General features: G+C 43.0%; 1 protein-coding gene across 2 annotated transcripts; it reads right to left on the bottom strand.

Moving 5' to 3' along the window:
- Window positions 1-9,377: 9,377 nt before the first annotated feature.
- WNT7B (Wnt family member 7B) lies at window positions 9,378-105,319 on the bottom strand (the record flags this gene model as incomplete). Of its 2 annotated transcripts, none has more annotated exons than XM_082013896.1 (4): window positions 9,378-10,361; window positions 21,417-21,688; window positions 49,465-49,691; window positions 105,249-105,319. In XM_082013896.1, the coding sequence occupies 4 exons, from the start codon at window positions 105,317-105,319 to the stop codon at window positions 9,882-9,884; spliced, it is 1,050 nt and encodes a 349-aa protein (XP_081870022.1). In that variant the 3' UTR covers window positions 9,378-9,881. The 2 variants fall into 2 exon arrangements, with proteins under 2 accessions (XP_081870022.1, XP_081870021.1); XM_082013895.1 differs by lacking the exon at window positions 105,249-105,319 and adding an exon at window positions 98,669-100,276.
- Between the last annotated feature and the right edge of the window lie 38,860 nt (window positions 105,320-144,179).

Here is a 144,179-nt window from a genome sequence, read left to right on the forward strand (position 1 = left end):
CACAAAGATTTCTAGTTCTGGGATTTCTTGGATTTAAGATAGAGCCTGGCTTGGACCAGGCGACTTATTTCAATCTGATTGTTGTGAAACTTCTTCTATCTTGTTTCTTTCCCTTTTGTGAGCTTTTAGCTTAAATATGTTAAAATATATAATTAAAATTAAGTAAAAATTAAGACACTGAGGAAGCCTACTCTAAAAAGTTTTCTCACTTGCTAGTCTCCCATTTTTGTGACCACTTTGAGAGATTCATCCCAGCTATACCTTATTTTGGTCTTGATTAACCTCTCTTTTTTCACCAAAGAAAAGTTTTTGTAAAGCTCTCTCACAGGCTTGGGGTTTCTTTCCAACCAAGGTAAGTGTGCGAACATGTTATAGGACAGATGAATGGGTACATCCCTGCCAGCCTCAGAACTGTTGGAATTATATACTGAGCAGGATCTGTGCTAACATTACTCTTCTGCACAGACTCCATCTTTTCAGTAGTTTCAATTTTTTAAGCTTCATGTGACTGCTTTTATTATTTTTTTTACTTTCTTTTGGGTACGTGGGTTACAGTGTCATTTTGAGACTAATCCTGAAAACCGCTTGTTTGGAGGTCTTTTTTTCAATAGCAGAATTACTGAAAGGTAGTAAAATATGGGAATTATGCTAAACACAAACCTTTTAAAGAAAAAGTGTTTCAGAATTTTCAAATCTGAAATGGGATATTTAGCATGAGGTTTTCAAAAGGGAGAGTCAGAGGGATTTAATAACTTTTGAAGCGGGACTTAGAAAACTCTCTCATTTAGGTCACGGCACCCTCTGCTCCAGCTTTGATGGATGTAGAGTCTGAGCTGAATTTGGTGAAAACCATCGCCTTTGACAAGTTTAAGGTCAGGAGCTTGAGCAGAGCCTGATTTGATTTATTGCTCTTTAAATTGATGTGGCTTACCTTGCAGTCATCCACGGTTGAAGGGTGAGCTCGGTTCCCTCCTCTTTCAGCTGGAGGCGATGGGAGCAGGCAAACACTTCACTGCTCTGAAGTGCCAGCAGAAAGGCTTTAAGGACTGTGGCCAACACCCTCTACAAGTACTTCTTGGATCTGTCTCAGCTTGAGCAGAGACATTTGAACAGACAGCAGATTGTGAGGGAGTGTAGCTAACTAAAAAGCCCAAGTGGAGAAAGAAGCTCAAGTGAACCCATCTAGGGAAAAGAGGCATCTCTTGAATGCAAAAGGTTTTGAACAGAAAACTGGGCGTACTGTTTTTAAAGGAAAGCAAATGGAGGTCCTTGGAAAATCATCCATTTGGCTGGTTTTTAAAAAAAGTTAGTTCTCTCTGCTGGTGGACGATTAAAGACGGGAACAGAAAGGAAAGAGGAATACCTGAAGGCAAAAATTGTCAGTGCTGGTACTTTCACTAAGTGTGTTTTACATATACACATTGAGTTGCTCATACATAGTCAAATACTATAAAAAGGGTTCAAACACTAGTAGAGGGCATCTGACATTAAATCTTAATTTACACTTCGGGGGGGCCATCAACAAAGGGGTGTATGACCTATTATCTGCTTGTAAAAATTATTTGAATTAAGTACTGCCCCTCATTTTTAAAAGTGATGTAATTTGAAATATATGCACTGACTAAAAATAAACATTTTCCATACCTATGTTATTATTTTAATATTATGTTTCCAAATACAGTCAAATCACACAGTAGCACTACCAGGGAGTGTTTATGGCTCCTTTGCTTCCTACTTTGGGTCTTTAGGACTGAAAGTTGGTATTTACAGATACCTCTAAAACAGTGATACCTTTACATGAGCTAATGGGAGCATTACATGCACTCAGGAGTTTCTGTTTTATGAACCTGAAGACTAGAGAAGCTGAGAATGGGTAAAATCCTTGGGACCAAGGAAATTTGGTGTTCTGACCTGAGGCCTGTGGGCTTTTGCTGTTACTTTTTCCTTTTATAAATGAATTTGATAATTTTATTGGATATCACAGGGTTTATTTCTATTTCATGGAAACTTTTCAGGACAGAATATATGGACTGTTGCAAAGGGTTTGGAGATGAAGAGTGCTCAGGGTACAATTAGTCAAAATTAGTGTGGGTGAAAAAAATCCAGTATATCCAACTTCTGCAAAGAGACCTTCAACCAGAATAAAAGAATCTTGTTCAGAGGCTCATACTAAGAATAAAATGTATTATTCATGCTTAGGAGTGGCTCTGTTTGACTAAGAAAATGCCATTAGAACCAAGTATTTATGACTAAACACACTTGAATAGAAAACATGCAGAGAAAACTCTTGGTAGTTCATTTGTCAAAAGCTGGCTGAACTGTAGTCCTGTAATAATTATGTACTGGATATCGCAGGCAGAGAAGCTGGTGACCGCAAACTGACTTCCTCATTCTTTCTCCTTCCTCCAGGAGTGGTTTGGATTAGGTAGTCAGCTGAAACTTCCAAAGCACATATTTTCTTACCATGCTTCTGCAACCCATCTCCAGGTATTTCTTGCTTAGATTCCCACTAAAAGCTTTCTCCCCACCTTTTGTGCATGAAATTAAAAGTTTATTAATGCTTTGACTTAATTAAATGCTTCCCAAGTCCCCCTGCATGCATACACGCACGCACACACACAAATGCACAGAGAGGAAAGCAGCCTATGCACTGAAAAAAAAAAAAGACAACTGGGCATTGCCGAACATAATCCAACAGCTCTCTGGTTCCTTGTTCTGAACAACAGATATTCTGTATCACCTCATATTAACAAACAAAATTTTTTTTCCCACGCCATTATATATTTGCATTAGCCTACTGTTCAAGCTTGGCATGTTGGCTCCTAAGACTATTTGATCCCAGCTGCAGCTCCGTGCCAGAATTGCTGGAACAAAATGCAGTGGGTGGACAAACCTGTCCTGCTGCATTGCTTCCAGCCTTTTAAAAACAGAAAGCATTTCTCTGACTCATTACTGTAAATGTACTTACGGAGCATACCGGTGATGATTTTCTGACTGAAAGTGCCTGCATCTGCTCAAAAGGTTAACGTGGGTGCAAAGTAAGTGCGTATCATGACACATTTGTTGATACCAGCCAGGGGCAAATACTAAGTAGCTTATCTTTTAAAGGGAGAGATAAGGAAGAAGGGTTGTGAGGTGCTTGCCAATAAACGTATATTCGTCGCAGCTGACGCTCCCGTGCATTGCAGTAACCGCGGCGGGTAGGGCCGGTGGTCAGAACCCTGGACCCAAAACCAGGACTTCTGAGTTGTGGCCCTAACTCTTGACTTTTGCTGGGGCCTTTGGCAAGTCATTTAGAACTACAAATAGGTTGCCTCCTGTTCCTGACTAGGTGAAGTGGGGGGAGTTTTCACACATCTCCATTTTCTCCAACTGCAAAATGAGACCTTTTTTTGCGTTTCTTTGCGGCGTACAAACAAAAAGACCTACACGTGAAAGAAATAAGTGTTATCAGGTATTATTATGGTGCTGGTGACACAGTACATCTGGAAGGAAATGTGGAAAATTTGTATCCCTGTATTTCAGTAAGAGGCCACAAAATCTACTCCCCGTGAAAAGGGAAAAATTGAGGAACGGTCTAGAGAAATGGCTCTGAATATCTGCAGTGTGTATTTTTCAAACACACACACACACACATTTATATATTTTTAATATATTTACATATATTTGTGTGCGTATGGAAATACATGTATGATGTGTGTGCATATTAGGCTTTTGGGGATGTACGATGTAATTTGAGGAGCGCCTTTTTTCCTCTCTCTGGGTATGTTAATGCTTTTAACTACTGTTATGTATATATTTCTTTGTCTTTAAAGGGTACAATATTTACCTCAGAAAGGTGCTGAGACAAGTAACCATATTCTGTCTGGTGGCTAGCATTCCTGAGGATATGTGACACTTAAATTTCACTGCCTTTTTAACAAGCTTAACTTGTAGGCTGAACTCAGCTTCAACGGCAGGGCGTGATCCGTGCAGGTAATCGGGGTGCAGCTGCTGCAAGAGCCTTTCGGCGTAGCCTGATCTGCTCAAGAACAGCCGCATGGATGAGCTCCGATGAAATAACCAGGGGAGCATTGCAATGCGTACCCGTTCATTAGGATCTTTCACAACCAGTATCGTCATACTATTAAAGCTTCACCCCTTGGATCAAAGTTCTCCGCACAGCGCGTATCTTAAGAGGAAGTCAAAATCATAAATAAGACACTTTGTAGGAAGCTGCTTCATCAAATCACTGGATAATAGTCTGGCTTTTACAACTCTCTTTGAAATCACTTCTGCAGGGAAATAGTTCCCGCACAAAATCAGGAGTCGGAGATTGGTTGGAAGAGGTGAGAGCAGGGTGGCAGTAAAAAGGAAAAGCAAAGCCAATTTCACTGACATAATCGAGTATCTATTCCACAACAGGTAAAATAATAAAGCTTGCAGCTAAAAAAACCCCAAGGAAAATATAATTAGTGCCGAAGAGCAGCTGAGGCAAATGGTAAAGGGCAAGTGGGAGTTCATTCACACGACAATTTTTGGTGCATAATTTCAGCGGATAAATTATCCGGCGTGTCTCCCTGGGGTTTTTCTCTGGTTGAGGAGGAGGAGCGGGTCCACCAGTGCTGAACTAACACCTCCCCCAGAGCAAGTTTGCTCTCCCTATTGTAGAGGGAGTCCAGAGAGGTTGTCAGCTCACTTAGCCCGTCTTTTAAGTTGAGTGGTATGAACAGTCTTCAAAATGCCTTTGGGTTTCCCTTTACCCAAAGATTGAGGGAATTCTCCTTTTCATTCTCAGCCACAGGAATTAAACAATAAGATCAAAATCTTGTAATCTCCTTGGGAATTCCTTTTAGTTGTATGGGATCTAAAATGCTGGTTTTCCCCTAAATTGCTGGGCAAATGAAGGCAGAGGCTAATCATACAGCTGGCTTTCCATGCAAACATTTCCGATGTCTGGTGCGGTGCCATTTGTTTGTGATCGCCTATGAAATGAATAAGTTAATTGTTTTTAATACGTATGCACAAGTTTAAATGTCATTAACCTGGTTCCTTATTCATCTTATGGTCTGTTTACAGCGAGAACAAGAGGACCCGGAACAAAAGTAAACTTTATTATTCCCATTTTTTTAAGCCTTTCATAGTACCAGCTTATGAAAAGAACCATCCTATAAAATAGGATCGCACTAGGGTCTCCAAACAGGTATTAGCGTATTGCTTTCAGTAAAAACAGGACGACTAAAGATTTTGAATTTGAGGCAGTATTATTCCCTCTGCCTTAGCGCTCTGTGGATCAACAACTATGTATTATGTGAAAACTGCCATCTTTATTCTTCACCGAACAAATCTCTTAAAGCACATATAGCTGTACTGCAGGAATGTGCAGAGAATAAAAACCTAGATCTTCATTTAAAAAAAGGAGATGCAAATTGTAAATTTGCAACTGCGTATCCCCTCTCTGAAAATGATCCCCTACAATTTCCTAATAGCAGCTAAAACACCAAAAGAAAAATACTTGCCAGCCTTTGGGCGTGCTTGTTCTCCAATGAAACAGTCTGAATGTGCAGAAATGCAGACAGGGACTTTAGATTTGAGGGCAAAAAAGTTTGTGGGTGAAGTTCAGCCTACAATGCGGTTTGTTTTGCATGCAGGAGGTTTCTTACAATATCAGTATCACAAACTGAAATTGCTTACAACTTCCCCTGCCTTTCCAACTTTGATGTTTTTTTCCCTTAGACATAGTTTTAGTTGTGTATATCCCACATCTCGTTGTGGCCGTCACTCGGAGAGAAGAATGTTGGGTCTTTACTGTACCACTTACTGTACCGCCTTTGCTGTGGGAACTGTCATTGCAACAAAAGGTCTGAAGGATTGGAAAGGAAACGCGCAGTCATTCTGTCCAGTTATGAACATTTCTATGAATGCAAATTATCTCTAGCTTTGTAGAAAGCGTTTTCTGTTGAGCACCAGTTGTGCCTTGAATAGTGAAAGGCATATCAAGTTATTCACATGGGAAGGCTGGTGTAAGGGAAGGTCTTGATTTGTTGCACTCGGTATCACTTTTGGGTTTTAACCTTAAACAAAGAAATCAATCCATGGAAATATGTTTGAAACTTTAAGTAACCTACTCGCAACATGCTTTAGATTTGTTAAAAGATTTGCAAACCCTTTGACAAGTTTCACCTACTTCCCAGATGTCATCGCAGAAACTAATGCAATGTTACCATTTGCTATAAAAACTTCCTGCAGCTCTATTAACAAGATTCCCATGATGTAATTAGAAAGAAGGTGCAGTGTTTTCTTTGGCATCCGTGGGTAAAATGCTGTGCATACTTATGCTGCTATAAACCCAGGGCAACTCAGTTCATTTTAATGAAGTTATTTTGGACTTAGTTCATGTGGAATTTGGCTATACCTTTATCTATAGCTGGATATCTTCCCTGAGGGGCAAATCCAACAAAGGTTGTACATTTTCTTTATATTTCATATAGGAAGACACTATTCTCAGTATCAAGGAGGTTGCTACTATTCTGACAAAGGTTAAGTGCTGTAATATCTTTTAGGTCCAGATTCAGGTAAGGTTTTCAGATGTGTCCATAACTTGCTTGAATACGCTGGAGCGTGTGTAAGTGCTGAAGTCAGGGCCTTCAGGACTCTCTTCTACGCCCTTTTTTCCTCTCTGTTCGCTAATCTGTTACATGAGGTTCATGGTCAAGACCCATTTTGGAGTCAGGTGCCACATTTATCACAAAACATTTATCTCCTCATTTGAGCCAGCTGAAGTCTCTGGTAGTAACAAGGTTGGTGCTTGTGCCAGTGTCTCTACCACCGGTGTAGGTAGATGACTTTGGACTGTGACACCAAACACAAGTATGTTCATTGCTGTTTCTCACAAAACACAAAAATTGCTTTGGACTTGGAATCTGCCTATCATTTCTCATCCAGAGAAGCCTGTACACAAATGGCCTTTGTATAAGACCTTGTTGCCTTCTTTCTTTTTTCTAAATGAGTAACAAACAAAAAGAAAGGGAACTAGAAGGGGAAAAAATTGAGTTTTAATGGAAACACATTTCATCTTTTGTTTTCTGCTTGCCATAAAACATTAACATAGTAAACAAATTGATCTTTGCTCTTAAATTCTTTAATAACATACAGTATTTTGTGTTTTGTCATGGCTAAGGTATGGTTAAACCATGTTGTGTTGCTGGTTGCATTCAAACCTCTACTGTCACTGTTCTTTGACATCAAACTATGTTTTTAAAATAAAAGTTGTGTTTAACCCACTTCTGTTAACAGACACCTTCGTTAAAAGGTCACCATTTTGGGGGGATGTTTCAGTACATTAGTGGTAATGGTGTTTTCTGACCAAAACTGCTTTTTCTTGGGACATAGTTCAAAGTCCATGCATTCCCATGGTCAGCCCCTGCTTTCTGCCATACATTACTTTTCTGAATGCTGTATCCCCACATGAGCAAAACTTTTATAGGATGCTCTGAAACATTGTATTCTAGACAGCTAATCCAATTGTAGGACTGTTACCGTGGTGTTACAATAGCTGACAGAGCTATTTGAAATAGGGGTATGTTACAAAAAAAGAGAAAGTGTCACTTTGGTCCACTTTTCAGAGTGGTTGGTGTTATAATATATAACCTTTTTTTTCTTTTTTAACGCAGTGTAGTTCACAATAATTTAAAATACTCTATAGACATTTAAACGATATACAATAATATAACTTAATTGGATTCCTCAATTGTACTTAACAAATACTATTCTAATATATTTACAGTATCTAGTACCATAAGACTGTGCATTACTGTGCTTGGGAGCTTTATTTGCTTCCTGTCAAGACTGTAGTGAAAGTACAGTATATCACTATTATTCAACAACAATACCCATGAATCAAAGGGACTTTAAGTTATATGGAGTGACCAGCATTTTTGGGGGCCCCTGTCGACTTCTATGGAGTTGCATGTGTTCATGCCAAGGCTAGTAATTGGGAACCAACAACAACAATGAAAAAAATGAGCTCTTCAATTTTTGGATTGCTCCATGGAAGACTCATCAAAGGGGTCTGATTTCAGAGGGTAAGTGCTTGGGGTCAGAAAGGTAGGTCCTCATGAATGTTCAAACAAAGGTCCCCAAGTGATTAGTCACTTTTGATAATACAGGTCCATAAATTACGGATCTAATCCTGGCTCATTCACATATCCAGCATGGGAGCTGGTGGACCAGTAGCTCCACTAGTCCCTTTCCCCAGGAGCACCGTGTGGTGTGGCAAGTGCTCCCATATCAGGTGGGGAGGGCTCATGGCTGTGCAGCCTCTCAATAAAAGTGATAAAATGAAACAAAAGCTGATAATGCAGATATGCAGGCATTAGGAAATTTTTAATCCAAGTTTTCAGAAAATCAGGTAGGGACCCTCGCTACAAGCAAACATTCATGTCACTAAATACGCTGTGGTATAAGTGGGCATGTCTGTTTCTTGGGTTGAAAACACTAGATTTTACAGTAGTAAAATATCTGAGGATTTTTTTTAAATCTCTCACAGGGAAAAGGTGTGTGAATTAGAATTGAGTGCTGGTGTAAAAAGTCAGCTTCTTTCATAACATTCATGTATTTACCAGGGGATACGTTATTGCCAACCTTAGAATGATGATGACACAGACTAACACAAATTTTAGCTTTCTTATGCTCATGAAGCCACCACAGCTCACAGGTTGCAGAAACCTCGAGCTCAGCTACCATATTTTTATCAACTTCTCAGTTCATACTGAGCATAAGTTATTTAAAACTGTTGGTAGTATTAACTTTCAGCCGTTAAAGGCAAAATGCAATGCTTAGAAGATCCTGCCAGTGCATTTGACGGCAAAGCAAGACACTTGATGTTTGTCGAAGCAGGTCTTTGCATCCTAAAACTCCCTATGAGGAGCTGAGAGCAGGTACTCCACACCTCAAGCCTGAGTCTAAAAAGTCATTCTTATTCAGGAGGCAAGCGGGAAAAGTCTTTATCAAGCATTTGTAACCACAGTTTCGCGTGATCTTTTTGCTCAGTTCTGGTAATTGCTTAAGGCCTACAGTAATTGAACGCTCTAATAGTGGAGTGACAACAGATCAGTAGCATTGAAGAACTTAGGGAGAACCAAATACAAAAATCAAAAAGTCAGAGTTCCAATAAGTTTACATTTAGTACAGAATTAAGACATAGCTACCCGTTAGTGCTTAGAATTTTTTGATACTATTAAAAACATAAATAATTATTTTTAATGTTCATTCAAAGAGTTCCAGTGTCACTGGCAGCTGATGTAATTTTGTGATCGTTATTTTTTTCCAAACTGATAGTGGAGTATTTCCGCCACAGATTTTGTCTCCCTACCAGTTGTTTTCTCTCTACCTGCTTTCTTAGAAATTTAGGTTTTTGCAGCAAGACTGCTGTGTTCTAGTCAGTGAAGATTTCATTTCCTTAAAAAAAAAGTCTTTATTTGCACAGGACTCGGTGGTTTTTTTGTTCTAAAATAGTAGAAAGTGTCTTTTTCTTTTAAATGTCATGGGAGCTGCAATGCAATGAGCTTCTCTGATATAACTTAAAACACTTACTAGAAGAACTCTACAACACCCAGACTGTAGTTTAAAAAAAAAAAAAAAGAAAGAGAAAGTTTCATGTGGTTGTCAACATCACCTTAATCCTGTTGCCCTTGTTTCCAAAGCAGTTACAACAGCTAGCCAGCCAAAATGCACCATCCTTAGAAGTGTAAGTAGTGGGGAGGGAGTGGTTGTTGTGGTGTTGGTTGTTTTTTTTTTTTTCCCGAAGAAGATTAGATGTGCAAAATGATGCTGTCGTCGTTTGCTGTACTCCACTTTCTTCACTCACGGTGATTTGTTCTGTTCATTTTCACATGATGCCATTATTTGCAGGTGAACACCTCTGTCCGCTCACTACACGTGTTGCACTTCACAAAGCAGCACCAGTGGAATTTGCAATTACACTGCCACACCTTAGTGTACTGGTGTGTGTTGTAGCCTCTTCCACAGCACATCATGTCACACCCATCTGCATTGGGAGAGGTACGGTTGCAGAGTCGTCCCTGGGTACCGACGCTCCCTGTGGAAGCATCTTCCTCACAGTAGTTGGGTGACTTTTCGATATACACTAAATCGGTTTCCATAGGTTTCTGGTAACTCTTAATCTGCTTGATCTTCAGGAAGGTTGGCTGTCTTAGTCTACTGGCTCGTACCACCTCCACTTGCACTGCAGCATTGTATTTCTCTTTCAAAATATATCCGATCTCTCTGAATTTAGGAAGCGTGGTCCAGCAGGTCTTAGTTGTACAGGAACCTGAAACTCCATGACACTTGCACTCCAATTTCATTCTCTCTTCAAGAACCTACGTGTAAAGACATTTGCATATTGTTACTGCAGGAAAACAGTATTGCAAGCTTGCCTAAATCTCCATCTGTTTAGTTCATATGTTCATACTCATTACTGCTGGTTGAAATTTTTTGAACGCATGCTTATAAATCTTCTCACCTCCCAGCAGAATGCTTGTCACACATTTTGTTTTACATGCTGCCTGGTCGGAAAGGCAGTGTTTTGTCAATTTATTAGAAAATATTTGCATTCTGTTTCCAAATATTAGAGAATATTTACTTAAATTTCAGAAGACAGGTCTTTAGAGCCAAAGTAATTCATGGGACTCCAATGACTTAAAAAAAAATTTTTCAAACCATTTTAATTTTGAAAATGGAAAAAAAATAATGTTTTTTTAAACTGTTGTAAGATTCAGAATATTTGATCTTAATCGCTTTAAGTAATGTTCAAAGAATCTTTAAAAAACTTTCACCCGCTGTAATATTATAGAACAATATACACTGTGTGGCTGAATAGGCATTCATGTTCACTGCATAATTAAAAATTTTGCCTATACTGGCAGTGGTGATACCAGCATACCTATTAACTATTCAACCCCGAAAGCATAGCATCCCCTTTAAAAGCAACACTCCTTGCAGTTTCTAGCCCAACTATCAAGCAAACATTCAGCCACAAATACATTTTTTGCACCAAGTCAACGATTGCGCAACGTTAGAGGAAATAAAATCCACAGGAGGGTCCTGCTCAGCTGTGAGCCAAAGAGAAATGGGAGCATCTCTTGTGGCTATTGCTAGAGGATGTTAACCCGGCGGAGGTTAACCCAGCATCAGATGGTCCCCAGAAGCGACCCAGACTGGTGGGTGCTTGGGCTCGTTCTCAGCTCCCCACCTCCCGCCCCTGCTGCAGCCGAGCCGTGCCACAGCTGGCACACACCTCCTTCCCCAGGCAGGGGTGTATGCCCGGGGGGAAGGCAAGCAGATGCCCTCAGGCTTCCCTGTGCACAGCGGAGGGGAAACCGGCCTCACGGAAGCGCCTCTCTGTTTTTCTGCCCTCGCGCTACCGCTTAAGCCTGACCACAATTACACCCACAGTCATCATTAGCTTACGAAAATCAAGGCCTAAGAACAAAGCGAACTGATCGTTCCCCTTCGCAATGGGATGCTAACAAAGAAATCTGAGCCACCGAGCTTGTCTTGAAGCAGTACTGATGCTTCAGACCATCTCCTGTAGTGGTTTCGTTGCAGATCCCAGAACATGACTGAAATGGGCAAAGGATAAAAGGGCCGAAATCTGAGTACAATGGCATAATGAAGTAGAAGGGAAGTAAAAAATGCTTACTGCTTAAGAAACTGGCCTTAAAATAAAAGCTGTACAGATCTGGTTATCCCTGCAAATAGAGGGCACCCTCCTGAGTTGTTTGAGTTTCACTTAAATTGTACGTTTTGTTTTTTCCCAAATTTCTGGGGTTTCAATATTAAAGAGAATATTTGGTTTTGATTCTCCCTTGCCAACATACAGTAGCAAGTACGAGATAGCTCAGCATCCTATTCAAAAATACCTTAGACCTTCTGAAACCACAGGCTTTTCCCAGGTGAAGGTCAAGTTAGCCTATCAGAGGCAGAAAAAGTGATTTCTAGGAAGGTTTACTGGGTTAGGGAAGAAGTTCTTATAGCTGCAGCTACTCTAAAAAAGGCCACTGACAAACTGTATTACCTTCCATTTCAGTGGCATTGAGGAATGCCTTACGGAATACTCCAGGGTCTCTCAGGGGTCTCCAGGGTGTCCTCTGTGCAGAAGGATGTGATTTTTCAAAGACCCTCAAACAAGATTCCAATCCTGTTCCACAAATCTGGGTTAAAATAATCTATTGGTGTTTAGATGTGCATGTAGATATGTGTAAAAATGCTTATAAGTTTTGCTTGATATTGCCGAAATACATTTTTTTCAAACTAGCCTGTTTCTACAACTTTCTCAACCACTGGTCACCAAGCCCTTGCAGCCACAAGTACTGCAGCAAAACCCATGACAAAAGGTGGATGGAGGCAACTTTGTCTACACCTTCACCAAAGAGCACTAGGAGCATCTAAGGACTTCCAGGGAAGCGTTACCAATGGGATGGATCTGCCACACCTGATTCACGCTCCTCTTCTCCCTAAGTAGTAAACCTTGGTGAAGAGTACATGTTTTGTCATGTTCTGCACATGCTTCTGATGTCTGTTTTTTGGTTGAAAAGGCCAAGTCAGAGAGCGAGAGGGGGTGAAGCTTGTGAGGCTCCTTATCCTTGTGTGGGCTCAACACTCCGGACACTGTTCCAAGGAGCCTCCGTCTCTCTCATTTGGTGTGCTTCCCTGATACAACAGAAAGTGTCATTGCTCCTGAAAGACAAAGATATCACCCATTCTGGTGTCCTAGGTGATATCTTTTTATATATGGATGTGTGTGTGTACATATATATATACGTTTGCCTCTGTGTGTATTTGCTTGAGATGCTGCCATTTATACACAGCACTGCCTGGCACTCTCTGTAGTACAATCTCCCACAACTTTATCCTGAGTCTTGGATTCCTCTTTTGTCGTCTTTCTGAAGGTCCAGTTTGGTGAGTCATGTTGCTGTACAGAAATCTGATTTCACTGCTGTATTTTTTCAAAGGTTCCCACTGGCTATGGTGGTGGAAGAATTTGCAAATGCAAGCCACGCAGGCTCAAAAAAGCAGAAGTTTCAAAAAGTATTAATTCATGATCCTGAAGCCAATCTTACAGGTTTTTTTATTTTTTCAGAGGCTTCTCTCATGAATGTGGAATGCTTGGGGTTACAACACTGAGCGCAGGCCCAATCATCAGGTAGTTAAATTCCTGAATGCTATAATTTGTGTGCCCACAGTCAGCTGTGGGTATAAAATTGTGCCCAAAAACTTGGAGGTCAGGGAATACAAGGCCCAAACTAAGCAAATTCTAAGCAACATTTTTTTTCCCTCTTTCCACCCAGATGCCGTGGAGTGTTCCTCTTTGCTGACAAGCCAGCACGCTCTGGCTTTCCCAGAGGTATGTCTGTCTGCATGGCATCTCGAGCAGCTTCCCACTTGCCAGCAAGGTGCCACTGGACCTGGCAAAGGTGGCAAGATTTGACCCTGTGTGCTCAGTTCGGTGAATGAAGAGTAACTAATGTTTTCCTTCCTAAATGTCCCTCCAGCGCAGTTTTCCTCAGCAAAATTCCCATCAAACTTTGACCCTGAACCTTAAAGGTACTTATTTACTCCAATCTAATACTCCGTGCCAAGCTAGGTGCCTGATTAAAGATTGACAATCATTAGCTCGTACGACCCACTCTCTCAGCAGTTTCATTTGTCATATGTCAGTGCCTCGTATCTAATCTTGAACGGTTTACAGCAAGATCTACCTCCCAGAGCAAATTCCCATCGTTGGACTGTGCTGCCTCAGACTAATCGTAGGAACATTCTTTAGGTCCCTTTTCCACACACAGGCCCACTCCCACCCTAGTATGATCTTGCCAAGTAAAATTTTCTAACTACTGCTACTTTGCTAAATGAATTGTGAAATATAATGTTAAAGCTTTCTTATCCCACATATTTTTATACGTATATAAATCATACACTGAAAATGCAATTTGAGGGTTGTCCGCTGCCAGTTAAGTAGAAAAAAACTTGCAAAGACTGAAATAAAACAAAATGATATGCATGAAAAGAAACTCATTTTTTCAAGTTCCATATCTAGACCCAACTGCATAACATCAGATACAGTTTCTGTACATATTAAAAATCCTATCTGGACAAAATATGTAAAAACAATAGTAACATTTTGTGTGTGTTTGTTTTGGCTTGCCTTTTCTGGTTTGTGTTTTCCTTAGTGGAAATGCACATTTTTGGACCAGATGTTGAATGTAACAAAATCCATATTACTTTTTGACTGCAGTATCAAAAAGAAATAGAAGACTTTAGAAGTTTTCCCCCATCAAATATGCAAGTGATCAACTTTTGTTTTGGGTAATAACAGTACCAAAAGAGATGGATCCTGGTCACAAGATGTCACCACCCCTTTGATACTTGTGCAGCTGCAGCCACGTGACTGATGGCTTGCTGATGATGTGTGGCCACTGGCTAATCCTAGCCTCAGTGCAGCCTGGGGTCCACCACTGCTGACAAAATGCTGATGTCATGGACCCGTCTGGGAAACAAGGTTGGGTTTGTTTGTGTTTGGTTTTTTAACTTGGATAGCCAGGGGTATAACTAACATTAGTAGGGGGCAACGCTACTCCTCTAACACAAATTGAGTTATACAGAAATACAGCTCATGCCATGTCTCCTCGGGCTGTGCCCAGCCCTGTGAAGAGAAGACATGGAGCCAGCAGGAGAAGAATACGGGTGCTTCAAGCTGCATATTTTTCTTTCTGCTCCTCTGTGAGGCTGTTCCATCGAGCATCAAAACAGTATTTATACTCTGTGGGATGGGAGATGAGGAACTGAATTACTGAGCTTACTCCTTCTCTTGTCACATCCCTATTTTTCCTATAGTTTAGTCCAAAGGGAGCAGGGAGCCTCTCATTTGCAGCAGGTCAGTACCCAGCCACAGCACAAGGTGGTTTTTCCCTGGCACAGGCCAGAGCTCAGCAGGGCTGGGAGACCCTCTGAGGTGCCAAGAGGCATCAATTCACCTCCTCCCACCCTTCACTTGTCTCCCTAGGTAAGGCACCCTCTTCCATAGTATCCTCATTGAATGCATTAAAAAAACTGAAGAAGGCCCACTGCTCTCTTTACCCAAGTTCTCCTCTTGGCTAGCATGAAAATAAACCTGGGATTTTGGGACCTGCTGCCCATCAGATGAAAGTCCCTACTATTATGAGAATGGGATATAGAACCTAACTCATCTGTGCCTCTTCACTGCCTTCTAGAAGAAGAGAAAATAGCTGCTAAGTTTGAACAATAAACTGCTGCAGCTGGTTAAAACCTTCTGAATTTTATTTTTGCGGTGAAATGTTGCAAAATGGAAAAATCTTGAGAAGCACCCTTCGAATCATGCCCAAAACAAGTGTGATGATTGACTGCAGTATTTCACTCTCCTTTCTATGGAATTTGCTGTAAAGCTTGAAGGTAAAATTTTAAATATCTTCTTACAGTGTTAAAAATATTTCATTGCTGTTTTTATTCTGTCAGGCAGTGTAGAGATGTCAGGTTTGAGTGGATGCAGTAATATTTTACTAGATGGATGATATCTATCTTGCATACGCTGCACGGTATGCATGGGCATGTGTATTTCTAGAGTAAAACCATTCAGCAAGTCCTAAAATATTTGACTATATCCCCCCCACCCCCCCACCCCCAATTTTAAAGTAAAATGTTCAAAAAGTAGGATAGTACCAGATGTAGCTTCTGGCAGTCAATGTTAAGGGTGTGTTTCTGGAAGAAAAAAATAGGCTAGTAAATCCAGCCCAACTGGAAGCAGGAGAACTATCCTCATGAGATTTTGAGCCAAAGCTTGCATATTCAGGACATATGGATAAGCATTAGTTATCCATCTAACCCACCCAAGCTGTAACACCAAACTTTTTGAAACTGGATTTATATCTGTCTGCGAATCAATTTAAGTGGGAAAGGGGAAAGTATGCCATGAAGCATAACTTTTCTTTCATGAATGTTCTCACAAGGGATGTGCAGTGGATAGTTTGCCTCTTTTAGAGAAAGAAACTTTCAGCAAATGATGGACTCAGGGCTGTAAAACCTGGAAAGTCACATTCTTTAAATTGCTGAAATGACTCAAGAAACAAAGTCAGATTTTTAAGAATATTTTAGGCTTATAAGAGCATCAAATTAGCTGGCTTTCATTTTTGAAACTGGTATTCAGCCTCCACTGTGACTTCGGAGCATTTAATCCAGAGTCTTTTTCTGGGCATTGCTTCTAATTTTTATGTCCTGTTAGGTGACAGCGAGGGCAGTCTACAACATGTCAGGGCATGCTGTGCATCGTACCAAAGTGAGCTTATTGATTTTAATGTTTCATGTGAGGTGAAGTGAGCTAACACTTTCTTACGTGTATTATGCACAAGCAACACATATAAATATGTATAAATATCCATAGTTATGTGCACACACACACTCTACATACATATATATGTGTGCGTATGTATGTATATAATGAATGGTGACCAACAAATCGCCTCATTAGCTGTTCTACAGCCAAAGCATGTCAGCAAAAAAACCCTTCCCAGTACCACAGTCCTGTGGCGCCAGGAACTGTGAGAAAGAGCCATGGCTTAGATGGAAATGTTGTCCCAAGTAATTGAATAATCTCTTCTGAAGAGAGTCTGAACTTTTTTTTTTGTCCCCACACTCTTATTGTTTCAAATGTAAAATAAGATGTTGTCATCTTCCAGGCATTCCGAAAAAACAACAAGAAAAACCCATCGACATTACAAAGGAATAAATATTGGGATGGTACCAGGCTGAGTTGCTGGCAGTTAGTGTGATGGGTGTGTTTCTGGAAGGGAAAGAAATAGGCCAGCTTTTTCTCCACATAACCACAGTCATTGTCTAATCATAAGAGCCTAATTGATTGATAAACTGTTAGAAACATTTCTTTTCTTCTTTCTGGTAAAAGCTGTGATCTGCTACCAATTTGTCAGCTTGTTCTTGTAGCTCCCCCCAAAAACAAACAAACAGAAAACCCCATTTTTATAATTGAGATTCCCCATGAGAGCCAGTCATTGTTTTGAAGCTTTCAACAAAAAGTTAAGATTAATGGCGTGCGTTCCCAGATGTTACTCTTTCTAAGTTCATTTGTCCCAGAATAAAGACACTTGTTTCTAAAAATACATGGTAGAAAGCTGTCTCATAAAACATCATCAAAGCTTGCTTGGTTTTGTTGCTATTTAATTTTTCATTACTCTATCAAAGTTTTGCCCACAGATTTCTCTGTAATCATTCAGATTTACAACAAGCCGTTCTTTTAGTAACATTTGCATTAGACTTACTCTAGTCTTCCTTTGGGGGCTTATTTTCATTTACCACACTTGTATTTTCCATTCTGGATCATAGCGGCCATTTAAAAACTGATGGTGAAGTTGGCTACTTCACCCATTTACGCAGCACGGCGCTGTTTTGCCGCCAGGCATAAATCTTCCGTCAGTAGCGTCTCATGTCACCAGGAATCGCTAAGCATTTATTTCTTCCAAATGGCACCGATGGCAAGTTTATTATTTTGTCACTGGTGCAGTTCATTACAAATTTATTAGAAACTTCACAGACTTGCCATTAACTGAAACAATTCTTAGAAATGCAATGCAGAGCCATTAGGGGATGCAGTGGGGGGAAATTAGGGGGTTCATTCTTTCCACAGTCATCAGAAATTTCCTGAAAAGCTTAAATACAATCCTTTTTCCAAGGAGGAACTTTATCAGAGTGCTGTGCAGAGGGTCTCAGCCCCAGACTCAAGTTAAAGAGCGCCCAGAACTATTTCCCCCCTCATCTGTTTGCAAAGTTTGTGCAATTATTTATACAGCATGCTGTTTTTTCCTCAAAAAGAAATTCCTCAGGACTCTATTTTTAACAACAGCGAAATACCAGCAGGCCAACTTTTGAGAACATCCCTATGAGAGCAAAACATTATAGTCACGGCTACAGTTACAAATGCCTCTGGCTCTCAGGCGTGTCTGGGACAAGCGCTGGGGGAGATTGAGGATGGGCAAGGCTCCTTCCCTGGCACATAAAAAAGGTCATGCGATGGTATAAGAGAGCATCCAAATAGTTGCTCTGGGGGCCAAACTGGTGGTCAGAGTCCTGGATAATAATCCTAGCAATGATCTTCTGGTAGAGGTCCAGTGAGGTCATCACGGGCTTTCCACGGACCTCAGAGCAAGTTGGAAATAACTGTAGGTGGGGTCTGGAGCTCTTTGCATCTTTTTTTCCTCATGTTTCTGTCTTAAGAGGCTTTGGGATTTAAAAAGAAGACTAAAATGAAGATAGCAGATTATCGGCTAAATATTGTTGTTCTCACCTAACTCAAAAAGCCGATTTGGTATGACTGAATAAGACGTGTGAGCCTCACTATTACAGATGTAAGTGTGGGGTTTTTTAAAATAGTGAAAGTGCTGTGAAATCTCTGGAGGAAGCTACAAAAGCATGTATTTCCTTTACTGTCTTGGCATTCCCACCCAAAAGTTGAAAAGGTTTGAGAACTTCTGAAGCAACAAAGAAGTAAAAAAAAAAAAATCTGAGTTACTTGTGGTCTCCTTCTTACCTTTTATTCTTATTCATAACAAGGGAAAAACATCCTTACTTTGGTTTTTAATAATAGCTGCCATGAACCAGAAGCTTGAATCCAAACTGTATGCAAATTTTAAGACAAGTCACATGGAGATCAGCAGGATGGTACTGACAGAGTCTTACTCAGAGAGGTACGAGCTTTTCCCCGTTGTGTTGTGAGATTTTTGGAAGGGAAAAGGAAGAAGACGGGGCTTCAATGTTGTGCTTCAGCAAGTGTCCAGACATAAACGCAGTTATTTCTGACTTGAGTGTGAATAAGGACCATGTGGAGTATGTCAGAAAGACATCCACACACGAGCAAAGTCTTCTGGTTTCAGATTTTGTCTCAGGCTCACAATCAAATCCTGGTTTACCCAGGACGCCCAAAACTGCCAAATTTCAGGTGACTGTAGGTCAGATTTCAAGTTTGCCTGGATTCTCAGAAGGGACTTGTGATTTCACCTTGAAATTGCACAAAACTCTCTAGGTGCTTTTGTAAAGGTCCAACCCATAAACAAAGAAAATGTATCCTGGGTTCCAGAGTTTTGTTCTAACCCTAGGTTTCAGTCAGTCTCAAATTCAGAATGTCTAATTTATACAAATAGCAGACGATCTCAGATGAACCAAAATCACTAAGTATTGTATACTGTACAACTTTGCATATTCATTTCATGGGAATGTATATCGTAACACCAATATTATTTCTAAACATGACCCCCAAACCATCTTTTATATGAGCACATTCCTCGGGATTTGATGGATTATACTTAAAAACAAAAACAAAAAGCTACATCAAATCCTTTCAGTCTTCCTTAGCTTTTGAAAACGATACAGTGCATTAAGAATTATAATGAATATATACGGGTATAGATAACTGCCAAAAAATGCCAACAACAAAAAAGTGGGTAAATACCAAAACACTATTTATAAAAAAGTGTATTTGGGAAAAAAACCCTATATTGTCAGTATTTTCAAGCCTTTTTATTCCTGTCTCAGAAACATGAAAGTAAGTGTTATAATTTGTTTTTGCAAGAACATTTGCAAAAAATTCAGTTTTTAGAAATGTTAAAAAAAATGCATTTTCATGAATGCTGCTACCAGAAATATCTGTAAAAATACACACTTCTTTGGTTTGCTTATGTCCCCCTGCTTATGAAATTCTGATGAAGAGTAAAAATATAATTTGCTTAATAAGAATCAGCAATGATGTGGTCTAGTGGTTACTGGGCTATATTTAGAACTGGGGGACCTGGGATCAGTGCCTGGCTCAGATGCTGAGCCGCCTTCTGTCCTTGGGCAAGGGACTTTACTGTTCTCCATCTATGCATACACTTTTACTCTTTTGTCCCTCTTTTACATCTAGACTGTGACAGGTTCAAAACAGGACATGCCTGAGCGTCTTCGTGGGAGTGGCGCAGTGCCCACCACAGAGGGTTGCCCATTTGAGCAGGGATGATGATGCATCTAGCAGTAATAAATGCTCCCTTGCAGTTTAACACGTGGCTTCCATCTTCTTTTACATCCAAACACAATGCATGACGCTGAGGCGAAATGCCCAGGCGAAGAGAATCGATCAGACCTGGAGCTGGTCTTCCAAGCTGCTGGTCTTCCAAGACCATGGCAGCGAGTTTTGCAAAAAAAAAGATTGCGCCCTTCTTAAGGATGCTCTTCTGTCTGGCTCTTCAGTCATCTGTCTCCTTCGCATCTGGAGACTTCAGTATCAACCATCATTTGAGCATCTATCTTGACTCTACGCTTGAGATTACACCCCATAACTGGCCTCTTCTGCCACGTTGGACTTATATAGCACTTTCATCCCAATGGATAACTGCCCATACAGCACACCTTCACTTCCAGCGCACAGCCAACTGCAATCCCCAGGGACTGAGTGTTAATAAGCAGTAAGACATTTGTACTGCTTCTGTCACCACCAATTCAACCACCTCTGCCCCTCTCAGCGGCTAGTGCTTGGTGTGAGACAGAAAGCACACGCTTTTAGAGGAGAAGATTTCAGTCTAACTTTGGGGGCTAGGTGTGGAGGAGTGGTATATTAAGAGTCTCCTACAACACTGGAGGGTGGAAGCAGAATTTTTTCACCTGGAGGAAAACACTTTGAAGGGTATAGTAAAACCTCTCCTGAGGCAGAAGGATTTGTTGTGTTGTTTAAAGGGCAATCTTTGCGAGCTATGCGGATTGTTATTCGATGGACATAAATCAGCGTAGCTCCGTGATGTTTATTGTTTCATTGCAAGCAACCCAGTCATGGTTGTAGACATGAAACTCTTTCTTCTTCCAAAGTGACACTTACGCAGCAGTTTGTAGCCCGCCAGTGAGAAACGGACAGTTGTGTGTTTGGTACGAAGTGTATCTTTCATTAGAGCTGTGGTCAAAGAAGTGTTTTGGTTTTGGATGGAATAAATAGCTGCAAGTGCTGTGGGAGTTCAGCAGTGCAGACACTCAGTCCTGTCCCGTCACAAGCCCCGACATCTCTTCCTAGATTTTTGCAGAGGAGATGAAAAGCAAGGATTTATCATTATGCCAAACAGCTACAGCAAAGTCCTCTCTGTTACCAGTAGGACTGGAAAGAAGGCTTAGAAAGCAGAAACGTTTAGGGGAGCATCTATAATACATGGCCAGCTCTGAATAAAAAGGAGCAGCAACAAAACGCAAATATTAGGTGCCATCAGGTAATCTGATGCGGGTGTGGGATAACAGCAGAGCGAGGGGTAAGTTCTCGGGGAACGCCTCCTGCCACCAAGCCAGCCTCCCCCCGTCCTCCAGCGCACACGTATCCCCATCCCTCGTCCTTTCTGGAATACCTTTCTTCCAGCCTCATTGTTGTGCAAGTTCATCAGCCTCCGGGCATTCTTTTTGATTTCTCGGGCATCAACAAATCTCCGGGAGAACTCAATGCCGTATCTGATATCCGCAGAGCAGCCTCCCCACTTCCAGCCCTCCTCCTGGTTGTAGTAGCCCTGTTTCTCTCGGTCACAGCCACAATTGCTGAGGTTGCCCTGGCTGCAGGCGGCCGTGACAGCGTGTGCAACCCCGGCAGCAGTAATGGCATAGGTGAACGCAGCTTCCCTGCTTCCTGTGGAGAGAAGCCAAAAGCTGATGGGTTGGCAGAAAGGCAGCACTTACCTACTAAAGAAAGTACACACATTATCTACAGCAACGGTGTCAGGCAGCAATGTGAGGAGGGCATTACTACTGGGTGTGTATTTCTCATTCTTACAGCATTACATACATACTTAAAACGCTTGGCTCAACTGGGGCGTATCACCCCAGGTGAGCACCAGCCATATGATAGTCCCACCTAACCCCCTTCACCAGAGGGAAATTTGGCAATGAGTCTGGACAGTGGTGAGGTGAGGCAACAGGATTTTTTTTTTTTACACTGCCTAGTCATGTTTGCAGCTGAACTTCATCTATTTCGGATGAATAATAAGCAAGTCACTGGCGGCAATGCTCACCAGAAAACAACAGTCACCTCTAGCCATTGGCACTGCCTGGAAAAAGAAAAGCATTCAGGCAACGTAGAAAATACCAGACCCTTTCAGATACCCTCAGCGAGAGGGCTAGGACACAAACGGGGAAGATTATTAATCCACCTTTATAAATGCCCCAGTAGCATCCGTCAGTGATGCTGCGTGTAAAGTATTCCGAGGGAGGCCTACAGAGACAAGAGCCGGCTAGGTTTTGTTTCCTTTCAAGGCAAAGTAGAGGCTACTCCTTTCCCTTGCTGGCTTCTTTCGCCTATTAGTTTTGCTTAACAACCCTTTTCCACTCACACTCTGACTCAAACCTCTGCATTACCTTGGCTAATGAGCATACGAGGGGTATGGAAGTGCTGTGGCAGCACTATTTCCTCTACAAAACAAGTGAGATGCTGTCATGGAAGTAACAGTCCTCTTCAGAAAAAGGTCTTTTTGGAAAAAAGTTCTTTCTTTTTTTTTTCTATAATCCACTATTTGCCAAGGTTCCTCGTCACCAATTCCATGTTATAGCTGTTGATATTGAGTATATGAAGAGAGGTAAATAAGTCCCCTTTCTTTACCGACACTGGTTGGCCGAGTTGCCTGCAGGGTGCACATAAGCAAGGACAAACAGAGGCAGAACTATCGAGACCACAGTCACTGACTTCCTGTAGGGATGGATCATGGCCCTTAGTGTTTTGTTGTTCTTATTATAACGTTTCCCTACAAGTTCCCTTCTCAGTGCTATCGTCCTTTTCCTCTGTTTATCTGGTGATAAACAGACAATCTTCTAATACTGCAGCCAAAGAATAACTGTAAAGAATTTGATGAAAGTTGCTGAAATGCCTAAATGACCACACACAAAGCTTTAACATAGTTAATGGATTTGGGAAGGAAAAAAAGGAACAAATTTTCCAGGGGAGAAAATAAAAACAAAAAACTTTGAGGCTATTTTTAATTTTTTATTTTAGGACTCATAGATATCATAACTATTCTGGAATGACCAGTGCTCAGTGGCGGGGAGTGGGGGGAGTGTCTGTCTTATATTTCTTATTTTCATAGATAGCTTCCTGAAAGGTTACACCACTGCCGGATACAAGAAAGATCCTACAAGAAACAATCATAAACTGCTTTTTGGCACCATTTACTTGTTTCTCCAAAGCAATAAAAAAGAAACTTAAGGTAAGAGAAAACAAAGAGGTGCTGTGTTCTTCAGGTACCAAGAAGGTTAAACTGACTTTTGTATTATTTGAGTACATCGTGCAATGGAAGGACTGACTTTGCTTTCAGACACAGAAGTGTTTTGTTGGGGTGTACGATGTGTGTAGTCTGGTTCAGTGGTTCCCAAACCGTGGTCCGCAGAACACTGGTGGTCCAGGAGGCCACGGTAAAGGGTTCACAACTAATCCACAGAGCCATATTAAACACTGTTTTTAATAGTGTTTTCAATTAAAAGTTTGATGATAACGATGCCTGGTGGTCCACAAGAAATCCTGAGGCTTGATAGCAATCCAAAAAAGTTTGGGAACCACTGTTCTAGTTCCCAGTCTGTTCTCTAAAAACGCATATCGATATTCACTCCTCTCTTCTTCACCCACCAACTTAAGTCAAATCTTGGACCCACGTTTTGAAATGTGTCCTGTTGACTTGCAGGATTTCTTTCTTCGTCTTCTTTAAAAAAAATCTATTCTTAATATATAAATTGAAAGGTTGGAAATGAGAGATGTAATAGAAACTACATACGTAGATATGTTTTCCTTTTCTTCAGATGAGGGTAAACTAGAATGCAAAATCAGACCTGGGAAAATTTTTTGTTCAGACACCTTGGAAACACATGTAGAAATGCTTATAAACAAGCAGAAACATATTTCTGTCAGGGAACGTAGCAGCTGTGAGCTACAGTTCAGTAGATTTACTCAGAGATTAACCAGAGAGAAGTTGCTTATGTTTTATGTTTAAGCTCAATGTATTCCACATGTATCCAGAGTAGAAGGTAAGCCATTTTATCATGGCCACTGTGTCTGTGATCTGTCCGTGAGTTTTCGCATGGTGGTTCCCTTGATCAGTTTTGTAAAACTAAAGAATATCCTGTCTTTATCTTCCTTTCGCTCCCCCTCATTCCCATTACACCCCTGATTACCTTCAGGAATAGAGGAAAACATCTTTCCTTCACCCACTTGAGAGCTATAGCAGTGATGGAATTATCTCAAGTCATGGGGCAATACCAAATGGAAAACATATTAACTCTCTGAAGAGATTAGTCTTCTGTTTCAACGCAGCTCTAAAATAAGAAGGGCTCAGAAATATGATCTGGCTTGAAAATCAGATTCCTTTTGCAAGTTAAGTTGTCCTGCTAAGAATTAAGGGGGGTTTTGTTTTATTTTTTTTTTAACCAGAGGATGTTCCAAAACTTCCCTTGAACTTCAGTGTAAGCATTACCTCAGCAGTTCTCTAAAGTCCTAGGATCAGTAGAGTCTATTAGAAAACGCTGATGGAGGAGGGAGGCGAACCTCTGTGCCCAAATAATACGTCTGCTGTACACAAAGCTTTCCATTAGCGTGTCATCACTTGGAATCGGTTCTAAGCAAGTCTTTGTTAGGCAGCTAAAAATATTTAAGTAGTGATTGCTGTGATACCTGAATGGAGAACAATGATCTCATTTTATGGCATTTTTTGAGATTTCAAAAATATTCTTGTTATGCAGCGAAACAGAGACAAGTTTCTTTCCAGAAATGTTAACAAAATGAAGAAATACATATAAATAGCAGCAGATTTGGGATTTGACCCAACTTTGAAGCTAGACTTTTCTTTTTCCAGTGAATATCCTGGTCATTTGGTTATTTGGCATTGCATATGCTCAGTATCTCTGTCTCAGAAGAAAAATTCTTGTTTGACTCCTTAAAGTTTTCTGTCACATAGACGAGAATAATTCTGTCGAGGTTTTATTTTGCTGGAAAATACACTGGTCTGGCTTTTACTGTGGCCCTTGGATTCATCCATTTCCCTGTTAGAAATGCCTGCTTTGGTGTGAAGGACAACAGTTCTGATTTAATTCCCAAAACATAGAATGAATGTTTTCATGAGTAACGTGAATATTACTCTGTCTGATCTACTAACTGTCTGATCTAATAACTCCAACAGGATATGACCACCAGCACTAATTGCAATGAAACCTTTTGTCTTTGGTGAAGGTGGTGAAGGTCACTTGCAGTCTGCCAGGCCATGAGAGAAACCTTGCCTGTGGTCTGCTGGTCTGAGTTACTGTCATTTGCTGGAGTTCATTTGCACTCTGACCGAGGACTGTATTTTAAAAGCGCTCTAATACCGTGCAATGCAGGCAGTTGCTGCTCAGACAGACAGATATTGGATCATTGCTTCCTTAAACGAGTGATTTCTGGCAGATAGGGTGAGAGGAGCCTATTTATCTGTTGTTGGAGTCATGGAGCAGCCTATACTTTACCCCTAATTTAGATGTCATCTCTGACTAAGTTTTAGGCTGCTAACTGAGCACTACACTTATTACAGTCTAATGTGGAAATTATTACAAGTTCCATAATTGCTGTAGTTTACTACACTTGAACTTGCATATATTCAGCAGTGTATTTTCAGCATGTAACCACAATCAGCTGAGAATCATATGTGTTAAATACATATTTTGATCATTCAGCTGTGAGTGCAGGGTTAAAAATTTAACTGTTTCATAGTTACTAGCAAGGCATCTATTTTTCTGAGTAACTAGATGAGAATATTGCTGACGATGTTTTATTGGTGAGATACTGGCATGGGTTGCCCAGAGAGGCAGTAGATGCCCCATCCCTGGAAACATTCCAGGTCAAGTTGGATGAGTCTCTGAGCAACCAGATCTACTTGAAGATGTCCCGGCTCATTGCCGGGGTGTTGGAATAAATAACCTTTAAAGGTCCCTTCTAACCCAACTATTCTATGATTCTATGATTGCCATCCCACACATCATTCTGAAATGTCTTATGTCAGCAGCTAGATGAATAAGACTGCCACTGAATGTCAGCTATTAGAACTGTAATTTAACTTGAAATATTAAACTGTAGAATATACACTGTTTAGCCAGAAATTTGCTAAATCTTGGATCAACACTGATAGAAAATATACTACATGCTGCTGTTAAACAAAACAAATTCCTCATGTACTTACACAAGACACCAGATTGTTTATATGACACAATACAATATAGGTCAGTGGTAACAAGAAATGAACCACGGCAGAAGTTTGATTTTTTTGCCAAACCTATCTTTTTCAACAAGTCTTATTTTGTGAGTGAAAGCTGAGGGCACATTGAATCATTTTTTATGGGCAAAAGACAATAGATACATGCAGATGTGTAAACTAAAACTCAGACAACAGCATCCTAAGTAGGGTTGGATGAAGACTTATACAGACGAGTTTAGATCCTTTGTAATTTTGTATTTTTTTCAACTCATTCATTAGCAATTCTCAAGAAAAATAGTGCAGGGTTCAATCCAAGGGCAATACAAGTCTGTGAGAGATTTCTCACCGTCTGGAGTAGATTGTTTCTCTATTTGCATTTTCGGTGTAATTAATTTGGGTCTTCTTGGTTTATAACCTAAAAGCAGGGGCCTGTTTAATTTCTATATCTCTCTAATTTATGATACCCAGTGCTGCATATCAGAACTATAGGCCACTGAAACCAGTTTGTACAAGCAGAAAAAACACCACAGAAAAGCAGGGCTGGCAGGAACTTCAGGAGGGTCCCTAACATAGGCTAACAACACAGGTGTCCTTCACAACAGCTTTTTATTTATCCTGTTCTTAAAGATCTTCAGTTGTGGAGGTTCCACAGTCTCTTCCAGTGCCTCAGGACCCCTAGAGGTACATGTTTCACTAATAATCTGAAACTGTCTTTCTGAACGCAAACCCACTGCTGCTTTCTCTGCAGATGCTAAGGACCAGTTACTCCCTTCTTCTAGCAGCAGCCTTTAAATATTTAAAGATTTCCACCTTTCCTAGATGTGTCCCATCGTCAGTCCTTGCAGAGCACTTTCAAGAGCTCTGATCTCTCCCCCTGCTCTCCCGACAGACTGGCCTGTGCCTTGCGGTGGGGTGACAGGGTGTTCCAGCTGAGGTCTTGCCTGCTCGGAGTTAGAGCAGAACCAGCACTTCATATGTCTCTCATGCTACAGTCCTGTTTACTCATGCCAAGCATGGTGTTTTCACAGCAGCAGGACACTTTTGACTCTCACTCAGTTTGCAGTCGTCTTCTGTGCAGTTGCTATCACACCAGATGTTTCCCGTCTTGCATTTGTGCAGCTGATTATTCCCACGTATAGATCTTTGTATTTGTCTTTCTGATTTGACTCCTCTTCTTTTTTTCTTTTATCTTCTTTCCCAGACCATTTCCCGATGATCATTTCCAGTTTTGACCCAAGCTTACTCCAGCTTCCTTGTAGTCCTTCCCAGCCTGACATCATTTGCAAATTCAGCGTGCACAGATTATTCCCTTGGTCAAGTCAAGAGTATAATACTGACGGGTACCAGATCCAGCACAGATCACAAGGAAACCTAGTTGGCACACTCTTCCATTTTGATAACTACCCACCAAGTACAATTTCCAGATGGTATGTACCCATTTAGCATTTCCTTAGTTTTCGTATGAGAATGTCATATAAAGCAGTGTCAAAAGTTTCATTTAAGTCCAAGATATATGGTATAAACAGCTTCTTCTCTGCCTCTGAGGCCCTGGGTGGCAAGAGGAGGAAATTAGATTGGTTTAACATGATTTGTTCTTGACAGATCCTTGTTGACTGTTACTCATCTCCTTGTTCTCAGTTATGAGCTTACAAATGGGGTTTTGTTCCCATATTTTTTCATTTACTGAAGTTAAGCTGATTGGTTGCATAATTTCTTTCTTTTTTTTCTTTTAGACAAAGACAATACATTTGTCTTTTCAATTCTTCTTAATTAGAGTTCTCCACAAGTTTTCAGCACTAATGGCTGTCAGGACTAACAGCTCTGAAACAGCTTCATTAAATGTTCTGAGATGAGGGATAGCTAACTGGAAAGCATTCAACCTGGACAAATACTTCCTTCTGTCTGATGGTGAGATGGTATTCCTCTGTCGATTATATTAGTTCTATAACCATCTGCTCACTATTGACCTTTTCAGTGAAACGGCTGATGCAAGAAGGCAAGAAGGCCTTCTTGACATTATCCTTGGTTTATACTCTCCTCAGGGGCTCACTCCACTGAGTAGTGGACCAGCTTTTTTTTCTTCATCTTCCACTCACTGACGAAGTACTGACTAAATGATTACTGTGTAGCCTGTTGTCAAAAAAAAACCCCACGGATATAGCCATCCATCCATGGTCATGAGGTTCCTCTTGGAGCACCTGTGCTCAAAAGTGCTCCTGAATGATGAACCTGGTGCAGACTGAGTATCTGTTACTCTGGCAGGACTTTCTGGTCAAATCTGATGGTCGCATTGGGTAATGTTCCCTTTACAATATCTATTAGTTTCCCATTTCCTCCCTAAAACCTTTATTTTCTACTACAGTCTAATTAAAATCATCTTGTTTAATTTTGTTTCATCCAGATAGGTCTGTTGAGTTGAACTGGAGCTAGAGCAGGAGTTGCACATGATTTCAGCAGCTTCTTCCTAGACTGCTCATGATGCCTATTTCCGATTACACGTGGCTGGGACAGAAAACATTGCAGATTTCAAAGCTGAGAATGTGTAGTGCTATGACATAATGGTTTATTTACAGATTCTTCTGTTATTCAGCATTTTTCATCTCTAGACTCCCACTAGGTTTTTATGGTTGGAGGTGCCAGAATTTTGGCCATCAGTCTAGAATTACTCTGTCAGCTGGATTGTTTTCTGTTGCTCATGTGGGTTTGTCAAATTGCTTTTAGAATGGGCTGTACATGAGCCAGATTTATTTCACACTTGCCTTTTTGCAGCTCCTTGTTGTCACTATTTATATACTTTTGGAAGCATGTCTATTAAAAAGATCTATTTACTATGCCTCTGCTTTTCACATTTTTTCAAGCATTTTTCCAATTTCATGGTTATTTTCTAAAGGCTTGCTGGTACTTTCCACAGTGATTTCTGTAATGAGGCTTCCAACAATTTACAGGGTTTTTTTACTTAATTTACCCCCTAAACATATTCAGTTAACTCCTGGCAATCATAAACAATAGTCAGCAATTCTGTTCCAAAGTGAGCATAATTCTGTTGTGTTTTTGACCGTCTTTTGGCAGCGTGTCTCTTGGTGAAGTTTTCTGGGACAGCGCCGGTGCGGTTAGTAAGTTAGCTGTGATCTTTGAAAGGATGTTTAGAAGTGCCCAGAGAAATATGAAATCTTTGGGCTCTCCCCTGTAAAACTATATTTGCTGTAGCAAATTATTTCTTACTAACTCAGCCCTAACAAACAATCTGTATCTCATTCTTACAGAAAATGGGGAAATTGAGGGTTTTTTAAATAAAGCAAAAGCACCCACTGCTTGTTTTTGTCGAGGTTTAATCAGAACATGGTGCTAAGCACTCATTTAAAGAATGCACAAGAGCATGGCTTGAGAAACACACAGTGCACAAAGCATGAGAGGGTAGTTCCCAGATACGCTGTACCATTGAGAAAAGCCTGTGCAGTGTCACAGCCGGCTGTGTTTTCACAATGCTACTGTTAATACTGTCAAAGTACTATGTGGGAAGCAATAGCTGGAGCAGAGAGATTGTCTCCTGCCTGTGTTCTCCTCCGGACCTACTGACGTCCCATTGTGGGACTTAATGATTCCCTGCTGAATGTTTGGTGCTTTTTCTTTTCAATGGTGACTGGTGGTTGATATATCGTAATATGTGAAAGCTCAGCTGGAGACATCTTGCAGCGTAATGGAGTTTTAAAAAGTTCTTTGCGCTGCTTGTCGGAAAGCATGGACCCCTGAAGGCATCTCAGAGAAACTGGTTCCTAAAGTATGCTAACATCTTTAAATTAAATGAAGCTATGAGGAACCAGATGTTGTTATCTATCCTACTCCATTCTATTCTATTCTATTCTATTCTATTCTAATAATTCAACTGCCTCAAATCTATTCACGATAACACTTCTTATGTCTAGGATTTGCCAATGCATTATGGTCTCTTTTTTTAAGTGCATTTCATGGAGAGAAATAAAAACAACATTTAGGAAAAAGGGAAGGGAATCTATAGCTATGTGGGCACATATTTTTCTTTTTTTTTTTTAGGTTTGCTCTTGATAGTGTTCTTGCACTACAGTGTGGTCCATTAAAGGTTTCTGAGATACCTGTGCAGTGCTCAGCAAAGGAAATGTTGTCCAGTCTGATTTAAGAAATAGAAAATATGCTTGCCACATCATCAAAACAAAACAAAAAAACCTCAAACCCAGCAGAAAAGAAAGATCCATTCTGAACCTGTCAGTGAAATGGAGCACAGTACTACCATATTTTTAAAGTAAATTTGTTTTCAGGTCAACTTCATGCTCAATTTAGTAGGATACAACAACAGGGTAGGTTGCTATCAAACCATTTTAGTCACTGAGATTTTCATGTGTGTGGATTTTATAGGCTTAAGCCTTTAGTGAGTGAATCAGTTCAGAATGGATGTTCTCCCTGGCTGTCAATAAAGGATCCTTTCCACCTAAATTATTCTATGACTCTGTGATTATATTTGACTTCTTTTCTATGGACGCAATTTCACAAATACTCTGCCATCTCTACTACCATCCTCATGAGTACTAAGAAGTCATCGCCTTGCAGAATCAGACCTTCTCAGTGGACTCTCTGCTGGGTCAGTATTTTAATTAACTCGTTTCAATCATTTCAGTGGCCTGACGTAAATATACTGTGTTGAAGAACATCTCTTCAAAAATAAATCTGCACTGCCATTTGCATGAAGTCATCTTTTCCTGTATTATCTTATGTCACTTCTAACCTAGATAACAAATCCCTGAGGGCAGTGGTCATGCCTGTATTCTGTTGTAAATTACTGTGCACACCTGTGCTTTGCTGTAGAAACATGTTAAATAATAACACCTTTTAAAGGGTTCTCTGAATTATGAGAAGTTGCAAGCACTAAGTTCCTATACCTGGGCATGCCAGAGTGTCTGTGGGTGGGTGTCTGTGTGTGTGAATGTCTGTGTATGTTGCAGATGAAATTTCAGCTCTTGCTTCAGAATTTCTTGAGGCAGTTTAGTTAAATCATGAATGTTACCTCAATATATTGTGCAGAGCCTATTAGTGGGCCAGTACCACTTTGCCATAATTATTGACTTACAGATAGACTCTGTGATACCCAGCTGAAATTGGTGGTAGACACAAATGTCTATGCAGGAGGTAGTCCTTGCCTGAAGAAGCTGAGTCTTCCAGCTGGAGAGGGCGACAGAAGAGAGATACTATTACCTCTCTTTCACAGGGGCACAAGGAGGTTAAGGCATTTATCCATACGGCAGAAGGATCTGTAGGAGAAGAAGCTGTCCTCTTGTTGGATTCTCTTTGTGGGAAGACCACAGAGGAATTTAGCTGTAGACTTACCAGACAACAACTGAAACACAAATTCAACCCTGTTTTCAGGGAGGATGTCCATGCAGCTGCATGGTGGGACAGGAGAGCTCCAAGAAAGAGGCAGCAGCTCCTGGGACTGTGACTTCTCTGCTCTGCTCTTCCATATACTGTTCTAACATAGTATTGCACTGAAGATCTACTGCCAGAGCCATAAGGGCATTTGGACACAGCAATGCTCAGCATCAGCCTGCCTGCCAGAGGAGTAGACAGCACTTGAGTCCCCTCCTAATATTCTGCAGTCACACATCCTCACATGCCATACCTGTATAGGGTTAGATCTACATCCTTCCTTTACTTTTAATTTGAAAGAATAACTGATTTAAGTGTCTTGCCAGAAGTTTTGCTGGGGTTGCATTTGTTTCTGTTTCAGAGAGATGCTAAATGTTTTCATGTCCCCATTTAGAGTTGATGATGACGACATTTCTTGACTACTAGTAAGACATGTGCAACTTTAAGCAGGATCTTAAAAGCTGGCTTCTTCTGTTTGTCAGTATAAACTTTTTTCTCATACTCATTTCTTATGTTAACCATCACAATTGTTTGATATATATGTATTAATCTAGAAACCCCCTTTTGGAAAGACACACAAAGCAGGAGCAGTAGCAAGCATGACTAGCCCAGCCCAAGACATTTTGCAGGTACGAGGTACTGTTTTCTGATTAGATGCCAGTGTTTACAGTACACAAAATTAATTACATCTATGGAGCAAGGGCTAGGCACCTAGAGCTAAATCTGCAAAGGGATGTTGGCTCTGAAACCTGTCGTTTAGATGTTCTTCCACCCGGTATTTTCCATGTGGCCGGGATAGGAATCCAGCCTTACCAAGCACTGAGAGAGTTAGACACCAAAAAAGCAAGACTTCCAGAAGCCATAAAGCTGCATGGGGAAGCCCCAAAACTGGGAGCAGAAAACGCAAAGAAAGGGAGAGAGTCTAAACTTATCCCATCAGAGACTTAAACCAGATTTCCCTGCACAGTGAGCCTTTCCAACTATGCTGGCAGCAGTCATCTAAGTGTAATTGCTGAGGGTATATGGTGGTTTTAGAAAAGGAGATCCCACCCTTAAAATATTCCACTATCAGTCCATTATCCTGTTTTATATTCTGACTGGAGAAAAAATATTTCATTACATTAAAAGCCAGAAGATGACTTTTTTGGTTTCACTGATTAGGATAAGGATATTCTACTGAGGATAATATAACTTCTTCTAGTGTATTTTTCTATTTTTTTTCAGAGTATCCTTTAACTTGATTCTATCAAGTACAGAATTAGCATGATTTTATATGAAATAAAGTACTAACTCTACTTAGTCATGACATTAGTAAAATAAGTTTTATGAAGAGCAGCAGTATTTTATTAAACTGAATCTCATTACACTAGGCATCTACTTGGTCTAGACAGGATCTAATAAATAAATATTTGTTTGAATTATTTGTCAGATTTCTAATCTAATCCAGAGAAATATCATAAAATGGCATAACCATCCATCACACTGTAGCTTTCACTGCAACAGCAATGCAAGAAGAGTATTATGTCAAATAACTATGAAATAATGACATCTAGAAATACCTTGATCTATACACACTTTTGTGGTAATAGCAAGGAATATGAAGTACTGCCCAACCTCAGAACTGGTCACAGCCAGGATGGGGCCTCTGAAAAACATGGTCATGGAGAAACAGCTCCTGTGTGCCTGGGATAGCACTTTCCAGGCACAGAAATTGTTATGCTTTCATCTTGTCCAGTGACTCTGCTCTTCAAGGTGGCCTTAAGATACTTTTCAAAACTGTGTAGACATAGACAAAAGACTATTTCCTATGTTCCTTACAAAAAAGGTAAAATTATTTGTATTAAATAGTGTTCCAGAATGTTGGGGTTTATTCTGTAAAATTCTGCACAGGAACGTAGCAGAAAGGTTCTCGCTGCATTTGCTGGGAATTGTTGTCGGATTGTCTCCTGGAGTATGATTCTCCATACTGTTCATTAAGGTTGCCCTACAAATCTGTTGCTCACATAAATTCCTGGCATGGTTTCTGATGCCTGGCAGGGCACCTCAGAGGACCAACTCAATATGTCAAATTTCACAAGCAAATTTATAACTTGAGCGCTATCACTGGTGACTCACCGCTCATCCTTTAGGTGTGTGGGCTTTAATGTGTTTCTCTGGTGCATTCTTGGCAAGGTAGGGTTTGGCAGGTGAGATGCGGTGAGTCTTGATGTGGCTGTTTAGGATGTTGCCATTCCCTTGGTATTTCCCATGGTAGCAGAAGGACCGTGCCCCATTGGCTTTAGCTTGCAGTCCAGCCCAAACCAGCCCTTTCTTGGTGGTTGCAGCAGAGGGCCTGGATTTGCAGATTGTCAGTATGAGCCTGCATTCTGCTCTGCTAATTCCACTGCAAAGATCACATCTTCCAGGCGTAGGGCAAACAGCTGGGCAGTAACCTCGTAAGTCACTGGTGTCCCCTGTCAGAGCTCAGGTTTTGTGGAAAGCAAATGAGAAAGTTCTGGTGAAAGGGCTGGGTTGAAAGTTGGTTTTGAATTTGCTTAAAGATTTTCCAAATGCTCTTACACTTCTTGTGTGGTTGCATTCACATTTCTGATATATTTGACTTGCCTGACAGTCTTTCTGGGAGAAGAGCTGGGTTCAAATAATGATGTCTACGCTTCTTGGTGTTTAAAGGGTCTTTGCCTGGTAGTCAAGTTTGTAACCCCAGTGAACAAGACGCGGCACAAATCACACATATGAAAGAGATTTAAAAAGAGTAAAGAGCTCAGAGGGTTTTGGATAAATACACAAAGTTTAGATTTTGGTCCAAACCTCTCTGGTTTGCAAAATGAGTCTGGAAACATCACAAGAGCAAAGTCTTTTTTTTTTTCAGCTCTGGAGTTTCTGGTCCTGACAGGAGCTGGGAAGTGACAAGATTCACATAAACAAGGAAGAATTATATAAATCTTCTCAGGACTCATGAAAGATACTGAATCAGCGTTTAATCTGAACCTGTCCAGCTAACCCTACCAGTCAGGTTATCTTATCTAGTAGACTAGTGGTTGTTATTTATTATTTGTGTTGTGTTAAGCTTGTGTTTTGCCAGGTACTGAGCAAGCTCGCCCTAAGATGCTGATCCACACCTGTGTTTGACAAATGGGTGGATGCCAGCCATGTGAGTTAAAAACTAAATGTTATGAGGATAAAAAGATCAAACTTCTAGCCCACAAAGAGCTTCCATTGTTTTAAGTACGATACCCTACAACTGGAGGATGAGTTTTAAACAAAGACCAGAAGCAGTATCTGTAAGTTTTTAAGGTATTCCAGCTTCAGACCAGGATCCAGGCTTTGTGACCAGGAAAGGAAGGACAAACCCCTTTCTGCAGTATAAATACAAGAGTATTTCAATAGATAGATCGGTATTAAAGCCAGTCTTCAAGAGGCTGGTTATGTAAAAGTACTTTTAAAAAACATTAACAAGTGTCTCTACTGCAAAGGCACCATTAAAACAAGATATGAGTCTCATTAAATAATCTTTTCAGCCCCCCGCTTTGCAGCAGCCCATTTCCAGATCTGAACTTTGAAGCTGACCCCTGTCTTTGTGATGGGCCAAACCAAAAGCCAGATCTGAACACCACTGAACTCTGGGAAAGTTCAAATCTATCGTTTGTGGTTCAGGTTGAGCTCTAATTAAAATAGACCAGTTAGAAAGGCAAATGTCTTAAAACCAAAACAAAACAAATGTTTCACGTGAAAAGTCTTGGATTAGTCTATATGGTACCAACTGGTGTTTTTGTCTATCACATGATGTCATGTTCCTCTGGCTAACACAAACTGACAGCATGCACATGCTGCTATATGAGATATTCCATGCAGACACTTTGGATTTAACTTTGAGCAGCACATAGAATTCACAGAAACACTTCATGCTGTGCAAATACTCATCAGCAATCTTACTGCCACTCAGGTTTGGGGGTAGTCTGCCACCTTTCAAACTTTCCATGCCCATCCCTAGTAGCACAGTAGTCCAGGGTCTTTTAAAAATCAGTGTCTTCCCTTCTTTGAGCAAAGCTTATGCCTCATTATGTCAGCAGTAGGTGGAATATTGCCACTAATCCCTGAAAACAAACGAGAAAGTGGTGCTGCAGAAACTTTGGTTGTGTAAGAAGGCAGGGAAATCCCAGCTAACTCTCCTGCTAAGAGCTTCTGTTTATACTGTAGTCGATATTACAGTGTCTGTAATAAAGCAACATGGTTGATCAATGGACAAGGGAAAAGCAAACAAAACAGAAGGGAACTTGGCTTCAACATTATTGAGCTGCTGAAGTAAAAGAAAATGGGAGACAGCAAGGAGAAAAAGAAAGAGAAGGAGGAAAAAACTGTTCAAGCCCCATAGCTGGTGTCAGGATGTCACTGTAGCTAGAAAAAGAGGGTCTCGGACAGGAAGATTTACTCAAAGGATGACCAGCAGTTACTCTCCCCGTGGGCTTTATGCTCTCTCTTTTATGGTACATGTAAGTACTGAACATGTAAGTACTTTCTCTTTGTGAAATTTGAGTTTAGGCTCTTTGTGGATAACTGTGTAGTTTTCCAACGTCCTTCCTATGCAAACTAAGCTAATAATCTTACCAGGCCTATTCTACTGAGATTTTTCAGAATGGACTTTTTTTCATGCCTGGACTCGCTTTCTTTGGAGTGATTTTGGAGACCGAATCCCTCCACAACATTTCTGTCCTTTGCTTCCTGTTTGGATAAGAAGACTTTAACAGCAACCATTCTTGTTAGAGGATCCAAGAGTACTGCACAAATGTTTGAGTGGAGGTTAGTCCACGTTAATTAAGCCTTTCAATTCCCCACTGAAATTAGTCATCTTTAGTCTCCAGACAGGGAGGTATGAAGTGACTTGCCCAAGGTCACAAGAAAAGTATATGGCACAGCTGGGAATGGAGTCCAAGTCCATTATGTCCTGGTCCATGCTTTAACCATAAAATGATAGTTCTCACATTGAACAAGGAGCCACAGGGTATGTGAAAAATGATAGGAAGGGAATTGTATTGAGCTTCTTGAGGTGACGCCTTCCTCTCAGCTTGGACAAAGAGAATGAAAAATTATTTTATCCATTCTAAATGAGTACTTCTCAGGTTAAAGAATATTCAAATGTTTTCACTTTTTGCTCAGAGGAAATTTTCAGTTCAGATGTTTCTTTACTGGTGAACTTGTAATTAAAAGAAGAACCTTTCTAATTAATCATTCTCAAGTAAAATATAAAATTCTATTTATGGCATCCTTTAAAACATACCAAAACAATAGAAAGCAGTAAAAGACACATCTATGCAAAGGAATGAGTAACTCACAATATTTTCTTCTGCATCAATTTTGTAATGTTCATGAAAGAGAATTTCCAGGAACCTAGATATTACTTTAGAATTTTCTTTAAAGCAAAAAGTAGTAGAGTAGAATGGGAAGAGAGACCTACTCATGTCCTACACCTGATAATGTATTGATTTACAGCAAATCTGGTTGAAAGAATCACGTGGTCTTGTGACATCGTGAGAAATATGGCAGAAAATATATGCTTATCGACTTGTGCTAATTGTTCTCTAGGTATGGAGTTCCACAAGTCCTTAGGAATGAGAAGAAGTTAGAGAACTAAAACCACTTCACTGTTTAGGAAAGTTCACCACCCTTGCTATGCGGTTAATAAAACATCCCATGTGCTTTCGCCTGGGATACTGGCATTGGCAGTTTTCCAAAATACTGACTTATACGTCAACGCTATCCTCCAGAAATGCCCTGACCCCAGCCTTCTCCCAGCTACCTGCCACTAGCAGCCAGAACTAGCCCAACCTAATGAAACTGCAATGCGCAAGACGCTCTGCGCTGCCCACTTCTGATTTTGGAGCCTGCCCATTGCCATTCGCCGTTACCGATATTTCCTGCTCCCGGCCCATCTCTTTTTCTTTCCCTTCTCCCTTCACAGGCATTCATAGATCTGCTACGCTCTTTCCCACTTCCTCCTGTCCCTAGCCAGGCAGCTGAAAGGCTTCCATCACAGGGATTGAAAACATACTCCATATTAAATGTAACAGAATAGTATGACCGGCAGGTCCGTGTTTCAAACACATTCGATTTATATCACAGCTGAGAATAAACAGCAGGGGAAGCAACTTGATGGGTTGCTGGAGGCTGTGGCTACCCTTTCTTGTGGAACATGTCTCTGTCACTTGCTAAATAGGTGCACCATCTGGTGGTAATTTTGGACTCCCACTTTTTCTTAAACTTCCAGATAGCACTGGTGGAGTTATGCCTGTGGTTGCAACTTCTTTTTTCGCCGGTGTCTGTCTGAAAGCCATCAGCTAAGACAACTTTTGCATGTACTACTGGTAAATGAGTACCGAGAATAGCCAGGACTTTAAATGAAGGTCATGTTTCCATGTCTGCCATGTGGAGCAAGCAGGCATATTAGAGGATCAGATGCTCCCCTGAAAAATGTACATGGAGAGGAGGAAAAACTTCACAGACAAACCAAAATCAGCTATTAACTGACTTGATACCTAATTAGGGAGTTTAAGCTCCCAGGATAGTCAGCTGGGACCTCCAGACAATCATGCAGTCAAATTAAGATCCAAATCACCCTCTGGAAGTGCTTCTCTCTCTTCTTTGACCGTACAAGGAATACAGGCTGACTAGGTTCCTATCTTAGACATCTCATGCAAATGCCTGGAGCTATGTGGTATGAAACTGGGCCAAAGGAAAGAAATGAGGAAGGGGGTCCCCGTTTTTCTGCCTCCATTGTCTGAAATCTTTTAGTTCAGCAAGAGACAGAAACCACTGCTACCTCTTGTGCCATTCCTCTCAGATATGGCAAGGTTGCATTGATCATGTCAGATGTGACATTGCGTGGAGGCCTCTTCTGAACAGGATGGGTGAAGACTGAGTAAGGCAGAAAACAAGTTTCCATGTTGTCATGAAGAAATGGGTGAACGGGTATAAATAAATCATGATCCATGAGTAAACTTCATTCATTTTAGCTGCTTGAATAGAACTTCCCAGTCTACAGCAATTCAGTCCATGTCTGTTGAGCTTCTACCTAGAGACAGAAGTGTCTTCTCCCAGTGCACCAGTGAGCTTTCTGGGGTGAGAGCAGTTTAATTAAAGACTCCGCAGCCACCTGAGCCTGCTTTTTACACTGACACTGGTTAAGTCTTAGGAATCACCTTTCTTTCAGAGTCCCAGAAATTGGAGGTTGAACCTCTGCAGTGGAGGAGACATATATTGCAACAGGTTACATTCGTGGCTAAAAGTTGTCTCCTGCATCCACTTCCATCCTAAGGACAAATCTGATCAAAACTGGGTAGGTGTGACACCTTTTACTACCTGAAGGACCCATCACCAGCTCGATCTTGCATGCTGGCTTTCACTATGACTTCTCTATTCTGCAAACCACTGGGGCATGCATTTAAAGTGAAACATTTTAAAACCCCTTTTACTTTAATAGGACTTAAAAAGGAGGATTTGAAGTTAGGCACATATTAGGTAAACGCAGCACAACTAAATCTGTTGGCCGGTTTGAATCCTGAGGGAACAGCTACCTTAGCACTACCATGCTAGATTCACTTTTTCAAGCCTCTGAATAATAGGTGATATAGTCCTCTTTCTTGTTTGCTTGCTTTCTTTCATTTTAATTTGACTCTTATATTAGTAACAATAATATTATACTTCACAGTTATAGGCATACAGTACATCAGTAAGAAATAAACTACAGTCACAGGTAATTTAATCCAATACTAAAAACTTATGCACAATACTCAGGAAAGAACTTTTGTCAATTAGAAAATAAGATATTTGTCAGATGTAATATTTTGGAATATGCCAGCCACTTCATTAGAAAAAGAAATTGCTCGTGACTAGAGGCAAGAGAGCAAACTGCATGGATCAGCAATCTAAGCCCGGATGCTAAAACATTTGTTTGCAAACCAAAATGTACAGATCAACAAATGCTGCCTTTTTGTAATGTTTGCAAATGCCTCTCTGTGCATTTCAAGCTTTTCAATTTAGAAACAGATGGTTTACCAAACAGAACGTATCCCAAAGAACAGAGGAGGAAAGGGAGGGATGCTGCTACACATGTAACTCTGAAGTCTAATGTTATGTTTAGCCTGTCCTGCTTGATGTAGAGGTTGAACTAGATGACCAAACCTATCATCTGTAATTCTAGGGAAGAGATTTTGACAACATAGTTAACCACAGCAGTAAAGCTCAAGGAATCTCCGAAGTCATTAGAACCCCAAGTTACTGCAGGACCGCATACCGGCAGGTTAGCTGCTGTCCAGCGCTACCTGTCATCTCACCTAAAGAACTTCCCGTGCCGTGGCAAGATTTGGCAGCACCTGCCTGTTCGCAAAGTTGCTCTGTGCTTAAAAATTCAAACATGGTGTAGTTGATTTCCATCTAACTAATTAGGTTTTTTCTGAGTCCCTGCTATGAAATTCAGCTCCAATTCGAACTTCTGCTCGTACCCCAAATCCAGGAGCCTTTCTAGTGGCTGTGAAACCCTGGCTCTGGTGAAAGCAGTGACAAAATTTCTACTGATTTCAATAGGACCAGAATTTGGCCCCTGTCGTTTTGGATTAAGCCCAGCACCAATTTATTTAACTTTAAATGTTATTTACCTTCCTGTTTTAAGCGTGCACTACGTTGTAAGTCATTGACCAATAGGAGTGGGACACTGGAAGTAACTATTCAGTCAGCATGCTATGGATCATTTGTAGCCAGCAATTTTATTATGAAGTGACATGAAAAAAAATGACATTAAAGGAACATTAATGTTCCTAGTGAGGCACTTGGAAGTAGGGAAATGCCGAACTTAACGTTGCTACGCAAAGCTAGCCCTGTCATGTCCAAATTATGGTACAGTATTCAATTAAATAATAGCCTAGAATTTGCATACTATTTTTTCCACAGGACCTCTGACTCACTCAACCCAAGGCAGACCAGTAAAGCAATATGGAAAACTTTATCCTGAGCAGCTAAAGGCAAAGTTAAAAGCAACAGAAAATGAGGATTTTTGTTCTGGCCAATGCTGAGCAGGAGATGATCAGAGTTACAGGTCATTACAGACTGTGCCTGTAAGGCCACTTTATACATAACAGGACCCTTTTCCACTACAGCTAATTACATATTTATTAGGATGATTGCAGAGTGCCAAAAACCATAAGTACCCACCCCACTCCAAAAAAATGGGTTTTTCCCACATTGACACTAACGGAGCTATTCCATTTAATTTTGAACCACTGAAACAAAGGATTATACTGCATCCCCATGTCAGTCCATTGTTTTTTTGAGAGCAAAATGGCCTTTTTTTAACCTGAGGTTTAAGGTCACAGGAAGGCAGTGTGTCATGCTACATGATGTCTCTTATCAAGCTGTGCGGTGTATGACGGACCCATATAGCTTATAATACGTCCATACGAGAGCAGAGCTCATGAGATAGAGAGACTTGAATCTCCCCAGTTACAGTTCCCTGCATCAATTTACATCAATGCACTTAACGAATTTAAAATTAAGTGCACTAGCAAATCAAAATGGAGTTGTTCAGAATCAGGTATATCAGCATATTTTAGTTTGAAAATGTCCACAGAAAAACATCTGTTCCAAGAAAATCTTCATTTTTATATGTAAAATTGAAATGAAACAGAAGTTTAAAAAGCTATCACTTCTCTCAAGATGGAAATTCTAGATTTCATCCAGGTCAACATCTACCATTTCTCATCCAGCTGCAAGCCACACAGAGTTCATGAAGTAGTTGTATTAACATATTAGTGCTATGTTTGGAATAAGGATGTCTGCCTTTTAAGGTAAGCCTGCTGCCAAAGAGGTAAATATTTAAATGGCAACAATAACATTTTAATTTAAGAGAACTTATACTTTTCTTCAAACTCATGACCCTTGAGGGAAAAGAAAACACAACTGAGCTACACTTGAATTAGACCATAGTACCTTACAAAAAGTCTAGGGAGTACAGAATATAAACTGGGCAATATAAAAATTTTTCTATTTCTGGTTGGAAATTATTATATGCCACAGATTATATATGCTAGACATTTCTTTTATAGGGAGACAAAGAAAAAGAGATATAGATGATAAAATTAATGTAGCAAAATGACATTTTTTCCAGTGAAGTCAAACAAAATTTATTACTGTCAACTCATAATTTACAAATGGCACTGTCCATTCACATTTATCTTTTCATCTATGATTTGCAGTGTGTTTCAAAAACATTACTAAAACCTCACTGGATCATTATGAGGCTCTGACATCTCAGAAATTTTTAAAGCACAGAGAAATTTTCACCCACAAATTTTCGAATGGATTCACTAAGCTGGGAATCCTCCATCCTCTCAAAATAGCATAATTCTTTAATACGACAGTACTTCCTTAGAATAGAAAGGTAGTTTTATTTTTCTAAAGACCTCCAAGTGACAGAAACTTCTGGACCTAGCACTCTCACAATAGGCTGTCTCCTCAGTTGAAATAATATAAATTCTTAGCACAGTAGTTGTTTCATAACTTTTTTACCAATCCTTCCCAACCTCAGCTGCCACCAGCTGGGAGGTTTATTTTCTTATTCTGGTTTGGGTTACTGTCTTGCTTTGCTACTTATGATAGTAAAAAGCTTACCCAGCCTTTTACAGTCAGAAAGAATGAACTGTTTGAATCAATTCTTTAATTTCTTCCAAAGATGATAATGCAAACTAAAATAACCTTCTCGCTTCACCTTGTTACAGCTAGATTATCACAGATATTTTTCCCACAGTTTATCCTTCCATCAAAATTAATTGCGCTGGGAAAATCTGTCCTTGCAAGGCAGCTTTTGCACCTTATAATAATTACTTTACTGCCTGTAGGGTAACTAATGTAAGTGCACAGGTCTTGAGGTGGAATAGCGCAAATTTGTTCCAACATGGTCTTTCTTCTACCTTTGCAAGGCAACTTGTGGGATAGTCACCGACAAAACTGAAATCATTCTGCAATAACATAGATCTAATAAGCTAGAACAAATATACTGGATATCCTTAAGGTTAAGGATATTTTTGTTTCTCCTTCCAGCAACAACATGTCAGTTGTGAAAAGAAATGCACTGAGACATTGTAAGAGAAGTCTTTGCAATCAGTGTTTGCAGTCTGATAAATCTTTCCTGCAGAATGAGCACACCAAGGACATCTTCAGGTTTGGGATTTTTTCTCTTTACCAGCTGCCTCTGCCTGCCTGTCAGTTACCCAGCTGGTATGGGTGGTGGTTCACGATGCATGCCTTCTTGGGTTTTTTTTAATTCAGCCTAATAATGAGAAAACTCTGACTCTAAATAACAAAGAATTATGCATCTTGTTATACACCACTGTGCTTCTATTAAAAACGATCCTTGCATAAGCCACATCTCATTAAATTTGCCATGGTATTTATAGCATCTACTAGTTTAACTAAATCACACTTGCAAATGCGGTGGCTCCACATGAAGTGTTGTGAAATGGACATCGGCAGTCGCTCCAAGGTAGCCACATGAGTAATAAAGATGCAGCGTGTATTGGTCCTACGCGGTCTTCTGGAAGTTGCCGGCAGTCCTACTACAGATTTCAGCTGATGGAATGCATCCTGTGCACCTGGCTCCTGGCATCCCAGGAGGCCTGCTGAACTAGAATTTGAAAGTTGAAGCCACCTCTCACACTGAAATGTTTTTTTTACTGTATCCTAGCACCAACATAGACATCCAGTTCAAGTTACTGAAAGCAAGTTTCTTTGTGATCAATTGCTTGAACACTCAAAGGACACTGTTGTCTGGGACCATGCTATATGACAACAACAAAAAAACAGAATTTTTTCCACATTAGGTCCAAAAGCCACTGTGCAATTGAAGTTCACAATAACTGACAAATGCCTAAACCAATCATAGCACCTACTGCTATGACAAAGATAATTACTGCCTTTCCATCAGTGAAGTGTGTACCCTGCTCTGTATCATATTTAAAATAATCTAATTCCAACTCATTTTCCCCCTCCAAATTGTTTCCAGCTGTATGATTCCTTTCTTTCCCCCTTATTGTTTTTATTGGATATAACGCAAGTCCGTAAAGATAGATTTTCCCATAATAAATATGCAGATGTTAGAATAATAAACATAGAGTCAACCTGATGTATGAATATTACTAAGTATTAATAAATATATAAGTAACAACATAAATTGATTTAAAAATTGGAAAATGAGAACATAAAGTAACAGAAAGAAGTGGCAGGAGGAAAGAAAGGCAAAAAGTGAGATAGAAAAGTACTTACTTCAGGCAAACTATCTGGATTCATTTATGGTTCTCTTTATTGATTTGCTGATAGCATTAAAGCACAAGTATGGTTGTAAAGCATTCCTAAGAATGCCGCCTGTCTTCATCTATTGGAAGTTTTCTGCTCATACAGAAAAGTCAAGCTTTCCAAGTTGGCCAACTCATACCATACTAGACACTACTGTGCTAGATTAATGTATCTGCTTGGATATGAATTTCCATTTTTGGAGAATAATGAGCCTCTCTACTCCTCCCATTTTTGGTAGGAAGTTTTTATGAACATTTGGCATCTCGGTTAAACCACCATCATAGCCCAGAATAAAAATGACTGGATTCATATGTGAGTCTGAATCCAAATTTAATTAAGCCTATATATGGCCTGAACCAAGAATAATTTACACACTGACACTCAGCATGTATGATAAAATGCCAACCATTTCTCCGTGGTGCCATCACTTACGTTATCTTTCATGCCCAATTCCCATGTTTTTTCATGCCTGTAGCTAAAACACTGGGATCCAGTGTGGACTTAGTTACCTGTTTCCAGTGCAAATATAGAAAGAATTGGGTTTTTTGTGAGTATCTTTCTTTCAGAAGATGTTCCCCTCCCTTTCTTAATGTTCTGTTTGAAATTATGCTGTCTTCTTGGTGGTTTATGTGTGCATGTGTACGAGTGCATGCTTGGATATAACTGTGACATTAAATTTTATTTTCTGACTCTGTTTCTCGAAATAACTTGTAAAGTCTTCTTCACCTGTGAGTTAATAAAATCCATGCAACAGATTTTCTTAGTCTTTAAAACTGTAGTTTTCTCTCCCATCCCTCTCCCTTTCTGCCTGGAGAGTGGACCAAATGTTGAGCAAATGCGTGGCAATAGGAAGCTTCTTAAGAAGTTGTTCTTCTCCTAAACCTCTCACAGTAAGCAGGGCTTTAACCTCACTTCTGATGCATCCTTTCAACATGCCAGAAATCTACAGATCAATACAAAAGGTCAGAGATTTAAAAAAAAAAAACCAAACACCTTCAGAAGTCCCTTTTTTTTTCCAATTTGTTGATTCTTCTCTGTCAGGTGTCCAGTTTTGGATTTGGCAAATCACTGTATCAATGATACAGTCAAATGAATACTACTAAATCATGAACATTTTCCACATCATGAGCCTGACAAAGGAGACATCTACAGATTACTTTTGATATCTTGACAGCTATATTTTTCAAACCACCTTATTTTTGCCCTGGATTTAGCACTGGTAAGAGTAGTCTGTTTATAAGCACTTCACGGAGAATTCCAGAGGAAATGGTCAATGCACACGTAACTAGCCAGAATAATCCACTGTCAAAGAACAACAGTAGATTTCACTTCTGTTATTGATTCTGACTCTGTACTTCAAAGGCTGCACCACTTACTTTTTTGCATGGAGTTCTTTGCTTCCAACTGTTGTTAATGATCTGTAACTTTTAGAGTTACCTACATGATAGATCGATCCAAACATCATTTGAAGGAATAGAGACCAGTCCCTAGTGCTGGAGTTCTTTTGTATCAATAACCTGATAGGACCAGAATCTATAATATTCCAAATCAGGGTCCTTGCCTTCAAAAAGTTAGGACAATTATCTTTCAACAATGGTTATCGATAATAACAACTGAGATATCATTAACCAATTAATTTGTGTACCCATTTGTTAAAGAGGTAATTTTCAAAGAGGTAATTTGTTAAAAAGGCTTACAGAAACAGGAATGAATGGAGAGTGCAAAAGCTTCTTGCTTCATGTGAGAAGCTGGCATGCAAACTAGAGATGAGTGCAGGAAGGTGACAAATATACAGGGACAAGATGGGTAAAGTGAGTGTAGTAGTGATTTTTCTTTGGGGATGGCATGACTATGGAAAGGTTCCCAATCATAAACATACCCCAAAAAAAGCTATACACAATGCTTATCTAATTCATCCGATGGCACATCCTTTGTTCACGCTACTAATTTTGATCTCTCTGTCACTTTTTATCTCTGACTGCTATAAATCTTTCACATCAACATGAATGCCCCATGTCTAACATAATTTCTACAGCTGTTATTCTGTCCTCTGTACTATTCCACTTGTTTTTAATGGAGACTCCCACATATTATATAGGTGCTACAGCCCTCATTCACTGAAGTAACTTTGGAAAAACAGCTCATCACTGATCCAGCTTAGCTAACTTACTGGGGATTCCCCTGGCTCAGTAGGGTCCCCAGAAGTCATGAGGGTGGACATTTGCTCCTGTGTCATGCCTTCTGGCTGCTGCTTGGTTGTGGCAGAAGGACATGCATGACTGGAGCACAATGGCACCCAAGAGGTGGTGTTGGCAACAGATCCACAGCTGTTGGAGAAACCTCATCTTGGGTGAGTCTGGGGGTTTGCTCTGACTTTGAGGTGTGGGGAAGTGTTGCATCAGGATATGAGTTAGAATAACCTTGTCAGTGCTCGTGGTAGAGCCTTGGTCCAGTGGCTAAACAACAGGTCCTCTCTTTCCCACACAGGTAGAGAGCAATTATCATCATGCCATAATAATTTCCTCACCCTCTCCTCCTTATGACCTGAATAATTTGCCTTGATTGTTCATCTCCCTAAGTGATTCCAGGAAAAAGCTAGATGAGCTTTCCTTTGGGGTGAAGTACTTAAGTACTTAAGACTTTTTTAGTCTTAATCCTTTCTTCAGTCTGTTCAGGCAGAATCAAATGTCTGGTTTCGTGTTTCTGTATGTGTCAGACGTGATTGTGTTTTGTTACACATGTGAATATTTATGCTTACAAGTATTTTGTACCTTTAAAGTTTTTTTTTTTTTTACCTTTGTCCCTTTTTTTTTACTTTTTTTCCCCTCAGTAGTATAAAGTCACCACTTCCTAAACCCTGTCTTTCTCCTAGATAGTGACCACATCGTCTCTGGGTGCTACTCCACTAATAAAGTAAATAAAGACATGTGGATTATGGGATCCTTTATAGACCTGCATGGAACATATCTGGCTCAGCTGGCAGGGGTCATGTAAACCTTCTCCATCCGTTACAGTTTGTGTGGTTTCACACCCAACAAATGTCAAAGCAGAACTCAGCTGCAACTGCCAAGTTTCGTCTGTGTTTGGGTTAAGCCATAAAAGAACCCACCAAATTCCACATCAGTCATTTCAGAGTTGCAAGAAACCACCCAGGTTCAGTGAGGAGGGCAAAAATCTGGTGAACATTTTGGCAAATATGGCCTGAACAGTGGCTTAAGAAAACCTTGTTTTTTTCAAACTTTGTATAGTCTGACCAACCTGATAGCTGGTCCATCCTGATGCCAAATAATTTTTGTTCCCTCTAGCTCTTATTTTGTATAGAAATGTTCAGAATGAAAGCACAGGCATGATTTTTAGCCCTCTTTAGGCATTTGGAATGTGCTCACTTACAGGTTTTCTGAGGCTAAAAGGAAACTCTCTGGTGAAGAGGGTTATTACTCATGAGTACAAGGACAGAGCTGATGAGGTCTCCCAAGATTCTCAGCCTGAAGAGGAAAGCAGAAGTGGTGAAACCCTTTTCACCAGGAAGCTTAGTGACAACACCAACTCTGGTACAACCCTCCAGAGTGTGCCTCTTCAAGGACATAAATGATCTCACAGAAGCTAAGAGGACTTGTCTAATGGTCAGAGCATGCGTGAAAGCTTTGGCAGATCAAGACAACATGAAGTACAACAGTAGCATGCTTGGCAGCTGAGTATTTTCTGGCAGCAACATCATTTGGACATCAACTTAAAATAAACAAGTATAAGACCAACCAAGGAGGACCAGACCTGTGCTTCTAGTAGTCAAGACTAAAGTGACTGGATGTTTTCCTGCTTTGTTTAAAATAGAAGGTAAAAGTCAAATGTTAGGTTATTTCCTGTATATGGTGTCTTGAGGATGTTTAATGCCTTCCACTTACTCTCTTTTTAGGAAACAAAAGGTTGGCAAGAAGTATTCTCTAAACAGAATTAGAAATATCTTAGGAAAAATGTTGGAAGAGACATTGACAAGCAAATGCCCCACCACCAATTTTTCAGCATCAAAACCAAATTCTACCAAACTTTTTTCTGAAGTTCAAAAAGTTCAGACTTTTCTTTTGTTATTAATTTGGTTTACTGGGTCTTTTTATTAGTAGTTTTAGCCCTCTCCACTTCTGTGATTTGGTCTGGAGCAATGCTCACAGAATACGACAGATTCTCCTTGGGTGTAAGTCAGTTCCCCTGATGCCAATGGATTTATTCAATTACAACACTTTACAGCTGGGCCACTGCCCTTAAAAAGCCCAGACCTCAGCCAGACTCTCAGACTTCCATGTTCTTTGAAAAAATATTCAGTTCCATTGTTGACTTAAGCGTACCTCAACTTTTGGAATTCATTTCACAAGGGTGTTGGAAAAAAAACCCAAAGCCTTGATCTCTAGTAATAACGAAAGCACCATGTAAGTAATTTCCTCTTTGCACAGATGGGATGAAATGTTATGCCTTTTTTTCACACAGTTTCAAAGAGTTCTTATGTCTGACCACATTCAGTTGTGTTGCAGACATTAGACTCACCCAAACCGTTGAATTCAAGAAAGAGGTGTCACCCAAAGAAGAGTTGGACACAATGAGAACATGCTCCAACCCCATTGAGAAACTGGATGGTACCACTCTGAGCGCCTTTGTGAGAGCCACACACTACAAAATGTTACCCCAACACTGAGCAGCAGACCGTATGGGGGATGGTAAGTGAGCAGCCCTTGCGGGAGAAAGGAAAGGTCACGAATAGGCTAAGGATTCTCAGCTGGGTGGTGAGGAAAACAATGATCTCAGTTTTGGAAAAGATTTGCATAATCTCCCTTATGAAATAATATCAGACATAGGGTAAATGGAAAGTAATCATTTATCTTCTGCCAGCTAACGGCTTGTCAGGCCAAGGTCCTGTATTATTTTCTTTGAATAGTTTTCCCGCCTCAAATCACTTGCAGTATTTTCTTTACAATATGATAGCAACACTAAAATGGGTATCACTGCTGTATATTGGAAGGCCAGTGTTGTATGCATCCACCAGTTAACTGGGATTCTCCTGTTACTTAAGTTTTTGTAAAGTCTGCAGAGGGTTTTTTGGAGCTGATTTTAGTTCCCTTTTGACTGTCCGTAATATTCACCACGGTTATCATGGCAACCTCTAACAGGACAAAAATTGGAAATATTTTTTCACAGGGTGTGATGACTGTGTCCTTGGATGCCTGTGCAAGCATCTGGGTCATTGCTGGGTATGAAGTTGCACAGATATGAATGACTTCATCTAGAGATCACTAAAGATGTCCTGTCTATTGCCAGTTACTTTTTCAATAAGCGAAAACATACAGACCACAGCTCTGGGAGCATCACTGTTCAACTGCAGTAGGCAAATACCGGAGGCATATAAACCTTTACAGGACTGCAGTGAGAAAGCTAAAAGAAAACAAGCCCCAACGTACCACTTCAGCAGCATATTTAGAGGCACCCTTACCTACTCGAAGCTCTTGTCCAAAGACTGTTTTCTCTCCCAGCGCGGAGCAGTTCCACCTCCCATACCGAAACTGGTACTGGCACTCATTGATTCCCATTTGTGCCCCTTCCCCGATCACAATGATGGCATCAGGGCGGCTCTGGCAGATGGCTCGCTGCCGAGGAGCCAGGCCTGGGATTTTGTTGCAGATGATATTAGCTCCTAAAGCCACCACAGATGACAAAGCTCTGAAAAAAAAAGCAGAAAGACACGTTATAACCAAATTGAGGCCACTGATTGCTTTTGCTGTGTGCTGCTTGCTGTGTGGCAGGCAAGGCGCTGGGAAAAAGGGGTAGGGTTGGAAGTTGGGTTCCTATAATGACCCAGACTTATCCCAACCTCTCTCGTCTGGCAAATAAGGTTGGAAATCTTGCAGTAATTCCCAATCTGATTTGTGCCAGAAACAATGAACAAAGGGAACTTTGGCACTTTTGCTTCCAGTCCTACATGCAGCCATCAGTTGATGTGTTGTGGAAAGCAAGACATATTTAAGAGCGAAAAACAGTGATAATTGATTGTCCGCAAATCTCTGGAGCTCACGTCTGCTTTGAATGACCTACATAGATTCAGGCTCAGTGTTTTAGCTACTGCAGCCAGTTCATTCACCCTTCATTTGAAACTGTTAAGCACAGTTTAAAGAATCACTTGATGCTACCAACCCTCTTGTCCATTATTACACTCAGCATATTGAGTGATTAATGAAAGTTCACCAGCATAACTGTGCTTTTAGATCTGGCAAATATCATGGAGCACATACAAGTGATCCTTAATACGTGCCATCCAGACTTGAAACATTTGTAGTTCTCATTCTTCAAGTGTATTTCCAGAATTCATTATAAAGTTTGCATATAACGTGCACCTGCCATATGTTTTCACTTTAGTGCATTTATTTTTCATTTTTCAGCTCACTTTTCAACATCTTTACAGGCTGCATTTTAAGTGGTAATATTTTGAAAAATAAGACAACATGAGTACACGTTCAGCGAGATGCCCCAGGTCGTATCTACCAAGTACCGGCCAGGCGCATGCCGGGATGCTTCAACTGGCTCTGGACAAGTCAGTAGGAGCAAAGAGAGGGGTATAGCTGTGTTTTAGCAAAACAGGCCTTGCTCAGCATGGTGGTGAAGGACCCGGAGACAGCCACACAAGCAAATCCTGGAAAAGCCCCTGCAACGCTGCCCAGCCAGCTGCCCTGCTCCTCAGCGGGCAAACGGGGCTGCCGAGGGCATTGCTGCCTCTCCGCAGCTGCAGGGAAGCAGCTCCACAAACCCTCTCCCCCTCTGGCTTGTCCCAGCCTGGTGTTGGGTCACACGGGTAACTTCATTTTCCCCTCAAATGCTGCTGTTGTCTGGAATGTAAAGACGCTCACCCAGCTCGTGCCGCAGCACCTTGGGTTTATGTGGAGTTTCACAACGGCAGAAGTCGCCATGTGTAAATGGGTTAGTAACAGGATACAGGCTAACTTCCCCGCTACCTCGCTCTCCATCTTGAACACTGACTCGAGCCTTTCTTCTTAGTGTTAAAAATCTCCCACTGGAAATACTCTTTTTGGAAAATGCTGACTAAACAAAATTGAAGAATTTTATAGGAATTTATCAACTTGATCTCAAAGGCAACTGCGAAACTACATAAATGTTGCATTTCAACGAAATTAGTGTTTCATTTTGCCATTTCAATAAACTACAGTAAAGCCAGAGCAAAAAAGGTGAAATGGAGAACTTTCCCTGGCCCAAATGAAATACCACTTTTATTGTGGAATGGAAATTCCGTGATGGTTCATTCTGCCTTTAATAGGTAATTGTGCATCTTTTCCAAAGTTAACAGTCTGTGAGAAATTTGCCAATTGTGTTTTTTATTTATGGCTTGGGAGTTTTTTATAGATACAGAGACAAGGTATTGCAAACACAGAGCATGCATACCATGTGGTACTACCTATTAAACAAAAATAAGAACAAAATGTAGTTACAGCTCCGACCACTCACAGTGTTTGGAGCAGGAGCGCTTAGACCTGTAGCTTTAATTCATGTTCCTCTGGGTAATGAGCAACAAAACTGGAGCATCAGTTGGAACCAGCGAGTCCCCAAGATGCATGCAGGTTTTGAGCTGAGGTTTTCTTTCCGGCCTACCTCTACTTAAACAACTGAATAAAATATTGAAATTATGATGTCTTTAAATCAGGACTTTCCAAGAGATACCATAATCTTAAAAAAAACATTATGAGTTTGATGCAGAGATAATAAGATTCTCTGACCTTTAAATGGCACTTTATATATTAACTTACAGCGTCAAAAGTTAAAGAAAAACACAGGGGAATGTATCAATATTTGGTTTTTTAAAACCAGGCACTTCTCAATACTGAAAAGTAAAAGTGTTGTTTTCTTTCATAGCTCACGGAGCTTTTAACTGTCTGACTTCAGCGACTTTCCACATGAAGTAGGATGCACATTCTGAAAATATTGCAGTAAAACACAAAGAAAAGTATTTTTCCTTTACAGCTGTTGTGTTGTATTTGGAAACATGTACTCTGCGATGATTCTAAAAGGCCAGGACCCTTTCCCAAATCATGTTAGGATCCAGGTTTGGCCCTTCCATGGTTTTAAAGTTATGACAAGGAAAGGTATCTTGTACAGAGTACGTAACCTGAAGAAGCCGGGGGAACAAGGGACTCTGCTGCTGCAGCTTGGTCCGTGGTCCTTCTCCCTGAGGGAGCCTGAAGGGAACCCGGGTTGTCCATCCACTTTCTGCCAGGATGCCCGGGCAGTGGCTCAGCTGAGGAAAGGGTGAATTTCTACAGCTGTTCTTCAGAGCAGAGCAACAGCCAGGCCTCCCCGGCAGCAGCACCTCCCCGGCTCCACATGTGCAGTGGTTCTCCGGGTGCCTCTCAGGCTGTGCCCCATACCCTCCTCCTGGCTTTGCCCGGTTCTCTGGGGCAGAGCAGGTGCTCAAGCACCCTGAGACCTCCCCGTCCGGTAACCCATTTCCCTTGCAGCAGGAGTTGCTTCAGTCACTGACCCTTCTAGGAAAACCTAATCCTGAAGGAATACAGGATTGGGTCCTAAGAAACAGCAAAGGCATTCAAAATTTAAGTTGATGCTTGACAGGCACAAGAAATGCAGTTCTGGTCCCCTGGCTGCCTGGCGGTCATTGACGTACTGAGGCCATGCAACCCGCTTACTGATAAAAATTATGTATAAGAATTATTTGTATATGATATAAATAGTTTTTTAAAGAATAAAAAAATAAAAATACTGAAAAAAGCTATGAGATAACTTTCTGACATAATTTTTTAAAAGTGCTGAGCCCCCACAGTTTCCACTATCATCTCAAGTTGAGCAGCAAAAACCTAAGACTTTTGAAACAAAGGAAAGCAAGAAAGAGTTGGCTACAGTATCTACTCCATGTGTAATTTTCAGTTTAGTTTCTTCCTCCGTACACATGGCTACTGTCTCATAATTAAGTTAAAGAGTGTATTCTTTGGTGTTTCATTGTTTTTGGAGCAGGCCTTGGTCAAAGTGTTTTAAAGCAGCTGGGTGAGTCTATTCATCCAGAAAATAAGCATGATCATATCTGCCTCAGAAGGTATTGTGAGGATATCATAATTACTATGTGTTTGTAAAGTGCTTTAAGACATTCCTCATTAAAAGAATTAAACTGCAATTATTGGAGGTGGAGAGGGCCTTAGTTTTTTTATTATTAATTCCAGGGACTTCCCCCTCTCTGGCCTGAACTTACCAGCATATTCCCTCAGTCTTGTTTAGCCTACTTTTAAATTGTTACTATAATTTCAGTGCCAAAAGAAATGCTGAATCATGAAACTGAGGTTTTGGAAAACTTTATTTATATTAAAGAAATGCACCCAGCAGCATTTCAGGCTTCCTCTCCGTTATTTCTTGCGGCATCCCTCAGTTTGTGCATCCGTCACACATTCAGGAGGGTTGTGCCGTGCTCCTGCGCCTTGGCAGGTTGCAGGCTACAGTTTTTTTTTTCACTAGATGGAGAATGTTTCACTTTATAACTGTCAAAAGGCAAATCCCCATGCCACATTTTGGCATCTTCTCCCATCTAATCTTTTCTGTGGTGCAAACTCTCTTGATTCTTATCACAAGGAAATACTGAGTGCAGTGTTTTGTTAAGAGTTCTGGTGCAGCTTACAGTAATTGTAACCATCCCGCGCCACGACAGCCCGCACACGTTTGAGTTTTATGTTGGGTCATCCAGATGGGTTATCCAATTAAACATCATCCACATGGGTTATCCAACTAAACAGCATTAGTGCAATAATGTCACGTTTCCTAAGCAATTAATGGTAATGGCTGGCATATGGAGAGCCTTCACCTTTCTTCATCATTTAATTAATCCAAAGGAAACACCAGCCTTGAAATCATAGTATCATAGAATCATAGACTGGTTTGGGTTGGAAGGGACCTCCAAAGATCATCTAGTCCAACCCCCTGCCGTGAGCATCTTCAACTAGATCACGTTGCTCAGAGCCCCGTCCAACCTGACCTGGAATGGTGCCAGGGATGGGGCATCTACCACCTCCCTGGGCAACCTGTGCCAGTGCTTCACCACCCTCACTGTGAAAAATTCCTTCTTTATATCCAGTCAAAATCTGCTCTCTTTTAGTTTAAAATCATTACCCCTTGTCCCATTGCAACAAGCCCTGCTAAGAGGTCTGTCCCCATCTTTCTTATAAGCCCCCTTTAAGTATTGAAAAGGCCACAATGAAGTCTCCCTGGAGCCTTCACTTCTCCAAGCTGAACAACCCCAACTCTCTCAGCCTGTCCTCACAGGAGAGGTGTTCCATCCCTCTGATCATTTTTGTGCCTGCTCCAACAGCTCCATGTCTTTCCTGTGCTGAGGGCTCCAGAGCTGGATGCAGGACTCCAGGTGGGGTCTCACCAGAGCGGAGTAGAGGAGCAGAATCACCTCCCTCGACCTGCTGGCCACGCTGCTTTGGATGCAGCCCAGGACACAGTTGGCCTTCTGGACTGCGAGCGCACATTGCCGGCTCATGCCCAGCTTCTCATCCACCAGTACCCCCAGGTCCTTCTCGGCAGGGCTGCTCTCAATCCCTTTATCCCCCAGCCCGTACTGATACCGGGGTTTGCCCCGACCCAGGTGCAGGATCCTGCTCTTGGAGCAATAGTTATGAACAGAGTTACATCCAAATAAAAAAAAAAAACACTGATCTAAATCCAGGCTCAGATAGGACCTTGCAGTTCAAACTTACAACAATCTCAGGGCCGATGTTTTGGAAGTATTGATTTCTGGATCAGAATCCTGAAACGTCGTAGCAAGCAAAAGTTCATGGCAGTGGGAGACAAGTTTCAGCTTATTTTCTGAAATAATGCTTATTTAATTATACAAAGTCAGATGACTACTGTTGCAAAAAATGAAAAATTCTCCCTCAAAATGTATTTCCTATTATGGTTGTGTCTTCTCTCTGGAACCCAAACAACTACAGCTTTCATTTTCACAAAGTTATGTGGAAAAATTGAAAGAACACAACCATGAAAATTATTATATATTCCAAGAAATTCATAAAAGTAAAAGTCACTTCAGAAATTAGACACTAAGGCCTAAAATCATGTGAGTTTTAAGAATATAAAATGTAATGCAGTATTGCTTGTCAAAAGAGAAATGTACTCCTCAATCGTTATTTGCTTTCTTGAGTCTGTATTTCATATTTGTAGGCATTTGCTTAACTTGAGCACATTAGTCATTTCATTGATTTCAAATATTATGCTTTTGCAACTTTAGATTAATTTCACATATAGGAGGGTCATCACTTGAACTGTAGTATATAGAAGGTCTTAGAGTCTTTGCACAAGTGGAAAATATATAAATAGAAAGTAAATCCTTACATAGTTGTACAACCACATGCGCTGCATGAGGAAAATTGTAAATTTTACTGTTATTAGAGGAATCTTATTTTTGTCAAAATTATGAAATAGAACTGTCTACGTATAGATAAACAGCAGTAACTAACCAGTCTTCAGAGCTGTCCGCAATCTCCTGTACAGGCACAGAGGTGTACTGAGAATTCTCCAAGCAGCTTAAAATTCATTTCCAACAAATATATAACAAAAGAAGATGTAAAATAGAGAGATTAAACCAACAACATATTTCATACAGACGAAGCACTTCACTTAACCAAGTTGATTTTAACCTTTTGATTAAAAAAAAAGAAAGAATTGCCCTAAAACTTCTTCTCCAGCAATCCTTTCTCCCTGGGCAAATACCATTTTATTGCAGGCCAGGAACGGCTTCAGGAGCTACACCTTCTCCTCCAGCACCCTCGCTCGTTTGTATTCCTGGCTGCACAGCAGCACGCTGCACGTTTCCCCCCCGAGCCACCGAGCCAGCCTTACTGCAAGCCCTTTGAATAGACGCCTGTAGGATCACCGTCTACATCGCACCCCTAACCCTGCTACTCGATATTCACCTGAAGCTGGTGTAGGGCAGGCGGTTCGTTTTCCGCAAGGAATGAAGGGATTTAGCTGCATGAATCCCATTAACAGCAGAGGAGCTGCACGGCTTAAACCTCGGCGCGCTGTACCGAAAACTTATCCTACCATCTCTGATAAAAACGCTCCATAATGGATTCTTTGTTAGGAGGAACCACCGAGATATTTTGTGGTGACACTGTGACACATCTGAAACAGTACACCACTACCGAATGGTTTACTTAATTAAGAATTCCTAAGTAAATATTTTGAGCGTGCATCAGTTGCAGAAATTGGCAGGAGCGTCCCGGGCTCTGAATGCCATCTGCATATGTTTAGGCTTTCAGTTCTGTTTTCCACCGCCGGATTTAGGAAATCATTGTTTGACGCATGTGTTATTGAAATGGAAATCCAACAGGGCTGCATGGTACTGTCCTGCCATGCACCCGTCTCTGTTAGAGCTCCAAGCTGAGCCTTCGGACCTGGGGGCCATGGACAGCGATGTCTTCAGTCCCACCGAATGAAAGGCAGAGATTTCTCTGAGGAGGCCACCCAAAAAAAAAGAGCCCGCTAGATTATACAGTGCGATTGCTGGCACGGTCAAGAATGAGAGTGGTGGGGTGGGTAGCCCCACTACGTAACAGAGCACCTTCCTCTGCAAGAAGAGTTTGCAGCTTGCACGGTGTCTTTAAGTTGCTGTGCAAAACCATAGGAACACCAGTGGTCCTGATCCTGAAATGGAGGATAGCCGAGGAGTGGTACTCGCTTTGGCTTCCCAATGCAAGATAGCTGAAGCTCCAACCAAAGGCCCGGGAGCTATTCCTCATCTGAACAGCATTATACCAAGTTAGGAAGGCTGGCACTGGTTAGTCAAAATCTGACTCTCCTGCTCACCAGCTGTCACAGATCCCATCCGTGCTTGGTACCAGGCTTTTACTAATTCTTACTAGTCATGCCAGAGCATGAGACAGCAAAAGCATTTATGGCTCCCGAGTATTACTGGCATGATATGCCGAAAACTGACATTCCAATCTGATTGTAAGTTGACCCATAGCTTATTTGGTGCATGGCTGGTCCACTGTAATAGTTTTTTATTAATCAGCCAGTGAGGCAACACTTGATATGTAACAGGATATCTTGAAGACCTGTTACATCTCTAGTTTACTTGTATTTAATTTTTCTACACCAAGGGAAGACTCGTGGAAAAGAGAGTCCTCATATGTACGTATATCTCCTATTGTATAGATCACTGGCAAATTGAACATTTACATTAGGCAGTTACTCTCTTACAGCAGGCATTCTGAATTTGCATGGCAAACTACTATACAACAAGCCTTTTCTTTCTTGTCTCCACTTACATTATTCTAGCAGCATCTTGTTATATGGTGGAAAACATTCACATCTTGTATATATAAAAATCAATAAAAGTAAAATAGTATGTTAAAGTATCTGAAGTGTGGGAAACATTGATTCCAAAGAAATTTGGGTTTCAAGAAGCGTTTGGTTTGCTAAACCAAAGTAAACTGATAGGCCTGTGTTGGAAGCTACAGGAAGGCAACGGCTCTCCTAGCATCCATGGGGCAATTCATGAACGGCTGGAATATTCCTGCTTTGGTCTTGCCAGTAATGAGGGTGGTGACATGCATGGCATAACTGAACTTACGTGAGTAAGTTTAATGAAAAATTATGTTGATATAAAATGATTTGATTTCTTTTAAAAACCCAGGACCTTATCAGATTTAGAAATCAAACTGGAACACTTCTGTTTCATACAATTCTTTTCTTATGGCTATATAAACACAGTTAACAGGGCCTACCATTTCAGTTCTGCAAGCACCCACACACCTGTGTTATGCCCTGCAAAGTACCAAGCAACTTCCACCATCAGTAACAAAAATGTCCATTCCTGAATGCCAAGACGCCTGCTGAGCACTTGCAATTGGTATTGATGTCTACCGCTATTATTTGCCTTCCACCCCATTTCTGTTTCCCTTTAGCGCTAGAAAGAGTCATGCTGATATCTAACAGAAAGTTACAGAGCTGTTTGCTGGATAGTGATACACCACAGTGGAAAGCAAAATTACCTTGCAGAATAACTGTGGCGGGATATTACAATTCCCCTTGTGTGGGGGAACACAACTTTGAAATACCAAAATGCCTGGAAGAGATAAGCTGCAGATTTTCTGTGTCTACACAAAAACAATTCAACATTATCGAGAAATAAAATTTGCACACTTCAAGATGTAAAATTTCACGCTTTTGTTATATTTCTCATACAGCAAACAAGAACGAATACATTCTGTCCGTCACACATACGGGCATTGTCCGGACTTTACCAACTCCAAGCCTTAATTAAGCATAACTGGAGTGTATGTTTTGGCTTTGTCCAAAGTTTAGCAGACAGCTCTCCCCTGTGAAAAGGTTAAAAGGGGAAGAGAAAGATGAAGTCCTTCAGGCAAAGTCCAAAACTTGGCAAAACCATATCCTGCTTAATTTGTGAGATCTGATGAAAGTGTGTCACAGTCATGGTGCGGGTCTGAAACCGTGGTAGAATGGTTCTGATGCACAGAAGCATACATTCCTTGGTTAGCTTACTCTAAAATGTCTATCAGTTTGTAGCAAATATGCATTTGTGTGTTTTTAATATTAAAGATGGACTTTTGGTGGAATCTATTTAAAAATACATGCTTTGTTATATTTTCCACTTAACATTTATGATATATCTCAAATTTTCAACTTTGCATACACAGGCCTTCCCTGGATATGACATAAAAATTGAAATATGTTGTAGTGATCTACAGGAAAATGAGGTAACCGCTTTGCAAAAATAAATTATCTAGATTTATTGCTATGGTAGTTTAGGTAGGAACTCATTTTTGTTAGCCAAGATGTGAGCAGTCAATGAGAATAAATTCAGAAAATTTACTAATGAGCCATTATGTTGGAAAATTTAGTCTTTTGTGTTAATTTTAAGACTACACTGCAGTGGCTGTTAATCATGAGGATGAAAGCATGTATGTGGCTTTAAGCTACACCTGAAAAGCCGTACAAAGTAGTCTCAGAGGTCCTTTTAAGTGAGGAAGGTGGAGAGGTCATATTGACCCCACACACAAAGTGCAATTTGGACTAAAGGACCACTGGAGGTTGCTATTTTTGCACAGATATATGACCACAAACAAAGCTGTTTGACAGGTCTTGAATTAGCAACAGAAGAGAAAAAATTAAATTCACTTTGTCAGTGATGCTGAATTTTTTATACACTGTATACACCAATATACTGAGAGTCATGATTTATTTCTTCTTTTCCTTTCCTCGCCACTATTTTCATGGTGGTAAATCTTTGCTAAGGCCATAAGATATCAGGATATGAAATTAAATAACATCTGCAAAAAAAATTAAAATCAAAAACCCATGGGCTTAATGCTGTCAGGTTTACTTACTGGCCTGTTTCTACAGCTGGAATGGGTGCATTGCTCAAAACAGTGGCAGCGTTTGCTGTTCCCATCTGCTCTTAATGTCCCACCTAAGGCAAGACCATTGTTTGCTAACTCAGGGGATGAAGGGCATAAGGTCTTCCCTTGATTTTTCTCTACAGCTGACAAAGCTTTGGGATGACATGCCATCAGGGGAAGGGCAGCCTCTCCTGTGTAGGTGTGGAGAATGTAAGGAAGCGAGTGTGGGGGCTGGGCACCTAAGTGTACCAGGTAGATCATTGGCTCCTTGACGTATTCCCAATTTGGTTGCAGAGCCTCGAACCCTAGACTTTTTCCTCCTCAATGGCCCACTTTCACCTTTCCCTCAAATTACACTAGTTGTTGTACACTCGTTTATAGTGAACACACTTGCATTGTTTCCAAGATGTGGGAAAAACTGGGAAAGAAACATGAAGTCCCAGCAGCAGACACCATTGACCTTGCCAGGTCTGGCATGAAGGCAGGTCTGCTTTGCCCTTTTTCGGAGCAACTAATTACATCACAGTTTCTCCCGGGTGATCTGCTTTTGGAATCTAGATATTTTGCCTTTTCTCTTATTTTTCTATAGATTCAGAGACCGCACAGCCATCCTGTGGTTAGTACTGTCATGTTGCTACCAGTAAGCAAAACGCCATGTCACATTCCTCAGTAGAAGGCTGGCATAACTAGAAAGAGAGTCCGCAGAAAATTACACAGGCACAAGCTAGTGGAAGCAGCAGAGAGGCATCTGTTCAATTTTAGGTGACATGGCAGATACAGTCTCCCTCCAGTCCCTGGCACTGGAGATGCAGAGTGGTTGAACAGCCAACCCACCTCTCAGACCAGGGTACTTCTGCACCATCGCCCTGCCGTGAGCTCAACCTCACGCAGACGTACCCAGACTAGCTTTAGGTGACCTGCCAGAAGTTGCAGCGTAACCACCATAGACCTGAGGTCGGCATAGGCTGATTGCCTGGGTACTTGTCCTGCTCCTAGGACAGGTTTGGCAACCGGGAGGTTGTGCTATGGGTAGACAGGTAGCTTTAAATGAGCTCACTAGGCTGGCTGCAACGTGAGCACGTTCCTCAAACGGAGGTGCCATGAAAGTCCCTTTCAGGCTGCACAGCTCAGATAAGCTTTTGCAAAGCCTTGATTTAAAGAAGGAAAAAGCTGTTGGGACCAGCATATCAAATACAAGAGATCTATCACAGATTTCAATACGCTAGATGCATAGTTGGCACCCTTCGTGCTTTCCTGGTTGTGTAGTCCTATTTGCTCCAGTGGGAAATCTGCAATTAAGCTGCAAGCCAGTCTAAGTAAATGTATCATAATACGACCCTGCATAAAGACTTCATAGTAAACACCAAACCCCAAAATCATTTTGAAGAGGTGGAACTAAGGTGGCTACCTAAGAAATACAGGGTGTTGAAACACTGCATTCAGCAGGTTTTGTAAACTTTTAATAAGTACTTCTCTAAAAACAAACAAAAAAATACAACATATTTTTGAGCAAATATCAAACTAAATTGCCCTTGTAAAAAATGGTGTTTTTAATAGCCTATTAGTGCATCAACTAATCTTGCCTTCTCCCTTCAGAGTCTGTTTGTTGACCTTTATTTCCCAGCGACAAAATTATTTGCAGCCTTCCTGCACCTTTATGACTGTAAGCGAAACTACTTGCTGCTTTTGTGGAGCAGGCCTGCATTCCTTGCACCCAGTGAAACTCCCACTGGCTCTTGATAATCGTGCAAAGAGAAATTTTGATCCATCGGATAGATAATTTATGCTTAACTTCCTTACATGAATTATCCCATTGAAGTTGCGAGACAGTTTGTCTACGTGAGGTTATTCACGTTAGTAAGAGAACGAAGGAGGGTTTAGTTGTTAGCATACTATGAGACTCATCAAGCCTTCAGATCTGTTCCCAGAAGTTGGACATTACTATAAAATGGCTGCAGTCTGAGAAAGCCTTGAGGGTAAAAAAGGGGGGAACCCCTCAGAAACCGTAGAATATAAAAAATATATTTCCTATGAAGATTTCCAAATATTCAAAACGTTATTGCATTCAGCATATGGGCTTTCTGTGAACAGAAACACGGAGTTTTATAATCTGAACTGTCAACACTGGTGCAAAACAACGTAACACCCAACAGGGCTAATGAATTTCTAAAGTTTGTTTCAGCTGCTTATTTCAAAACTTCAATTTTGACTGATGTAAGAGCCATGGTAAACCACACAGTAACTTTTGTAGTTCCCTGGCTTGTTGAGCTTATTTCAGGTGTTCAGAAGGATTAGCAAAAGCCATTTTGAGTTGTTTTTCCAGAGGGAGTTTCTAAATTTGGTAGGCAGCCATAAAAATCGTGCGATTGTGTTATTATCCCAGTGGCCTGTGCTGGGTGTGTCTCTGGCTTTTTGCAAATCACTATAAGCTTGTGAAAGCAGCTGGATGAAATACTTCTCCTTCTAAAACCCTCTGTCAAAAGATCACACACACACTGAAAATCATACACATGCAAGCATTTACCTGCATTTTGTTACGGTGTATATTGACCCCAATTAAGCTTCTTCCTGCCTTCAACCTGAAGATGCTGTTGGCTATGGGCATCTCGCATGCCTCTTTCCTCCAGTACTCTTTCTAAATCTAATAATTTGAAGAAGTCCCTTTATGGACATGTAATCACATTTAAAGAGATAAGTGATAATAAGCATTTGGGATTCACAGCTGAGCCAGCAGAGATGGTACTAAAACAGCTACATAAAATGAGGCGTATGAAATCTATAGAGTACATAGGCAGATGGTGTGGCACATGCAATGTCAGTCAGCAAGCACCCGGGCGGGCTAAGCACGGCTTAACAGCTACATCTGAGCCACACTCCAGTCTTCATCTTCTGCCAGCCTCACACTCTTAGATAAATCTTCCTTCACTGTTAACAAATCGTTACCCTGTTTTTATCCCAGTGCTGTCATTCTTTTGCCACTGATTTTTTTAACCTTTTTACCCTTAAGTGCAATAGAAATTGGTAGAGAAGCGTAACCTTTCTGCCTGAATTACATGTAACCATTCTAGAGAAGAAAAACTTAAACTAACAATAACATCATAAAATATAATTAAGTCTTGAAACTATTAAATTTTCCTAAAATCCTACAACTTAAATATCATTAAGCTCTATGGCACTTACCCACTACTCAGAAGGTGAGGCTAATTAAAAAAGGGTTGTAACCATAGCCAAGGATAGTCATGGGCATGCTTTAAGGTGTGAAATCTGCAACCTGCATTCTAAGTTTCTCCCAGTGGGTACCCGAACGACGTGACATGGCTTTGTATATGCTGTTAAGCCAACCCCGGCAAAACCAAGTGCACGCTTATCTTTAAGTGTATCAGCAGAACACATGCATCAAAAGATCTATAAGTGCACGCCAGAGCACTCGGCTGGACTGGCGTACGTACACACAGCAGGGTGCAGAGCTGGCCACTGTGTGCTTGCACTGAAAGGCTCCCGTTATGATATTACAAGACCACAAATGCCGGAGAACTGAATGAGCTGCATTCCCCAGAGAGAGTCTTGTGAGAAAGCAATGTGGTAATCACTTCTGTCTGAACGGTGAAGGGAGTCAGTAGTGAATCGACCTTTCCCTGAGGCAGGATCAGCTACGCCTTTCTCACCCCTGACAGAATACTTAGTACTATTTACAAAAACACTCTAACTTAATTTTCCCTGGATTTCTACAATTAAAGCTCAGTGCTTCTTCTCTGATGCCCCAGGGAAGCAGAGAATATTTTGTTCCCAGAGGTCTTGCACCATCTTTTATGTTTTTGATAAATCTTCTGCAGAGCAAAGCAGTCCTCCTTCTACTTTTCCTCTCAGTCATGAGACCTTTGATAATTGCTATCGCTCTCTCCAGAGTTCCCTCCCACTGGTCCATGTTTTTCTGCACAAGAAGCTGCTAAACTAAATATGACTGGCACTGAAGGAAATACACTCCCCTCTCCTCCTCACAGGGATACAATAATAAGACAACTGGTTTTTCTACCCCATACATTTAGTGCCATTCTGGATGCTCCCTTCTACCCACTGATCCTGGGCTACCCTTAGCTCTAATTTGGGCAATACCTCAATACTGTGATCAGTGGGTATCTTCTATATGATGCTCTTACCCTTCCTTGCTCACCAACATTACGTCCCAAACCCCAAAGTGTCCCTCCTTCCTTCATACCATGGTCTGAAAAGGCATGTAGCAGAAAAGGCAGAGCGCTGCTCCTCTCAGGTTTGGTCTAGCGGAGAGCTGCCCTGTACGAGGGGGATGACCAACTCCACTGACTTAATTAAGGACCAAAGACCTCAAGCCATCTGCAATTACTGAGGCTCCCTGACTACTCTTGTTAGATTAACCACCACATTCTGGGATAGCTGTAGGTGAGGGCGAATGAGCTGATCTGAGAAATCTTGGTATCATACTGAGAGTGAAACTTAATATATTGAGTGTACCAAAACCAGTACTGGCTCAATACTGAGGTCGTCTTTTGTATCCTTCATGGCGATATAGGAGGAAAATGAAGCAAAACACTGCCAAACCTGAAACCTGAGATCTGAAGTAAAGTGACTATTTAGTTCTCATTTTACAGTGAGTTTCCATTGCTTATGACTTGTTCAGTTCCTGCATGGACCCAGTGTTAAGGCTATCTTACAGCTGTGTCAAATGGGAAAAATATTTTGACTCTTTGAACTTGTGTCTCACCCCCTCATTAGTGGAACAGTAACAGTTGTGCAATTAATGTCCAGTTATCAGCACTTCTTTGATTTGCAAATAAGGCGAATTGCATCATCTGACTTTGAAAATCTGGGGCAGATGGAGGGGAAGTGTGGTAAAAAGTGTAGAAATACAATTTGCATAGATTATACTTGATATTTACATTAAAGCTTTTAGTGTCTGAGACAGGATAAACTCTGGCAAGTAAAACTATCCTCACTAAATACTTAAAATACAAAAAGGTCATGTTAAAAACATCTATTTTAAGAGTCTTAGAAATATTGCATATGTTGGCTCCCACCAGTACACAGTCGGAATAAATCTAAATCAAGTTTTGTGCATTATTGAGTAGAATTACAGCAGAGGAAACTAGTTTCCCAGTAAGTGATAGCCAAAGTAGGCTTGACCTGTTTTGGTTTCACTGCGCTTCTGAGAATCAAAACAACTGCACAGGAGAATTGCTCTAGTTGGAGGTCTGTGAAGTGGCTACGAGAAATGAGGTGGCATCACTTCCAGCCTCACTGGGTCATTCTCTCATGTCTCAAAACAAAGTCAAAGAAGTTGTTGTTGTAAGGAATGACATGTGTTGGTGAAAAAGTGTCTTTCAGTTGCAGGCTGAAATGCAGTCTCTGTTTAATTTCTAGGCCAGTCTGTATTCTCAGGGGGGCCTAGGAGTCAAGATTAAGAGTCCAAATCATTAAGTGCTTCTGAATTTGCTATAATACATGGATTTTCTATAGAATATGGTATAAAACTTTCTATCCAATACCACTTTACATAAACAGCTCTAGAATTAAGCCAACATTTACATTTTTTTATTCAACTTCTGAGTATTTCATCCTAGTAAAAATCAAAGTGCCTGATTTTATTGGATTACCATTGCATTAGTCCATCAAAGTGCATCCCTAAACTCCAGTTTCTCTAGCTCACACACGAAGGACTTGTGCTGTATCCTTGAGCTTTCCTAGCTTAGCCTATAAGATTCAGGATGAAACTTTATTGTCATGGCAAAACAAACATGTAGCATGGGAAAGACGTTAATGTAATACAAAATTACATGGAAGTTGAAAGCCCGAAGTAACTTGGAGAGCTGGGTTTTGGTTTCTTTGGATCTTTAATCCCCAGAATGGCTCGATTTTTTTTTCCAAATTCTTCACCCAGGTCTAATGACCATTGAACAGTCTAGCAGGCACTACACATGAGATAGGATTAGGAGGTCATGGGTTCAGTCCGTAAGTAGGACCACTCACCCCTGTCACAAATCTACTCAGTTGACAGACAATTCTTTGTGATGAGTTGGCCACCCATTTGGAGGGTCAACAGAAATCTCGCTTATTTTGAAAATTTGACCATGAGACACAAACTGCCTTTCTGTGTGGGGAAGCCCACCCCACAGACACACAGAAAAAAACAATCACAGTTCATGCTGTTCAAAATCCATCCTCCCAAGGCTCTTATGTGGTGGCTAGTGTTTTCCAAGTGGAGTACTTTTATTCTGACTTCTGGTATGTTCTAAAAAATTATGGAATGCTGCAATAATCTTTATTTTAAAGGAGAAACTAGCTGCAGTGGCTGAACACCATACGTATTTGTTCAGTAACTTTAATAAAGAGAATGCTTTGAATGCTTTCACAAAAAAAGGTATTATAAAATAATACCTTAATGCCATGTCTTAAAGTATACTTTAGACCTCTCTTAAACGTCTTGTTTGTTATGCTTCAAAACTTCCTGTCACCCAGAAAAAAAAAAAAATCCACAGCATTCTTTCTGTCTTACAGAAGTACAAAACTAAGAAAATCACCCCTTTGGGGTTTTCTGTTTAGTATTTGGAAACGTATAGCTTCATGAAGGATCTGATAACTAACCCATATGGTGCATGATCCTGATAATACAATCCAAACATCACAAACCAATTCCCAAAAGCTAACAAGAATCAGCGTCTTTGTTGTAGAACAAAACAATGCAATCTCATGCTAACCCAAAATCCAGTTCCTCTGGAGATACCAAATGCCTAATTCACAGTGAAAAATAGATGGTGATAGATGATGACGCATGTCCTACAGTTTGATGTTGCCTCCCAGAGATGAAACAGAGGGCTTGATCTCTTGTGGTGTTAAAAATTCTCTGGCATTTTTTTGAATCAGAGAACTGATGGAAAATCAGATAATTATACTTGCCTGCATAAAATTCCTGTAAGTATTAACTATATATTGTATTCTCCTCTTTCTTAAACAGTTTTTCTGCATTTGTTCTATATAACAACCATCCTAGCTTTTTTCTGGTAAAGCTGGGGACAAGAAACCTGTTGATTACCTGAGTAAATGTGATACCGTTTCCTGCTGAATGGCTGATATTTTCCAGTTCTGAATTGAATGATTCTACCTACGAATTTAGACATGGTTTTTATTTAGGTATTTAACTCTATGGCCCAGTGGGACAACCCTGTGAACGTAAAATTGAGCACACGTGTCAGAGACCTGCAACTGTTTAGGGACTCCTTCAGAAGGGACAGAAATACCATATATTCATGACTGACTCTGTTATATACAACACATATACAGTGTAGGTGGATGTGTCTCTAACTCAGAAAGAAGAGGGGTATGATTTTGAGTGTTTGTTAGGATGCTCTCTGACTGGAAAAGTGAAGTGGTACCAGGATGGATTTTGGCCATAACCTACCACAGAGGACTTGTGGGTGGCTTACAGTATGGCCAGACTTATGAAATAGGCTTATTACTTTTGAACTTAAATCATGTACTTTGAGGATCTGCGGGCTTTCAAGAAATGGCAATAAATGAATCCACACCAAGAGAATGATCACCCTTCTTGTTTTGCTAATAGAGGAAAATGTGATTTACAGAACTGGAGACTTGACATTATAATTATTTTTATACCATAGGCCCTTTTTGAATCATAAATGTCACAATCGGTTCTCTAGCCAGTTTGGTTATTTAGCTCAAAACCACCCTTGTATTATTTCAGTGAAAGACATAAACACTGACAGTCAGTTTCTTGGTGAAGGGATTATTCACAGTTCTGCCAAATGTTCATCACAGTGTATCCTCCATCTCTACAAAACATCACTGCATAAAACTGTAACACAGAAAAAAGTTCATCAAGAATAAGAAATGCTTCCTGTGACCCAAAAAAAATCAGTCACACAGAAGGAAAATGTGAACCCAAAAGAGAAATAAAATAGTTGGTGGTATAAGGTGGGTTAGGTATAACCCTAACATATTACAGTCCACAATAACCACTTTCACTGACTGAAGTCTACACAAGCCCTGGCTGAAATGCTAATAACTTCCAGGACTAAGATAGGAAGGACCAGAGAAAATTGGAAGTTCTTGGGGAAAGAGACCTTCTACTCCAAATCTGTTGCCCTCTGTTGTTAGAGTGTCACCTGTGTCCATAACATGGTCACAGCTGCGACAGCAGCATGGGGAGATTTATGCAAGAGTCCAAGCAATGTAAAGGAGGCAGAAGGGAACACAGTCTGGTCTGAAGAAGCTGTGCTTGGCAGGGCTGCTAGTCCACGCCAAGCACCACACTGCGCTGCTAGTGGTACCCAGGCTAAGCAGGATCTGGTGATACCAACAGCTGCAATATGCAAACATGGCAACAGTGATCCCAGAAAACATGTGCACTACGGCAGAGATGATTGAGCTGCTCGACCTTAGATGACTCAACGTGACAAATACAGGGATTACAAAGGAAAATGAAACTCTACATAGCCAGGATTAAAAATGTGATAATTTAATAGTGGGTGCTTGCCTGATGGCTTTTTTCCAGTTATAGAAGACGTTCTCCTCCAGTTCTTCCAACGCCCAGTTCATGTATTTTTTAATTTGAGAATGAGAGGACAAAAAAAATGTTGGCACATTTCTTTTGGTAAGTTTCTAGAAACTGATGTTCTCCCTCCCATATTTCCCTCTCCACACCCAGTGACCGCAGTATTCAGTGCTGAACTGGAAAAATCTTCTCTGAGGGTGAAAAGGTAGTTCCTTTTCCATAACCATTCAGTCCTTGAATTCTGTATAGAAATTGTCGATGAGGCAATGGCAAATAATGACAGCTGTGGTGTTCTGGGCTGCTGCAAATTACCCCAAGGCTGATCGACCTCATGTCATTCTAAACTACTACTTTCATAATGATCTGAACCAATGGTGTGAAAATAAAAAGCTGTGTTATACTTGCCTACAGCAACTTGTCTCCTTGGTCACTGATTCTTTGCAATGGTCTTATGTCTTCATGGGTACAAAATTCTGCACCAAATAATTTGGATTCCAGCAACAGCACCCACACTACACTTGATTTTGTGAAGTCACACAGAAGTAAGTTTATATTTTCAAACTGTTATTACTGCAAGCTAGAGGGGATGAATTAAACATCCCTTACTCTGAAACGTGGTAAACTGTTGGGTGGCTTTTATTTTTGTCTTATTGACAGACTGTCTTCCTAGGGGCTGAGATCCTTGGGTTTGATTGCAAGTTGTTGACTTGCAAGCTTACAACTGTCCTGGCCTGTGTTAAGTCATACGGAAAGTTGTGTAAAAAGCAGGCAAATTGCAACTTGACATGGGCATAGATGACTAAAAAAAACATGAAGAAGTAGGTCCCTGTGAAAATCTTGTGAGTTACTGCAGCCAGGGATTGAAGCCGGACTTCTGCAATTTCTGTACAGCAACTTTATCAAGGAATTAAGTGTTGCTGCAGCAACTCTACACTTACGCTTGCTACAATACGTTAGTTTCCATTATTTTTTCTTAATCGGCATCAGCTGTCAGTGGGATCCAACAGGTTCTGAACCTTCCTCTGAGCATGCTGAGACACTGTACAGGCAAACCAAATCATTTTCAAAACTGTCCTGTGTGAAATAAAGAAAAGCCTAGGGTCTTAAAAAAATCAGGGATTGAAAATTCCTAGCAATTTGGAGAGAAGTGGTACTGTTAAAAATGTGAATACTGAGGCACAGAACTATGCAAAAAACTGTTTGTTTAGAATTTGAATGTGGCAATTAATCCAAAATGTCTTCTGCTTCGCAAAGCTTTTAATGAATTTTTAATGGAAAAGCCGAAGAAGAATATCTTATATGGCTCCCTACTATCTTAACTTAGTGAATCTTTTCATATGCAGTATCTTTGCCAAGCAAACTCTTACTCAACTCCTCAGTCCTTATTGAAACTTGTAGAATTACCTGTTCCTTGTTGGGGTTGAGTAATTCCAACCATTATAGCACAATGTAAAAGGAAGAGATCAAAACACCACGCAGGAGTTTGTAGAAATTTGTTAGCTATGGTTTCCAATAGATGTACACCTTTAAATAGGATCAAAACCAAGCAGTTGCTGGACACTGGATTAAGTTTTGCTGGTTTTAGTTGTCTGATATTGATATACTCCACATTTTAGAGGCTTACAGCTTCTAAATGGCATGGGAAGCCTCCCTGGCATATACTTAGTGATGTATTTTACCACATTTACCTTCCTATTGTCCTTCTGAATGAGAAACCTTAGCACTGTAACGTCAAATCAGGGAGATGATAGGCCAGATGATCCCATATGTTTAGGATTTGAAATGGAAATCTGAGAGATAGTCCTCTGGAGTCACAGGCTTATAGAAGATCAGGCAACCTGACTCAGGTCTCAGCTGCTCTCTTCACATCTAGGGTATCAGCTCACTTCCCATGTTCACAGCCTGAGTCAGGCTGTGTGAGGGATGCATCAGATGGGTAGAGGGTATTGAGTCTCTTGGTCCTAAAGAGAAGCCTACACTTGCTCTCCTTGCTTACCTATTCTCCCAGGAGGTCCGCAGACAGGAGGTGGAGAGTCACTTCTCCAGTGACTCAGATACTGGATCAAAATAACAAAATCTGGTCCTACTCTTGGCTCTGACCAACTGCGTATCTTTGGGCAAGCCACTTCATTGCCTTCTGCTTCTTCCCTGCTTCCTTGCATTCATCTGCTTTACCTTCCTAGAGGGTATGCGGGCCAGGACAGTGGCTCGCCTGTTCTTGTAGTCTCTGCCATGGTAAGGACTCAGTGCTAGCCATTAATTTAGTTGAAAAATTAATTAGAAGGCACATACCGGCTGACTCCCACATAGGTACCACCAGTAACAAACAAGCTGACAGCAAAGAAGGGAGGCACTAAAAAATTAAACAGTACCATCGTTTTTAGTGCTTCCCTCTGCCATCCAAATTATCCTTTTCAGATTCTTTTAAGTGATCTTGATCTTTTTTGCTGTATTTGCTTTTACTACTTTGCTTGGGAGAAAGATATTGTGTTGGGATTTTGGGTTGTCTTTCTGGCTGCCCATAGGGTTTTTCCTAGCAGAGCTGATGCTGTTGCCAAAGTAGTAATTCTAAAACAAATCATCCTCTTCACTTTTCCCGAAGATATGTCAGTGTTTCCAGAGAAGCTCCAGAGAAGGCACATGAGTGTAGATATAGCAAATCTTAAATGCTTCCTTCAGGTGGCTCAGCAGTACCCTCTCAAGGACCGTTTTCAAATTCAGCTATGTTAAACAGACTAACATGTTAGTTACATGGGTAACATGTTAATGTTAGTCCATGTATCAGTTATCTCCTTCTAAAGACAGGGAGGACATACTGAATGTATTATATCTCAAATTCTTATCATAGATGCAGCCCAAGTATAAATACAGCAGAAGTTTTGTGAATTTATTGTGTTAATGTTGACCATGTTGACTCCCCACTGGGCAATAGCACATCTCTTCTCTGCTTTGCTGTCCTTTCCTCCCTTGCTTGCTGTACATCCCCCTCAGTCTGGAGGAGCCGAGCTCCTGCCAACAAACTGAAGCTACGGTGCTGTGCCTTGGATAGTGCAACCACGGGCCGCCCCTACCTGCACTGCCTCTCAGGAGGAGTTCCTCCTTCCTTGGAGGAACCCAGTGGCTGCATTCTACCATCTAAAGCTTTGTAACGTCACCCAAATCCTTGTTTGACCCCTAAAGAGGCCACGAATTACTCCTCTGAGAAACCCAGAACTAAAGCACATGCCAGAAAGGATCCAGACTTTACGTGAGCGCTTCCCAAGCTGAATAGCCCACGACTCCCTTAGTGGTTTGCTCTAGTGACTCCTGCTGTAATGTTTGCTGTCATAAAAATAAGGATGGTTCTGCTTTCAGCTTCCGGTCATTGGTTCAGACACTAATGCTTGTCACAGAAGAGCAATTGACAGCCAAAAGGGAAACTGAAACCTCTGCAGTATGAAATTTAGTTCTGACCTATGACGCTGACAGTAGAATCCTAAGGTATAGCTGCTTTCTCTTTCTTCGCTAACGAGTCTCACTGCTTTTCCTTGGGGTAAGTTAAATGATGAGATAGTGAATTTGACCCATTGCTTCCCATAACTTAGGTTCTTGCCAGCTGCCCACTCTCCTTGCGTGTCCAAAGGCTGGAGGGTGTTACAGTACTCACCCTGTGGGTTTAGCCACAACCTAGGGGCGTCTCAGAGGGAAAACTGCCACCCTCCCGGCCCTGCTTCTTGGCCTTGGAGCTGACACTGGCAACAGGGGAGTTAATTACCGCCAGTTACAGAAGGGGCTTGGTGGGGCCCATGGGGACGCTGCTGTCAAGCCACAACATCCAATTTCTCCACAGCCACCCAGCAGCCATGGTGTGATGATGTCTTCCAACTAATGCTGCTCGAGACAGACTTTGGGCTGATCACCATAAAGCTGGGAGATCTCCATCCCATGAGCTTTGGTCAACCACAGCCCACCACTTTTCTGTTCGGATGTATTCCACAATATCCTTCTTCTACTACCCCCCTTCTTCGTGTACCCTAGGCTAAAGCAGCCAAGCTGGTTTGCAGGCTGCACCTTTTAGAAGGGTTGTTTTTTTTTTTCTTCAAAAAAAACAAAGCAAAACCAGAAATTGCTGGGGTTGATTTTTCTTTCAAATAATAGTTAACTCCACCTTTGTTACAGATACCTGCACACACATGCACACGTACACACGTACCTATGCTCACACACACCCAGCCACTTTGCTTTCCTTCTCTTGCAAAGTGTAATCAGCCATAGAAATTACAGTATGTTCTAACGTCTTTATCTAAAAATACACTTTGTTTTAATAAGACCTAGAGTTTAAGAGTTAGGATAGATTTAACCAAGAGCTTATAAGCAGGGTGCAGCCCTCAGAAAGCTGCCGTGTGAAATTATCACTTAGTGGTTTTCTGTCATCTATGTGGTAAAGTTTTAATTTGCCCTGTGGATGCTTCTGTTTCTTTGGCAAGACACAAAGTAGTTCTTTTTTTTTGCCCTGCAAAGGCATCCAAATATGTCTTTTCATTTACTGAGTTGTTGATACAAAGGAGTCCAGTGTAATAGGCCAAGTCTATGTATCTCTTCATTGTGAGTAAGGGGTGTAATAAGCCAAGTACCAAAGTCATTAGAGTAATATAAGGGATGAATTCTGGCAATGGCTCTAAACCCCAAACTGTTAAATTCTAGGATTTAACAGGTTTCAATTAACTTGTTAATTTAAAAGGGAGTGAGCGAGCCAAGATATTATGATATGTCATAGAGGAAGCCTCAGAAAATCAACTATGGAAAGAACTGTTTCCTAAAAAGAAGAAAAATAAAAAGAAAACTACAGGAGGGTCTCATGTCCCACGTCATTCTACCAGTCTTTCCATTTAAATCACTATAAGCATACATAATATTAACTGATAGAAAGCAACTCCACACTGACATTTTAAGGTCATGAGGTCAAGAACTTGTAAGTTAGGAAGTGCCAACATGAGGACTGACAGTGACACTTTAATTCTTCTGCGTGTGCACAGTGACACAGTCTGCAGTTCCACGGCAACACGACCTCTTTGTCCACAGGCGCTCTCCTCCACTTAGTGCACAGGATGGATGTGCTCCCTTGATGAACAATTGCTCTGGTTTTCTTTCTGCTTGTTCACTGTGCATGCCCCAGGCTTTAGTAGTGCTTCAACCTCCATTTTACTGATGAATTCTGAGATTCACCTTGTTTTTTGCATAGTGTTGATCAATACAATTTGTGAGAGAATCACAGGAAAATAATTTCATAATACCCCTTCAAGGTGAGGAGACGCGATTCCTCGCACCTTAGAGATTTATCAAGATTTAGCAATGAAGTGTTCGCCAATCTAAGGAGTTCAGTTTGACAACCCTGAGGACACCAGCCTTCAAAATACTTTTTTGTGTTTGAAACACTGATCCTTCTGACTTCTGCTGCAGCTGGGCTTGCCCCCCACTTCAGCCAGTAACATCCTGGGAACCCAAATCAAGCAATGAAATACAGGGAACAGCTACGACTAGCTTTAGAAAAGATAAAGTTTAAATGACTCAGCTAGCAATACACAGGCAGTCAGGATAGGAGGAGGAACAGAAGGAAGTTCCCAATAGCAACACTCAGATGCTTGACCCATAGGACTTTCCTGCTCCTCCACGGACAGCCTGTGCTCAATCACAGCCCCTGGAAGAAAACCCACCAGCCTAAAGTCACTCTAAGCAAATGCCCCACAGCATATGTTCCTGAGGCAGGGATCCTGTAGAAAAATGTGACCGTGAAATTAAAGACCACGTGCTATGCACATTTAGGCAGGAGCCACACTCAGGATCCATTGGCAGTTCTCCAGGGAAAACAAAAAAGCTACTAAACTGAAATTTTAACCCAAATTTGGAGCTTTCAAATGCCAAATTTGGACACAACTCTGATACCAATTGCAAATTCCTGTTCAAGAGCACTCTAGAGATTATGAGAGAAATGGTCGTGAAGGTCAGGGCAGCCTCTTTCTAAGAGTCTTATGAGCTGTCTTGCCTGAAATTACTGAGGCAGTCATAGAACAGGAAAAGTCTTAACATCAAATTAAATGCATAACAATCTCTCCTATAATTTCAGGTAAAAATTCCCCCTCCCTGCTTTGGATTGTATGTATAGTCCTAAATTATACCAGCTGTGGCCCAGTTTCTCACCCTTACATCCATTCTGAATAGTGCTCTACTTAACCTGTAGACGGAACCACCTGAAACGGTTTAGAGTCCAGCATTGACAATTATGTTTGAAATTCACTACAATCGGTCCTCCAGAAAAGGAAAGGAAAAAAAAAAAATCACTCCTGCATGTTGGGAATGCCCAAAGTTTAGGCTTTATTTTATAGCATTGTAAAAGGGTGAAAGAAAACTCTCTGTCATTTCCTAGGCATTGTACTGCTTCCTTACCTTCAAAGATGCATTTCTATAATTTTTTTCACAATGTCTGTTTTCTTATTAAAATCAAAAAGCTATATAAGAAGATTGTTATAATGTTTAGCATTTCCTTCAGCCTTAAGTGCACTTTCTGAAGAAAAAAAGAGAAAGGAACATTGACAGGCTATTGCACCCCACAGGGCATGTCCTTGTGAGAGGTAATGTTGTGAAGTAAAAGTAGTAAACAGTGGTCTCCACATTGACAGAGCTCCCCAAAAGCAACTTTCAGAGTTAAAAATATTTCTGCAGAGATTGTAAGCCGAGCATTCAGTAATGGTGTAAGCAACTAGAATAAGAAGGGGTTTTCTTGTATTGTTCATGCATTCTAGCACCTTTTAATAAGAGATTACCGGGAAAACCAACATAACATCTGTCTGGAAAAGCTAATCATCTGATCTTGTTGTCCATGCCATATAATTGCTGTTAATTCCATACGTCGCAATACCCCTTCCCTTGCATTCACAGTCCTTTTATCTCTTTTTCCTTCACTCACGTTTTCTTCTCTGCTCCTTCTAACCACAGGAAATAGTTTTCATTTACTACTTTCTGAGAGTTTGCAATTGCTAAAACCTTTTTGGTATTTATGATAAATATTAGTATCTATAGAATTCAACTGACTCACACAGCAGCCCTCTGCTCTTTCATGGTATTTGCCTTCCACCCACACTCTCTACCTTCCCAGATTTGAGCTCACTTCTCTTTCTCTCTCCCTGTCCCTCCCTGTGACTCACTCTCGCTGCCTGGAAGTCCCATGCACACTTTGGCACCTTTAGAGGTTGTTTTACACCTCCCTGAACTGCTGCTGAACCCCTTAAGTGAATTAGAATCTCAGAATCTCAGAATGGTTTGGGTTGGAAGGGACCTTTAAAGATCACCTAGTCCAACCCCCCTGCCATGGGCAGGGACTTCTGCTAGACCAGGTAGCTGAAAGCCCCATACAACCTCACCTTGAACACTTCCAGACATTGAAAAACATGGTGATAGTGAATATAAACCAGTGAAGTGAAGCCATTTGGAGTCAAAAATGATGAAATAATTCTACAGCCAAAGGTCAGCAGTCCTGGAGGTAGACAACATACGTGCCAGGATGCACACGCAACAGAAAACAGGTTTGCTCTGCCTCCTCCTCAGCTGTACATTGACCATGGCACTGATAACCCATAACGAAGGCTGAGAAGTTGTTTTGCTTCAGGAACAGCGATGGTTGGTATAAGTGGGTCTTCACTGTCCCACCTTCAAAGAAATGTTGTTATCTATCAGTGCCATCACTCTACTCAGTCCAAGGGCCACTGCTGCAGCACCTCAGGACTACTTTAATTTATGAGTGGCTTTTACAGCTCCCATTCATCAATCCAGAATTCCACGCAGCACAAAGACTGCCAGTGCTGCGTTTTCCCTTGGGATCCACATGGATCATGGGATCATGGGCACAGAGCAGCGTCTGGTCCTCTGCCTCTTTAGCATCCTATTTGTTCCCTTCTAACTTGCTCGCATCTCAACATTCAGGCAGCTGGGCTAGGTCTAATTCATTTTAATGGAAATTAAAGAGCCTTGGTAGTCTTCTTTATTGGACCTTGTTTTTCTGTGCCGTTCACAGTGCTGCCAGAGGTATCTGAGTTAGGCAACCAGGCGCCCCAGGTTCCCTCCACCATCAAGGAAAGAGCCAGCCGCCTCCCAGGATGATTCAGAATGGAGGTGGATGGAATTACCCCATGGATCTGCCTGTTTCTCCATTAACAGTAGGAGGCACCGAGGGAGACTAGACTCCTAACTTGAAAGCCTCTCCTTGTTGCCTAAATTTGGTTGTATGAATCCACCTCTGCATGTTGCTACAGATAAACATTCAAGTGGATTGCAACATGCCGCTGCCTTTCATAGCTCCTTTTGTTCTTCTCTTTGTTTACCTCCTATCATGGAGCAATTATGGTTTCCGCATATTGAATTTTTCAAAGGAAAAATCCTACGCACAAATATGTATCCCAGTTGACTTTGAAAATAACTCTGGATATTAACACTGAGGCCAATTTACTGCCACTCCACAGCAAGTCATCTCTGAGGAGCCACTCTGGTATGCTTTGGCTTTAACAGGACCTACTAAAAAGGAGCAGAAGCTGCGATATCTGTCATCCTTCTGGGCCACATGTTAACACTCGGTGGGCATTATCAGACACTCCTGGGCTTGATCCAAAACGTATTGAAATCAGCAGGAGTCTTTTCATTATATTAATTGGACTGGGAAGTCAGTTCTCATATCAAAAAGTGTACTTCGCATGTTCATCGGTACGCGACAGGCGGGCGTGTTTCAGATGTTCTGTGAGAAAGGGGTCTGAGCTACAGCTGGATTGAGGTGTCGGTTCTCCAAAGATCAGGGGCCATTTGGGTCCACTGTTACGGTTTCTGGTGTCTGTACTTTTTAACTCTGCTGGTGGTGCACTAATCTTCATTTGTCAGGCAGGGGATGACTTGTCATAACACGAGTGGTTTAACAAGTGAAGATAAGAGCCTTTTCTAACACTAAGTTCTTCTACATCTGCTTCATACAGCATTCGGCATTTGAATAACAGGGCTGCCGAGTAATCTCAGACTTGCACCACCATTTATGCCTTAGCTTTTGGCTTTTATGCCATTAGCAGAAGTGGTCGCATTTATTTGCTTTCAAAGGAGACTATTCCCTCTTTCTCCATCCTGCTGCACCCTCCACACCCTCCCCTTCAATCAACTGTGTCTCAAACTGGGAGGGAACTGGAGTAATTCTGGCTTGTATCAGAAATAGTGTGGCCAGCAGGAGTAGGGAAGTGATCAACCCCCTCTACTTGGCAATGGTGAGGCCACACCTCGAATACTGTGTTCAGTTTTGGGCCTCTCACTATGGGAAAGACACTGAGGTGCTGGAGCGTGTCCAAAGAACGGTGACGAAGCTGATAAAGGATCTAGAGCACAGGTCTTATCCGGAGAGGCTGAGGGAACTGGAGTTGATTACCCTGGAGAAGAGGAGACTGAGGGGAGACCTTATCACTCTCTATAACTACCTGAAAGGGGGTTGTGGTGAGATGGGTGTCGGTATCTTGTCCCAAGTAACAAGCAATAGGACAAGAGGAAAAGACCTCAAGTGGCACCAGGGAGGTTTAGACTAGATATTAAGAAAAACTTCTCACAGAAAGGGTTGTCAAGCATTGGAATAGGCTGCGCAGGCAAGTGGTTGAGTAACCATCCCTGGGGGTATTTAAAAGACGTGCAGATGTGGTGCCTAAGGACATGGTTTAGTGGTGGACTTGGTAGTGTTATGTTGGACTCGATAATCTTAAGGGCCTTTTCCAACCTAAACAATTCTGTGATTCTATGACTCTAATTTGATTCACCTCATTAAAGCAAATGATTGTATCAAAGAAAGGCGGCCTGAGCCAAAGTCCATTTAAGTCTGCAGGAGTCTCTGAGGACTCCAAAGAAATGACTGTCCTCCCTGCAATAGTTGCCTGGCACTATGTATATAGGAAACCAGGGTCAGTATCAGCGCTCATTGGTGTTGCCTTAGCGTTTCTGTCCCGCACAGGATCTTGCCTGTGCACAAGTTTTTCCATTTCCTTCCCTGCCAGATGAGGGGATGGGTGGTAGATGACGAACTCCACTGGTGCTGGTGATTCGCCCCGTTTGTTAGAAGCTACTTCATATGGGCAGCTGTAGAGCAAAGGTCCAGCTTAAAAATAAATAAATATCCAATGTTAGAATGGCAATGAATGGGAAAGGACAATGCTGGGGGAGGAGAGACCGTCCCTAAAGCAGAGCTGGGGAAGACCGAAAATAAAGGGTCATGCCACATCTCTGCATATGGGGTGTGGGCCAGCGGGGGGTGCAGCTCTGTGAGAAGAGGCACTAGGAAGGGAGCCAGTGCGATATGCATAGCCGGGGAACGCGTGCATCTCCAGCTGGATGTACGAACAGTGGCACATATGTGAGTGAATATATGTTCTCCAGGCTTTCAGGGAAGGTGATTACCTTCACTAGGCTTTTAACAGAGCTAGGGATGACAGCAGAGACAGATAATCAAAAGGAAATCTGTCCAGCACCCAGATTTTCCAAAGAGTTGAAAGCCAAATTTACAGCACAGGAGCAGTCTGATTTTCTAGAGAGCTCATATCTCCTTTAGGCATCAACGTGACATTACACATTCAGCCGGTTTCATATTCGATTTTGATGATTGCAGGCACATTTCCCCAAAGAGGTCTGAGCTCCTGCGTTAAAGGCAGCTTTTAAAAAGAGATGCACCGTCCAAGCGAAGGTCTGAGAGCAAAGGGACAAACTAAACAACCCTGGTCAGGAAAAAAATGTAACCGAAAACACTCTGATGAGGCAACTGCCCACCCGAGGGAGTGTGCTGTGACCAAAGCACACACGTCGCCAGTGGCTGCCGGTGAAACTCAGCCTTTCAGTGTTCGTCCCATGGAGCACACCAGGCATGGGCTTTAGACATGCTCTTAAGAGCGTGTGGAAAGTTTTAAACACGTATATATTCCCACTGAGTTGGAACCGGAGCCAGTGGGATACTCCCAGGGTTAAGTACATTGGTGAAATTAGGCCACAAAACGTCAGCCTCTTGCTGAACTGAGCTAGGCAGGAACCTGATACAACAGATTGCTTTGTTCAGCACATACATCGATATCACTCACGTTGTGGTGATATCAGCTGGTAAGCTGCAGAAATGCCTCCTACGTTACTTACCCTGCACCTCCTACTCTTAGTCCATGAACCCAGGCTTGCTGGAGCCACTTCTGAAGCTCTAAACCTAAGCAGCAGTTATAAAACCACTAGAGCATAAATTTCCCCCCGGAATCTGTACTTCCTATGTCAGAGGTGCAACAAGTCAGCCTTGGATGATTGACAGGCTTCGTGTGTAATACCATATAAGTCGTTACCTCTGGAAAGGAGCGTGCTGTACCGCTGAGGAGCTAGGACTTGTCTTCTGTCCATTCCTAGGCCTTATACAGTCATACTTACTGACTCTGGGACAATCTGCACTTTTATATAGACAGCAGCCTCAGATTGCCTCAGAAGTGCTCCTGTTATGACATGTTCTCATTTGCTCTCTGGCCTGTGCAGTAGAAGCCTTTTTACCTTGTCCTTGTTTTGGCTGGGATAGAGTTAATTTTCCTCCTGGTATAGTGCTGGTATAGTGCTTTGGATTTAGGATGAGAATAATGCTGATAACTCACTGATGTTTTAGTTGTTGCTGAGCAGTGCTTACACTAAGTCAAGGACTTTTCAGCTTCTCGTACTGCCCTGCCAGCGAGGAGGCTGTGGGTACGGGTGCACAAGAAGCTGGACGGGAACACAGCCAGGACAGTTGACCCAAACCAGCCAAAGAACTACTCCATACCGTATGACGTCATGCTCAGCATATAAAGCTGGGGGCAGTTGGCCAGGAGGCAGTGGCTGCTGCCCAGGGACTGGCTGGGCATCGGCCAGCAGGTGGTGAGCAACTGCATTGTGCATTTGTTTTGCATATTCTTTTATCATTATTATTCTTTTCCCTTCCTTTTTCTGTCCTACTAAACTGTCTTTATCTCAACCGACAAGTTTTACCTCTTTTTCTGATTCTCTCCCCCATCCCACTGAGGGGGAGTTAGCAAACGGCTGTGTAGTGTGCCTGCCAGGTTAAACCACAAGAGCCCTTTCTGGTGCCCAACACGGGGCTCGAAGGGTTGAGATAACAACAGATCTGACAAGAGTGTGTTAAAACAAATTTGTTATAAGCATTCATTATATTAGTTTAATAGTCACTGGACACAATGTTCACTTATTTGCTCTCAGAGTTGTGCTTGTTCTCAGAGTTGTGTCATGGAATACCTTACTTGCTGTATATGCTCCCTGTTGTGCTGTTTATCATCTCTGGGGGCTGGATTAAGGTTATCATTTTGCTGTACTAGGAAGAAAATAGGAAGAAAATTAACCCTATCCCAGCCGAAACCAGGACATACCCTTACAAAAATACAGTTGCATTTTCTCATGGTTGCAAACATAGATAACAAAAGATCCCATCCAGCATTGTGTGGCTGTGACCAGAGTAAGAGGAGATGATGCTGCACTGTGGTTTCCAGACCTACACCCACTGCCAAGTCATTAGGGCAATGTCAGCTGAAGGGATTTTTCACAACTGGCCAGTTTCACAACTGGACATTTTCACAACTCCACAACGCCGGTGCTGTATTACAGACAAGTCCCTGAACTCTTAGAATTAAAAACAACTGGCTTTAGAGGGAGACGGGCATGACCAGTAGTAAAAATAATATTTTTTATAACTTTTTCAGGTATTTCTAGGACAAATCTTTTTTCTGCACAGGCCATCACAGAGAAACATAGAAGGCAGGCACTGTTGGGCATCACATCGCTCTGGGCATCGTCTGGCTGCAGTCACATGCCAGCGTGCAGGAGTGCCTACAGGGTCTGCTCGTGCCCACGTGTGGGGCTCCAGGAAAGCCATCCCTGGAATACAAGATGAAAGAAGCAACCAGGCTTTGCTGACACAAGTTTACACACACCCAGCAACATTTTGCACGTCTACTGGCAGCCTCTCACACAGACAGCAATTGAGGCCAACTACATTAACGTGTCCTCACTCATTATTTGAAAGCTGCAGCACCATTCTGATCCTGAGTATTTTCTTAATTAGTTCATTAACCCTTCAACACACAGACTACTATAGCTTGCTGTTCCCCTCAGTCTGCAAGGAGTCTGAAACAATAGCTCAGAGAGAAATGTGATGGTTCTGCTGCCCAGTTCATGCTACAAATCTGCTTTTCCTGAAATCTGGCAAAAATGGCAATTAGCATGCTTAACCGTTTCACTCCTAATAATTTAGCTAGAAGCTTTTAGTCAATGTGCTCATGGATCACTTTTGTTTGAAGTAGCAGCTAAAAGGGATGCAGCATGGAGAAGGTTCCTCAGAGCCATTATTGGTTGTGGGACTTAAAGAAGGAATTCAAGCTCTGCACCTTTGCATAACAGCCTTGCTCCACCTCCTGCCTAGAAGATATCCCAAGGGTTCAAGCCACCAAAACCCCTTCCTGTGGAAGCTTCCTAAACTCCAGAAGCTCCAACTCCCAGGTCCTTGTGTCCAAATCTCTACTCCTCTGATAAATTCTTGCCTTAAGGAGGCATGGGGAAAGGATTAATATTGCATAATTAAAATTCGGAGCAACAAAAAATGCCATGCATTTTATATCAGAATACATAAATGCACAAAATTAGTCTTTTAACAGCACAAGATGTCATGCCCAGCCAGATGTCTCATGTGACTTCAGAGGTATAATTTAACTGCGATGTTACTGTGACATATTCTGCTGGTGCAGGTATAGACCAGATGAGCACAGCTCCATTTATTTTCTCTCTCATAAAATTAAAACCTGTTTCCAAAGCCACAACTCTAGTCAGATTGGAGATTTTGATGAAGAATAGTGTTCAAGTTAGTCGTCAGAGCTAATCCAGCTCCAGAGGTGGTGCAGTACAGAGAAGGAGAGAGCGCAGACATAAAAACACTAATGAGAAAACATATAGGACGTTAAAAGAAGAGGTGTAGATGAGTATTGTTCTGATATTAGTTTTCCCCCTGTGCTCCGCAGGATGGTTAGCAGCAAAGCCCAGCATTTTTCTATCTGAAACATGCCAGCATACTGCCAGGCAATTTTTGAGAATTCCTTGCTCCTCAGTAGTTAAATTTTGTCCTTTGCAATTTTCAGATTTCTGACAGAACTGCTGGTGGCAGTTGTAATAATATTCTGTAAAATGTTGTGGTGGTGATTCTTTGAATGCCTTTGTGGTTTGCTGTCCAGAGTTATAATAACCTATGTTTGCCCAGATATGTGTTCTCAACTTGGAAGCACTGGAGCTAGCATTTACTCTTCTGCCTGGGTGACTGCACGTGTGTGCCAACGCGCCTTGTCGAGCATGTGAGCGAGCGTCTCTCTCCAGGTATTTGCTGTGTGCTTCCCAGTCCCTGGGAAGCGTATCTTTGGGTTTATATCTAGGGGAAAGTGGGTGACTTGAAGTTTATTGCAAAGAGCAGAAGCCACTGATGGGGATCATAGGTGGTTTCTGAGCCTCCTTTCAGTTTCATGTGTTCCTCTATCAGTTATCTCCTAGTTTTTTTAGTTTCTCAGAAGGATGAGATAAAACAGCCAGCTTACATTAACATTTGCCTGGTCTTAGGTCTATTCATATATGCCCTTAGTGAAAACTGCTGAGTGAAACCTTGAGAATCAGACTTGTGAAATATATATTAAAATCATGTATGTGTGTACGAGGCACTATTTTCAACAAAAAATGAGGGCAACTTTGGAAAGAGAACTCTAAACAAAGCTAAAAAGATCTCAAACCCACTCATAGTCATAAAGGATCTTTCTCCTCAGTCTTTCTGTATCTTATAAACCTTTTATATATATTTGTGTTCATGAAGAAAACAACAGAAAAGAAGAAAGAGGTGTGAAATAGGCATGGTACTGGACTAAGTTTTATATAAACACAGATATATCCCCAAAATACTTTACAAAGTAATAAACTAGACCCTGGTAGTGCATGGATGCTGTAAAAGCCAAGGTCTTTGTTCTGTGCCAAACAATAGCTCTTATATATATTTGCTAAAAACTGGATCCCAGTCAGCTGAAATATTGAAGAGGGTTAGCTCTAGAGATGGGAAGAAAGGGGCTGAATTTAATTTGAGAAGAAAATCCTTCATGGTTTGGCTGCACACAAACAATGCTATACCCCCTGAAAGCTTGGCTTTTGAAATGAATTCATGCTGCAGAGGAAGGAAAAGCTGAGCATCCCCTCAGCAGTGACTGTCCCATTTCGCCCTTGCACACCGGTATTTCACAGCGTTTGTCATGCCTGAAGAATGGTCACATTATGTACTGCCATTACGCACTGCAGTTACGGGCTCTCGGGCCAAAGAGTACGTTTACCCCCAAGCTCGCAAATTAAATCCTGTAAAGATAGCCTTTAATCCATGTCCTTATTAACCATTATTATTACAACATTTCTGAATTTCTGAACTTAAAAGTGCACCCGCGTAAGTCTTCAGGTTTAGTGGATGGGTTGATAAATAGTAAAATCGTCCTTAGGAGTTTATATTCAAGAGCCTGGTCAGAGACCCAAAACCCTGCAACTGTAGAGCTAAGCACAATTTATGTGGAGCAGCCATGCAGAAAATCTTCTTCCAAAGCCAAATTCTCTTATTGATGTAAACTGTGCTTTGTCTCTTACCTCTTTTACGTTCCCCCTCTTGCACCTCTCCCCCTGCCCCCTCCTCAAAAGGGCGATCATCCTCTGCTAGCTGAAATTAGCCATCTACGAGTTGTGCTCTGCCCTTTGTTTTCTCTCTCCCTGACCAGGGATGGTCAGGCACATCCTCTCTGGGGACAAAGAAGCCTCAGGAGCACAGCGGGGTGTCTCTGGGCTGAGGTCGGTTTCCTGAGCTGCTCTGCTCGCGTTTTCAGATCATACTTCCTAACTCCGCACTTGCCTCCCGGTTCCAGGGTATGCTCCTCTCCAGACTGTGGTCCTCATGCTGCGTTGCGAAAAAGCTGCTCGCAGGTGATTAAATTTCTGACCAACTGATGGGGCCATGACTCGGACCAACAAGACAGGTTGAACGATGATTCAGCTACACGCCGAACCTCCCAAGAGCTGCCTCCCTCTCAGTGGCCATCACCCTAAAGCCCGTTTCGTTTTCCAGGTCCATCTTTTCTGTTTTCCGTGCTTCCCTGACCTCTCCCTTTCTTCCTTGCCGCTGCTGGGCTCCCTCCCCTTTTCTCTTTCTGGTTCGCTCACTCTCCTTCCCATGGAGTTTTCCACCCCACACTTCTCTCCTTTCCCTTCTCCATGGGGAACACGACCTTGCTGTGCCTCCCTTCCTACCCATCACTCCCCATCACCTTTCGTCTCAAAACTCCTGAGATGGTAAGTTTGGTCCTCGTGCAGAGCCAACAGGCTCAAAGGAAAAATCTGACTGACTTACATAAACTCGTATGTCCCAAGCTGAGATTTCACTGGTACTCTGACACTGTACATTTTCAGCTCACTTTTCGTGGGTTTGCTCGTGAAAAAGTAAGATTGAGAGCTATCACCCAAATGTAGAACTTGGTTCAGGAAAGAGTTAAGCATGTGTTGGAATCCCTTTGTACTTGGGGAACATACACAGGCGGTAGGCACTGTGTATGTCCTGTGTTTTCTAGGCTTGGGCCATGGTCTGCTTGAATATATGCGTGTAACTACCAGTTCTCTTAAGCCAGTATGCTTACATTTCTCCATGTGTTTTCTTGAATTTAAGCCTCGGCTGCTATTGAAAGGGAAGCTTCTATTCTGTAAAGAGAAACATAAAAGGGCTCCAAATAAGCAGGGAAACTTAAAAAAAAGGGGGCTTTGTAGTGACGCATTTATTTTTTTAAGAATTAAAGAATTATGATTTCTATACATATCTATATGACTGCATGTAATCTTGCAAATACAATCTTTTCCCCTTCTTTTTCCATCTTCTTCTATTTCTCTTAACAGAAACAATTTTTCACAGTGGAAGGATACCTTGAATAAAATAATTTTTTGTTTAAAAATAAAAGGAAATCCAAAATATATGTTTCACAGTCTAATACCAATAAACCACTGTAAGATATTTACTGGTATGATGCTCCTGACACTTTTCTTGTGTGATAGAAAGCAGATTCTGCCACAGCCTCACAGTACCATCAACTCAATACCATAATTTTTTCCTCTATCTGTTGCTTCTGAACATCCATAGCTGTAATGGATCAGATCAGAATTTTCTATCATCTTAACAGTCCCTCCTTTGATACCGCAGCATGCTTCACTTCCACGTGTAATACCGAAGAAAAAGGTAGCTCGCTCACTGTTCCGAGAAACCGATGCAAGCAACGTAGTGACTTCATGCTAGCCTAAATGTAAATCACCCCCAGGAAAGAAAAACCCCGTCACCTCGTAGGATTTTCTTCAGCTCAAGGGAGAGCTGGTGGCAATAGTGCGCAGCTTTGTATTATCCAAGAAAGGCCAGTAAGACATTCCTTCAGCGTGCTGACAATGTGCTTCTCACCCCAGGCATTTTCTGGGATGGGTGTCTCTTCTGGGCAAGAGACACGGCCACAAGAAGCAGTATTATTCATTGCCAACTAAACCAAGAATTTCAGCTGGCCCTAGCTCCACTCTCAGGTGTGCTGAAGGGAAGGACTCCTAGTGCTTTGGGGGCTAGGCTGAGATCAGGATAACTCCACCCCAAATCCCTGCCCTGCTGGGCTGCGTGATTTGAGCCAAATGATGTAGCCTGTGCCTGCTGCAGTTCTGCAGCATCTGTGAAATAAGTCATTTCCTGACAACATGGAGTGCTACTGGGCGTACACTAAAGTTTGCTGTAGGTTCAGCAGGGACCACTGACGATATAATTAGTTGCTGGAAGAGCTACCAGCAAAGCTGGTTGATGCCACAGGTATGACATAGATACCTAGGTATCTCAGAAAGAATAAAAGCAAAGGAAGCAATGTGATCTTTAATTTAATGTCCGTTTCCCTGCTGAAGGACTGTGTGATAAGTTTGAAGGTGTAAGATCTGTTTTGGGTCCAAACACAATGCTAACGGAGGTGCGAGACTGTGCAACCACTATCTCTGAGAGCTCATTTTGGATCACACTGCATGGATCTGCCACCTGCCATCTTCCAAAATCTCCCCCAGCATCTGAACCCTCTACAATGAAGTAATGAAAATTATGCACCTTTAAGGGCCAATATGCACACTAAAAATTAGCAGATCAAAGTAGAATCTAGGACAACAAATAATGTTTTCCTTCTTTAAAAAAATTATTCCGGGAAACTTTATGGCTCAGGGGATTGGTACTGGGATATGGAGCCTTTCATTGCTGATCCAAACATGACCCAAGTCAGTAGTGACCAAAAAAATGGTTACCGTTTGGCAGATGCTTTGTGGCCTAGCGTATTTGAAATGAGTTGATGGTCTTAATCCAGTTCCCAGTGGACGACTATCCACATCACAGAAACCACCACCACAATTGGCACCCTTACTGGCAGCCTTAGCAGGTTGGCCAAGGATTAAATAAGTACAGAGACTGAGCCACCCGCTTATGCCTAGCTAGAGGTTGCCCCTCTAGGTCATGGATGAGACACAAGGATGGGGTGGAGTGGGGAAACTCACACACCCTCTGCTTGTGCTGTACTGGTTTTGTGGGTAAGGAGAGGAATTCATTTTCCAGGGCTGTGATTCAGGCACCCTTCATAAGCAGTATATTCATGTACATGCTTTTAAAAAAGAATTTTAAAAGCAGTCAGGAACTGAGAGAATTTCAGGATTTGCTCTCAAAAAATCAGGGGCCAGATTCATTTCTGGGGAATTCGTCAAAGTCAGAGTACTAATACAGGGACTGCATTTGACAAAATGCATACAAGCAACCTGTAAAGTGGCTCTGCTTTGGGAAACATTCCTTCTGCTGTGCTATGTTGTCAGTCATCGCTTTAATTATCTCACAAGATGTCTTAGAGTGAACATAATCCATGCCAGCTATTGTCGGAAAGCTAAAGCTGTTTTCTAATTAGGTATACAATGGCAACTATCGTGTAAGCAAAGATCTGATACACCTCAAAAAACGCGTCTGTGCAATACGAAGGAAAGCAGGACTTTGGTTAGCACTGAAAGTGTTTTTCATTTTCAGAGAGGTAAAATACACCAATTCCTCTGATTTGTCTTTACTGAACAGAGGGTATCTTTCTCAGTGACTTGACGGATTTTACCATTTCTTCCCAATAAAACAGCACTGTCCTAACAAAATACTGGGTGCTAAATCCCGCAGTTATTCAGGCAACGTTTGGATGGATCCAAGATCTTAACTTAAACTTTAAACTAGGCAGAGCCTAGGCCGGCTGGGTGAAGGGCAAATAGCACCAGTTTTGCACGTGCTTCCCTGTGTGAGAGCACGGAGAGACCTTCCCCCGTTTGCAGCCCAAGCAGGCGACGCTGGAAGAGGAACCGCAGGAAAGGCTTCCCCAAGGTCACACCAAGACCTTGGCAGTGCTTAAAGCTGCTTCTGTGCTGTTCTGCTTCATACTTCTTCACCGTATGGCAGCAGACTTGGCAAAAAAAATGACAGCTCTGCCCAAGTAAAGACGTGGGGAATGAATTCTGCAAGCAGCTGGAGGCCCCCCTTTCCTGTTCACCTCTGTGATAGCCAGAGCACCTCACTGTCTGTTGAGCCTTATTACACCAAGTCTTTAATACGAAGGTAGGAATCTGTGTGAGTATCTGACTGGTATTTTTCACTACCGGTCTGATTTAACACCTAGCTTCCATACCTATAGTAAGACTAAAATGCAAGCCAGCCTGTGAAAGCAAGGCATTTTCTACCTACAAGAAGGAACTGTCATTTGACCTTCGCTGCAGTACGGCCCTCATATGTTTCAGTTTTTAAAACACTTCTTGCAAAGTGGAAATCCCAGAAAGCTAAAGTGTCAAACTCTTCTTCAAGGTTCCTTGTCTGTGACACACATGAAATGGAGTGTCTTGTCCCAGGGAGCCCCTTCCATTTGGTTTTATTTGCACCTGAATTAATGCTCAGGTCAGTGGGTCTTCGTGAAGGGAAGGTCAAGGTTCAGAAATAAGCAGGGAGAAAAGCAGTGAGAAGTAGGATCTCCTCCCTGTTAGCTGCAGGAACACCACTCAGCACAGCGCAATGCCTGACCATGGACGTCCACATGCTCCTGCCATGCCAACACATGTTAGATGTGAAGAGCACCCTAATAGAAGTACTTGACCTAAACTGAACAAATTTCCTAATTGCAGTAAGACAACACTTGAGGGTGTGGTTACCACAGAAAATCACACCCATGGACAGATTAGGAGCACCTGGCTGCACCTCATGCCTCCTAATGTCCCAGGGGCACGATTATCTCATCAGGTGCCACCTGCCAAGTCCTGTTGCTGAGGAGCTGGCTTTGGCACAGGGCGCAGCTGGGGTGGGGAGAGCAGAGGAGCACACAGGGGCAGGCACACATGCTTGTCTCAAGTGCGTTCCTTAAAATTGAGCATTTACACCGAGAGGATGCCTTGGTTCTGCTCAGAAGCACGCCTGCGCTTGGGGGTTGCAGAGGAGCAAGCTGCTGTTTCTAAATCCTCTCCCGCAGCCCTCACATCCTCAGCACAGCTGGCATTGTGTGTTACCGGTTAATGGACATCCCTGAACTGGCCACTCTCCAGCCACAGCTCTTCCGACCTCTCAGTGCAGCCTGCAACAGACCTAAACAGGTGGATGAGCCTGAAAATTTGCCCTGCGGGCAATTTTCACAATGTTTTTCCCTTTTCTCCCAAAAGAGGACAAAGCCAAAGTGAAACACGGGCTCTATGACTTCCAAAGAGCTCTGACCATGAAAACAGCATGCCGACTTCAAACTAGGTAGCATGTGTCTAGGTGAGGTTACACTGTGCATCTTGCCTCTGCATGCACGTCCTGCTCACCTCTCCTATTCTCTTTCATCCCCGGTTCAAGGTGTGAAGCCTAACCTCCGCACAGCAATTAGCGGACCATGGCTCAGCAAGAGAAGACAGAACACGCCTCTGCCTCTGCCAGGCCCGTTGATCTCCTCTGGAACAACAAAGATCGTAAAACACAAGACAAAGCTCTGAACGCAGAGGTAAAGTTACTCTCGGTCGAAAGGATCTGTCTGGGGAACAAACTTTCGGAGATTAGACTAATCCAGAGTCTGATGACCTTTAGGTCATAGTGCAAGAACTTCCTCTTTGATATACCTTTTACAACCTAACCAGAGTGACATTGACAACAATAACCTGACCCCATCCCTCCCCTCAGAAGCACCTACCCTGGGCAGAGCTCTCCAGAGACAGAGAAGGGAGAAGAACAAAAGACTCCAGGAAGTCTACTAGGGATGTGCCAATCTAATTATTATGGGCGGTGCTCAGATACTGTGATGAGAAGTGCCAATAAAAGAAAACAACCAAAAACTGTAAAGCTAGATGTTGTACCCTTTAGGCCATGGGAGTGGAGAAAAAAAAATTTACTATGAATCAGATGGAGCCATATTTATTTGCACTCTCATCCTTGGCCCTTTTGACAGCATTGAAGTCCACGGGATTTGAAGCTACCCTGACAGATTTAAGCATAGCCCACAGCAGTAGGGAATAGATTTAAGCTCCGTCCTTTGCTCTTTGCTCCTTGCTCACTGTGCCGTACAGCAGTGCAGTTCTCCGTCCAGCAAAATCCTCCTCTCCTTTAAGGCTCAGCACAACAGGTCTGATTCAGAAATGTTCCCCTTCCTCTTCATTCCCCTTGAATTTCTCACCCTGAGTCATCGGACTACAATATAACTTTAATGTGGAAAGTTTTGTGGGTACGTTTTGTTTTCTTTTAAGTTCAGAGAAGAAAAGGTACAACTGGGGGGGGGGGGGAAGAAAAGTGTCTCATGGTTGAGAGGACTCTTTTAACCAGCGAGTCACATGGCTCCCTGGCAAGCAGCCAAAGGAGTCATGAGAGATGCTGCCATTCCCCTCAGCACTCCCTTAACCATGTCCTGCCTGCTACCCAGCCTGCCACCGGCCGCCTCGCACCCCGAGGCCAGCAGCCCTCCTCGGGCGAGCTGTGCTCAGCCGTGCCCGTGGGTGGCTGGCTGTGGCTCCCGTGGAAGGAGGAGGCACTGTCAGAAATGATGCTCGTGACTTTGGGAAGCGGCGCTTTCCCCCCTGACCTCTCCCCAAGGCGGCGCCGGACGTGGTGGTGAAGTAGGCGATCGCGATGCCGTGTTGCAGGTGAGACGCAATCATGCCATCTCCGCTGCTTGTGGTCGGAAAAAGAGTCACTGAAAGTAATGACGTGGCACTTACACCGCGTTTTTCAAAGCGCTGCGGCAGCTTTCGCTCTCCCGCCCCTCCCCTACCCCCGAGCCGTGCCAGCGTCGTTACTGCCCTGTTAAAGCTGTGGGAAACTGAGGCAGGCAGAAGTCAGGATACTGCTGTTCAGCATCTCGAGCATCGGTCCAGTCTCGCGCCTTGCCGGTCCTTCACCGCCGAGCAAGTCCCACCATGGAAAAGCGTACTCTTTAGAGGGGCTAGCCCGCTGCCCTGGCCAGGGTCCAGATCAATTAGGGATGCCCCTGGGCTTTTTCAGAGGCTTTCTTGCCTTGCCTGCCGGGGATGTCAGGACCGGTGCTGGTCCTGCGTGTCCATACAGCTCTGCCGGGCTCTACAGAGCAGCTGCTGCATTCCACCCCAGCAGTGAGTGACATGATCCTTGCCCAATTCAACTCGAATACCGGGAGATTTAATTCACTTACGATCCTTGAATGAAAGAAACTATTATTAAATAATAGACACATTTCATAATTATGTCTCACTTCAGCCAGGTTAGGAGGGTGGCTATGACATCGAGGCCCAGTATTGCAGCAGTTAAGCAATTTTAAATTAAATACACCTCAAACTGTTTTCCAGGCCCTACTTGCAGCCAGACAGTGGTTTATACCTTTATGGCTTATGCTTACGTCCAGCTTTGAAAGCCGGGCTGCCCCGCAATGCCTTGCACAGAACAAGCAAATGCTGCGGTGCTTTTGAAGTGCTTCTCCCCTCAAAAAATAAATAACGTTTTGTTTTTATGTCAGCTCTTACTGGCACTGGAGGCCATAATGATTGTTTCAATAGCCCATAGAATTGATTTGGGGTTTTGTCTGACATGGCCTCCTATTAATATTGCTTTCGCTGTATGTTCTTGGGAACTATGGTCACATTCCCTTTAAATTGTGTAATATGGCAGCCTGTGCCAAGGCTGTACTCGAATGAATACTGGAAGAACAAGGTTTGTGCTGACTTTCTGTTTGGTTCTCCTCTCACTTGCACCAGAGTCACTCCGTTGACTGTGGCAGAGCCGCTCCTGCGTTATTAACTTGCTGAGCTGTGGACGTAACCCCAGGGGAAAGAAGCCTTAGGCCCTCAGGGCTGAAAAGACAAGGTATAAGAGCTTCCCAAAATGCTGCACAGATCTATAGGGACAGCCATCCAGAAGAAAACGTTCTTGAATGCCTTTGTTGTGTGTTCCAGGTACGTGCTGGTGGAAGACGCAACTCATCAGCATCATCTTTGCACCACAAATCCGCCAGTACAGTCCCTGGCGTCCAATCCGTTTTGAACGTGGTGCCACTGATTAGCAACAGGGTGGCTCTGCCTCAAATAAACAATTTGGGACATGCAATACAGTGACCAGCAGATCTGGTGCCGCTTCACAGGGGAAAACTCTTCTGCCACATGTTAAACATCTGAGGCTAGATTTTGCCCTCAGTTGCACACTTGCTATACCACTGGATGTCCTTTTTTTCTTATTACTTAGGAACCCAGGGTGAAATTTGACCTTGGACAAAGAGCTGGAACAAAGAGTATGTCACCATGATGATTAAGTGGGATTTTTGCATAAACGTGAATTTTATCCTTTGTGGGTTCCTGCCACGAGGGAAATCTGATCCACAAGGATAGGCTGAAAAGAAAATAAATGTTCAAAACTGTAACTATGACGTGGGTACAAACTGTATGCACTATTAAAACTATTTCCAGAAAAAGTTACAATAACTCTCTAATTTAGCCTGTCTTCAGATTTTCTAAAGAAGGTCTGATTTGCTGTAAAATAATTAATAGGTGATAATCATCTTGCTGTCAGATCCTCGTGGAAGAAAGATTTTCTTTTTAATGATGAGAGCAACCATTTGGCCCTAACTATCTTAACTTTAAAAAAGCTGCCTATACTCCATTAGAACTGAACGAGGCAGATGATAACTTTCGGCTCCATCGCACTACCAAGAAAACTGCCTTTTAGAAAGAAAGCCCAAGAGGAAAGCATGAAAAAGACAACTCAGTGCTTTATATAAAGGTTAGTCCTAACATCATTAGACAGTAACAGAAGAGAGAAGTCACAGAAGTCCGTTGCAATATGGACAGAAAAGCCTACTGAGGAAATACTTTAAGTCTCTGTATCTAGAATTTCTTCACATTTGCTCTAGTTGAAGTATTTGCAATGGTCCTTATGCATGTGTCGTAGCAAAAGTAAATACATAGGAGTTGTCTTGACAAGAAGTATCCGGCAAGTCCTATGCAGCTCTCCACAACGGAGGGAAAAGAGATCCCTTTAGCTTTTGGGGGAGGATCAAAGGGAGAGTAAAAGAGAAGGAGAGGGTGCTAATCACCTTTAAAGGACTGAAAAACATTCTCCAGGAACCTGCCTTCCTTGGCTTTTCTTCCAGAGCACTCCTGTGCCTGAGCTCCTGGACGTTCTTACCCTCCCAAGTAATTCTGGGCTTGTACTTCTTGTTCAGCTCATTGCCAGTGTATTCACGTGTTCACAGCACAATCCCAGAACCCAAAAGTCATGGAGATTTTGCCTTCATGCATAGATACTTTGGTCATGGTTCCCATGCCTAGAAGCCTGGCTGGTTCCCATACGACTCTTCCATGTAGAGTGCTATACTGTAATACTATGTAAGTTATATACCTGGGGCAGGTTGGGGTAAGGCTGTACAGGAGGGCAGTCAAGCGTCAAGGAGGAAAGAGCAAAAATAATGAGAATAATCAAGCAGAGGACTGAACCTGGAGTTGCAAACAGCCGTTTGTCATGTAGTTAGCAGGTAGAGGTGGTCTGCCAGCATGCATGAAAGACGCTGGTGAGAGTCCACAGAGGGTAAAGCCACGTGCAGAGCTTATGGGCTGAAGAAATCGGGCTTGCAACATTAACCAGTTCTGTAATGCGTGGTGTCAGCACGCCTGCAGAACTCCTTTGATCTATCGCTGGTCCCAGCTTTCTGTTTCTTGTGGTAACTTGGGAGAGCTAGAGGGTTAAACTGTATTTTGGGGGTTAGGAATCTCTCTGACAGTATTTCAGTCCAAATTACGCAGTGCCATGCACTGAGAAAACACTTGACACCACTCTGCCTTTAGCGTGCCATACTGCCAGGTACACACGGTGCATTTTTTCCATTGCATAAAATGTGTTTGTCAGTCTAACTGTATAATTGCAGCTCACTTTGTTTAGCTGGTTAACACCTCCTTTGAAAGATTGTCTTCTGAGGGATTAGCCTTGTTCTTTGTTTAATATGTGAGCATTTATATGCATATCTGCATTTAATCTTACCTACTCATCTGAATATTTCATGTTGCTTTATACCCACTTGTTATATTATGTTAGTAATGCAATGTATGCAATAATTCCACACTGTCATCCTACAAATTCTGGATGCTGCCACCTTTCTTTGTAATTACTTAAGTCATTACTTTTTTCTTTTTTTTTTTTCAATTTTAAGGCGTGCTAGATATCTAATTCCCAGAACCTGCTTACCACAAAGGATTGAGAGAGGTGCCTACATCCAAATGCATTTGGATTGAAGGATATTCAGAACTTGGGTGCTTGGCCTAGACCGTGGCAGGGAGACGGGTGGCCAGTCACACATTTACCAAAGCTCTGCAGTTTTAGACAGGGAATCTTAGTCTGGGTCTTTCAGAGAAATGGTGGACTTTATCTTCTAGAGCTACCAAGAAGCCATATCACAATCACTCTCCCATCTTTGTGCGGCAGCTCCAATCCATGGAAATAGCCTGTATCGGGCATGTAAGCCAAGCTCATGGTAACTATGGCAGCCCAGCATGCAAATATTCTTTATATTTCTTGTTTCTGCTGAGCAAAAGCATTAGCTTTTAGGTGATTCTGAAAACAGTCAATACCTTTTGGATGTTCACCTTCTCTAAGCCAACACACCTCTTGGGGGACAGTAAAGTTGAAGTCCTATTCCAAATCCTTTTACAGATTACTATCATTACAGCACCGTGTAACAGAAGTATCTAAGGTTCTCCACAGAGCTCTCCTTGGGCACAGGACACTGCACAAATAGAGGTCAAGAGAGCGAGCCTGCCCTACCGGGTGCACGGTCTCAGTTATGAGGCGAATAAGGTGCAAAAGCAGGGAAATTACAAGTTTACACCGCAGCCCAGTGTCTCAGCCAGGGACAATCCTGTTCCCATAACAGCCAGTTTTATCACAGAGGTCGATACAGCCCTGAACTAACCGGGATGGGAAGAGAGGGCCAGACTGTGTAGCCCTGCCTGGACCAGCTCATGTGGGAGCATCAGTCACGCTGGTTGATGATATTAATGGTGAAGCAGCGCCTGCTGTCCTCTTGAAGGTCTGCACCACAGAGCAGGCTGGCTGTTCCCTGCTTGCGTAGCTCCCTCCTGCACTGCACAGATTAAGAGACAAGCTTCAGGGACTGCCTCCAGCAATCCTAATCTTCAAGGGTTAGGTACAAGCGCTTTCCTGTAGGCATATGAAAAATATGCGTTCCTTCTAACCCGCTTCCCACAAGCGTGCAGAAGCCCTGTTGGGAAGCATATGGAATTGTAAGGACATGGGAGCATCGGCAGAACAGAGGCAAAATGTGCAGAGGATTTTTCTCCCTCTACATTTCCAAACCAACCAGTAATATCTACTCGCTAATATAAATTATTTGCTGTAGTATGGTGTTAGAATACGTAGCTGCTTTGAAGATTTATGCTGCTATTACCACATGCACACACTCTCTCTTACGAGTTATTCCAAATCGCTTTATAGCAAATAACTGAATTAACTCTGTCCATGTACCAGCAGATAACCCCCGAAATAAGCTGCTTAAGATCCAGCTCTCATGTTACTGGTGAATGCATATAACCCTGAAGAAGATGAACAGTGAAAGAAGTACACAAATGGAAAGTTAGACTAGCACCATCTTCTTTAGAAGAAGCTAAATATGTATATGTGTACAGACACATGCGCACTCAAACATGCACTGCAAGAAACGGTGCCAGACAGTATTATATATAATCCTGGTTTTTAGACATTTATACTAATTACATCGATATTATTAAATGTCAGTTTTATACTTTAAATATGTAATTGGATTACCAAAATACGTCCAGAGTATTAAAATGCATCAATCATCCTACTACCAGCTATTCTAGTTGCAGTCACTTTTCTTTTTCACAAAGTCAGACGCTAATTGCTTCTGGTTGTAAAAATGTTTACAGTGTCTCAGAGGGCCAAAGGTGAGTAGGCAAGCACACCAAAGAAGATTACTTTATCAGATAGCATGCTTACAATATAGAAATCAATTTTATAAAGGAGTTGGTTCTTTAAACACATTTTGGATGTAGTCTACTATAACTTAGCTTTCTTCCCAGCCCAGTACACACAAAACACTGAGGCCTTCGATGCCTTTTTCATTCTGAAAATGAAATTTCAGTTCATCATTGCCTTTTCATTCTGAAAATCGCATTTCATCACGATGAGACTTTCGCTTCGCGGTTTTTCCAGCAGAATAACCGAGCTGCATCGTGCCCCCTCCCCGCGACCCACACGCACCAAGAGAGACGGGAAGCACGGAGACCCTGCTCCCGCTTCGCTCACCCACTCCATATTGCCCCTGGTAGGTTCGTCTTTATCCCTGAAGGACCAGCAACTCCGAGGCCGAGGAGTTGTCCCCGTCGCCAAAAGATGATAGAGATCTCGGGCAAAATTAACGTAACCATTGACAGTGCATGAGAGCTCACTAAATCGCGGCTTGGGAAGCATCCTCCCCTCCAGAGAGCGAGGGTAGCAGAAACAGGCAAGATAATGCTCGAACAGGCTCTACTATGCTTTAATCTTCAAAAGCTACCATTAGTAAGCCAGAGGAGTATATTTACCCACAAGATAAACACCACAAGTTCGCTAGGCTACTATCCATTAAGCACTGAAATAACTCCCCTTTCTTTTAACTTTCAGAGGGGGGCGAGGCGAAGCAGCGCGGCGCGCCCGGCGCTCCCCGCCGCTGCTCCTCGCGTACCGGGGGGGAAACGGGGGGACACAGCTGGGGTGCAGCGAGCCCGGCCGGGGCCGGGAGCGGGGCCAGGGGGCCCGGGTAGCCTCTCCCCGCCGGCCGGCAGTCCCCTCGGCGTTGATGGATGGGAGGGAGGTGCGCGCTGGTTTGGGGCTCCGCTTTGTTGGGTTTCACCTCCTGATCCCTTTCCCTTCTGCTCTGCTGGACCGCAATAGCCTCCCGGGTGTAGCCCGAGTGCCCCCCGCTGCGGGAGTGGGCTGGGGTGGCACAGGGAAAGGCCAGGCAGCGTGTCCCTCACCCGCGACGGCTTCTCGCCATCGCGGGGCAGCGCTCGAAAGACCCCCAGGCAGTCCGCCCTAAATACAGCGGGCATCGCTTCCCTCGTATTTCCCCTCAGCAGTCGCCTTAGTATTATTATTATACTTCTATAGCTTTTGCTTTCGGACCTTATAATTATGTCACACAGCAAGGGAAACCGCTAGCATCCCAGCATCTGGTGTGCGGTTTAAAACTTTTGTTTCAAGATTTGAACTATTTATAGAAGGAAAACTTTGTAGGATAGTAATTTCCTACGGTTTTGAGAAAAATATGGCTACGCTTATATTAAAAGGCTGTATTTATTTATTTATTACGATTCCTTCCTCCTGTTTAAAAAAAAAAAGTAAGAGAGAGAGAGCGCACTGCAATTTTTTTTACAAGCTATTGGTCACCTACCAGCAGACATATCCCGCCTGTGAATAGAAACAGAAATTGGTTTAATCAATGGCATCCAACCGAATTAAACCTAACGTGCTTCCATAAATCAAGCGCCTTTAAAAATCGGTAGCCAAGGCATGTGCGTTTCATTAAGAATTAAAAATGTAGAAATAGGCGTTTAGTTTCTTTTTATGGGTATGTTTATTCCTGTTTTTCTTCCATAGCGGTGGGTTATATTTTTCCATAGCCCGCAGAAAATACACACGCACACACAGCGGAACACACGCACACGTGCTTGTCTGTGTGCATGTGCTCCCGTGCATGCATACAGAGAAAAAAGAAAAAAACAACAACAAGATGTATAGATATATAAATCCACGTACAGTTCAGGGGTAGGAGCTCAGGTTTTGCATCTGCCGGGGTGCGAAAAGGTCGCAGCTGGGTACGGGGGAGGGAGAGAAGGGGAACCCGCCCGGACCCTGCAGCCGAGGTGAACGCGAGGCCGGGGACACCGAGGCGGGTTTCCCCCACCACGCACCGGACCTCGCCCCCCCTGCCCCGGGGGCCGGACCCGAACCGCCCGGCGCGCGTCCCGGAGCTCTCCCGGGCCCGATCCCCGAGTCCCGGCACGGAGGGGCACGCCGCGCCCCGGGGCTGTGGGGGGGATGCTCAAGGGAGGGAGAGAAGGGTCCCGATTTTAAACCGGCCGGGAGACCTGCCACCCCCAGCACCGTCCCCTCCTCACGGCTGCCCCAAAGCGCGGTCAGATCTCGCCCGGAGAGCGGGAGAGCGGAAGCCCTTGACAGCCCCTCGGCAGTCCCCTCCGGGCTCCGGCGTGCAGCCCCGGCCGGGCCCGGCTCCCTTCGGGACCCCGGCCCGCCGCCCCTGACCCCCCAGCGCGGCGCCCGGCGGGGACAGAGACCTGCCGGAGGACCCGCAGCAGCACGGCGGCGGGCACTCTCTCCGCAGCCCGCACGGGCTGGCCCAGCCGCTACTTATCCACCGCAACGTTAGATACAGATATAGATATTAAAAAAAAAAAAAGAGAGAGAGAGACCGAAACTCCTTGCAGTCCCACCCACCGACTCTCATTTCCCCCACCCCTACCTCCACCCCCTTCCTCACAAGGAAAAGGTCCTGGAGACAGCTCTAACTGCGGGGCTGGAGATCCCTCCGGAGCACAAGCGGCCGGCTAGCAAGCACCTCCGCGGCCGGGGTCCCTCCGGCTCTCCGCCGGCTGCAACAGCCCTCTCCCCACCCGCCCCGCTCTCGGGATCCCCGGGCAGAAACACGCTTCCCCCGACGAGCGCGAAGCGATGCCCATCTCCGGTTTGGCAGGAGGAGGAGTCGGGGTCGGAAGCCCCAGGGGAGAAGCCGGCCGCTCCGTCCCCGGTGCCCCGCCGCCCCCGCCGGCGGGGCAACCCCGGGAGTTTACCTTCCCCCGGGCAGGCTCCGAGCCGCAGCGCCAGCACCGCCACCAGCACAGCCACCTCCCGCCGCCGCCGTCACCATCCTCGCCACCATCACCATCCTCACCACCACCACCACGCACCACAGGGAGCTGCCGCCCGTGCTGGCTGCTCCCGGCTCCCTCTGCTTGCTCTGAGCATTGCCCCTAGGGAGCTGCTAGCGGGGGTCATTTCAAACAGTATTTTGAGAGAGAGAAAAAAAAAAAATATCTGGATCACTTACAGGTAACTCCCACTGGTAAGGATGAGGAAAATCTGAGGGTAATACACTGAGAGTAACACACTGCGAGATGAAAAAAGGATCATGGCTGAATCCCGTTTACACTCTTGGAGTTCGCTTCCTTGGTTATTCCTTTCTGGCCCCCCCTGGTCGTAATTCCCCACCCTTTTTGGTGTCAGCTGTGGCTTGAATCTGAGTTGGAATCCAGTCCCTTGGGCTTGGGGGGGCTTTGTCTGTTTGTTTGTTTGTTTGTTTGTATTGTTGTGCCTAGTATTCCCCTGGTGCTAATGCTGCTCCCTGTGCAGAGTATGTGTTGCTGCTGCTGCTGCTCTCGCTGGTGCTGCTGCCTCTGGGCTCCTGCCTGTCATGTCTCAGTGGTTGGAAGTTGTTACAGTGGGTTCTCGTGTTGGAATGAGGATGGTTTAAGGGATTTGGATGGCAGAAAGTGCCTCTCTCTCTCTCTCCCCCCCCCCCCCCCGTAACTCTCCTGAGACTCAGAGCTGCCATTGGGCAGTCAGTCACTACAATCCGCCTACTTTTTTCTCTCTCTCTTTTTTTTTTCCTTTTTTTTTTTTTTTTAAAGGGGAGGATGACAATGGAGAGAGACACTGATCTAGCCCGGGCTGCAACGAATCCGTGCTCCCCGTCCGAGCCCTCTCCATACGCCTCGCTCCGCAAGCGCTCCTCACCCGCTTCATGGGACATTTTGAAAGCTCTCCCGCGGTCCCGGCGCCTGCCGCGGCACCTATTCCGCTCGCCCTGGGAGAGATCCTGAAGGAGCTGCCAGCTCCGCTCTCGGTTAATTGCTTTATTATGGGCGGCTGCCCCAGTTCCCCCCTACCCCCGCCCCGCGAAAGGCTCCGCCGTCCCTCCAGCCTCGGCAGGGACTTGGCTCTTCTTGTCTCCGGTGTTGAAAATTAAGCTTCGGTTTCAGGGGAATCTTTCCAAAAAATGTAAAAAAAAAAAAAAAAAAAAAAAAAAAGGCGTATATGGTGTCGTAGCCAGCCTGAGTGAGAAATAAAGACATAATACACACTCGCAGCTTCCCTGGCGAGACGGGATTTCTCGTGAGGGAAGTGCAGGGAGAAGAGGGAGAGGACTGGTGTGAAAGAGCCGGTGCAGGGGGGCAAGCGGGTGTCCCCGCACCTCCCGCCGCTCCCGCAGGAAGAGCTGGCGTCCCCTCTCTTCCCTCTCCCTCTCTCCTTCCCTGAGAAGATGCGAGTCCGAAAAGACGTTTCCCGGCAGGTTAGTTGCCTCTCCCCTGCCTTTCCCCCGAGCCGGGCTGCTCCTGCCCTTCCGGCACGGCCGCGCCCCGGGGCGAGGGGATGCCCGACCCTTTCCTGCTGCGGCGGGCGGGAGCCCTTCGCCCCGTCTAGCCCCAGCCGTGCTCTTTCCTCCTTGCCTCGTTGGGCGCTTGTCTTTTTTTTTTTTTTTTCCCCCTCCGGAGGAAAATTTTAAAAAGGTTTTAGTGATGGGAGAGATGGTGGAAAGACGTGCGCCGTGGATGCCGGGGTTAGGGTTTGAAAACGAACCCCGCAAGAGAAAGGTGCACAGGAGATAATGCAGCACAAATGCAGATGAAATGAGTGAGAACCAGGCTCCGAAGTCTCCTCGGTCCATAGGGTTTGGAAATGTTCGTCTCAGGTTAATCACCTAATGACTGGAGGAGTTTTCTTGGCCGAAGAACTCTTCCAAACCCCCTGGGAACACCTCCTCCAGCTAACCAGTCCCAGCACATGGGCGCAACTGTCTCCGTGACACAACGAAATATTCCTTCTAGATGGAATGGGAATTGCAGAATTGGTGTAAAAAACGTTGTCTGCCGCCCAATATGCGATAAAAATCTTCCCAGGGTTTGGTTTCATTTGACCGCTTTCCTCTTACAAGTTCAGTGCAGGCGCTGGGACAATCAACGTCCTTTTAGAAACGCTCATTAGCAAGAGGCGGAAGCTTTAGCCTTTCAACGATAACTTCCATCCCAGAATCGTCTGATTTATAATTCTTTAAGATTCTAAAATGGTCTTATTTATACTTCTGTGTGTGCTGGCGTATGTATATACATAGACAGACTTACAGATGTGTATGATCTCCTGTCGCGCCTGCTCTCCCCCTCGGACGTGCAAGGCTGTGGTTGGGGCAGCCGTGCTGAACGTGAACTGGGAGAAAGAGTAGCGACTTTTGATGTTTTATTTCTAGCATTTATTCGGCTTCGGATATATTTTTAATTGTGCATCTGTTTTTAAAGATGTGCCTGGGGGAAAGAAAGGGGGGGGGGATTAATTGTAAAAATGAAAAGTAAATGCTGGCGCTGGAAAACTTAGAACTGGTGCTGGCAGAGTTTGACCCAGTCCAGATGAAACGAAGGCGGTTTATCATTCTCCACAATTTTCGGATCGAAGATGGTTTTATTCACAGCTTAGCTGTGTAGGGGGAGGAAACTTGTACAAAAGAAACCAAATCGTGCCGTTTCTTTCTGAGAAGTTAAATTGTATTCTAAAACTATGGGCCGGTTATTACGTCGGAAAATTAATGATGATGATGATGATGATAAGAATAACCTGCTAAATTCCATCCAAGTGGTTTCTATACGTCTGTCAGCCGGAGGAAGCGAGAAGTGCACTTGTTTTGTTGCTTGAAGTTGAATATATTCCTTTCAATAAAATGATGTGACAGTGGAGGAACCGGTATTGTGGGTAACACCTAATATGGGCATTTCAGCATCTGTCGTTCCTTCTTCCACAAATAAGTGTATTTTGGACAAAATAGCGGCAGAACGGCACTGAAATGGTTGCCAACACTATAGTCGGGCAGATGAAGCAGAGCAGGCAGGAATAAAGTATTTATTTTTCTTTTTTTCCCCCCCTATTATCTGTCTATTCCCAGCTGCGGCTTCTTTCTTACCCCAAAACCGGAGAGTGTCCGGCACAAGAGCACGTCAGAAAGCCGGTAAAAGCTTTGAAGGTACGCTCGGTTGGCAACACACCGGGCTCCTGCCTGCTCGGACCTGGGTCATGTCGTGTGGCTCACCGAGCTTGGGAAAGAAGGGGAAGGGGGGAACGATGCGTCTCTTAAAAGTAGAGGATGACTGGTTGGCAGGGAGAGCGAGGACTAGAGGCGGCGGCGGCACAACGGAGGGTGCCCGTGGAGGGGACGGGAGAGACGGTGCCGGATAGCGCCGGTGCTGCAGCCGCACCGTCCAGGGCTCCGAGCCTAAATCCCGCGGGTATCCTCCTGGGAGACCTGTGCGCCTCCAGTTCCGCTCGGCTTTGCCCCATGGGGACGGAGGAGGCGTCCCCGCCGCCCCCCGAAGGGGTGCTGGCACCTTGGGGGCTGCCACCTTTCTTTCCCTCCGGAAAAGGTTAGGAGGCAAAGGGGGGGCTTTGCTCCCAGAGCCCGGGTGCGGGCACTGCCCGCGGATCCGTCCTTCCGCGGGTCACGCCTCTCACCCCCAGAGCATCCGCTGCCATTTGCAGCTGTCGCACAGCTGTGATTTTTTAACTTCCGATGTATTTATTAATTAAACCGGAGCCGAGTGCTCTGCGATCTTCGCAGGAAATATTTCTCTTTCAGTCCCGCTGGCTAGCCGGGGTCACTATGTGATGTGATCTATTTTCGCGAGGGGATACGTAGAGTCAGCAGGGTTGCAGAGGCTGTTACGCTTCGCTGCCTGGATGGGCACGTCATGGACAGAAATACCAAGGGATGCTTCACCTCACGCTTCTCTCCCCCTCTCTCTCTCCGGCAAACTCGGGGATAGAAAATAGAACTGGGAGCAACGTGAATTCCCTGTGAAGAAGGACTACATGGGCGGGATCTTGCTCTCTCCTCCTGGGTGGACATAACGACTTCTTGACGGTACCCTGCCGTGTCACCCCGTGGGACACTGCCCGCCCCGTCCAACAGCTGGGCGAAGACTTGGCTATTGCCGCCTTTTCTCTCCCCTCGATCTCACGTTTGCTGCTGAACGTGGAGATTTTAGCGTGTTTTATTAAGACAGGAACACGTGCTCCGCAGCGAAGGCGGGGGCGGGGGGGAGAAAAAAGCAAGCCTGCCAAGCCTGACCTCTTTACTGTCACTGTCGCAATGGCTCTCTCCTTCACGCTGCAAAATAAACCCAATGCACTGGAAGACAAACTACGTTTTATCTCACTTCATCTCCTCCCCCACCCCCAGCACCTTTTCTGTGCAAGGAGCTCACTAGGAAAGGTATCATTACTCCCAAAGGGTAGGGTTTCAACAAAATGGTAGTTCCAGTGGCTGATGAAAGAGGAAATAATTGCATCCCACATGCCTAGCCTAGAAGTAGCCCTGGATCTCAGAGCAAATTTCTCTCCTATTGTTCAGAGAAAGTGAAGTATCCTCATCGCCTTACAGGCACGGTGATGGATCTGATGGGGTTTCTGTAAGTGCTTTTACTGTTCCTGCCGTCCACTCAAATTTTACTTCCAGGCTCAGTCCAACAGCGTTCTTGTGTTTTTTTGCTCTGAAGCCCCTTCTAAAACAGACACAATCAATTTCGAAAAGAGATCTGCCTTCCAGGCTGTAACATGTGCCCAATCTTCTGTTCCCTTTAAAAATAAAACCGCAGTGAAAGCGAATAGCAACAGCATTACCCTTCGTTTGCAAAGCATGTTCTTTGAGCTCGCCTGCCTCTCTGTGCGGGGTTGTGTTGCTCGAAGTCGTCCAGCTATTGAAGTAGGTGCGGTGCCCCGATCATCGCTTCATTTACGGATACACAGCCTCACCAAACCTCCTTCTCATCTAAACCCGTATCAATCTCAGCCGGGAGGACGACAGCGCCCATCGCTACGACCAGGGGCGGCGCAGGTACTTAGCCCCACAGAGGTTAGAGCACGGAAAACACCCTCCTGTCCCCAGCAGGCAGGATTTGGGGCTACCCCCGGGCATGTGCTGGGTGGACGCGGGCTCCCCACCGGGGCAGGGCAGCCGGTAGCGCGGAGGGCGTCTCCCGCCTCCGCGCATCCTCCGCGGGTCGCCTGCGGGGCAGGGCCGTGTTCCGCCAGCCTCCGCGGCTGCGGGGGCGAACAGAGAGCCGTGCCACAAAGGAAGGAAGAAGCCAGCACGGAGGGATGTCCACCGGCTGCTGCTCGCCGGGCAACCTGCTGCTGGGCACACCCTGGCAGGCAGCCCGTGGCTTTCGCCGGCACAGCAGGCAGCCCTGCCCCCGCTGCCCGCAGCTGGGGTGGGGGGCGGGCAGGTGGAGCTCCCGGCGGCCGGCACCGACGCTGCTCGGGCAGCCCGATTTAATCCCTCCCCCCTCCCGTTGTAACTTCAATCCTCGGCTCCGGCGTGCTCCCTCTTGCAGATTCCCTGCCTTCCCCGTCACCAGCCCCCGCCGCTGCCCGGGCTGCCGGCAGCGCGGACGGCGCTGTCCCCCGCCGGAGACATCGTGCCCGGAGCGGCGGCGGCGGCGGGGCGGCCCCGGCAGGTCCCGGCGGCCGGACGGGCAGGGGCGGGCAGGGCCGGGCAGCTCACCGCTTGCCGCTGCCCTCCCGCGCCGGGACGGGACGGGATTCCGCGCTGCCGGCCGGCCCGTCCCCCTGGGGAATTGTCCCCGCTCTCCCGCCTTTGGGGGCTGCCCTTTGGCTCCCCTCTCCACTCCCCCGTATCGATTTCGAGGTGGGAAGCGAGCGTTTTTGGATTGCAACTCACCTTATGCATTCTTGATAATTTAAAAAAAAAATCCCGCAGCTATGCAAAGACAGGAGCTTTAAAGAGTTTGTAGCTCGACAGGTAAGGACTCGGCTGGGGCTCAGGAATGTGGAAATTCAACTCAAGTCAGCCTACTGCGACGAGCAATATTAATAAGGGCACACAGGTACGGGGGGGAGAGGCCGAGGGAGAAACTTGGCAACTAAAATAACAGAGTAATCTCGATGGCGGTGATCAAACACCGAGGGGCAAACAGCGGGCTGCCCGGGGGCCCCGCTGCCGGCCGGCGTGCCGGCCCCCAGCCGGTCCCGCCGGCGGAGCCCGCTCGGCCTCCCGGGCTCTTCGGCGCGGAGGCAGCCGGACCAGTTGTCAAGTTAATTTCAACACGTCCGTGTGATGGATAGAAACGCAAATTGTGTCTAGGCCTGCATAAAGCAAATCCCTGAGCGCAGGTTCAGAGCAGGGATTCCCCTCCTCCCGCCCCTTTCGCCTTTTTAATACCTAAGCTCCGCTCTATTGTCGTGGCAGCAGCGGCTGAGTTAACCCTGTCAGGCTGCTTTTTTTTTTTTTCCCCTCCTCTTCTGAGGGTACTGTACGCCAGAGACAATATTTAAGTTCGCTTAAGCAGTATAAAATCAAAGAGTCCATCATCACCCGCCGCCGGCTCCCTGCAGGTTCGGCGCTCGCCGGGCATCGCCCCGCCGCCCTGCCCGGCACTCGGGGGGAACACCGGCCTCTTCTGGGGGCTGCCACCGCTTGGGCACCCGGGGGAGCGGGGCGGGGACGACAGAGAGAAGTAATCACCTCTTCCCCCCCCCCTTTTTTTTTCCCCCCTTTGCAACATTTTGTTTCACAACTCTCATAACGTGACCCAAAAAGCCAAGGAGATTTGTCGTGCACAAGGACTTACCCTAATTTGACATAGATGACTCCAAAGCATAGAAACACGTAGAAAATCCACTTCCGAAAGTTTCTGTGCATGATCTAGGGAATGGACTGAGCCATAAAAATTGCACAAAAAGCCGAACTGATCTTGTCGATTAAATCCCAGTCAAGAGCATTGCCGAAGCTACCCAGGAGCAAAGCCGGCCGAACTGTAAAAAATCAACACAGTGCAGACAAGCAGCTCTTCCCAGAGCCATGGTGGCCGAAACCGGCTCCGATATTAAAGCTAAAGAGGGAGGGAAAAAATAGAAAGAGCTGCTCAAAACGGTAAAACAAAAACGCAAGACAGACAGTCTGAGGGAGAAAATGAGCAAGCACTGATCTTGATCAACTGCCTCATAGAGCCCTGAAGTTCAATGTGTTTTTACTTGTTCTGACTTCCCCAGGTAACACTACGTATCTTGCAATCTATGGCTCCAGGTAGGAGGATCTCTCTCTCTCTCTCTCCCTCTCCTGCTCTTCCCCCCACCCCGTATGTGTCAGGATCTAACACATATCTTATCTGTCTGTGTGCGTGTGCGAGTTATGCGTGTGTTTGTGTTTCAGAAGGCATGTCCTTAAGCCGGAGTGTTGGGGAAAACACATGAAACGTATCCAATAAGGAAAATAAAGGACTCGTCCTCTCAAACCCAAGCATTTTTTCATTTCCTCTAGCAGGGTAAGGCGGCTGGATTTGCAATGTATGGACTTCGCAAAAGAGATTGTTACAACTTTTTTTGCTTTTTTTTTTTCTTTTTTCTTTCTAATCAAAAAGAGGCAGGCGTTAACCCCCGTTTGCTTACAGCTCCGTACCCTAAAAGGCGATGTGTATGTGTTCAGACTGCTTCTCTTTGGCCATCCGACCCTGCTGTAAGCAAACGCCTGTCACTAAATTTTCCACAGTAAGAAAACATTCTCCCTCCCTTAAGAAACGCATGGACTTGGCTTTTAACACGAATTTAGGATATTCAGTCTACTGCTCCTAAGGGAGATTAACCGGTGAGACAAAAACTGACTTCGTGTTCAGACACTAACTAGACAAGCAAAGCTTCCCTTGCTTTCTGTCTTTTCTTTCTTCATATTTTCTTTCTTTCTCTCTTTATGCCTTTTCTTTCTGTCTTCTTTCTCTCTCCATGTCTTTTCTTTCTTCCCCTCTGTCTTTTCTTTCTTTCGTTCTCACTGATTTCTGAGCTGCTCGGTTTACTCCTGCATTCTGTGGAATTATCTATTCCAGCCTACTACACAATGTGTGCCTGTCTGGAGGCATATATCTGCATGCATATGCACGCTTAAATAGCACTCAAATACAAGTTTGTGGGCTGTGGTAAGTTATAGAGACATGGATAAACCCGTGCACCTATGCCCACTTACACGCATAGATTCATATACGTGTAGTAACAGTAAACATAGGTAGCTCTAGGCATCTCCCAAAGAGAATCGGCTAAACACGCCGGTGAAGGCTGGAAAGAAGGAAAGCAGGCAGTGACAAACGAGCAAAAGAGGCTGAACGCAGGACTTTATCGTAACGTGCCTACCCTGACGGAGAAAACAAAGGATTTTTTAGAGCCCAGACAGGCTGCCGTGGTTGAAGAGAAGCACTGTGAAACCGCGGGTCATTTTTAGATGGCTCCCACAGCCAACGCTGCCCGCACCTTGCCATCACCCGCCCAGCTTCCGAAAAGAGGGCATCCCTGGGGCATCCCTCAGAGATCCCAAGCCGGTCCCTGGTAAGGGGAAGCAGAAGCGAAGCGGGACAGAGAAGGGCCCTGCCGTGGGGAAGCTCGTGCCGAGTCCCCCCCACCGCCGCCCGCCGCGCTCTCCCCCTCCTGATCGGTTTCGCTCTGCTTTTCCCCCCGCATTCCTCACGTTTAATTCTTTAATAATCAACGCTCCGGCTCTTGCAGGCAGCCGTCCCCCCTCCCGACCGCTTCTGCTGCATTTTTCCCAATACTGAACTACGAACACTCTCTCCTTTCAAAATGCTGCGATTTCCCTTCGCGCTCTTGCCTTTGTATTTGAGTGTTCTTTATTTTGTTTGCCCCGACCCAGTACCACTTTTTTCTTTTGCATTCCCACTTTTTTTTTTTGGTAAGGATTTGTAGGTAAGACGAGGCCATATTTCCCTTTCGCCAAATCGTTTCTCCAAGAGCCTCGTAACTTCACCCGGAGCTACCGTCCAAACTCGTTAACCAGCACCCAGAGGGCCTTCAAGATGCAGCCTTCCCGCCCCCCCCCCCCTCCCGGCTCTCTCCCCGCCCTTTTTTTCCGGCTTTTCAAGCCTTTTGAAGGCGAAGACCCTGGGTCCCGTCTCCCCGCTCCGCCTCGGGGCGCGGAGCGGGCTCTGCCCGCCGCCGGGGCCTTCCCTCCGGCCCGGGCGGGAGGAGGCGCGGCGGCCGAGCCGTGCCCGCGGGCAGCAGCAGGGCCGGGGCGGCGGCAGCGGGCAGTGCCGGGGAGGCTCTGCCCCGGGCCCGGCAGAGGCCGGCGCGGCGCCTTGCCGCGGAGAGCGGGGCCGGCCCCGGCGCCGGGCGCGGCCGCGTCCCGCGGGGTAACACCGCCACCCAGGGGCGGCGGGCGGCGGCCGCCGGGCCGCGCCGGGGTGAAGCGGCCCCGGGTGGCTCCGGCTCGGCGAGGGGTGGCTGCGGGGAGTCGTGGGGACGGGGGGTCCCCGTTCTCGCCGGGCTGCGATGGGCTCATACGCCGCAGTTCCCGAGGCCCGGCCTCTGCCCTCCAGCCCGGGCCGAGCAGGCCGTCCCCCGCCGCGGCCGCTGGCCTTCAGGAGCACAAAACCTGGGTGCTGCCCGTGGGCTACCCTCCTTCTCCTCTGCCCCCCCCCCCCGGCGCACAAACCCGGGCGTGGGTCTAAAACCAGGGTGGAGGGGCACGCTTCCTCCCTCTGAGAAGCTGAGCCAGTGTGAATGCGGGAATTAGACTTTTGCTGGGCCGGGGAGATGAAGAAAGAGTGAGGGGCTCAGTGACACGGCTATTGATTGCTGTGTTACTTCTCCAAAGATTGAAGGTGCAGGTTTGTTTGCTTTTTATTCCTCACAAAACCCGTGGAAGTAGGAATGCAGTTCAGATGACCTTCGTCTCCTGGATGATCGAGTGCTAACCATTGGGCTAGCACGTCCTACTTGCTCCTTTCAGCTAGTAAGCCTTTTCCGTTTTTCCATGCAAACCCAAGAAGTTTCAGCAGAAGAAACTAAACTGGATTGTGTCTAAACTAGCTTGGAGATAGCATCATTTTCAGGGCAAAATCTTTTTGTATTTTTGATCCTTACGCCACTCTTGTCTTCAGCTAATTGATTTGCAGATGCTGGAACGGGGATAAATGAGAGAATTTCTTTCCTTCAAATATCGGTTTAACTATTGCTGAAAGCTTAGGCTGAGTATAAGAAGATTGCATGAAGCTTAATAATACTGTGATTTCAAAAAACCCAAACCTGTAGAATATTAAAATAGGTAATTCTTACATTAGTATCCAGAAATTCATATAGTTACTTCAACTTTACAGGCAAAATATGTAAAGCTTGTTAAACTACTTTAAACAAATACTACCTTAGTAATGCTAAAAGACTTCCAGAAAATAAGGTAATATTCAGAAATACAACAGCATTGGTAGATCTGGGCTGAAACCATTTGTTGAATGCTCCTCTAGTACACAATCATTATTTCCTACTCATGCAAAATAATCAGCATGGCAGGTGATATAGTCAATTGAAAATTCATTTTTTCCACCCATTGACCTTCTGCTGACAAAGCTGAACATTCACTCCTCTAAACTCGCAGAAGGAAAGGCCACCTATACCACACTGCTGCCTGGCCCCCGTACCTCCCTTCTGAGCCCTTTGGTAAAATGGCTCTTATAATGAGATATTTCAGAGGCCCGTTGGACTTCAGTTTTCACAATCCACCACAAATGTGTTTATCCCCACTCCTTCAACTGGAGAGGCTCTTCCTGCACCCAGGGAGGGGAACCCAAGCGACCTTCAGAAGTCACCAGCCAGGCTGTGAATTTGTCAGCTTACTCAACAGGAGGTAACTACTGGGTGTGCAGTTACTCAAGGGTAATTTGGGTAACTTGGGTATCAGTCCCTTGACGAGACGACAGAACGAGATTCACTGGCCGAGTCATGGGTTTCATTTTATTCCAGACTGCAGATCGCCCATACTGTGCTGCAAGGGATGCAGGGCTGTTAGTCTGGCCTGGGCTACTACAGCATGTAGGGCCTTACAGGCAGGGGACTCTGTCCCAGCAGGAGTCCCAGCAATCCCCACAGTGGGAGGAGAGCTTTACAGCCCACTGTAAAGCTCTGTAAATGGAAGTCTGAGCGGTGCCGAAGGGAAAAGGAATTTCAAACTGTCGGCCACAGCTCACATCGTCTTCCCTAGAGCTTATTTCCAAGCATAGTGTTCAAAATCAGAACAAGTCTGTGAAATTTCTGGGGAATGCAGACAATAGGGATAATTCCTCTGTGACAAGCTGCTTTACGTGCCTTTCTCTTCCTTCTGTACTGCTCAGATCAGTCACGGGTAACTAGTATGCTTGTCACAGGTCCCAAAGGTGAACTACAGGGAAAATCCAGCTGCATTTATCCCAGCCAGCCACTGTCTGGCACTGTTGCTCCATGCAAGTGTAGATGAAGGGCCCCATCTAACACTAAGAAAATAAAAGTGCAAAAATGTTCTCAGAGAAAATATACAGAGTATAGGTGATTGAAAATGAAAGAGAGGAAGAGAATTAAAAGAAGAAAAATGAAAATAAGAAGCATACAAGGAAAGACATCTTATAGCTAACCAGGATCTTACACACAATTTACAGGTGTTCTTTACAAGCGTCTGTTAAATATATATACATATTTATTACTAGTCTTTAATATTCCATATTTGTGTTACCAGGCCTTTGCACATGAACTCTTTTCTTAAATGACTCTCATTTACCCAACTGCTTCCTAGGCCTAAGATGTCCATTCTTCCTGAGAGACTACCAAACGCTCTCTCTGCCTCTCAAGCTTTTCTTATGACCTCAGTATATCCTTCAGTCGGTTTCTGGTGCCGAGCCCTGTTTTCAGTCATCTGCTCTTGCAGCTTTGATCCAGCAGAAGGCTATGAAACTCATATGATGGGAGCAGGCGAATTACACGCTGTTTATGATTTTGTGGCATACATCTGGCAAGATGTCCAGCACGGCGCCCATTAACAACAACCCCATGCAACGCTACAGGCTTGGGGAGGAGTGGCTGGAGAGCTGCCCGGCAGAAGAGGACATGGGGTTGCTGGTTGACACCAGCTGAACATGAGCCAGCAGTGTGCCCAGGTGGCCAAGAAGGCCAACAGCGTCCTGGCCTGTATCAGAAATAGTGTGGCCAGCAGGAGTAGGGAAGTGATTGTGCCCCTGTACTCGGCACTGGTGAGGCCGCACCTCGAATCCTGTGTTCAGTTTTGGGCCCCTCACTACAAGAAGGATGCTGAGGTGCTGGAGCGTGTCCAGAGAAGGGCAACGAAGCTGGTGAGGGGTCTGGAGCACAAGTCTTATGGGGGCGGCTGAGGGAACTGGGGTTTTCAGTCTGGAGAAGAGGAGGCTGAGGGGAGACCTTATCGCTCTCTACAACTACCTGAAAGGAGGTTGTGGTGAGGTGGGTGTTGGTCTCTTCTCCCAAGTGACTAATGATAGGACAAGAGGAAATGGCCTCAAGTTGCGCCAGGGGAAGTTTAGACTAGATCTTAGGAAAAATGTCTTTACTGAGAGAGTGATCAAACATTGAAATAGGCTGCCCAGAGAGGTGATGCAGTCACCATCACTGGAAGTATTCAAAAAACATATAGACATGGCACTTCAGGATATGGTTCAGTGGGCAGGGTGGTGTTGGGTTGATGGTTGGACTTGATGATCTTAAAGGTCTTTTCCAACCTTAATGATTCTGTGATTAATGGCAATAGAAAGTTTGCATCAAGGTCAAGGTTTGGATCTGGTCTTAGAGAGTGACTAAACTTTCCATTGCTACTCTTTGTTGTTCTTTCACCTGTTATTATGCAAAACAATGTTTGTCCACACCTTTGGTTGCCACTGGCTTTCATTTATTTTCCTTCTCTGTCTTCTGTTCCCTGTTTCTCTCCCTCCTCTTCCTTCCTCTCTTTTACATCTTATTACCTGGAATGTGTTCTACTTCTCAGGGTATTTGTCTTCCTGTAATTCCTAGGCCTGCTAACATTTAGTCAGCTTAGCAGACACAAAATTAGATGAATAAGTTACATAGGAGTCCACGCTCAGTTGCATCATGTATTTCACATTTTCAGGTTAATCTTAGTCTGAAAATTTTTGTTTACTTTTTGTTTCATCAAAGCTGAGAGGCATTGTTCAAACCACAGAAATATGTAATTAGATACATTACAGGTGTCCGGGGTACCAGCATGAAATGTAACTAACAGACTTTCTCACTAACTCCTCCCCTACTAAGTGGATATTTACTGGCTTTGTTGCACTGCACTTAATACAGTTTTAGATACTTTTTTCTCTTCCTCATGAACTGGCTTTTTACTCCATTGGCTGTGTTAGTCTGAAAGATTCCCTGCAGAAACAGGTTCAGCAGTTTAAAATGGAGGGTAAATCAGCAGTATAGCTGCAAAAAAAAGTTAAATATTCAGAATAAACTGGCATGTTGTATGTACATGCTGTATGTGAACTAATCCTTTTGCTCTTTGCAGCAGTAGGAAGCCTAGACTGATGGATGAACTGTGTCTTCCGGGCAGCATACTTCAAGAAGACTACAGATCAATTGGAGGTGACCCAGAGGTGAATAGGAAGATGTGTAGAAGACATGATCCATGAAGAAAAGTTGAATCAGCTGTGGTTTTTTATTTTACAGAAATACAGACTGAGCAGAGAGAGGACAATGTGCACATTGCAAAGATGGCAAGGTAAGAAATTGTTGACCATAGACACAGGGGACAAATGTGTTTGAGTGGCATTTAGACAAAATTAGTTTAAGAATTAGGAAAAATCTTCCTGAAATTTAAGATCAGCTTAGATAAACATCTACAGAAATTTAGTGGTACAGGATCCTACCGCAGGCTACAATCATCAAGGTCCCTTTTAGCCCTGACGCCTAGGATTCAGTGACTCTCAGTCACTGTGCTGTGAAAATTCTATTCTCCTTCATAAAGCATAGCAAGATATAAAATAAGCCTTCCTAACTTACTCTGAAAGAAACTTCCTAACTTACTCTGAAAGCATCTAGTTTGACTAAAGGAGATGTAGTTTGTATCCAGGAGTTCAGGGGAACACCCAAAGCAGTTGTCTCTAGTGAGTATTTAATGAAGTGAACTATTTCATCCTAGTCCTGCAGTAACAAGTGCTTACTGGTTACTGGTCCACATTAAAAAAAATCAATCTAATAAAAGGAGTCTTTGCACATTTCCAATTAGATCAGCAAATCAGACACTTAAGATTTCCAACTTTAGGTTTGAAATCTGTGAACAACTTTCAGTCCCTACTTCGGGTAATGTATTAGAGTGAGACAAGCTCATTGAACCCAAGTTTGCCTAAGGTAGCACTGCTAAGGCAGCCCAAATGAATGCAAACTGAATATTAAGTTCAGCAAGGTTTATACTGGAATCACAATAAAATAAACATAGTCCTGTAATCAGCACAACATTCTGCTGTAGTTTTTGTATTATTTAAAGAGGAATTCCTCTTAACCGTTCCAGGTCCCTAAGTCAACAACTACCTATGATGCAACAAAGGAAAATCAGGGCTCAGAAGTAATTTTTGTTGTGATTTGCATGCTCCAGTCATGTTTTCTAATCATGTTCTCAGAAATGTCCAGGTTCTTTTTTTATAAAACATCTTTTTAATCATCTGTTTTTTTTAAATGATGAGTACAAAGGATACTACGGTGGTTTTAGTTTACATTTACATCTTAAAATCATCTTTTCAAAAGCTAGGTGACTGAATATTTTTATGATCTCTGAATGATATATTCAGCTTTTTTCCTGCCTATAGTATGTTTAAAATATTAAAAGGGAAGATATACATTGTTAAGGACTCTACAGGAGAGAGTCTATTTACCTAACTGATCTCCTGTTGTAACCTTATGCCATCTGATGCAAAATTATTTTTGGCTTCTGTGAGTTGCAAACCAGTAAGCATTGATAATCAGCCTGCAAAGACTAAACCCATACCTAGTCTGTGTATTTGGCCTGATGTTTTGTCACAGTGAAATGGCATGACTAGATTTCAAGTATGGCTTAGAAATTATTATTTGCATCACCGGAACAAACCTTGAAATCTTGCTAAGGCAAACAGCATCTTTGCCTTGGTTCAGAAAAAGGGAGACACACGGTCTATGTCACTGGGGCAGCATCCCAGTGTAGGTAAGGCCAGAGTGGCCACAGTGCCAAATTATGGGATGAGATTGTAGATAGGGAGCACAGCACTCTTCTACCAATGCTGAGGGGAGATTGCTTCCTTGCAGAAATATGAAAGATACATCTTACCCTTTAATTACCAAACAGAAAACTCTACCAGTCTCTACTATAGCTTTTCTGCCACTGCAGCTGTCCCCTTATCTGATGTTAGCTTCATCCCTGTCATGTGTGCCTCAACGGTGAGTCTAGAGTTGCAGGTCCTTTTTGATTCCTTCTTCATGTAACCCTCTGCAGAGGTACTTTTCATCATAAGCAGCTGAGGCACCTTGTCAAGAATCGTCAAAGGTATACAGTAGGAAGAAGAAGCGGGAGAAATATAGGGGGGGAAGCATTAGTGATAAATAAAATGGTACAATGGTGCTCTCCTCCAGTTGAGTCAGACGTCAGCATTTGGATCTCCTCAGGTCTGGTGAGGTTTCCACTTACCCTGCCTCATCTCCATCCATCCATGCCCCTGCTTCATTGATAGACAATGAGAGAGAATTTACTTATTTCTAATTTGAGTGGCATGGAGATTACTCACTTCCCATTGGCTTCACCACAACATGGGTGATCTTACCTCTTTTTTCCTTTATCAATGTATCACTGGTGATACAGCATAATCATGTGAATCCTCTTTACCAGTCCATCTTACTGCTTTCAAAGGTATTACTCATAATCTCTCAGATAAACCGTTAAATGTGTTTCTGTCATCAGAAGAAACACATGCCTCTCTGGGATCGCCACCAGAACCGTAAATAATCGCTGGATTTAAGCATACAAAAATCTTGTAATTTCACTAATTGCAAATAACCATATAAAAAACCCTGCCTTTTTTCCTTTCTGATTTCTAAACTACATTTCCCAGAAATCTCAGGTCTAGAGTCAAAGAGCACATCCTTTTCTTGCTCTAACAGCTCTAGCTATCTGGTGTATTCTACTGCTAGGGAAACATCCTGAAAGCCAAACAGTAAGTGCAGAAAATCATATAATAGAATATTTTTTTCCTCTCTCATTAAAAAAAAAATCAACAGATTTCAGCAACCAGTAAGAAACTTTATAACAGCGGCCATATATTTGGGTCATATTTTATATCTTGTAATTGAGCTTTTAAACATCCATTTTTTTCCTAAGAATAACTCATTAAAGGACTTGATAACCATCTCTGTATAAAAATACAGGACTTTATAAGCTTTATTCACATTGAAATTATTAATTTGTTTTATTGTATACTGCTTACTATCCTGGGATAAATCTGTATAAATGTGTGCCCTCCTGTTTGGAATAAAAGTATCATCTCTCGATTTTGCATATGTTGTTTTTAAAAATTACTCTGATGATCCATGTTTATATACACTTGACAGTACATCATTGCCAGATTTCAAAAGCTAATTGCATGCCTTCCAATAGTTGATGCTTTTAAATAGATAAGAACCTCTGGAATTTTTTTTCCATATATGTGAGATGCCAAGAAAAACTCCTAAATGTGATTTTTTTTCTCCTCCTCCCAGAAACTATGGCCTTCTAAGAAAAGAAAACACATCTAGAATTGCTATTTTAAAAATTATCCTGATTTTTTAAGTCAATCTAATAATAGGAGTGGGGAGAGGGAGAGTCCACGCATTAGTTTTGAAAGCACAGGATTGATGATACTAAGGTTGCCAACCTAAACATGAGGACATTGGCTTTGTTTAGCTTCCTGTCTCTCCCACCCAGCCATCATCAAGAACCATCTACCGCTCTTACCTAGGAGGGGCTGCATTTCATTTAAAGCTACAGTAATGACAGTGTTGAGATGTATGTCCATACATTAGCCTGCTCCTTAAGAGTTCAGTCTACTGCTAGTGTCTTAAATCTAAAAAACCCTGCCCCATTAAAGAGGTTTTCAGGTGAAGATGACATCCAGTGAGTAGTTTTATAAGGCTGAGTCCAACTAAGTTTACCCTTCATTCACTCCTCATCCATTTCCCAAAACATTTGTCTCTTTTACACTGATTTTTTTTTTAATCTTTGCCTCTGTGTATCAGGTTTTGACTAACCTAGCTATGTCGTTGCACTGCAGTTCATGATATAATTGTACTGGAGATACTAACTTAGTTATACAGAAATGGCCAGACTGGAAAAAATCTAGAAAGGTTTGTCACTCTTCCCTTTACAGTTTTCAACAATTCATCAAATAATGTTGTTTGTGTCATGTCCTCCCCCAGGACACTGAATTATAACGATCACTTATCTACAAATCTTTCCTACATTTTCTTTCTATTACAATAAGCCTCTCTTTCATCAGGATTATCAGCCAAAGCTGCAGGATATTTTATCTGGCTGCAATTCAGCTTCTTCATGTGGGGGTGCTCACATGCACCCTGCGGTATTTTGTGCAGTTATAAGCAATTTATGAGATGTTTAAAAGTGCATACTTTCATTTTCAGATTTAACTCTTTGCTTGCATCCAGTGTCTGATTAATCTCAGTACAAGATTTCTGTAGAGAACAGGGTCTAAATCTTAAGTGGTGTTGCCATTCTCTACTCTTCCATCACCTTCACTGGAGCTGAAGGTTCTCAGCATTTTTTTGGATGCAGCCCTAACATATCTTTACATGTATTATAAAAGATGTTTCCAAGCCAAGCACAGGCTTATTGAGCAAGGGCCCAAAAGGGCAGTAGCTTCCCCATTATGCCTTCCTGGCATGCCACCTGCACTCCTGCATTGCAGCTGGACTAGATGACCTTTACAGGTCCCTTCCAATCCAAACCAATCTAGGATTCTAGGATTATCTGAAATCGTTGTGTGGCTGCCACAGCTCCTGCCTCTCCCCCCATCTAGCGTGCTCCCTGAAAGCTGCAAAGCATGAGGATAGGTTACCTAAGGAAGCATGCAAAACAAATCCTGCAAGACACTGGGATGGCAGGTGCTTCAATCCTGCGATACCTACCATCCATGATGGCAAAACAAGTAAAACATGGAGCAGAAATCAGTTATTTAACGACTTCAGCAAACAAAGTCTCCATGACCCCGCCTCAGTACAGTGTCTTTGATTCTCTGTGGTTTCTATAATTAATTTAACTTTCTGCTTCTTTAAAAGAAGGGAGGAAATCAGTACATGTGCCACTGGGCTTGTACCTGTGCACTCATACCTGTGCCTCCAGAAAAGTGAAGAGTTGGGGGATCTTTGGAGAAAGTATAAACTGTTCCTATAGGATGGACAGGTTTCACACCAGGGTATAAATGAAATTCTTTCAGTGATCTTTGGGTGCATACAATGACTTTTTTCTACACGTTCCTATGAGGGTTAGCAAATTGGAGACTAACTTTGTGACCTTTACGTGATACTATTATATAAACATTAATAATGAATGCTGCTTGTGCTAGTAGGAAATGGTGGGGCAAGATCATCTGTCCATGGAGATTTTAATATAAAAGAAGAGTACCTGTAAAGTAGCTATGTTCACTCATAGGGTCCTAAACAAAAGAAATGCATCAATATAAATGTAATGTAATTCACACCAGGAAATGTCTTGATATGGTCTCTGTATATATGACAATGCATGTAAGCCAATGATAATTCTTCCTTATTTATAATGGCTGCCTATTGTCTGGTATAGCTAGAGAACAAAGACAATCAAGAATCTGTGAACCCTGACTGCTAGACTGTCCCTTGTTTCCTCCATTAATCTGTTAGACATCTTTCTCCTCCCCAAGCTGGCACCGCAACACAGAATTGCTGATTACCAACCTTAAACGATTAAGTCCTTTACCATCCTTCCAGATACAGAGTAGAGCTCCAAAATCTAGTACCACCCTGTGGGACATTCCTCTATTTCACATTGTCCCTGCAGGGTCTCTGGATGCAGGAGAGTTTTATACTGAGTAAATTCTTCCCTCTAAAGTGATAGAAAGCTTTATTCACAGAATCATTATGGGCTTGTTTGTGTGCATGCCAGAGCTAATACTGTCTTTTGCCTTTTGCTCTTTGATTGGTATAACAGGGATCTTTCATACAACAGTTGATTGTTATGCTATTGTCTGCTGAGTCTCCATGAGCCATAAACTGAGAACGTATTTAATGCTTTTACCAAACACAGGCTTTTGGCTAAATGTTTCCTTATTATATTTTTTAACTCCCTTTTTAATTCTTTCAGAAAGTCGTAACTTGGTTTGATTCTAAAGGCAATGTCCCACTTTGTCTTCAGACAATGTCTCTCACAATCAATGGGGCATAAAGGTAAGGGGGAAAACCCCTCTTTTGGCTGACAGCTGTAGGTGTCCGTTTACTTTTGGCAATTAAAAAAAGATAGGCAATTTTCTAGAAATCTCTTTTCAACTTTCCTATTTTTGTATGGACACTTCTCCTTTGTAATGTGGAAACCAAACCTCAATTCCTTAGAATGCAATGTCATTCCTTAGAACTGCATTGTGTCAGCTCTTGTAGAGGGTGCCCTATGAGTGAATCTTACTTTTTGGTGTTATAATACAGAGCAATCTGTTTTCTATATGTAGCATAAGTATATGCTTTGGAAGAATTCAATATAGGACAATAAGTATTCAAAGGTCTTTAAGAAGGACTATGATACCTACTTAGACATTGACAAAAAAAAGACTGCAAGAGAACAGAAAATGTAAGGTAGTAATTTCCAGAGGAATTGGGAGAGAACAGTGATATAAGAGAAAAATGGCGTGCAGAAGAGAATCAGCAGACAGTGAAAAGGGAAGAGATGTGTTAATTGGAATAGGAATGAAGGAAAGAAAGATTTTTGGAATCAAACAAAAGAGAAACACTTTGGTAAAATGAACCATTGTATTAAAATTATACATGAAACACAGCATTTCTTTGGTATTTCTAAGAATTTGTCCATACTGCAACAATTATATTTTGAAAATAAAAAAGAAAGCTGGGTTCAAGAGTGTAATCCTACAGCAAATGTAGTATTTCTGGAATCTGCAAGACCCTGTTTCTGCTAATAATTTCCATGGCTATAGCTCCCTTTTTGAAATTAGAATGTTACCTCTCTCTTTCAGACTAGTGCAGCTTTTCCGATGGTCTTCCTTGTAGATTCTGACAGACCAACTCAGTTACGATTGTTTTAAGTGTATTACACTGCTCGTCTGTCAAGGCATCCTGCTGATAATGTAGTGAAATAATACAGCCCTTACCCACAGAAATCTAACAATTGGCAAGTGGGTGCCTTCTGCTTTCTAATTCTTTGTCACAGCTTACTTCAGCTAGTCATTGTTCATGTAGTTTGTCACAACGTTAAGGAAATTTGAGTATACTGAATTTGACATGCCTAGTGCTAGTCTTCACTGAATCAGTGGCCTACTGAACGACTTTATATGAGTCATTTCCATCACTGCGCCTCCTGCCTCAGCGAGGAGATGGGGACATTCATGCTAGTTTCTTCTCTGTGTGCTTTTCTATCTGCTCATAGTGCTATGAAAGCCAGCAGTGGTATAATAATGTGATATAATAATGTGATGCAATAATGTGATGTAATAATGTGATGTAATAATGTGATATAATAATGTGCAATAATAATAACAATAACAATAATAATAATAAAGCGATGCAAAGCCTAAACAGACCACAGTAGATTTGGGTGACAAGATTGTTAACACTTTCTTACATAAAGGGCTGAGTATTGGCCACTCTTGCCCAATTTGTAATGAAGGTACTTCTGAAAAAGTCACCTGTAGATGATAGTGACGGTATCAATTATTGCTCCTTTTAGGGAATATTGCTCCTTATGGGGAGTATTGTTGTTCGTGTTCTCACCCAAGAGGTCTTCTTTTCTTCATCTGTTGGACTACTGATATGGGTGAAACAGTGAAAAATTACCATTTCTTCCCAGGGACAGAAAAAACTAAGGAGATCAGGCTTATCTTGTTGTGAGATATACTGATATTCTCTGAGTCACTCTTGGATTGTTCAGGGAATTTTACGGAAGTACAAGGCCTCTGCTTTCAGTGGCCATTTCTACTCCCTCCATAAACACTAGATACAAAAATAATAATTTATCTATCTTTCCTAAGAGCACTGAAGCTTCCAGAGACACTGGAGCAGGCTTCCTAGAGAGGTGGTCGATGTCCCATGCATGTCAGTGTTTAAGAGGCTTTTGGACGATGCCCTTAACAACATGCTTTACCTTTTGGTCAGCCCTGCTGTGCTCAGGCAGTTGGACTAGATGATTGTTGTAGGTCATTTCCAGCTGAAATATTCTATCCCACTCCATTCCACTCCACTCCACTCCACTCCACTCCATTCCATTCCGTTTGTTCTATTCTATTCTATTCTATTCTATTCTATTCTATTCTATTCTATTCTATTCTATTCTATTCTATTCTATTCTATTCTATTCTATTCTATTCTATTCTATTCTATTCTATTCTATTTCTCAGTATGCAAACAGTCTGTATGAAAAAATACTTTCTTTTTCCAGTTACTTAGAGAAAATGGAAGAGTAGATTGAGTCAGACTCAATTCGATCAAGACAATGGCGATACTGGTATGTAAATATATCTAAGAGGAAACAATTCAGGATGATAAAGGCATATGCAGAAACAATTTTCATACAGTGTGTTTGTTGCACTAAGCACAAAATACTAAACAAAAATATATACTAAACAAGTTTCCCTGGACGTTAAGATACACAGAGAATCCCGTTTTTCCCAGGGCTCAACTTCAAATCACTGCTTTAAGAGTAAACCTTTACTCAGAGGTAAGAGCATAAGAATGGCTACACAGTGTCAAAACACACTCAGGTTTATGCACCATTCTGGGTTTTCGTGTTGTTTTGTCTTTTTTTTTATTTAATTTAAGCATGATTCATCGAATAAAACCTTCACAGACACACACAATTCTCATGGCATAAGACAAATCTCCAGCTATGTAAACCTCAAGCACTCATTTAAAGGAGCTCACTTGTATTTCTTTTGATAGGTCTACAACTTTCCATTTCTCTTCCTCCAGTTGTTATTGTTTTACCACTCTCTATGTTCTGCATCTGGGTTTACAAGATGCTACTGACCACACAAACCAAATTTAATAGCCTCTATTTGGATTCCTACCAAACCACAAGACCATATATTCTATTATTTTTTTGCTAATTTTTTATGTGTCTCATTTTTTCTTTTATGTCATTCTCAATCCCATAAGAACAAGCCCAATTCTTTCTGTGGTGTTGCACTAATGCAACTGAAACTCAGATTTACCCCTTAGAAATTGAAACTCGGTTTCTTCTGTTGATACCAGTAATAATTTTTCCATAGACTTCCTCATTCTCCCACTATTGTTTTATGTTACAGCAGAATATTATTCTAATTCAATAATTCTTCAACCAATCTAATATAGCCCAAAAGTGGATTAGCCAGCAGGCACTGGTAGACTGCATATCCGTCAGTTGACAGCTACAAAATCACTGGATAATTAAATCCAGAGAGTGAGCCAGAAAGGGAAGGAACAATTCGTTTGTCTCCTATTTCTCCATCTGTTGCTGTTCACTCCATACAATTGAAGATCATCTCCTTGGCCCTTCTTCTTCCAGCCACCCAAAGCTGGAAGTGGCTTCCACCCTGGGGCAGGAGAAACAATGCTTTGAGAAACAGAATGCGCCATAAGGGAAAAGAGGAGATGTCTGATCCCCCCACCCCCTTTTGTCCCTAGGCAGGAAGTTTCTTCGGAAGTCACTTCAGAAGTCACACCAATACTACAGTATCTACAAAGGATTTGCACCGTGATGGCTATGTTGATGTAACTACAGCACAGCATGCAACCCTATAGCTTGCAAGCCTGAGCGTGGGCTTCTGTAAACCATCTGTAAACTGTCCTAACAGCAGGACTATATATGACACCTTACTGTTACAGTGAAGTAAATAGAATGTCATAATTCCATTACTAAGTGCTGATGTTTTTCTCCTTTGTGTGCATTTTTATGATGGGCTTTTTTTTTACTTCTTCACATTTCATCATGTTTTTGCAAAGTAAGGGGGTGAATCAGATTTTTTTATAAGCTTAATTTCTCTCTTTCTCTCTCTCCTCTTTTCCTCTCTCACGTAAATGTCACCAGAAGATGTAAGCATGCAGGTTCTCTAGTCACGATTTCTTTTAATCATGTTATTTTTCTAAGCAGTTTTTCTTAGATTGCAGAATTTATCTTCAGAACTAAGAACGAGCTTGGACTTTTATGTTCTGTTCATAACAGATGCCTTCTTTCAAGCTGGCTAAAAATCACTAAGCTAATACATATTATCTCAACTAATACTGATTATTTTGAGCACTACTATTTCTATTCTTTGAGAAGGCTATTTACTATTTGTAAACAGTAAATTTATATTTACTGTAAACATGATCTATATAATTTTCTCTATAATTAATTGCATTATGATGTTAATCTAACTGAATATGAATGGTCATAAAAGGTGGAGACTTTTTCCCTGCTGTATTGATATCCCACATGCTATCTCTTCCTTCTAACATTGTCAGAACTGCCACATTGTAAATGCTGCTTAATCACTGATCTCGTCAGTGAGTTAAAAAAATAAAACTTCAATGAAAGTAAGAGCTCCATTTCTTCTTTTGGGTATTTGCCAGCAGATTAATCGGTGGGGGAAAGGTGGTTAGGGTTTGGGTTTTGCTTTTCCTGCTTTAAGGAGTGTCTGTTGAAGGGAGGCTTGAGGAAGCTACTTTGGTAGGAAGAAGCTAAAAGGTTTTGTTAGTTGCTGTATGTGCATGAGACAGACGCTGTAGCGCATTTTTGTTAGTCTGCAATAAAATAGCTTTTTTAATGGTGTGGTCCCCTCCCTGCTGCCCAGAGGGTGCCTTGAACAATTGGAGTGGAGAGGGCATTCCAGAGAGGAGGAAGATGAAAGAGTCACGAGGCCTCCAAAGGACTTGGACTGCCCATTCCACAGACCTCTAGCTCTTGTCCTAACATTTTAAAATAATCCTCTGGCATTTAAAATAAACCTAATTTTCTTCTCCCTGGACCATGAATAAAGTAACATTACTCCTTAACTCTTTTGAGCCAGCTCTTTTCATAGAGGCATATGGCAACTCCAAAAAGGCGTTTTGTAGGTTATGGCTTTATTTCTTTAACTGATCGAACGGACTCATGATTAAGCAGTACCCAAAACAGGCCAATCCAGACATCTTGACTTTATAACTCACCATACCTTAAAGCCAGAAGCACCAAAGTGATCAACAGCTTGTGAGCGACCCCTGAAGGAGGCACCAGCCTCTCCCTGCCGCCTCACACAAGATGGCGCCATGGACGGCCCGGGGCGGGATGGCGGCAGCCTGGCAGGGCTCCACCGCTCCCTACCCTGAGCCTCGCTATTTTCAGGGACTCAAGCTCAGGTCTGCGTTCAAATGTATCAGTCTGAAGGGTCAGGAGAAGGTCTTCCATAACGAACTATAGTTCTACTGGAATAAGTCGTACAAAAGACACGATGACACTTCTGTATCTGGAAGCTATACCAGTATAACCGTCAGCTTTCAATAAGGGATTGCTAATTGAAGTATCCAAGTGTGATTACAGCTGCAGAACATTTTTGAGATGTAAACGGTGCTCGCTCGCTGTTGGTGTTATTTTGTGGTACTTCTGACCACATCATTTATTAAATGATGGCACAGTGCAGCATTTATGTACAGAAGCTGAGCTTCTCCGCGTTCGGGTCTGCCATTGCTAGATTTGTGTGCTTGGGCACCCATGTCGGTGTCCGAGCACCAGTGAAGTGGGAACCGGACAGCTAAATAAAGCACCACGACGCTGTGTAATGAATGCAGCACCTTCCTGGAGGAGACAGACCCCTGAAAGCACGGGGTGGCCACTCCTGGCAGAGGCCAAGCAGGCTTTACAAATGGTGGCATTAAGGGTCTTCCTCACACCTCTCATTCCGAGCTCACTCTACCCAGTCCAGAACAGCCTCCGACCTCCCCACTCCCCCACAGCATACGCTGCGGTACATCTTTTTGTACACATCGCTGCAAAAGGAAGGGGACAGTGAGCACTCGATCCTGATGGAGGACATCTTTCCGGTACAAAAGCGAGGTGTGCCAGTTCACCATAGCGGCGCTGCAATGGATTGCGTTCCTTGGCTTACGGAAGGCACGAATTCATCCGTACCCCTTTTTACTCCCATGAAATCCCAAACCATTATCACACCTTAAAACAGTATTTTAGTGCATGAACCCAGTGTGAGCAACACCGCGTATAGCATCAGACGGTCTTTGCTTTTTAAAATAAACTTAGAATGAAACCTTGATTACCTGCATAATTAATCCTCGTTCACAGGAATTTGCATGCCTGAATAATTAAACAATTAGGGCCTAAAAATGAAAAGCAAGCACAGCCTGCATTTTTGTACTTGAAAAGCTTCAGCAGCAATCATGATAGTTCACAGCACATAAATAATTCAAACTGAGCTTCCTTGCTTTTTTTTCTTGCAGAAATCCTCTTAGTGCTTCCTAATTAAATGAAAATATAAGCCATCATTTTGTGACATCACAAGAATATTTTAAACTCTGGATTAGACAAGCTGGATTTACATTTTTGGTATTTGCGATCTGGTATTTGGAGCCATTTAATGGAACTATAAACAGCCACAAAGTGGTGATAAATTGGGCACGTACTTTAAAAATTAATGAAAAAAATCCATGCTGTGCTTGTCAGCTGCGTGTAACTCTACTTTTAATTTTACTCAGCAACTCAGTACTTTTGCCTTAAAACGCTCAGGCTGGAAATAAGAAGAAATTTGACAAAATCCTGACAAAAAATATACAATCAGCAGGATATATATTTCAGGATGCCAAATCAGCTTGGACAGATTATTTTTATTTTTTTCCCCACAAAATTATTGCATTTTCCGTTTTTAACTGCAACCGCGTGCTCAACCCCGGCCGCGGCGGGGCGGTGTGCTCGCCTGGCGGCAGCAGAGGGCGCCCTCCGCTCGCCTCAGGCAGTGCCGGCCTGTCAGTCAGCGCGCGGAGAACGTTCTGGAAGGGGGTGTTTACGTCTTCCGCCCGGCGGCCCGTTACCCGCCGTGAGGGGCCGAGCGTCGGTACGGCCCGGCTGACGGGGTGCCCTTACCCCTCTGTCGGGGGAGGCTCCGGGCGTACGACAAGGCTGCGTGTAGTTGCAGTTTCCCGGTTAGGGGTACGCGAGCGGCACGGGAGGCGGGGGTGGGAGGGCACACATGCTCGCTCGCTCGCTCTCCCCGTAGCTCGAAGCTCGGGTCGTTCCGGTGCCAGCCCGCCCTCCGATCCGCCTTGGGAGGCGAAAAAGAAACGCTGCACCCCTCCGCTCTTGTCGCCCGGGTCCCCGCTCCGAGGCTGCCCGCCCCGCCTGCTGCCGTGCAGCTGCTGAGCGCTGGCGCAGCCGCCTTGGCTCGGCCCGGCCCCGGTGGCAGCCAGCCCAGAGCCCGCCTTCCCCTCGCCTTCCTCCATTTTCTCTCTCCGCCCTTTGGCGCGCTGGCCTTTCCTGGCCGTCCCCGGCCCCCCCCGCCCTGTGCGTGTCGGGGAGCGCAGCCGCCGGCAGGCAGATGTCCCCGGCCCCCCCACTTCGCCGGCCGCACGCACCCACCGACAGAACGCGGTCGCCTGCAGCCCGCCCTTTTCCTCCGGGCTGGCGAGGGGACCCTGCAGGCTGTCGCCGCCCCGGGGTGCCGCAGGAGGGCAACGGGGCCCGCCAGGTGCCGGCCAGCGGGACCCTGGGCTTCTGAGGCTGCGGCTCGCCACCCCCTCCGCCACTGGAGGGGGGAGGACCCGACGGCAGCACGCAGACATCCTTATTTTCGGTCCTCCCCCCTTCGCCGGGCTGGGTGACAGGCGTATTTTCTTGGGAGGGCCCTGCCTGGAAGTAAAGACTGGAAAGGGTTGCGATTCATTTCATGTATTATTATTTATTTTAAACTTTTCGGCTCTGACACTACAGCGCTGTCGCTGAACGGGCGCGGTGCGATGGGGCGCAGAGCTGTGACTGCCTGCCTGTCTGTGTGGGAGCCCAGCGGCGGTGCCGCCAGCCGAAGAACGGTCACATCGAGTCCCGCGCCGGCAGCGCGGAGAGATCACCCCGCCCCCCGAGCACTTACTCGGCTTCTTCGCAGTCCCCAAATTAATACTTTTATTACTATCTGGTCTAATCCTATCCTACCCACTTTTTAATGCGCAGGAACCGGGGCCTTCCTGGTGACTGATTAAAATGGCGAGGATGTGTGCGTGCTGCTTGCGTGGAGTGACCGTCTGCTCCTGCTTCTGATCTCCTTTCATTTTGTACTGCCTTAATTCTAAGAAAATACCAAAATGTGAACGTCCAGCGTGCCTTTGTCTGCCCTTTGCCTCCCAAGTAATTGAAGACGTAATATCCAGGGCCCCTGAAGTGTATTTTTGAAGACAAGGTTGCTGAAATCATACCAATTCTTTAAAAGTAATCACAGCGATTATATAGGCATTGCTCCCGTGTCACCATTTTTTAATGAGAGTTTATCACTACAACTCCTGAACTCTGCAGTTGTTACTGTTTGTGAAGAGCAAGGTCAGTCCTGGGATTTAAAACTTTCCCCGGGTTAGATTGTGCATTTTAATTCTGGCAGCCAACCCCGCGGTCGTTAGTCATGAGCAGAGGTAATAACCGGGGAATGTACCATTATAAAATAATCCGGAGGTATTATGTAGAGAATGGTACAGTCATATTTTGTCACTGTGGTTTATCATACTGCTTAGATTCACCGAGGGATCGTTCTGTTTAATCCATTTTACTAAGCATTGCATAAACCAGACATAAAGACAATGCCTGGCTAGAAAAGCTGCTTCTGTTACTGGCTTTGCATTACCTGGGGTCTAATTCGTTCCCGGTATATTTGAAGATACAGGTTTTTTATAAAATAAATGTCCATCAGAATATCCCAATCTTGGACATAGCCTTTATTCAGCGCTGCACAGTTTCAGGACGTCATACAAGGCCTAGTGCAGAAAGACAAGGTCACTGCCTCATGCAGAAAAGAGAAGAGACTTCGGCAGGGGCAAAAAAAAAGATTCATTCCCCCCGTGGCGGGAGCGTCGTGGAGGAAAACCCGAGTGACAGTTCAGTCGTTAGGAGCACGTCCTGCCATGTCGCTGACCGCCCGTCCTCAGCTTTTATTTTGGGGTGGGTTTTGGGCGTTGTTTTTTTTTGTTTTTCTTTGCTTTACTGAGATCTCAACAATATTTTGAGTTTCGGTCTGCGGTAGTTCTTGGAGCTATTTCTGTTGCTAATTTAACAATCGGGGAGTGAAGCGTGCCGGGCCGATCCCGCAGCCCTGCCTGACCCACACTCCCCGCCCCCGGCAGGTGCAGGAGGACCCGAGCGTCCCAGGGGCTGCCCGCGTCACCCTGTTCGTGCCGTGGGTTCCCGCGTGGGCTTAATCTGTTCCACTGCATCTGCAGTCTGCAAGCTAGGCGCAGAGCTGGGTTTCAGACACATCACGGTTATGTTTTAGGGGGCGGAGGTTTGGTTTGTTGGTTTGTGGTTTGGTGGGGTTTTTTATGCCCCCGCCTCGGAGCAAAAATCTGATAGGTTGCAGAGACCGGACCCGGGCAAAAAGATATGGCGGGTGTCGGGCAGCATCACTCGGTTCTGGTTCCCCGGCAGTTTTGCTTCAGGGTTAGTAGCTGGTGGCCGTTGTTCCGGTCAATACCCCCTCCGCGGGTACAGTGTGCCGGTGCCCCGGGGATTTACAGGCGAGTTTAACACTGCCGATGTTCTTAGGAGGGCGGTAGGAACGGGCTGGCTGTGTTTCCCGGGGGCATGAACGGCTTTGCAGATCGCGCTCCAAAGTGCGGCTGTCACTGTGCTAACATTCTCTAAAATAATTTTTCATTTATGATAGCCTTTTATTTTTTTTTTTACTTTAACTTTCGCACACTGTTTCTGGAGTGCTCACATCTGGTTATGTCATTTTTGGAGCGTGGTACGGTGAATTGAGGATTGAAATAAAGTCGCAGGGCTTGTTTGTCAATGTAGGTCCTTAAAGTTAGGCTATTTAAATCCATAGTTAGGCCTTTATTGAAAGGTGGCCTGTTTCCTCCTAAGGCTTCGGTACCCAACACCTTCCAGGGAGATCAACAGGAATAGTAAGTGCTTAGCAATTGGGAAAAAGCTTTTATTTATATTAAAAACGGAACTGGGAGCCACTGGAGTGTAGTGATTGCCTTGCAGTATGTGGGACTAAGCCTGTGTTTTTCTATTTGAGAGCCCTCTTGCTTTCTTCTAATAGTGCATATTATACCCACGGTAAGTGGAGAGCGACTGGAAATTGTAATGAAATTTCAAATAAATAATAACTTTCATGAAGCACTGGTGATTAAATAACATGGGTCGTTAAAACAATTAATGGGTCGTTAATAAAATAATGTCTTTGAAACGCGAATGAAAGCATGTTGCGGGCTACTTGATAATTCAGTTTAAGCCCCTTTCACTCTGCCTTGGAAGGAGTATTTGCAAAGCCCCGGCTTGTTTCTGCTGCGTGGGAATACCCACTCACTGAGAAACTCGCGGGCACGCCGGCTGGGAGCCGGCTACCACCTTTGTCCGTCGGGCTGCTTGTCCGCCGGTCCTGCTAAGTGAGGCGGCAACCGCTGACAGCGGGCAGCTACCACGCGTGTCCCCTTTCCTTTCTCCACGGCCTGGCAGGGGAGACGCGGGTGCGCTCCTCCCCCATTTAACAGCACTTCCTTCCCCGGGAAGGTGCAGGGGGCTCCAAGCCCTACCACTCGTGTACCCGCGTGGGAGAAAGAAGGGGACAGGTATTTGGGTCCGTGTCCATCGCTTCTCGCAAGGATGAAAGCAGGGAGGAAAATAAACCTGGCGCCTGCCCAGGGGACGCCCAGCAGTAATTCTCGTAGGGCCTCCTTCTCTCCCCACGTAAGTCGATGGAAGTTTTGTCTTCATTAAAGAAATTTAGTCAGGCCCTCCCTCCAATTCTCTTTTTTTTTTTCCCCTGGAAATTCTTATTAATGGTATTAAACATGGACACAAAGTAGGCAATAACACACACAAAACAAACAAACAAAATCCCAAATCAGTAAAAGCCCGAATTAAAACAAAAAACCAAACAAAAATACCCAAACAAACCAGCCTACAAGCAAAAATTCTGAAATCTTCTTTTGTGAAGTCTCTGTTGTAAAACGTGTTCATTAAAAATCAGTTCTTTCTAATTAAGGAAAATTAATACCTATCGTAGCCTTGTTACCTAAAATGCTCACTTCTTAAACTCCTACGTTCATATTTTATATGTTCCGTACGTCTGTAATAGCGTGTTACCAAGAGATCTTGAACATCTACAGTTTCGGCCAATATTTTAACTACAAAAATAACAATAAGGTGGTCGGGATTTTTATAAAAGTTGCGTGTGTTGCCTTCTCAGCCCGGGGACAGTGGTTTCTCCCCCGCTCTAGTTTTTGCCGCCATCAATTCTGCAGCATCAACAGGCTTCACGGGAAGGTACTGCCAGTTTTCAGGAATGGTATGTTACTTTGCAGTCATTTCCAGATAAACTCCGATGTGGTCTCATAATTACTTCCTGTATTTATGTGTTTATGATTTAAAACTAATAGCGGCTCAGCAGCCCTTGATAGTTGAACGTTTATAATCGATAATGATTAGCTTCCCAATAGAGATCTGTCGTCTGTATTCTCCTCTCCTCTCCGTCCCCCCCCATTTTACTACTACTTCCAAATCATCCCGCTTGCTTCCAGCGGAAAAGCCGGGGGAGCGTGTTGTAAAATGTTATTTAACGCGAAATAACGAGACTTTTGAGCATCCACGAAGTATTGATTTCCAGTGTCAGTCCTTAATCGATTACCCCAAATAACACCCCACCTTGTCTTCGGGGCAGGCGTTTGCTCTCCTGGCTCCTCCTGTGTCCTTACTAATAGGACAAATCTCCCTGCCCATGACCCTTCTACAAATATTCGGCGACAGTTCACTTTGACTTACCGCCGGCTGCAAAATTTTAATTAAAAAGAATCCTATCTTTTCCCTTTTAAGGTACTTCGATGGGAAGCCTGAGGTGGAATAGTCGCATGCGTGTGTTGTCTACAAACCAGGTTAGGTGAGGAGCCTTGATAACAGAAAACTGCTCGCTTTTATTAAATAATTCGTGTTTAGTTTTGTACTCCCCCCCCCCAAGGGAAATGTGTTTTGGTTGGTATGCAAAAAGCAGAGCTACCGTCAGGGACTTGCCGCTTATTTCCCCAAACTTCCTCAAGCGTTGTCAGGGCGAGAGGCGAAAGCGCTTATTTAAAAAGCCTCCGTTAAAAATAAAAATAAGAAAAAAATCCAAACCAAAACCACCTCTTTTTTTTTTTTTTAAAAAAAAGCCTCCTTAAGAAAAAAAAAAAACCTCTTTTTTTTTCTTTTTTTTTAAGGTAAATTTATCCTTAGCTGAAGCAGAAACCCAGCGCCTGCCGCCCCCGTGGAAAAGATGCCGAGAGGAAGAGAAGATGGCACAACCGAGCTGAAAACTCCGTTAACATCATCGCTGTAACCAGGTATCGACGAGGACCATCGCCCACCCCTGCGGGGCAGCACCGAGGAGGGGGCTGGAACCTGCGGCCGGGGCCCCCCACCGCAGTGGGGGGCCGCAGGTTCCCCCCCCAAAAGCGGTACCTGCTTTTTCTCAGGTGTCCTGAAAGGGGTTGGAGGATGCATTTGCTGGAAGATGGGCCATTTTGGGACGCATAGGAAAAAAAGCTGGTAAAGATGAGCTCGGAAGCTGACTCCAACACCAGCCTCTCCCAATCACCCACATCCCCCCTTTATTTTTTTCAAGGGTTAAAACCAGAGACTATTTCCCCAGCAGGTACCTTGCGGTTTGCTCTTTCGTTTTGAGCTGTCGGACCCTTTTCGTTTATAGGTAGGCTTTTGTGTGTTTTGTGCGTTTTGTTTCTCAAAAGCAACTACAAATTGCTTGTTGTTACTTATTGTAAAGATCTAAAAAGAAATCTGAATTCGCAGCCCGATAGCAGAGAAGGCTCCTCACTTTCCTGGCAATTAAAATAAGGCTGTCGACCGGAGTTAGGCAGCACCCTTCAATTTTAAGGGAAAGGTGCCTGAAATCAAGAATGCGTGATTTTTTTTTTTTTTTTTTTTTTTTTTGAGGCTCTTCCCGCTTAGTATTAAAGTCATGTAGGAAGAAGACATTTCTTCTCCGTGCTCGTTTAGGCTAGCCCTCCCTTGGAAACTCCAGACCGAAGGGAAGCTGGCGTGCATGATTTCTGGTTTTGTTCTTTTTAAATTTTTTTAAATTATTTTTTAAAAGATGTTTGTCGCGCTGCAGCCATTATTCTGAGGAGTCTGCGATGTTTTCATTCTCCGCCCGGTTTTCAAGGCTCCGTTCTTCAACTTAAGACTCCGGAGCAGAAATAAGGAGGGGGGGAAAAAAATCAAGACTATATATCAAAATAATAATATTAATAAAAAATAAAGCAAGCTTCCCCCTCTGCCCCCCACCATCACCCGCAAACTAAGCTGCCCCACAAGCAAGGCTCCCCTTGTCCCGCCTTGTCGCTCGGGGGAATTTACCCCTCGTCCCATCGGCACGTTTAAGAGTCATTTTAATCTGGCTGAACTTTGAAACAAAGCTGGTTTCCAGAGGAAATTTCCACTACTGCTGGTGCCTCGCACCAGAGGGCGCCGGGAGCCTTCCCAGGCTGCTGCCTGCGTTCAAGTGCTGCTGGAAATTAACTCTTTGGGCTCTCTCCCTCATGGCTTTTTTTTTCAACCTTTTCCTTTAAAAATATACAGCCCTATTCTATCTTTTTGTCTTTAAAATGCGGTGGTTTTTTCGCTTTGTTTTATTTTGTGTTTGTGTGGTTTGCGGTTTTTTTTGTTGTTGCCGCCCTTGTATTGCCCTTTCCCAGCGCTGCAAGGGCTTCACTCTCCCGCAACAGCCCCCCGAGGAGTCTCAGGAGATTTACAGCTTCTCTCCGTCTCTGCTAACTTGGTTCTAATTAAGTCACTGGATCACGTTTGCGTGACATTACCGCGTTTTCCCTCATAATTGTCTGGGATAAAAGTTTGTCTGGCTGAGTTTGAGCTTAAAGGGTCACTTAGGGCTCTTCAAACAGAACACCACCGAAGCGGGACACCAAAGGGAGTCAAACGCTCAAAACGATTTCCCTTTAGCACCTGTAGTGTTTACCCTTGCGCCCAAAGGGTGCGAAGCCAACCCGCCAGTATCGATGCTACACGGCCAAAGGTTTTTTTACACGGAGACCTAAGGAAATTCAACGTTAGCTTTCCCATGGCAACTGTAAGAGGGGCATCGTATTTGTGCCTGATGTGTTTCTGCGCCTCAGTGTCAGATGCTGTGTTGTTACAGCCTCACTTTTCGGACTTACAGGCTGCCATATGCACAACTGCACATGTACAAGATTGCATTGGGTTTGTGCTGAGTACCTGCCAGCTTTTAAACCGGTAGGAGGGAAGTATCACGCTAGAGGAGTTTGCCACGGTTCAAAGTACAGGAATAAGTAACCTCAGCCCAAACAACAAATTCCTCAGAAAACTATTCAAGACTTTACCAGTAACAGGGATTATAAACCCTAAACTTCAGCAAGAGCATTTCTTGTGTTTATCTGCATATGTAAATATTGTTGCTCACCCACCGAGACAGTTTTCATGGCAATGTATGTTGATTATTCATTGAAAAAAAAAATCAGGAAGGCAGTCTGGAAGGTATTTTTCAGTGTAACTTGTTTTATTCATACGGGGGGGGGGGGTGTTTGTATATATATGTAACAGTACTGAACAGAAATTGTAACAAAGAGCAGGTGGGCAAGTCTTTATTATTACTGTATTTATTTATTATAGCAGCCTGTTTCCAAACATCATACTCCAGATTCTGATGAGCAGTTGACTATTCATTCTCACTTGAATATTTAGGAAGCAATTTAACTGCTTATATTGTGTAACTCCCCCTTACTGAAATGTGCTCAGCTGAAAACTACAATGCAAGTATTTCAGAAACTACTCGCTGCTTACATATTAAAGAGAAAGGAAGGTGCAGGCCTGAATGTTGGTATTGGGTGACTCGCATTCTAATACGATGCATACTACCACATTAAAAAATGCTCAGACTTTTTTTTTTTTTTAAGATAACTTTTAGGAAGCACATAAACATGTTTTTTTCACGACCAATACATTTGTGCTACATTTACCAATACCAAACTAGACCAAGAATCCATCAATGTGGGCTCTGGACATATGCACAGTAGGTAGTTCCCAACAGAGCTAAACAATTCTAAAGAAATGGTCAGAACAAAGAGGAAGAAAAATAAATTATTAATATTAATATTAATATTACTACCACCATCTGAGATTTTGGGGAAAATAAATTTCATACTAGCCAATGCTTAAGTTTCTACAAAAATCTTTGATCAAACCAGCAACTAAAAAAAAACCTCACCTCTGTCCCAGCTCAGTGGCTTCATTGCAAGTTTAGTTTTCCTTCAGTTTTCTCTAAATATATGAAACTATACAGCTAACTGAGAAATGTCATTATTTTTCATTCCTGTGGGGTTTTTTTTTCTTAATTTCAGCTTTTAGATGTGCCAATTGAAAACTAGCTGTTTGAGATAAAGGTCTGTGGTCAGATAAATCCAGCGGATGCAGTTAAAAAAGTGGGCAGATAATGCAGTTTGCCTGGGTTATAATTGTTCACTTTGTGAGGACTGGTGTCCGGATGCAGCTGATATTTTAAGGGCTGTCAAACAATCTTTTTGGAAAATACATTGCTAAGAAATGCAGTGGAGGATACTTTAGAGAAAACCTTCTTCTGTTACGTTAATATTTAGGTCACTCTAGCAGACGAATCTCTAAAAGAAGGGGGGAAGACCACAAACCAAAAAACAGAAGAAGGAAGAATAAACTAAATATTAGAATGTGTCATTTCCATGTTTCCTGCAAACTTTTATCAGGAAGCTAAATATGTTTTTGCCATTCACATATCACTTAAGGCTCAATAGAAATGCAAAATGCATGTTCTAAAAAATTATTAAAAAACTTAAGCATAAAACTTAAAAAACAACAGAGAAAAACACCTTAATACTGGAGGCTGGTGGAAAAACTCAGCTGAAGAGAAATGGTGCTTGTCCTTGCATTATTTAAATTAAAACATGGATTTTAAAATTTTATCTTATTTAATTTGGCATCTGTCAATCATGAAAAAAGAAAATGGATCAAAGGCTGCCGAGTTTACTCAAATCCCTTTAAAGGATCAGATTTTATCACTTACTAGTTATGTTGAGTTTTACATTTGATGTACGTACATAAGGTGAGACTTTTTGTCCCAGAGCAAATAAGACAGTGTGTTGGATATTGTGAGAAAGGATTCTAAAAGGCTACAGAAGCTTTCCAGTAATAAACTTAGAAATACACTGTGTTTCTCTGCCCAGTGTGCTGTGTGTGGTGGAATTCTGACATTCAGAGCCCGCTTACTGTTACCTGTGCAGGGGTGTCAATGGGCATTAATGTCTGGCCATGACAGTTACTGGCGCTTGATAACTTGCTTGATTTTTTTTTTTTTTTTTTTAATTTGAGGGGTGGGGCCTTTGGAGAAACTTCTTTACTCTTAGAACAAAACAGGGAAAAAAAAACATGTTAAAATGCCTCTTGGCCCTTATGCCATTTCCATTGAAGCTGACGGTAAAAATCCTCTTTGACTTTACTGGGAACAGGACTGAGCCGTTTTAAATGCTATGTTGTAACATAAATCTTTTAAGTCTTAAATATTTCCATACAGTGGAGCAAAGAAGTCTCCAACGTCATCAGAAAGACTGCTTCTTGTTAGGCTCTTACAATGTGCTATTTCTGTTCAAATAACATTTACTAATATGAGAGACAAATAGATTTATACAATTTGGAAGTCTGACACTACAGTTGGGTGTTCACAGCTTTTATACATTATGGTATTTATGAAAATAATTTTAACTCTTCAGTTGCATAAAACAAAGTACAGATGTTTCCCAGCAGTATTTCCTCATCAGGCCTTTTAACTTAACCTTATTGGAGTGTAGTGTAGGATTTGGTTACAGTTAAGCTCAAATCAAAATATTCCAAGAATACAGAGGCACTACGTGGCAAGGCAGGGGTAAGAAGAGGGAGGAGGGACATGGAAGGAGGAAACAATCTTCTTCTTCAGCTGTCCCAAGTCTTCCACCTGTGGGACCTCAGATAACTTTCTCATCTTTGGATCTTCTTCCCTCCTTGGTGGTAAGTTCAAAAAGGTTTAAGTGAGAGGACAGTATCAGAAAAAGCCCTCAAAATACTGTACTCTGGGAAGATCAGGGAGGTTTCTTTCTCAGATATACAGGGGCTCCAGGGTTCACAACTGACTCTCTCTGTGCTCCTGACTTGCTGTGACACCCTGCCCAGCACCGTGTCTTCTCACCCAGGGATAGGTTGAGGGAAAAACGATTTCCATGAATTAGTTGTTTGTTTGTTTGTTTGTTTTCCCCTGGACTTAGTTTGGCTGGGTAAGCACAACGGAACAGCATTCATGTAGTCATTCAGGTCTTATCAGTGATCTGTCACTGTTGTCCAAGTGACAATTTACCTGATATCTTGCCAAATACCACTACAGGCCTCTCCTTTCTTTTTGTGTGTGCATGTGTGTGTCCAACTGTGGTCTCTTGTCAGACACTTCACTGTAAGCTCTGCAGGGGAGGAACTGTCTTTATAGTTGGTGTCTTTACAGCATCTTGTGTAGTGGCCCAGGATTACAAATATTGGTGATAAGATGCCCTCATCTGAAGAAAGGCAGGCCAGTCTTTCCAAATCTGTATTTCCAGGTAGAAGAGGATGCACAAAGAGAGAGAGAGGAAAAAAAAATCCAACCACCCCCACCCCCCCAAAACCCATAGAAGAAAAGTGAGGGGGGCCATACACTTCTTGGTGAGGAAGGCGACTTTCATTGTCTCTGCACTTTCATTGCCCCAGGAAATATCCACTGCTCCTTCTAAGAAGTATATGTCCTACAAATGTTTAAGGTGTACTACAAGGGAAACCAAAGCCAAAAATGTCAAGCTAGAAAATTTTATGAAGGAAAGTTATCTTTCTGTTGAGAGGGTTTAAACTGTGGCCTTTTCAGAGAAAATAGAAATACTACTAACAAAGCCATGATGAAAGCAGAAGAAACAGAAAATTCTTCTATAATGGTACTTGTACATTTAATAGCAGTTGAGTAACCTTTCCTTGTGCTTTGGGCCTTGATCTTGAAGAACATCTTAACCAGATATCTCTTAGGACCATAGCGATACTGTATAGATCACTGTTTCACATGTTGTGGGTTGAAAACGGTTCCAACTGTAAAAGGATAACTATCAGCAGAAGCTCAAACCCCTTTAAGTTAATGGCAGCTTGCTTCCTCCAGTAAGAGGAGTGAAAATGCTCTATTATTGCATCCTGAAAGTCTTTACTGATATTACCTTTAATCACTGAAAGCGGTTCTGTCTCTCTTTGGGAGAGGAGTGAGCTTAAACATTTACAGCTAGTGGTTACAGCCAGTTGTGCCTTCCATACCTTCAGGACCTGAACTGCTGCTGATTCAGAGACTTGCATAAAGATACTAAGACTGAGCTTCACATCAAAACACTGGGAAAACACAGAGATGGATATGACGAATACCAAAATAGCTCATAGGACTATAGATCTGCACATAAACGCAAGCACAAAACTGGCCAGATTTTTACCAACAGAGCTCTTCGGGCATACTCTAACTCCATTAGGAAGAAATATTGTATTTATTGTTCAAATTAGTGTGACATAGTCCATTTTGACTGTAATCTTTTCCTTGAAAGAAAAAGGGGTTCTCTCTGTGTATATTAGATTGAGTGGGATGGAAGTAGAAATCTCAGTGGGATTTTGAGGTGGGGAAGCAATGCAAGACTGGGCCTGTAGACATGCACTGCCATCAGCAGAGTCTCTGTGACTCTTTTGTCGCTTTTGTTTCATGCCTCACCTAACCACGTTCACATCTGCAACTGGAACCCTGAAGCGCTGTCAAGTAACACAAGTGCAATAGGAGAATCAATACAAAGAACTTTATGTACTACTTGTTTTTCGCCTAATATACATCTGAAGCTAAGGCTGCTAAACTATTCCTCTCTTCATTACTCCACTGTGGCAAATTCCACTCTTTTACCTTAATGTCAGCCTTATATTCCATTTTATTGTTGGTTTACAGCGACTTTATTATAGATTGAATTTATGAGCACAAATACCACCATTTAACAATGCTCCTCTGTCCACATTTGTGATACTTTCCAGTGCACTCCAGTGGAGCAAAAGGAAAAAAATATGGTAAAACAGCCTCCTGTTTTGATGAAAAATTGCTAGCAGTTATAACGTAATTAACTTAACCAACAAGGCAATAAAAATTAAGTGCCCTGTTCATGAGTGATGCATATCCCACATTAAGACTAAATTTCCTAGAAGTTATACACTGAAACATTTTCCACCAGGCCTTTACTGTATAACATTCACAACATTTTGTATTCAATAGCATTGTTTGCTTGGATCTTTTGGAATGCAACAAGAAGACTGCAGTTGAGAGCGAAGCAGTGATATACCTTACCAAAAACTTGTATTTCATCAGTGAGAAAGCTTAGGGAAAATGCTAAAAGAGTTATACATTATATTTTTCTCTGACCAGACTTTTCTCGACCAAACCATGAGGTCATTATTTTCTGTATTACTGAGGAAGTAATATTTTTGCTATTTGTAAGTTTTGCTATAGTAGTAACTATATCCAATCAATATAAATTTTAAAATCTATTTTAGTCTCTTGAACAATATGCTTACAAGAAAAATTCCGGTTTGTTTAGAATCATTGAATAATTTAGGTTGGAAAGGACTTTGGAGGTCATCTGGTCCAACCTCCTACTCAAATTAGACCTAACCTACTAAGCTCAGTTTGTTTGGTTGCTTTTTTAAACTTTTTTTTTTAATTTCAATAGCAGTATTTTATGGCAATAGTTGTTGCTGAAGAGCTTGTTCCAAAACAAATTCCATTTACTAAATTTCCATTTTTATCTTCTCTGCTATGAATCTACCCTGTAGTTACCTTTGGAATCAACAATCCCTGTTCTTCTTTTAACAGTTCAAGTTCACAATTTATTCTGCTCTCGCGTCTTGCATTGAAAATGGAAAAGAATGGAGACTAACCTGAAGATACAGGGTAAAATACAGTTTGGAAAATGTTGCTTTCTCCTGTGTCGGAGGGTTTAAAATACCATATTCTAAAGTACAACCATATCTTCAAATCAAGATTATTGCTTTGAAGCTAAAGGTAATTAAACCGTTCTTCCATCTTTAAGCCCTGAAGAAAATGACTTAGTTTTCCGTATACTTCCAGAGACAACAAGCTGCTGATTTATGATCCTGCTCAAGTTATAGGAGAGCTGAACAAAATGTAAAACTAAAGGCTCTGACTTTGCTCTCAGCTGTTCTGGTATAATTCCAGCTCAGCTCCTCCGGTGTTGATGAATTTATTCCAGTTTTACACTTCTGTGACCAAACCAGGATTTATTTTATAGTCTGCATCAAAGAATTGGACCATTTCCTTCTATTTTCAAAAAATGAGCTTTGTCTTTGTTGGTCTGTAGTCTCTCTCTCTCCCATGCTTTTCCTATTTTATAATTTTTTTCTTAAATTGTATATTTAAAAGAACAATGACAAACTCTCTGCCTGAAAAACTGTGTTACATACAAAGTCTTGCAAACTCTTGTTTTTTAAAAAGAAGTCCCCTGCAGACCATGAAAATATGCTGTTTTATTATGAGCAATGCGGCTCTTAAGCAGTCCTGGACTCCTTTTATTTAGTTATTTAGTTATTTATTTTTAAACTTGCCTTGTCATTGATTTAGTGACTGCTTGTCTTTATATCAGCTGTACGTATAGGTACGTATAGGCAAAACAGTGAGACCTGCTTTGAAAGACTTGGAACCAGCCTTTGCAGAAGAGCCCTTTAAACTTGGGACAGATCCTGTGGAGGATTTGGTCGTGTTTAGAAACCATCCAAAGTAGCTATGACAACTTAATGTTCCAGGGCCAAGATCTTGTGCACATACCAAATCTCTGACACTATCCAAGATCCTTATCCAATGTGAAGAGGAAACTGTAAAATTAGACTTGCCTAAAACAACCCCTAGAGAGTATTACTGATTCTTGAGAAGATTTTTTTTTCTTTACATCTTAAAGACAGCTTTTTCTTAAAAGGTCTAAACCAGGAAATTTTTAAAATAAAAGAAAATAGTGAAATTACTAAGGTGACTACAAACTCCAAGTTCCCAGCTAAGTCCCTTTGTTACTTGTTGCAATTTCTTTATCCTTCTTCAGTTAAGTGGACTTGGACTGTTTCAGAAGCCTCTAAAGTATACTAATATAATTTTCTTGGTTTATATTTTAAATGGGAGCGGTATCTAATCTGCATTTCATCTCCCCTTAATCTGGATCATCTGGGATTAATTCTAAATGCAACTGAGGAAGGAATGCTTGGGGAGGCTGATCTCAGCCACAGCGGGTGGTCAGAGTCCGATTGATCACCATGTACCTGGTCCAGACGGTTCAGATGCTGACTGTATTATTTTTTTTTGGTACTACATATGGAAATGAAGCATTCTAACTGATAAAAATCTGCTTTTCTGTGTGATGAATATGTTGGCTACAGCGCCTGTAACCTGTGTTTTGTGGTAAAAGCTAGGCTCTGTATTAATTCTCTTAGTCTTTGATCGTTAATACTGTTTCTGCTTCCCATCCCTGCATGTGCATAACAATGAGATTTTTCCATCCTGGCTGCATTTTATCAGTTTCTGTTTCTCTGGATGTGGCAGGGTTCTGCAAGTCAAGTTTTTCTAAAGGAAGAGAGACTTGGAAAACGCATTACTAAAGGTACTGATTTTAAAAAACAGGTGAATAAATTATGTTTTGGTTTCAGCAGCCGTGCTGAGGTTTTAAACGCTGGTTCAGGCAGAACCAAACCCAAACATTTTAGTAATGGTATGTTAACATAACTTTTTCACCAAGTACTTCCGGCTACTTTTAATGAAAGCAAAGAGAGAGGGTGATATATCTGGATAAATAGGAGTAGGTGGTAATTTTCATTTATTCTTCCTTTCCCCTCTCCTTCTACTAGTAGCCCAGTGAGTAGTTACCTGGAGAACTAAAAGACAACATGGTCAAATCTGCTCTTTAGTGAATTTGGAGCAGAAACTGCAAGATAGATATCCCAACTCGGAGGCAAATGCCTTAACCTTTGCCCTGTGGGGTCATGCTCTTGAACGCTCTTCATCTACTCAATTAATAGAGCCAAAGGATTTTCGTCACTGAGAAAAAATGTTCAGATGTGTTTGCCAGATTTGACATTAGTTAAGGATCGCTTTGATTTGCGAAAACTGCATTTTCGGTAAATAAGTTATTATCCAGAAAAAAAATCTCCACCATGATAACGGTTATCTGCAAGTCAGTGTTGACTTGGCAACCTTAATATTTGGCAGCAGATTTTAACTTTACATAACACTGAGTTATTATTAATGTACCATATTGCAGATTTTATGAAGGTATCAAGTTTTCAAGTGTTTTTTTTAAGTCAGGAAACGCAAAAGATAGGCTTTTTACAGGGGTGTGACTTTAACTATGCTTTATATATCCTCTATATTTAATGATTTTTCACTTAAAATGACAATCATTAGGTTAATGCACATCTTTAGTAATCAGACATGTAATATACTGCGTGAATACAAAGACTCTTGTTTTATGTTTCAAGATCTTTGTCATCTTCCTGATTTTTAAAATGACCAGTCTTAATATTGCATTGGCACTGTTTTTCTTTATTTATTTGACACATGACTTCAGATGTCTGACTGGCCCTCGTTCAAGGTGTCTGTCATGTGAGTTACAGAATTTCTCTCAGTGAAGATTGCTTTGTTTTTAAATTAGAATTGTGAATTAGAAAAAGTATCTGTAAAAGGCTACAAGGCACTTAAGGATAGTGGCGGATGCACTTGGTGACAGCAGTTCAAAACAAAGATGGGTAAAGTGGTATGAGCCTGACATACACACCTGATGAGTGTGTATAGGGATGACACATTACTTGCTTATTCTTTTTGCCTTTTTTGTTGGCTAATCTTTTTATCTGGCTCTCTGGAGTGAGGTATGTTGGTTATACTGTGGCTTTTCAAAATGAAATACTGAAGTAACCCACGTGTAACTATAAGGAAGAATAAACTGTCATTTCTAACACAAGGCACATGAAGAAAAGCCCTTTAGCATCACTTTGTTTCCTACTCAAAGCTGTTCATCAAACAGTGTAAGATCTTCAGTTTATGTTATTTTCCCAAGGAACTTCATACAAAGAGGTGGGTTTTTTTTCGTGGCAAGGCTAATGTGGTCCTATAGCAAGAAGATACTAAATATCAACAAGTAAACAGATAATGTGGCATTAATGTTCAATGTGTTGATTAATTTCTAAATGCATATTACTGTTGGGTAACTTTACCATCCCTGTACTAGAATTTAAAGTAGGACATCTGTAAGCCCAGCAATTAAACAAATTAACTAAATGCCTTTTTTAAAAAGACAGTGGTCCTACAGGTTCTAAAAAAAGTGGATGTTTTTCCTCTGCTTTCCAAAGCTGAAGCTGATTCTGTTCTAATGTGCATCATGATCCTGTGTCTCTCACGTACCAGCAGGAAGAAGAAGCTTCACCAATAGTGCCTCAATCAAATGCCACTACCACTGAAAAACTAGTGAAGCAGTTCTGACTTTTCCTGTGATCCATCAGCATCCAGTGTCCTTTTACTGGAGGACACAAATTCTTTTTTTTTTTATAGCTGGAGTTGAGGGGCAAGCAAGCTTATTGATACATGCAGAGGGAACTGAGCTTTTTAGATTTGTGTTGGAGATGTTCCTTTTAGGACCAGGCCTACATTAGAAAGTTTTGCTCACACGATGTTAGCTTGGGTCTGAAAAAAAACCAAAAAGAAATCCCACCTGCCTGGTGGAGCTCAGCCAGCAAAGTTCCTGGTGTAGACCCAGCTGTGCTGCCAGGAGAAAGCTGCTGACAGATTAACCTGTTGGGTTCAGAGCCAACTACAATGGCACAAAATCTCCTTCAGTTGGCAAACCTTGCACCAATGCTGCAGAGCTCTGCTCTCGTGGCTGTGCTGGTGTAACACTCATGATGACTGTAACTGTAGGCTGATCCTAGTCTGAAGGTTACTTAGGCCAGTAGTTGAGATGTACCTTGCATGAGAACAAAGAGGAGATAAAGATACTGAGAACGGAACACTGAACACAGCAAGAGTTGTTGGCAGGGCTAGTAGTAGTTGTCCCTTTGGACTGCAAGAGCCCCTTTGAAAGCTTCCCACTCCATAAATAAAAGTTTTTTCCCCCTGGAAGTTCCATTTCTTGTGTGTGTCAGTTTCCACTGGCTGCAGCAACATCTGCTGATGTGACTAAGTTGTCTTTGCTTCAGGAACACCGAGCATCTATGCCCTTGCACGGGCAGCTTTCTTATGCTAAAGAGTCGGTCCTAGGAGGATTGCTCCATGTACTAGAAAGGAGCTGGATCTTCAGCTAGATCCCAGTGGGGCTGTAAATGGCCCTGGTGCTTAGCAGATACTACAGTGAGTAAGAACTCTCTCTGCCTGCTTCACAGTCACAGCAAAAAGTACTTCACAAAACCATAACCCAGCAGTATATCAGGTTCAAAGTATTTCTTCTGTCATCACATGCATCTGCCTTAGGTTATCAGAAAACCACAGAGAATTACACCAGTGAGGAAATATTCAAAGGTCAGCCCAGGATCAGTCTGGGTAACAGGTGATGATTGTGTTTTTACTAAGCTTTCTGTTTCTGATACCTGTTGATGTAGGAATGGTTGAGTTCCTGGGAGCCAGCAGCTCTGGGACCTTTTAGTGTATGTGGACTTGTTCAGTTACTTTTTCTTTCTGAGATGAATGCGAGAAGACTCGGATGAGTTGCCACAGTGGCAGACAGAGGAACGTGGCTGTGATGCTCTTTGACCAAAATAATAGGTTGTCCAAAGCACTTCAGCATGGAAAAGAGGTCACTGAATGATGACACAACAGGAGTGAGTGGAGTGAAGAAGCTGAAGATGGATTGTTCACTGTTTTCTCCAGTGTGAGAAGTAGAAGGCATCAAATAGAGTTTAAATTACTCAATACATAGAAAATACCTCTGGTTCCTGAGTGGAGTCAGTTGGGGACTGGATGAGTATTCAGGGCAAGTATCAGGGTGCTCATCTTTGACTCTACGCCTTTGTAGGGCAGCTGCTTCTACTGTTTTTTTCCTCATTAGGAAATCAAAACCTAAATGCGCTCCTCCTCTGCCCATGAGGAGGCTGACAGAGAGCTCCTGTGAAGACACGGAGGTGAGGCTGCAGAGAGGGAGGGTATCAAGAATGAGAAAAGAGGAGGAATGCTGCCAGAAATTCAGTAAGTTCTGGAGGAACTGGAAGACTGGCTGCAGCCTAGCACACGCAGTGTTCACATGCAGCCATTTTCCCGTGTATTGGGAAGTGACGTGGGTCTGGGAACCCTGTGAGTGTGCTTCACCAAGAAGTCTCCAACTTATATGTCCCTAGTGAACCAAGTTCCTTGTAGCCTGGAGTGCAAGCTGGCCAACTGGGGCTCCTCACCAGTTGTGCGATGTTAAGAGGGGCAGCCACTTTGTGGTTTAGTTGCTGGGAAAGGGAATGAGAGGAATATGAGCTTGTACAACTATCTTGGGAGTACAGTGTGGAGGTACACTGGACAGACATCCCAGGGATGTACAATAGTGCTGGGTGGGAAGTGGCCAGGGAGGCTCATGAGGCAGAGGAGCCCTTCAGGGTCTGCGCTGGGCTGCTCTTGCACAGGAGTCACCCGAGACAGAAGATTGTGGGATTCAAAGCATCCCCTATCTTCTAGAGTAAGCTGTGGGAGGTGCAGTCACTGCTCACACAGTGACTTGCTGCTCAAGCAGCACGGGATCCCCTCAGTCCCACCAAACACAGTCCCACCAGCCCACAGACCATCACTGTTAGGGACTCACTGAGGGGAATGAGAGTGGTGCCAGAGCTCTCTCAGTAGCCTGCACTGCTGGGGCGGCTGTAACCTTTGGCGTGTCCTCAGGAGGGTCTTGGCCATGGGGCCAGTGGTAGCCTTCTCAGACGTTATAGAGAGCGCCTCTTTTCCTGCAAGAGAAGCATGCACTGGGCGGCCATTTGTATTTGTCACTTTTGCTCCTGAGACGAAGGTCTCCATTTCCTCGTGGATGTGCCCAGGGAGGTGGGTAGCAGGTCTGGACACAAAGGTCAGCCGACAGGGCAAGGAGAGCAGAGGGGAGAGTGGTCTCCCACAGCGAGTAGCCCTCTGATGCTACCTGGGGGCTTCTTTGCTTGCCTCCCGCAAGGACCCAAAAAAGTGCTAAATGGTTGTTTGAATGAAAGTATTGAAGTATTAAAAGTATTTTTCTTTGAATAT

The sequence above is a fragment of the Phaethon aethereus genome (genome assembly GCF_964289735.1).
Source record: "Phaethon aethereus genome assembly, chromosome: 1".
Taxonomy (NCBI): Eukaryota; Metazoa; Chordata; class Aves; order Phaethontiformes; family Phaethontidae; genus Phaethon; species Phaethon aethereus.